Source organism: Trachemys scripta, chromosome 7, assembly GCF_013100865.1.
Source record: "Trachemys scripta elegans isolate TJP31775 chromosome 7, CAS_Tse_1.0, whole genome shotgun sequence".
NCBI lineage: Eukaryota > Metazoa > Chordata > Testudines > Emydidae > Trachemys > Trachemys scripta.
The window spans coordinates 58,907,006-59,029,789 of NC_048304.1; the positions used below are offsets into that span (position 1 = coordinate 58,907,006).

General features: G+C 46.2%; 1 protein-coding gene and 1 long non-coding RNA gene across 2 annotated transcripts; both read right to left on the bottom strand.

The window, feature by feature from the left end:
• Positions 1 to 8,565: 8,565 nt before the first annotated feature.
• FRMPD2 (FERM and PDZ domain containing 2) lies at positions 8,566 to 74,369 on the bottom strand. The gene is made up of 29 exons (XM_034775829.1): positions 74,246 to 74,369; positions 70,472 to 70,629; positions 68,288 to 68,353; positions 66,709 to 66,894; positions 64,829 to 64,946; positions 63,002 to 63,054; positions 53,839 to 53,910; positions 49,529 to 49,703; positions 48,638 to 48,788; positions 48,401 to 48,539; positions 46,834 to 46,986; positions 43,343 to 43,528; positions 41,892 to 42,048; positions 38,131 to 38,341; positions 35,717 to 35,820; positions 34,207 to 34,305; positions 31,467 to 31,574; positions 31,238 to 31,354; positions 29,561 to 29,796; positions 27,632 to 27,736; positions 25,721 to 25,814; positions 25,150 to 25,235; positions 24,832 to 24,979; positions 22,786 to 23,000; positions 15,564 to 15,662; positions 13,497 to 13,864; positions 9,301 to 9,586; positions 8,855 to 9,013; positions 8,566 to 8,622 (listed from the first exon to the last, which is right to left on the bottom strand). The coding sequence occupies exons 1-29, from the start codon at positions 74,367 to 74,369 to the stop codon at positions 8,566 to 8,568; spliced, it is 4,230 nt and encodes a 1,409-aa protein (XP_034631720.1).
• LOC117880980 lies at positions 55,710 to 63,212 on the bottom strand. Its single transcript, XR_004646649.1, has 3 exons — positions 63,106 to 63,212; positions 58,268 to 58,352; positions 55,710 to 55,818 (listed from the first exon to the last, which is right to left on the bottom strand). It is a non-coding gene; the product is annotated as an uncharacterized LOC117880980 (long non-coding RNA).
• Positions 74,370 to 122,784: the final 48,415 nt, after the last annotated feature.

Here is a 122,784-nt window from a genome sequence, read left to right on the forward strand (position 1 = left end):
GGTAAGTAACCGTTCTTTCTTCTTCGAGTGATTGTTCACGTCCATTACACATTAGGTGATTCCCAAGCTTACCATTGGAGGTGGGTAGGAGTCAAGGTACAACTGACTGTAGCACAGCCCGACCGACCATCGCGTCCTCTCTGGTCTGATGATGGATCGCGTAGTGGGCTGTGAACGTATGTACGGACGACCAGGTGGCTGCCTTACAGATCTCCTGGATAGGGACCTGCGCCAAGAAGGCCGTTGAGGACGCTTGGGCTCTAGTCGAGTGGGCCTGGATCTCCGGGGCCGGAACATTGGTGAGCTCATAACAAGTGCGTATACAAAGCACAATCCGTGCCGACAAGCGCTGTGTCGAGATAGGCAAGCCTTTCATACGTTCCGCAATAGCAATGAACAGCTGGGGTGTTCTGCGGAACGGCCTGGTCCGTTCCAGATAAAATGCCAACGCCCTTCGGACATCCAGGGTATGTAGGCTGCGGTGGTGAGGGTCCGTATGGGGTTTAGGAAAAAACACCGGTAGGCAAATGTCCTGCCCCATGTGAAACTGTGATACCACCTTTGGGAGGAATTTGGGGTGCGGCCTCAGTTGCACCTTATCCTTATGGAACACTGTATAGGGTGGTTCCGAAGAGAGGGCTCTCAATTCCGATACCCTTCTGGCCGATGTGATGGCCACGAGAAACGCCACCTTCCACGAGAGGTGCGTGAGGGAGCAAGTGGCTAGGGGCTCAAAGGGGGGACTCATGAGTCTTGTTAGGACTAGGTTCAGACTCCACGCCGGGACAGGCGGGCGCGAGTAGGGAAACACCCTTTCCAGCCCCTTGAGGAATCGGGCCACTGTGGGGTTGGAGAACACTGACACTCCCAACTCTCCCGGATGGAAGGCCGAGATAGCGGCTAAGTGAACTCTAATTGAGGCGGGCGCAAGCCCTTGATTCTTGAGGTGCAGTAGGTAGTCCAGGATCGACGGAACTGAGGCTTGTAAAGGCTGTATGCGTTGAGGCTCACACCAGTGGGAGAACCTTTTCCATTTTGCCAGGTAGGTCGCTCTTGTAGAGGGCTTCCTACTATTAAGGAGGATTTGCTGGACTTGGTGAGAGCACCTGTGTTCTGCATCATTCAGCCAGAGAGATACCATGCCGTGAGATGTAGCGAAGACAGGTTCGGGTGGAGTAGGCGACCTTTGTCTTGCGTGACTAGGTCGCAATGGAGGGGGAGGGTGATTGGATCGGCTATGGACAGTTCCAGCAGGGACGTGAACCAATGCTGGCGTGGCCAGGCCGGGGCGATAAGTATGATCGTCGCCCTGTCCCTGCGGGTCTTGAGGAGAACCTTGTGTATGAGTGGGAACGGAGGGAAGGCATATCTCAGGCTCCCTCCCCATGGGATCATGAAAGCATCTGCTAATGATCCCCGGCTGAGGTTCTGGAACGAGCAGAACTGAGGGCATTGGCTGTTGTCCCTGGTGGCGAATAGATCCACCCGGGGAAAGCCCCACCTCCGGAAGATCGAATGCAGGACATCTCGCCTCAACGTCCATTCGTGCATTCGGTAGGATCGGCTGAGGCGGTCTGCTAAGCCGTTTTGAATCCCCGGAAGATACGTCGCGATGAGGTGTATCGCATGGGCTATACAGAAGTTCCATAATTGGAGTGCCTCGTGACAGAGGGGAGAAGACCGTGACCCACCCTGCTTGTTTATATAGAACATGGCGGTAGTGTTGTCCGTCAGGACTGCCACGCTGTGACCTTTTAAGGTGGCGCGGAAGGTCTGACAGGCGAGGCGAACCGCTCTTAGCTCCTTCAGATTGATGTGAAGCAGCTTGTCTTCTCTGGACCACAGCCCTTGGGTCCGCAGTTCCCCCAGGTGCGCCCCCCCAACCCAGGTCCGATGCATCTGTTACCAACGTCAGAGTGGGCTGTGGGGCAGCGAAGGGGATCCCTTCGCATACCTGTTGGCGATCGAGCCACCAGCGTAGCGAGCCGAGCACCTGGTTTGGGATCGTGACTACTTGGGTCTCTGTTGGGGCGATGCGTGTGGGCGAACCACAACTGTAAAGGCCGGAGCCTCAGGCGGGCATGTCTGACCACGTGTGTGCAAGCTGCCATATGCCCCAGGAGCTGCATGCAACACCTTGCCGTTGTCGTGGGGAACTTTTGGACCGAGCTTACGGCTCTGTGAATTGACATGAACCGTGCCTCTGGTAGGCTCGCTTGCGCGGTTACCGAGTCCAGGGTTGCACCTATGAAGTCCAGCCTCTGTGTGGGGACTAACGTGGACTTGGGCACATTGACCAGGAGGCCGAGCTTGTCGAACGTCTTCAAGGCCAGCGTCACGTGAGATCGGACCTCGGCCTCCGACCTGCCCGCGAGTAGCCAATCGTCCAGGTACGGAAACACACGCATCCTTCTCTTTCGAAGGAAGGCTGCTACCACGGACATGCATTTCGTGAACACTCGTGGTGCTGACGCCAGGCCGAAGGGCAGGACCGTAAATTGGAAATGGCGCTGGTCGACAACGAAGCGCAGGAATCGCCTGTGGGCCGGATTGATTGCGATGTGAAAATAGGCATCTTTCATATCGAGGGCAGCATACCAATCCCCCGGATCCAGGGATGGGATAATAGTTCCCAGGGAGACCATACGGAATCGAGCTTTGATCAGAAACTTGTTTAGATCGCGCAGGTCCAAAATAGGACGGAGGCCTCCTTTTGCCTTGGGGATCAGGAAGTATCTGGAGTAGAATCCTTTTCCCCTCAGGTCTGTTGGGACCTCTTCTACTGCTCCAGCAGCAAGAAGGGTCTGAACCTCCTGCGTGAGAAGTTGCTCGTGAGAAGGGTCCCTGAAGAGGGACGGGGAAGGGGGATGGCAGGGAGGGGGCGAGGAAAACTGGAGGGTATAGCCCACCTTCACTGTGCGCAGGACCCATTGGTCCGATGTTATGCGCGACCATGCCCGGTAGAAATGGGACAGGCGGTCCTTGAAAAACAGAGGAGGATCCGGTATGGAATATGGTACGCTGTCCTCGGGCGTAGCTTCAAAAGCCTGGTTTATTCCCTGGCTGTGGTTTGCCCTGGCCGTGATTCTGGCCCTGGTTAGGCGTATTGTTACGTCTCCGCCTGTTATCCCTGCCTCGACGGCACGGCTCGTGTCGGGGGCAAGGGTGGTATTGCCTTTGCGGCGGCTGGGGCTTAAAGGGCTTACGCTGCGTTACCGGAGTGTGCATACCCAACGACTTAAGGGTCGCTCGTGAGTCCTTAAGGCTATGTAGCCTGGCGTCCGTCTGGTCGGAAAACAAGCCCGAACCTTCAAACGGGAGGTCCTGCAGCGTGGTCTGCACCTCTGGCGGGAGACCTGAAGCCTGCAACCACGCCGAACGCCTCATCACGACTCCCGACGCAATTGTTCTAGCCGGCTGAGTCTAGTGCGGCCTGTAATGAGGTCTTGGCCACTGCCATTCCCTCATCCACCAGGGCCGTGAACTCCTGATGCGCGTCAGGTGGGAGGGAGTCCTTAAACTTGGCAACTGATGCCCAAGAGTTAAAATTGTGCCTGTTTAGAATCGCCTGCTGATTGGCGATCCTCAGCTGAAGGCCCCCCGATGAATAGACTTTCCTCCCGAATAAGTCCAATCTCTTAGCTTCCTTGCCCTTGGGGGCAGGAGCTTGCTGGCCATGCCGCTCCTTTTCGTTGACCGCCGAGACCACCAGCGAACAGGGGGACGGATGTAGAAAGAGGAAGTCAAACCCTCTAGATGGGGCGAAGTATTTCCTCTCCACGCCCTTTTGCAGTTGGCGTACTGGAGGCCGGTGTTTGCCACACCGTCTTATAGTTGGACTGTACTGTCCGTATAATCGGGAGAGCGACTCTGGAGGGGCCCTCTGGGCTCAGGATATCGACCATGGGGTCGTCCTGCTCTACAGTCTCCTCCGCTTGCAGGCCCAGATTGAGGGCTACCCGGTGAAGCAGGTCTTGGTGTGCCCGATGGTCAATCGGGGGAGGGCCGGACACCAGTGTGCCCGCTACCGCCTCGTCTGGCGAGGAGGAAGAGGTCGGGGCCTTCTGCCCATCCTCATTGTCCTGTAATCCGGCATCAGCCAATTGTTCCTCTGCGACCTGACCCGCAGCGTGGGATTGGGACGGCACCGTACTCGGTGCCGAGTCCACTCCTTCCCGCTCCGGTGGTCTAGAGACCGTTGCCTCCCTATACGATGGCGGACGGTGCCGCAGGGAGCGGGATCGGTACCCGGATGGCCCGGATCTCGAGGCCCTCGATGGGGGCCCTTGCTGGTGGTAGGCCCAGGGTGTCCAGAATGGCCATTGGCTCGGTTGGCCCCATTGGGACTGACCGTAGTCCCTGCTGGCCTGTGACCTATGGGCATACCCGCCGTACCGGTCTGAGTCAGTCCCCGAGACCACGGACGGTGACCTGGAAGGCCACGGTGGAGCCGTAGGATGGTGCCGGTCCGGTTTTGGGGAGTAGCGCCTCCGCGACCAGGATCTGGAATAGCGCCTCGCCGACCTGGACCTGGAACGGTACCGGTGATCGCGGGACCGGGAACGGCTTCGGCTGGTCGGCCTTGGGTAACGAACCGCCGACGCTTCGCGGTGCCGACTCGTGCTTGGTTGCTGAGTCGGTGCCGACCGCTTGCTGAAGCCCGACTGCTGCGGTGCTTCCTGCGCCGAGGGCAACCGGGAGTCCACCGAGGCGGAGCTCGACCGGGACCGGTTCCTGGAGCGGTGCCGAGATGGCGACCGTGATGGGCGCACCATCGCCGGCTTGCCTCTGCGCGGCAGCATTGGCGGGGCACCCTCAGCGCGTGCCGGGGCCTCAACGGACAAAGCAATGAGGTCCTTAGCTGCCTCAAACGTGTCCGGAGTGGAGGGCTGTTCCACGAGCTCCTCCAGCCCTTCATCCTCGCTCGACGCGCCCATCCCGGGGCTCGACGGGCCTTTCGGCGCCGGAGCCACTACCGGGGTCCGTGTTGGGGCCGTATCGGCCTTAGGGGCACTCGAGGTCTTTACCGGTGCCACCCTCTTGTGCGGGGAGCGTCCTCGGGCCTTAGGTTGGCCCTTCGCTTTCGCCGGCGAAGACGATCGGCGTCGTGTATTTCCCCGCTGGGTCGGTGCTGCGGGCTTCGGGTGACCCGCCGGTGCCGGTTCCTGCACCGATGCCGGGGCGCTCCGCACGGAGGCAGACGGTGCCGTCGAAGTGGAGGGCTGTAACGCCGTCTCCATGAGCAGCTGCTTAAGGCGAAAGTCCCTCTCTTTTTTAGTTCTGGGCTTAAAGGCCTTGCAGATCTTGCAGCGCTCTTTCTGGTGAGCCTCCCCCAGGCAACGGAGACACGAAGCGTGGGGGTCGCTCAATGGCATAGGCCTGCGGCACGTGGCACAAGCCTTGAAGCCTTGGGCGTGTGGCATACCCCACCGCCCAGGGCCAGTGCCAGGGCTGAACAAACAACCCTGGCAGGAACTTTAAGTACCCTAATGAGCTGTTAACTACTGGCTCAACACTACTACAAACTAACTGATAACTGCTAGATAACACTAATGACTATTGCTAAGGGACACTCTCAGATGAGAGGCAGAGTTGTTCCAACGCCGCCACGGACGGTAAGAAGGAACTGGAGGGGTCGGGTCGGCAGGGATATATATACCCTGGAGCGGGGCGTCGCTCTGGTGGGAAGGAGGGGCCCCGCCGGCCCGACGGGAGCCGCTAAGGGGAAAAGTTTCCGACGTCCGTGCACGTGGCGCGCGTACACCTAATGTGTAATGGACGTGAACAATCACTCGAAGAAGAACTCTCTGTTGCTTTTTACAGATCCAGATTAACATGGCTACCCCTCTGATACTGTAAAACAATGACATCTAAATTGGAGATTCCCCCTCCCTCAGGAGTCTGAACTGTGGAGACCTCCCATGTTCTGAAAGACTGACCCCAGGCACATTTGGGCAGCCCAAGTCAGGTCCTACATTTTGTAACCAACTCCTTCCTCTCAATTCACCCTCTATGATTCCAGCCATGAATGTGGTCTGTAATGGCAAAGGACTGAGATGAAGCTTTTCAGATTGAGATTACAAGCTTCTCTTTTTCAGATGCTACTGTGTGTTGGAAAAACTGTGTTAAAATTACATGCTGTTACTTTAAATTGTAAGGGTCCTGCTTGCAGGCTAGGGGCTCTGAGGGAAGTTGTGTGAACTGGATTCTCTTTGGGAAGTCTGCAAAGAGCCAGCCTAGAGTAGGGTGGGTTGAATTGTGCCTGCCTGCCTTAGGGAGCAGCCTGCTTTGTCTCACTCTGGTTTGGTTGTGGTGCGTTAGGGTGCTAGAATCTAAAATATAAAGCGGTGTTACATTTCTTACTTCCAGAAAGCAAAAAACCAAAACACACTAACTTCTCTGTGTGTATGTCATGAACATAACAGATGCTAACACATCTGAAGAAGTGGGTTTTTTACCCACGAAAGCTTATGCTCAAATAAATCTGTTAGTCTTTAAGGTGCCACTGGACTCCTTGTTGTTTTTGTGGATACAGATTAACACAGCTACCCCTCTGGTATTAGATGCCAACACAGCAATATGACTTGCTACTGAGAGCAAGACTGACCTCTCCCACTCACACCACAGAGCAGTGGAAAAGGGGAGAGAGGAGCAGCAACAGACTAAGAGGAAGAGAAAAGAGAGGGAGATGGGGCACTCCATGCTGCACTAACCCATGGAAGTCTCATTAAAGCATCACAGAGTCAGATTTACCTTGTTGCCCTGATGCAGACATTGTGGCTGGCAGCCTCACACACTTGCACTGCATCGTCCAGGCTGAGGCCCTCCGTCCATAGCCCGCAGATGTAGACAATCTGATCCCGTGGCTGCAAGCTGCCTTCTATACTGGCGGGAGAGCCTGGCACGATCTCAAGCACGTAGATACCCTGCAATTTGCTCCCGGCTCCTCCTGTTAACTTCAAGCCTGGAAGGATACAGATAAGTGTATTGTGTCACAGTGGTTTCTGAACGTTCCTTAGCGTGAGACTAGGACAGTGGAACAGTCTCCCACAGGAGACTTGGCTCCACTGACGCTTGGCTGGACAAACCACTGGATAATATCCTGTGGGGAACAATCCTGCACCAGCTGGACTAGATGTTAGAGCACAGGCTGGGGCAGTGAAGCACAGGGACATGTTACTGAGAGAAAGGTAAGAACAAAACAATGAAGGGCCTACCCGCACCCAACTACTGGAGTGTAGCACTTTCTATTGGATAGTTATTGAAATCAGACTAGCCAAGGTACTTATACGGCTCTCGTTATCTCAGCACCACTCTTTAATTGATTTAACCTCAGCACTTTTGTGAGGCAGGATTATTATCCCCATTGCACAGATGAGGAAACTAAGACACAGAGAGATGAAGTGACTCACCCATAGTCACACAGGAAGTCTGGGGCAGAGCAGAGAATTGAACCAAAGACCCAGGCTAGCATCCTAACCACCAGACCACTCTTCTTCTCAAACACACACTTGTTTTTTTGGTCTAATGTTGCTTTATATATCTCAGCTGACGGTAGATGCCAACATCTAGGCATCTGGACTAAGCCCCTGATATCCCAAAATCTGATATTGCAGAGATGTCCCAGAAAATATATCTAAAGCCAGATCTTACTGCCACAACAGGTGTTTTGCCCCGACTTCAGGAGCAGCAGTGTTCAGCTCCTTGTGTGATAACAACGATCTATAGACCAGGGCCAGCCTGAAGAATGGCATTGGGAAACTGGCAAGCTAACCCACCAATGCACAAGTCTAGGATTGTGACAGTTCTCATGCAGCTTACCACTAGCACCGTCCTGGCCTAAAGAAGGGGCAAATTTCAGTCTCCGCACCACATACCCAGTTGTCCATTGTCGCCTTTTGTGAGGGTGATTTCAGGAATCTCATCTGGTCTAACAGAGGCATGGGGGTCCTCGTTAACCCGGCCAACCACCAGGCTCAAATTGGGAGAAGAGCTGTACAGCAACGCCAGGGTTTCATCAAAGGAGAATGCTGTGACATCAACTCCGTTCACCTAAGAGACAGAGAGCAGCTATAACCATGTCCTAGGTCTTTTATTAACTGGCCACACATTCCTTCCTTTTACAAAGCTCGGTATATGGGCTTCAGGCAGTCTCCATTCTGGTCTGACTGACTTTTTATAGCATTCACTGCTATAAAATTCTCTTTTCAAATAGACTTTCCATGCATTTTGGCCTTGTTTTTTTCTTCATGATGTATAAAGAAAGTGTGAAAGACATTTTTTAATGTCTTCCTCTGTCTTTTTACATTAGAAATATCAGCTCTTATCTACCTTATTTTTGTTGGAGGCCTTTATGGAAGATGGGAGAACTAGCAGGATGACATCAAGAAACTAGGTATGGAAACCCCAGATATTCAGACGGGAGGGAGAATCTGGTCAGACTGTTTAAAACTCTTTGGGGTTATTTTTTTCTTTGCTTTTTGTTAACATATTTAACTCAAACACCTGACATACACTTGCAGGGAAAGCTGCCTTTGTTAAAGATTCAAACATTCCCAACACTCATCAGTTTGAGGACTGAAAAACCTCCTGCTCCACTTCTCTACTCCTCCAAGGAGTTCTCTAGCAGCAACAAGGAAGACAAGGCTTAACACAACAAGCTGAGGAAGAATCTTCAAAAAACTAGGCTTTGTTTATACATCAAAGAAAGAAAACTATTATGTTAATATAGCTTGTTACATTTAATATAGTGAATTAATTAACATTTCTGGTGTCTTATACTCCTGCTACAAAGCAAGAAGACACTGGTCTACTAGTGTCTGTTCCTCCTTTTTAATTCAAAGGATTTCTGTACCATAATGAGTCGGTCCCCTCTTCTCAGTCTTCCATCAGACAGGGCAGGCTCAGCCAGGATTTCCTCCACATACAGGCAGTTGTCCAGTTTGTTAGGAACCACTGTGAATCCGTAACAATTGTTCTCCGATCTTGTCACAGTGACGAGCACCTCCGTTTCCTGTCAAATGCAGCACACAATGTGTTTTAACACCTTTCTTTCTATTGCCTCCTTCCTTCATGTTTTAGATACAAATTAGGGGACAGATCTTCAGCTGGGATAAATCAGCATCAGTTGTAGCTACGCCGATTCACAGCAGGTGGGATCCTGGCCGCAGGTCTTTAATGCACCAAGCAATACACAGATTCAGTGTTTGGGACCTGGTCAGATCAGACCCTGTATTTTGGACTGTAATAAAAATAAGGGTCACAGCCTACGATGGGGCTATTACAATAGTTATCACTTACCCTGGTATATTCCTCTTTCTTCTCCTCTCCCTCTAGTTCCTCAAAGTCTTCCCACTCGTTGTCACTATTGCCCGGTTCTCTAGCAGGGAAGGGTGCCGAGAAAGGATCACGTGGCTGCGGGGTGGCAATAGTGGTGGAGGCTGTGTCTGAGCTCCCACCACATGAGAGCGAGGTCAGAGATGTGGAGCTGAGTGTGAGATACTCCTTATCAATAGGGGTGGGGGAGAGAATGTCAGGGACGCAATAGGTGCTGGCGAGGTCATCATCACTCCTCTCAAAGGCAGGGCTGGGAAAGAAAGAAAAACCCGTATGATTGCAGGGCAGGAAGGACTTGCCCCCCAGATACTTCACCAGCAGGACACTGAAACCTCTGCTGTAGGTAAATCAGCTCCCTTTTGTCTTATCTAAATACTTATAATACTAAACTGCTCTCCATGGCCTCCGGGAAGTATATAGCTACACAATACAAGCAATCAGTCATGAGAACAAGTACTGCATTTTGTACACTTACCCAAATCATTTCAGGCTTCAAAATTTGTCTGTAAAACACAGATATATTTTTCACAAAGCATTTTCCACAAAATTTAATAAAAAAACTAGAACTAGTCACAAAATGAGGAAAATTGGGAAGAATCAATAAAAAAAACTTAGCTCTTATCTAGCACTTTTCATCCCTCGATGTCCAAGTGCTACACCAAGGAGAGTAGCTTCATTATCTCCATTTTACATATGGGGAAACTGAGGCACATGGCAGCAACGTGACTTGCCCAAGGTCACCCAGCAGGCCACTAGCAGAACTGGGAACAGCACCTAGCTCTCCTGAGTTGCAGTCCAGTGCTCTGTCCCTCAGGCCACATTTTCAGTTACTCTGCTAGCATTATAAATTCATTCATTTGCCATTTAAAAAAAAAAGAATGAGCAATGTCTCATCAGTTTTCATCTCCACCTTCTTATTTGAAAGGCAATGCCTAACGCATACAATTCTTTGCATGGCAACAGTTGTTCATGGGACCAACAGGTACGTTATGATGAGGCGGTCATCTCTCTATAGTTAAGGTGATAAATAACTTCCCATTACAAGCCTGCTCTTGACCCTGTTGTGCTTTTTTGATTAAAAAATTGATGAAAAAACATTTAAAACAATCTCAAAATGGGCTTCGACATGTGTCATTTACAAAGAACCCTGTTTCACAGAGGATAGACATTTTATTAATATTTCGACATTCTCCCCATCTCTTTGATTACAGATTGCACTGTTGCCTGGCATTCAAAAGCAAGTGAATAAATGCAATTAAAGGGAGTGTAAGTCACTCTATCCTTTCCTATATTACGCCCTAGGGCCTAAATGCTAAGATTTGTTCAAGCTGCTATCTGTGGTTGGCCAGAAAACTGAAAAACACAGAGAACCCTTCTTAGCTCATGTGAGCCATCAAATGGTACCAACAGCTGTTATGTGGAATGCCCCTGTGGAATGAAGACCCGTTCCCATTGGCTCCAGTGGGTTTCCTGGTAAGAGTAAAAGTGGCTAATGTGAATGAGGAAGAGTTTGGAGGAGCGGGGTGTGTATGCAGCTCAATGAAGAGAGCAATAGCACTTTATTAGCTTGTCACTATAGAGAGGAAAGGGAGAGGAGCCAGCCATTTCAAATAACACTGCCACACGGAGAATGAAACAGACAGTGTGTCAGTTCAGGTACTTCGATAGGGTGACAGATATTTATCATGTGCTGGAAGAGCACCTCGATGATTTAATGAAATATTTAAGAAGGGCAGCACACAAGGCCTGGGGAGAAGGAGGAGGTCACAAGTTTAACAGAGATCTCAACCATTAAGCATATGGTAGAGGCTGTGTTACATGACAGTGAGGCACTGGGCCTGGAAGGTAGTTGGCAGAGCTACAAATGCTCATGGCAATCAGCCAAGTAATGGCTCATACCATTGCAAGCAAAGGCTGCTTCTAGCCCATCTCTCTGGCAGCAGGGAAGACACCGAGATCCTGACCCTGCTCTCCCTTACAACAGCATAAATCAAGAATTCTACCAAAATCTATGGGCTGGATTCTGCATAGACTGTGTATAATGAGCACTACAGCTGCAGTTTCCTTGGTAATTCTGGGCATGTCTACACTGGAGCTGGAAAGTATAATTCCTAGCTCAAGGAGACATACCCACGTTAGCTCCCATCAAGCTAGCACACTAAAAATAGAGGGTAGCAGCGTGAGGGGCCAGCTGCCCATAATATGTATCTAGTGTTTCAGATGGGAGTGTACCTGGGGCAATGCACACTACTGTGGCTGCACTTCTGTTTCTAGCATGGCAGCTCGATCAGAACTAGCACAGGTACGTCTCCTCAAGTTGGAATTTACACCCAGTTTGAAGTGTAGATGTAATGCCCACAGACCCTGCTCATCAGCAGGCAGAATTGAACCTGGAATATCTGAAGCTTAATGCATGAGCCTCTACTGCATGAGCTAAAAGCCACGTGGCACTTAGCCAAAGCTATAGCAGACTCATTAGTGCCACACCAAGCAGGCATGAGTTACATAGACATAACCAAAGTTACATCATCCTGATTCTGCAGGAGTTTTTACTGGAGTTGGTCAAAAAATGTAATTCTTTCCCATGTGAAATTGTGAATAAAAAAACAATGAGGAATACTTGTGGCACCTTAGAGACTAACAAATTTATTTGGGCATAAGCTTTCGTGGGCTACAACCCATCTGATGAAGTGGGTTCTAGCCCATGAAAGCTTATGCCCAAATAAATTTGTTAGTCTTTAAGGTGCCCAAGGACTCCTCGTTGTTTTTGCTGATACAGACTAACACGGCTACCCCTCTGAAACCTGTGAATAAAAAGTCTCTTCTCCAGGGGGAAGTTTTGAACCAATGGGAAATTAAAATTTTCATCCCATTTCAAATGAAAATGACAATTTGGTTCAGTTTTTTTAAACAGAAGGCTATCTGAAGTTGAAATGAAATGAAAATCACCCTTTTGAATGGACATTTTGACATAAAGTGTCAATTTTGTTTAGGGTTATTTAAACCCAGAAGCTGAAACAAAATCACTTTTTAAGTTGATACCAAACTAAAATTTCTATTAGACTTTTTTCACAGGAAAAAATTAAAAATCATCATTGGAATTGCCATTTTCCTGCAAAATCTTCCATTTTTGATTAAACTATTTTCCGCCAGGAAAACTTCCAACGCAATAAATGCCAATTGGCTGGAGTTTTCACACTATAAATGCTCGAATGCATAAACGCACGAGAGCTTTTTGGGGAATGGGTGAGCTAAAGGTGGTGGGGCATTGCAGCCACCCACTGAATTGACCGTGAGCAAGGATACTAGAATCCCTGAATTTCTGGTACTGTCATTGCTGCTAAGGGAATCTGGACAGCCACACCAGGATCTCAACTGGCTGTATGTGAGAATAGGCACAAGCACCTCCTAAAGCAAATATCTCATAAATCTGCAGAAGAAATGGCCCTCTGGAAGAGCTCTCACTCCTATGCTACAGTCCCAGAGCTTCCCCCACCATCCGCAGCAGAGCACTCATTTCAAGGCGTCTCCTCTCCCATTTCTTTCGAGATGGGGAGGACTGCTGGAGAATTTCACATTGCAGAATGGTACCTGAATGAACTTGGTATTCTTTCCTCTGTTCTTTTAACAGCCATTCCTTTCTTTAAAAATTGTACAGAATCTGGAAATAGAGTCTTATGAACACTTTATGCTTTTAATATTGGTGAGCTTCCCTTTGTACTTAGTACGAAGGGCTTGGAAAAGACCATGGGCCTGATTCTCATTTACTCTGTAGCCCTTTATTACCACTCTGGTAGTACACAGGAACCTTAAACTAGATCTCAATTACTTTAATTCCCAGTTAAGTCAATAGGGGTCCTTCCGCTGAGTTCAATGGAAGCTGCATGAGGCCCTGGCTAGACAATGCAGTTTATTTCCATAACGCATTATTCATTCAACTCTCTCACAATGCAGCTTATTGCACAGTTCCAGAAAGGAGGCCGGAGAAGGTGGAGACAGCAGGCTGGGACAGGCATGAATAGCTGGTAAGGGGAAATGTTGGTTAATTAACACAGCAGTTAAAAGCACAGAACCTTGTGTTTAACCCCCAGCACTTCACTTGGGTGCAAAATTCTAAGGGCCAGTGGAAGCAGCACAGGGTGGAGTTCTGCACTTCTTACCTTTTAGCTCTTCCACTCTCACATGGTGAGTAGCAGTTCCGCATCACCTCTTCCTCCAGAGACAGGAACGTCTCAGAGGCAATGGCTTCCCGACGCCATTTCCAGAGGTGCTTGTAGGAGTGCTCACTGTGGGCTCCAGGCCTGTCATGTGGCTTCTCTTGGGAAGGTTCCGTGCCCTGCTCCTCAGGAGACAAGTTCTCCTCCTCAGGAGGGTCACCGCAAGAGGCCACTGCTTCAGAATCCATATAGTCTTCCAGTTCTGGAGAAGTACTGTCCCTCTCGCTGGCAGCATGACCTGCACCACCGCTGAGCTCTGGGGTAGCTGGTGTCACAGTCCCAAACTCCTTAACCGGAGAAGGCACTGGGGTCTATCAAAACAACAGAGAGAGGGATTAATCTAGCTTTGCCTCCCTCTCCTACCACTCCTTCACCATCTTCCTCTATTACAGGCCAAGAGGAACACAGCAGAGCCAATATCAACCAGCTCTCCATTGCAGGACACCACAGTGCTGGTGGTGTGGTGGAAGAACAGCTCTGAGAGACACTATAAAAATCTGAATCTCCAGGGAAGGAAGGATGTGGAAAAACTTTTCCCCAGTGAAAGTATTGCTAGTGTGAGGTACCCGACTCCCCACTCTGGAGACTAGCCTGGAAGTTCTCTTCAGCAAATAGGTGCAGTATGAGCAGCAGCAGGATACATTTTTGGGCCCCACTCTCCTCCCCCTTTCACTGCCCTCTGGTGTGTGGACAATCTCCAGTTAGCAGTAAGTGGCTTCCAGCCAATTTGACCCCTGTGCAGCAGAGTGCAGAAAGAAGAGCAGACAGGCCCCGGAAGCACAGTAGTGTGGGGATCTGTTTGTCCCATGGGGACTATTCTAACAGTGATCTCCATCCACCCAGGCCCTGTGGCAGTGAAGACTGGCATGATGGGGGACCACAGGGTGGTGAGCCTGGCCTAAATCAAGTCTAAGGCATGTGCACTAAGGGAGGGCTTGTGTGTGGACATGAGATGTGGTACAGTGCAGGAGGAGTTTGTCTGGTGCACCAAATTTCTCTAGTGTGGACATGACCATAGAAGGAAATTAGGTTCAGGCTCCTCAGCCCATTCACACTTTGGCCTTTCTGATGTCCCTGCTAATCAGTACTAGTCATGACAGTGGTTTCTGAGAGGTGGACATTGCACACAGGAAACTGGACTGAGACCACTGGTGGCATTTCATGAAGTTCACTTAACTGGCAGCCTAGATGTCAAAGGTTCAATATCTCAGTCCAATCTCAATAATGGTCCAGTCTACTTAAAGCTCCGGATTAGCACCCAGAAAACTGCTGCTTAGAATGAGTGCAATGTTTGGCTTAGGCTAGAATGCCACAGTTCTGCCCCAGAACACTGCAATCACCCTTTGGCTGGTTCAGTGCTACAGTGCCACAAGAAGATCAGACTGGAAACACCAGCGGGGCAGATCTGCTCCCCTCTTACTACTCCGGCTACTGAGAAAGTTGCTGCTGAATTGTGGGAGCAGGGTTTGTTGCTGGGAGAGTGTACCAGGGTGGGCTCAGTCGCAAGCTGGCTCAGCACCCTGCCACTCAAATCCCCACTCGTTTATATTAACTGAGCTTTGAAGGTGGGCAGTTGACAAAGCAGGCCAGTTATCTGAGTGGAGAGACAGCTGAGGGGCTCACTGGGTGGAAGTGTCCCCAGCAGCTAGCACTATATAAGCACACAGGAAGGAAGTGCTGCTCAGAGAGTGGGGGGCCCGGAGGAAGGCAGAAGTAGGTAGGATGAGCTGCTGCTACTGTCCCTTCCCCAGAAGCAAGCGGGGAAGCTGGCTACTGATTGTAAATATAATATATTCTAAAGCACAACAGTGGTTAAGAAGAGCTGGTGGTTTTGGTCAATGGCTGAGGCTGGAAAGTTCTCTCAGAGGACCACCCCAAGACAGAAAGGAAGGGAAAAGAACAAAGCTGCCTGACAGAGGGGGGAATAATCCGTGTCCTTCTTGTTTGAGACTCACTAGCAAGTGCTGCAGTGAGCGTTTCCTGGTGCAGTACTAAGAAGGTTTGTCTTACCAGTGCGCTCTGGTCTATTTCTGGAAGAAGACCTTTTGGAGGCCTGCAGAGAAGAAGCGTGACTTGTCGAGGAGCTCCTCTCAGCAAGTTGAGGACATCCTACACAGGGTGGAAATACTGTTAGCCTGGTAAGGTAATACACAGCCCCCAAGTTGCAGCACATCCCTCTCTGCTCACAATTGAAGGAGCAAAGGTAGTTGTGTCATTAGTCAGCAGCACTTCAGTGCCCACAATCGCTGCTCTAGGACATGCATTAGCCCTTTTATACTAGCTCAGGATTTGGCCTTCCAATGGCCACCTGGATTCAATGGCGCTTTGCTTTCAGTTGCAGTGATGGGTGTAAATTACACCCAAGGGGTGTACACCATGTAACCTATAACTTAGTTGAAAAAACAAACCCCTTGGGCACAAACCCCCCCCCCCCCCCCGCAAGTTTCTCCTGATTTGGTACCTTCTGTAAGAACTGCAGGCCTTGCTGGAGCCCTAGGCATAACTAACAGTGTAAACCAAAGGCTGTGAACCAGAGCAGGTCTAGTCTTGGCAAAATAACAACACACCAGGTATTGGCTAACCAAGGAAGCACATTCCTGACCACAGAGGATGGTGCAAGGACACCCAGAGTTCTCAAGTAACTACGTAAACAAGTTCCCAAGGGATGGTACAGACAGGGCCGGCTTTAGGAACTGCGGGGCCTGATTCGAATACCCGACAGCAGTCTGGGTCTTCGGCGGCACTTTGGCGGCAGGGGGTCCTTCACTCGTTCCGGGTCTTCCGCAGCACTGAAGGACCCCCTGCCGCCAAAATGCCGCTGAAGACCCGGAGCGAGTGAGGGACCCCCTCTCCCCCGCCGCCAAAGTGCCGCCGAAGACCTGGACCTCCACTGGATGAGTAAAAAAATTAAAAAATTAAAAAGGCGCCTAAGGCACGTGGCCCTCTTAGGCGCAGGGACCGATTCCGGGGAATCGGGGGAATCGGCCTAAAGCCAGCCCTGGGTACAGGAACCCACTGGCCCCTCGTAAGATAAGGATGGGATGACAGGATAATGGTTGAAGATGTTTTGTTCAAACTAGCAGGTACAAGCAGAAGAGTGGTAACTAATCATGTCTGGAGTGTAATGAGTAACTTGTTTGTATCAGCGTATAAAAGGAGAAGTCATAGGAGGGGCACCTTTGCACTCACCAAGGGGACAGCGTCCTGGTGCGCTGACTGAGCGGGCACCATTGTCACGGGAAACACATGTTAGTGTACCTGTAACCAAGGAGCCAGCGCGCTAGCACTGTGCTTCATCAGCAATAAATCTGGCCGGGTGCCTTGGCCACCGAACTGAGCCTGTGGTCTTTATGAACAACATCGATGTTGTTCATAAAGACCACAGGCTCAGCTGCACTCTCTGATAGCGCAGCTGACATCAGAGTTCCAACAACAGCAGCACTGAGCAACCACAGCAATTCTCCACAGCACTAATAAGAACAAGTACCTAAAAGGCCAAATCCTGATTTCTGTGCACAGATTGGATAAAGGGGCTGTGCACAGGGACACTATACAGGGAGCTGGAGGAGAGGGAACACTCTTCCTCAAGCCAGGGGCAGGGCATGACATACAACTGCAGACCTCCAGAGTCAGCTACCACAGCTGCTGCATGTGGGTTTTGGACCTATGTAGTCTCAGTTCAGATCTCCTCAGACTGGCCACAACACAATTTTTTTCCTCTGCAGACCTGCTGCGGAGGCCTTCGAGGAGTGATGCTGATTGGTACATGGAGTTAGGGGAAAATCCCACTGCCTGGACTCTCTGTACTCTGCCTCTCCACACACAGAGGAACTGTGCTGAATCTGCTGGGTTCGCCTCTGCCTGTGCCCTTCCCATGCCTGGGATGATCCGTCCCTAGCAGCGTACGGAAAGGATGTCTAGCCAGTTATGGGGAAGCCATTGACCAGAGGGGATGCGAATTCAGCACACAGACAGAATGCCTGAACCAGCACAGAACATCTTAGCCCCAGCCTTGCACAGTGCATAGCGAGCACTGCCAGAGACCCTTCTCCACAAACACAGCGTGAAGACCCAGGAGCACTTTTCCTGCCCCAGTTGCACGTTGAAGGCCTTGCTCTAATCAATGCTACAGTACAGGTTACATCATCATAGACGAAGAATGGGCAAACCTCCCGGGGCCTGGAATTTGAACAGGAACCGAGACGCTAGGATGCTCTTCAAAGCCCTGGGGGACTTCTAGCACAGCTTTCTTCTAACCAGACTGAGGATGCTGCGGGAACAGCCCCTCCCTCGAGCCATTCCCATTTCCAGCCCTGGCTAAAAACTGGAAATGTGGAAAGGAGAAAAATGCCACTTTCCCCCTTCAAACTTGTTCTCTGGGTACGTAGGGGAATATCTGCCTGTCTGAGCACTGCAAGGGCCTTGGAGAGCCCACCAGGAATGCAGCTCCCCATACTCATGTTGTCAGCAGCAGCAGGCAGGATCTGCACTTTGGGGGCAGCAGTATGGGGAACTATAGAGCACACTGTCTGAAAGGCCCCCTTCCATACACAAGGCAGAATACCTCCAGATCCCTCAGGCTGTCAGCACTTTGCTCCTCCCTCCCAGCATGCCTCGCTCTCAGAGGGACGAGGACTGGAAGCAGTAGCGGATTTACCATGGCGCCAGGCCCACACTCCAGCTTGGTGCTGCTGGCACTGAGGCTCCTGCTGCAGTAGGGCAGCCAAGCTCCCCCTCCCCTACCTCTTCTCACAGCATGCTGTGTCCCATCCTCCTCCTCCCTGCCGCCGATCAGCTGTTTGCCGATCAGCTGTTTGCTGGCAGGAGGGAGGGGGAAGAGCAGAGCCACAGCATGCTCGCCGCTGGGGAGAGGAGGCAGAGAAGAGGCAGGGGCAGGGCCTTGGGGAAGGGGGTGGAATATACCTATTCTGTGAACGCAGAGCTGTGCAGCCTGGCTGAAAAAAGAAGGTGCTGCTCAGCTCCCTGGACTTTGCAGCTGGACACCACCTTCTGGGTCCTAGTGCTGGTTGAGCTCCCTTCTGTGTGCTGGGAGCCATCCTTCATTTTGTACAACAGTGAGTGCCCACGGTGCGGCAGGCAGGGCAGGGGGACAGAGGCAGTAGGGAAGGAAGGGGGTGGGATGGGGAGGAGATGGAGTGCTGGGGAAGGGACCTGGGATGGGAAAGAGAAGGCGATAGGGCAGGGATCAGCAACCTTTGGCAAGCGGCCCGCCAGGGTAAGCCCCCTGGCGGGATGGGCCGGTTTGTTTACCTGCCGCGTCCGCAGGTTCAGCTGATCGTGGCTCCCACTGGCTGCAGTTTGCCGCTCCAGGCCAATGGGGGTCTGCAGGAAGTGGCTCAGGCCGAGGAGAGGAAAGTGATCAGGAACAGTCAGCTTGGATTAACCAAGGGCAAGTCATGCCTGACTAACCTAATTGCCTTCTATGAGGAGATAACTGACTCTGTGGATGAGGGGAAAGCAGTGGATGTGTTGTTATTCCTTGACTTTAGCAAAGCTTTTGATACGGTCTCCCACAGTATTCTTGCCAGCAAGTTAAAGAAGTATGGGTTGGATGAATGGACTATAACGTGGATAGAAAGCTGGCTAGATCATCGGGTTCAACGGGTAGTGATCAACAGCTCCGTGTCTAGTTGGCAGCCGGTTTCAAGCGGAGTGCCCCAAGGGTCAGTCCCGGGGCCGGTTCTGTTCATATTTTCATTAATGATCTGGAGGATGGTGTGGACTGCACTCTCAGCAAGTTTGCAGATGACACTAAACTGGGAGGAGTGGTAGATACGCTGGAGGGTAGGGATAGGATACAGAGGGACCTAGACAAATTAGAGGATTGGGCCAAAAGAAACCTGATGAGGTTCAACAAGGACAAGGACAAGTGCAGAGTCCTGCACTTTGGACGGAAGAATCCCATGCACTGTTACAGACTAGGGACCGAATTGCTAGGAAGCAGTTCTGCAGAAAAGGACCTAGGGGTTACAGTGGACGAGAAGCTGGATATGAGTCAACAGTGTGCCCATGTTGCCAAGAAGGCTAACGGCATTTTGGGCTGTATAAGTAGGGGCATTGCCAGCAGATCGAGGGACGTGATCATTCCCCTCTATTCGACATTGGTGAGGCCTCATCTGGAGTACTGTGTCCAGTTTTGGGCCCCACACTACAAGAAGGATGTGGAAAAATTGGAAAGAGTCCAGCGGAGGGCAACAAAAATGATTAGGGGGCTGGAGCACATGACTTATGAGGAGAAGCTGAAGGAACTGGGATTATTTAGTCTGCAGAAGAGAAGAATGCGGGGGATTTGATAGCTGCTTTCAACTACCTGAAAGGGGGTTCCAAAGAGATGGATCTAGACTGTTCTCAGTGGTACCTGATGACAGAACAAGGAGTAATGGTCTCAAGTTGCAGTTGGGGAGGTTTAGGTTGGATATTAGGAAAAACTTTTTCACTAGGAGGGTGGTGAAGCACAGGAATGGGTTACCTAGGGAGGTGGTGGAATCTCCTTCCTTAGAGGTTCTTAAGGTCAGGCTTGACAAAGCCCTGGCTGGGATGATTTAGTTGGGAATTGGTCCTGCTTTGAGCAGGGGGTTGGACTAGATGGCCTCCTGAGGTCCCTTCCAACCCTGATATTCTATGATTCTATTCTATGATTCTCGCAGCCCCCATTGCCTTGGAGCGGCGAACCGCAGCCAGTAGGAGCTGCGATCGGCCGAACCTGCAGACACGGCAAGTAAACAAACCGGGCTTACCCTGGAGGGCCACGGGCCAAAGGTTGCCGATCCCTGGGATAGGGGAAATGGGGGCCCAGCATGCGGATCCCCTGGGCAGCAGCTGGGGCTCCCCTGTTAAGCAGGCCCATCAAACCCTCACCCTGACAAGCCCCACCTCCTCTGCATCTGTACCACCCCGATAAGCCCCCCCCAGACACCCAATCACCTACACCTAGACCCCCACCCAAATGAACCCCACCTCCCCTGCACCCAGACTCTCCCTCCTCCCGCCCCCCCGCTGAGCTCCAACCACTTTCAGTTGGTCCCCCCTGCAGACTCCCATTGCCCCTGGACCTGGCACCTCCCTGTGCATCCTGATCCCCTACTGAGCTGCCTGCACCCAGACTGCCCCCCACAGAACTCTCTTACCCCCATCTGGATACCCCCACACTAAGTCCCTCCGCACCTGGATCCTGCTGCCGGGCTGAGCCTCCCTGCCCACATCTGGTGTGCCTGGTGCAAAAGGGGCGGAGCCCCAGGTGTTTCTGTGGCAGGCATGGCCTTTGTTCTGTGTCAGGGTCAGGTTCAGCCTCACTGGGGGTTGGGGAGGCTGCAGGGTGATCTCCCACCTCCATGCAGACAGTGGCCTGTGCTCCCCACTGCCATGGTGGAGCTTCCACATTTATTTATCGTAAAAAAAAAAATCAGAATTTTAAAATATTATGCACAGAATTTGATGCAGAATTCTCTCAGGAATATGGGGCGCTGTACAGCTGTGATGGTGGGACTGTGAAGGGGGTGCTGGACAGTAGGGGATCTGTGAGTGGGGGAGCTGGGCAGGGGGTATGGTGTGCAGGGTGCTGTGCAGTTGTGGTTGGAGGTCAGCAAGAAGGGTCTCTAGGCAAGGGGTGCTGGGCATAGGGATCTGTGGGGGAAGTCTCTGGGTGAGGGGGTGCTGGCATAAGGGCAGGGGGCAGTGTGGAAGGGGCACACTGGCAGCACAGGACTGGGTGGGCCAGTGTGCATCTAGCACTTGTGGGTTTGTAAACAGTGCCCTTGTGCTGGGCTGAGTGGGGCTGCTCCCGCTGTGCTGAGCCTCATTGCCCCCAACCGGTCCCTCACTCTGCAGACCGCCCCCCATCACATGCCCTATTTCCCCAATGGGGGGCCCACAAATATGTTTGGTGCCAGGCTCACAAAAAGTTAATCCGGCCCTAACTGGAAGAGCCATGGAAGAGGCTTTAAAGTGTGATTCTACCGTGTAATATGGCAGCTGGGGTTCTATATTCCCTGGGTGTCACTGATTTCCAGGTCAGAGCATCCCTGTTTGCCAATCAAACTATGTTTTTTCCTACAGCCAGCTGTGCAAACTCAGCTAGGATCTGAGAGTCAAGCTGGGCTCTCTCTATCTTGGCCATCAGTAGTGGCAGGGAAGATTGGGTAGGCCATATTACGTTCACTACCTTCTGTTTATGCCCTCAGTGATGTCAGTGTTAACCCACTTGGCCTTCCTCAAGTGTCACTGGAGGACTAATTTGGCCTGCAAACCCTTGCTTATGGCGATGATGCAAAATGAGCTTGACTTTCCAATCCCAGCTGGCTGTTTTCAAACCATACTTTTAAATGTCACTTGAGCAGATCTGAACTTGAAACCAGTGCCACATGGTGAATACGGAACTCTATGGTGTCATTTATACAAGGTCATTTTTTAACATAGCACCCGAGTAAAACAATAATATACAGTTATATAGCTCCCTTCATCAGAGAAGCTCAAAGGAGGTCAATAGTGTATTATTATCTTTATTTTACAGATGGGAAAACCACTGCATGGAAAATGTAAGTGACTTGTTAATGTTCACATAAAGTATCAATGGAAGAATTGGGTATAGAATGCAAGTCTTCTAATGCCCTGTCTCTTGCTCTAACCATTTAATCACACTGCTATGCATCAATAAGAGAGTTACATAACATTACCCATCACCCCTGTTCAGCAATAGGCATCCTCATTAACCATGGTTTTATTCATGTAGATCTATCAGATGATTTCACAAGGAAAGAAAATATTATATTTTGAAAAATAAACAGTAAAGATAGAACTTTGAGCCAAATCCAAACCTATTGGTGTAAATCTGGAGTAATTCTCATTCAAGACAAAGGAGTTACTCCAACTTTATACCTTTATACCAGAATCTGGCACATGGTATTTAGCATGACATTATAAAACACACGTGAATCCGAGGGGAAAGTGTGTCAACTCATGTATCTAAAAGCAACACAGACTGCAACTAATTAAGTAACTGGCGTGTGTTTGCCAATAGATTTTGTATGTCAATAGTGGAGAGCAAGGAAATTAAATAGTGAAGGAAATTCTGCATTACAATTTTATCCAAACTCAGTAGAGTGCTTCTTGTATTGAGCCCTTTGGGCAAGAATAAAATAGTGGGGTGAAACTTCATTTACACTTAATTAATATGTTACACAGCGGGAGGCCCATTCAGAGCCCTGCTTGGTACCTGATACGAGAGTCCTTGAATAGGTTTCTCATTAACAGCTAAAATGACATCTCCGACTTCAATCTCTCCATTCTCTTCAGCTGGCTGCCCTGGAAACAGTCTTTTGATCCTCACAATCTCTCCTCCGAGGTGTTCGCAAGCCTCTCTTTCCATCTGCAGAAAACTGAAGCCGAGGCCTCCGGAGTTCTTCGTCAGCTTGACTTCAAACGTATTATCTGTTCAAAGGGGGGGACAGGAACCTGAGCGTGCTCCACAGCGCACGCATCCCATAAAGTGCCGTTCAGCTCTGAAAAGTGCCTATATAAAAACGATGCCCTCTGCCTCAGCAGATCTGCTCCTGGTTTGCAGCAGAGGCAGCCTGCTGTCAGTAATGACCAAAATAACATTTGTATTCCTTTCAACTCCTGTGAGCTCTGTAGTGTTGACTCAGTTCAGAGGGTCTGAGCTGCATTCTGTTCCACCATGTGCAACCCCAGGTATAGTAAACCCTAATTGTGTATGCCCACTGATTGAGAGGAACATTGCCTTGGGGCAGATGAGGACAGAATCTGCACTTGGTCTGGACTCCCTGTAAATACTTCGCAGACACCAGATGTGATTTATAGTATATTTACTGAGCCTAATTCAGATGTCACTCGCACCAGCATCAGTCAGGAGTAAGGGGGGGCCACTAGAGTAAATCTAGGGTCGTGCAGAGCAGAATCAGACCTGTTGTTTTCTTCCAGGCTAGACAGAGGGACATGCCCTTCTCCCAAATATATAGGGCTAAATCCTGGCTTTTGTCTCAAGAGGGGTGCTGGGAAGGAGGTGAAGGAGCTGGAGGGTGGGGGCACCCTGCAGACTGAGTGCTTCTGGGGGAACTGAGAGGGGGACCTGCTAGACCTGGGTGGGCAAACTACGGCCCGTGGGCTGGATCCGGCCCACGAGCCGTTTTAAGTCGGCCCACGAGCTTCCGCTGGTGCGCCGGATTGGGGCCGCACCATGTGGCCTGGCCCCGCTCCAGTGCTTCAGCTGGGGCGCTGGGTCTGGGCTGCACCACCTGGCTCCTGGAAGCTGTGGCATGGCCCTGCTCCGAAGGTCAGGGGCCGCTCAACACCTGGAGAAGGGACATGCCACTGCTTCCGGGAGCCGCTTGAGGTAAGCGCCGCTCGGAGCCTGCACCCCTAAGCCTCTCCCCACGCCCCAACCCCATGCCCCAGCCCTGATCCCCTCCCGCTCTCCAAACCCCTCAATCCCAGCATGGAGCACCCTCCTACACCCCAAACTGCTCATCCCCAGCCCCACCCCAGAGCCTACACCCCCAACCAGAGCCCTCCCACACCCCAGCCCCAATTTTGTGAGCATTCATGGTCCACCATACAATTTCTATTCCCCGATGTGGCCCTCAGGCCAAAAAGTTTGCCAATCCCTGTGCTAGACCATCAAAGAAGGGCAGTCTCTTTAGCTCTGGTTTCCTGGCAGGGTAAGTGCATCATAGGCCACACCCCTGCCCCAGGCACTCCTCCTTTAGCAAGAGTGACATGGCCACTCTTCTCGTGCTCATGGCAGTGTCTGGCTGCCCCTGGCATGAGGATGCGGTGGAGGAGGAGAAAGGGGCTGTTTGCCCCATCCTGACTAGTGCACCCCTGCACAGGGAACCATTATTCATCCCTTGATCAATTAACTGTGCATATGTAGTGCTTCAGCCAGGGATAAAGCAAAAAGTGCCACTCACAATACCTGCCAGGCCTGATTTTGCTCTTGCGTACACCAGGAGTCACTCTACTACTGACCTCAGTAGGGTTACACTGGTGTAAATTAGCTGGTGTATCCGAGTTGCAACACAAAATGCTTCAGAAATAACAAATTCATTTAAAATCATGGCACTATCATCACCTGTTATGCTTCTATTTATTCAATATGTAGTTACACTGTATAATCCGCAGGAAATATTCTGGCATATATTTTTGTGACCAGGGCAAATATCATATGATTTTCCATTCACTTCTTACAGAACGAATGAGTAAGTGGGAGGAAGACCCCCCGAGTGCCTTTATCATCGCTCACCGTCTGTTGCAAAGGAGTAGCCGTTGGGACCAGCTGACAAGGGCGTTGCCAAGGAAACGATCACAGATTTCTCCTCCGTTCTGTCTTTAGCAGCTGGACACGGCTCTGCAGATTTGTGACGTCCCCTTTCTAGAAGCAGCCTGACAACCTAGCAAGATGATGGACAAGTTCCCCTGACACTCTGCATAGTCAGCATCCGCTTTTCATTTCTCTCCAACCAACAGAGCAGAAAATAAATGTTCCTGGGCCCAGTTCTGCCACCCAGACTCACATGAAGTAGCCCCTTGCTCCATCATTGAGATCTCCCCTTCTACAAACCTGGCCAGATTTCTTCAGGCATTCCACAGCCTGCTTGTGCGTGATGCCACAGAGGCTGATCCTGTCCACCTCCAGCAGCCGATCACCTGAGGCAGACAACAATCGGGGCAAGTCGCTTTGGCGTTTTAATCTAACAGGAATGAGCTACTAGCACTTTGCCAATTGTGACTGATCTTGGTGAGTTAGGCTTTACAACTGTATACCGTTACTGCTGTGTTTGCAGTATTTCCTAGATAGCTCTTGTAATGAGAGACCCTTCAGATTATGCACTGATGTGATCTAGTTACCAATGCAACACTGAAAGATGTTCACGAGTGGAGTCACTGAACATATATTTGAGAACCATTGGTCAGATGTGTGGTTATGTAGAGTTCCCTAATCTGCAAAAGGACACCAGGTATTGCCAGTGTGAGCTACAGGGACTGCATATTCTGAATCCCAGACAGCTGGAAGTTAATAGTTGTCTGCCCCTCCAACTTGTAACTGTTAACACATTTCAAAGACCCCTAGAGAGAATGCAGAGCCAAACATTTAATTCTGCAGTGCAGAATTGCACTGTCAAATGTCCTACCTTTTTTTATTTGTCCATCCTTATCAGCTGGTCCTCTGGGGATAACTGACTTCACGTATATTCCACCATCACGCACGCTAGTGTTGATCCCACCCTGCAAATATTCACCCACCATTTACATTAGTGCCTTAGCATGATTTTCTCTTCCCTTGGTAAAATCAAAGCCATATTTTGATGTGTCGCCAAGCAAATTCTGAACAGAGTTTTTCAGAAATCAACAACGGCTTCAGAAATTACATATTTTTAAAATGGGGGTGGGGTGGACTGGAAAAAGATACTACTCCCCCACTTTGTACCTCATTTGTAACATGCTCCTCAAAGCAACAGCCATGTCTTATTCTCTCTCTAAAGCACTGTGCAGATCGATAAGGCTACACACAATTATTTAATCATATTCATTCATAAACACTCCCCATGCCATTGGGAATGTGGTTACATCTCAAAGCCTGCTAACAGCCCCAACTCCATAAATCTGTGCAATGCACTCAATGGCTATTAATGTTTCAGAGGAGATATAAAAACAAGGTTGTGACTCCTGACCACTTGGAGCCATTCACAATCCTACGGCACTTTCCCCAAGAATAGAAATGTTAGTCCCCAGGCCTTGGGCAAATTCCAAATTCACTTAATTCCATTCTGCCAAACCGCATCTCCAGGCAATTTCAAGTGGACAAGACTGGACGCCTTTCTGGAAGATATACTTTAGCCACAAGTTATTGGGCTCACTAAGTATCGAAGCCATAGGATGGGATTCTCTGGCCTGTGTTACACATAGGTCAGACTGGATGATCGCAGCAGTGGCGGATTAGCCACTGGGTCAACAGGGCCCATACCTAGGGACCCCAGCCAACTGGGGCACCCCCACGACCTGACCCGCTCTGCCCACCTGGCACTCCTGCCGGGGAGCAGGGTGGGGGCGTTCCTGCCAGGGAGTGGGGTAAGCCTCCGCATCCTGATCCCACTCCCCGACAGGAGTGCCAGGCAGGGGGTGGGCCTAACCCCAATCCCATTTTGCCCATCAGGAGTGCTGGGAGGAAGGGAGGGGACTGCAGGCAGAAGAGGTGGGGTAGAGCCTCCACTTGCTTTGGCCCAGGGCCCCACAAACCCCTAATCTGCCTCTGCATCAGAGTGGTCCCTTCTGGCCTTAAACTCTATGAAATCTATGACACACTATTAAATGGCTGTTGCTTTCCACCCCAGTGGCAACTGCTTTCGGTGGCGGGTGAAGTGATCCTGGATCTATAGGGACGATCGATTAATTCCCCTGATGCAGTAGGGGGTGTTATCGCCCAGTGAAATAATATGCAGCATTGCCATTTCTGCCCACCCTGGCACCTCTGAACTAGGGAAGGAAACATTACGTTCCCACTGAGACCCCATGGTAGCCTCTCTAATAGATGCTGTCTAGGGAATACACCTCTACCTCGATATAACGCTGTCCTCGGGAGCCAAAAAATCTTACTGCATTATAGATGAAACCGTGTTATATCAAACTTGCTTTGATCCACCGGAGTCCACAGCCCCATGTTATATCGGGTCGCATTATATCGGGGTAGAGGTGTACTCTGAATTGGTGCATTTCCCAGATGCATTGGCCAGGCCTCCCTGGCATACCCTGACACTTTCAAGTCTCCAGCTGCATTAGGGTTTCATAGTGCTTATGCTGCTGTAACCTTTATCCAGGCTGACTTTCTACCACTGCAGCTCCTCAGCCCGGGTTCTGATGGTGGGAATCAGGATGACTAGAACTCATGGTTTATAATCACTTCATCAAGCACTGGGATCTCAGGCTGAAATTCCTGTGCTGGGTATCGCAATCAGTTCATCTTCCTTGAGAGCCACACTTTGCAATGTGTACCGAGTAATGTCACAGTGTTAAGGATGCATTGTAAGATCAACAATTATACTTGCAGTCACACTGATTCCAAGAGTCCCGTCTTCTTTAACCAACTCCACAGAATAGATTTCATCTGAATTGCTTTCGGCAGATGGTGGAAAGTGAGAGGAGTTGGCTTCCTGTCTCAAAATATAAACACTAATGAGACTGTTATACGGGAAATCAAGAAAAATATTCCAGCAGAAATAAAGGGCTCAATCATGCTCTCATTTACGCCAGAGTAAATCCAGAGTAACTAACACCACTTATATCTACAGCATTCCTCCAAATTTACACCAGCGTCACTCACAGAAGAATGTGGCTCAAAACACGCTGCAGACAGATGGGGAGGTCAGTCAAGGCTAGACCCATAAGATTTTCTCTCTGGTTTTCTAGAACTGGTTGAAATTTTCTGCAAAAACGTCTATCAAAATTGTGATATTTTCACAGAAAAAATAGGGAAAAAAACCCCAACAATGCAACCTTTTCCCCCAATTTTTGACCAGCTCTAGACTTGGCCAATATTTCCCAGTTTCAAAATTTTGACAAACAAAATCAGAAGATTTTTAAGCAAAATTTTCCCTTAATATTTTCCCCTCATTTTTTGACCCAGGGCCAATGGGAAGAAAGCACAAGGGGTGCATAGGTTTTACAAGGATCCCCTGTGTCAGATATATGCACAAGAGTGCACTGAGGGGTGGCATGTGAGGTGTCTGCTGAGAGCCAGTAGCCCACTGGTCATCATAATCATTGCAAAATGTATGTATGGGTAATATATGTATCTATAATGAAAATATGTTCTCAAGGTCTTGAAGTTAAGGCAGGTCACCAGGAGGTGATGTACCGTGGAAATGTTTCTTTCAGACAGGAGGTAACAGACACCTGTCTCTCTGCCTGTTCACTTGCGTATTGTATGCTTCATAATGTATGCCTATTTGCATACTGAGCAAGTGATGAAATGAGAGATTGTGAAATTGACAAGACGACACAAACAGCAGCGGGTGTTTCCTATTTATGAATAAAGACAAAGGATTGTTCTTGTATATCTTGGAGTGTAAGGAATCACACTGAATCCTTCAGCTAGGAGGCAAGCCGACAGCATGTCTGTCTCCTGAAAGCGGGGGGTCACAGCCAAACCTGGCTCTAAAACGCTGCAAGGATTTTGGGTGAACAATACTCTATCAGACATGAGAATATCTTGTTAATTAAATCTAGGCTCTAGAACGTGTGTTATGATTTTGGTTTATATGTAACCATTTGTTTCTAATACGTCTACTGTTATTACTTGAATCTCCGCGCTTTGTTGAAGAAACTTATACTTGATTTCACTATAAACATATATAAGTTCTGCGTGTTAAGTGGAGCGGTGATCTGAGGTGGAACTGGTAACCTGGGGTGTATTGTTCCTTTGGAAGCAGCAAATCTGCAAATATGAGTGTGCAGTGGACCTGGAGTTGGACACTTCAGGGAGCTGCTCGGCAGGCTAGAGCATTGAAGTGTGCTTATCGCTAACCTGCAGAGTAACAGCAGGGCCTATGAGAGGAGTGGTTGTGTTGCCTGTAGCCGGTGAAGTCAGGGATTTGACCCATGGCAGGCAAAGACAGGGCTTCCTCATGCTAAGGGCAAGTGGTAGCGAGGTGCCTCACAACTCTGGGTACCCCTGGGAAGTGTCATAGTAGAACAAGAAGGAATCAGCTTAATTTGCACAAGAAAAATTTAGGTTACGTGTTAGGAAAACTTCCTAACTATAAGGCTTGCTAAGCACTGGCACAGGTCACCTAAGGAAGTTGTGGAATCACTAACATCAGAGGTTATTAAGAACAAGTTAGAAAAACACCTGTCAGAGATGATCTAGGTTTACTTAATCCTGCCTTTGTGCAGGGGGATGGATCCTTCCACTAACATTTCTATGATTCTTTATTTGACGTAGTGTCACAGCTGAGCAATATCAAAACTGTGGTTACCTCAATATCCAGGCTGTCAACTGAAAGAACAGGAATCTTGGGACCCAATTTTGGTGCTAAATTCCAAGAAAGAACCTTCTCAAGTTCATCTGTATTCATGTCTACTTCTTTGGAAGGTGCTGTATGACAGTCTTGAATCCTTTTTCTTCCACTGTCTGCACAAGAGATCTCAGACCCACTAGTGCTGTTTTTTCTTGACAAATTCTTCTCCTCATTCAGTCCTTCTTCAGATATGTCTATGAAACCAGACCAAAAACAAACATTGCCAACTGCAAAAATCTGGAGAGAAAGACATTATTATATATTGGCACAGGAGGAGTAGATAACTTCAATAGTGGCTTGGTCCTGACATCTCAATGAGATCTACAAAACAAGCCAAGTTTGAGTAATATTGATACAGCCATTGTGGAGATAAGCATTTCTGCTTAGAAAATGTGGGGCAAGTGTATTCATTTCACCCTTGCAGGACTCAAAAATTTCAGAGAATATTTTGCTGAAACTTTAAATAGAATAAACCTTGTCCTTGCACTAAAATGGAGCATGGAAACTTTTAGTACAAAAAGAACTTTAAAGAAACTATTAGCTCCTGAAAGGGGCAAGAGTGGATGGGATTTATGAAGGAAATCACATTTCAGTCTGAATTATTTTGATTGATAATGCAACTGCTTTAACAATCTATAAACATTTCTTACCCATATCATCTTTTTTGATACAATCAATCACTATTTATTAAATACTGTAGTTTCTGAAGGTAAGCACCTTTTCTTAACCAATGCAGAACATCTTTAGGATTTTATGATTTTACATGTCCAAAATGTCATCGTAGTTGGGTTTTTTTCCCACTTTTGAGTGAACTGATTGCTGGTCTGACAGCCCCGGGGACTGAATCTCCTTATAGCCACAGAACAGGTAAAGCCCAAGCCAGTAGCAACTGTGTAAGCTTTACAACAGTACCCTTCCAATGTGCCTCAATACGGCCCTAGAGGGAGCACCAAGAGTGGATTAAGAGAGGAACTTTCTCCTCATCTCTATTCAGGCTCTTATACTGTGCCCTTCACCTTGGCATATGAGCTCCTGAGTACCTGGACGCTGGGATCTAGGCCTGATACAGCAGTTACTCTATGAGACATCAAGACCCTATGGGAATGCTGAGAGAGAAAGATCCATTAGATGGAGGAGGGCCAAAGAAGATGAGTCAGAGAGCTGGAGGATGTCTAAGGTATCTATGGGGGGACTGATGTTTTCTGGGAATGCAAAGTATGGTGCATTTGGGCCCTGGTTAGTTTTAATCTGCCGTTTGTAACCAACTCTATGAGCCCAGACTCAACGGCACATTCATTTCTTGGCCACTTGTGAGGGGCGGTTTGCGAGGTGTACACCCGCTGACTAAGAACTGGACAGTGGGGTCAATCCTGAATTCATAGAAGTCAACAGCCAAGTTCCCATTGACTCTTGTGGTGCTGGCTCAGGTCCTTAGAGCATCAGCTCATTTCACAATGACTGCTGGACAGCTGTACAGGGTATCTACTTGCAGTCACATGCACTCACTACCAACCTGGGCTGAATTATAACCTGCAGTTTAGAGGCAAAAGCCTCCAAAGGTATCCCATTACCAGTGCCCTGAGCCAACCACTCCCATGGCCCATAAAACCATTCACCTCCCAAGCCTTATTGTACCTTTGGGTTGAGAGATGATCAGTTCCACGTCATCAGGAGAATTCTGTATAATTTTAACCGCAGTATTAAAAGAAACACCCTCGAGGCTAACATTATTCACGGAGATGAGTCGTCCCCCTAAGAACAGGATTAAAACAAAACACATCAGGATGGGGGAAAATAAGGCCAGATCAGTCCATTTTAAACCATGAAAGCATTTGAATTCTAATTAAAAACTGGGGATGGTGACCTGGTTTGATATGTCCCGCTCTGTCTGCAGGTCCCCCGGGGATAATTGATGCGATAAATATTCCGAGGTCTAATTTCCCCACATTTTCTCCTCCAATAATTACAAAACCTGCAAAAATGAGATAGCATGAGAAGTTGGAAAAGCTGGTGCTAGAAAAATGAACCTTAGGAGAACAAAAGCATCTTTTCCATTGCCATAAGTTATCTACATACTCTGGGGAATGGAGCATTTTGATTTTGCCTCATCGAGGCCCTGGTTCGGGAAGCACTTCAGTTTGCATTTAACTTTAAGTATGCACTTTTTTTTTTCATAGATTCATATATTCTAAGGCCAGAAGGGACCGCTGTGATCATCCGGTCTGATCACCTGTATAACACAGGCCAGAGAACTGCCCCAAAATCATTCCTAGAACAGATCTTTTAGAAAAACAGCCAATCTCGATTTAAAATTTGTCAGTGATGGACATTGTTCCGATGGTTAATTACTCTCACCGTTAAAAACATACACCTTATTTCCAGTCTGAATTTGTCTAGCTTCAATTTCTAGCTGTTGACTCGTGTTAGACCTTTCTCTGTTAGACTGAAGAGCTGATTATTAAATATTTGTTCCCCACTGGACACAGCAGTTCCAGTAGCAGTTGAACCAGTGCAAAATACAGAGGTAAAATAATGTCTCGTCTCCTACTCAAGATTCCCCTGTTTATGCATCCCAGGACTGCATTAGCCCTTTTGGCCACAGTGTCACGCTGGGAGCTCATGTTCAGCTGATTATCCACCATAACTCTCAAATCTTTTTCAGAATTAACGCTTCCTAGGAAAGAGTCCCCCCACCTAGTTTGAGTATGGCCAATATTCGTTGTCCCTAGTGGTACACCTTTACATTTAGCTGTATTAAAACGCACAGTATTTGCTTGCATCCAGTTTACTAAGTGATCCAAATTGCTCTGTATCACTGACCCATCCTCTTCATATTCACCACTCCCTCAATTTTTGTGTCATCTGCAAACTTTATCAGTGATGATTTTATGTTTTCTTCTATGTCATTGATAAAGATGTTAAATAGCTTAGGGCCAAGAACCAATCCCTGGGGGACCCCACTGGAAACAGTCCCGTTCGATGATGATTCCCCATTTACAGTTACATTTTGAGACCTATCAGTTAGCCAGTGTTTAATCCACTTAATGTCTGCCATGTTAATTTGATATCGTTCTAGTTCTTTAATCAAAATGTCTGGCAGTACCAAGTCAAATACCTTACAGAAATCTATGTATATTACATCAACTCTATTATCTTTATCAATCAAACTTATGACCCACTGACTTTAGTGCAAATGCTTAGGTGCCCTTCCTGAATAGGGGTGCTTTCCTGAATCAGGGCCCTGAAGAGCCATGCTCCCAAGTCATAGAAGCCAGTGTTTCCCAAACCCATCAGTGGGTTGCAGGAAAAGTCCAGGTGGTTGTGCCTCCCTGGAGGTGTTCATCCTTCCCCTGTGCTCTCACTGCCCCTGCGCAGCAAGCAGCAGCATGGGGAATGGGATCCGTGCAGCGGCAGCCCAGAGGAAGCACCTCCAGGACATGCGCAGGATGGGGACAGATTACTGACTGCTGGCCCACTGGCTCCATCCATTTCCTCAGCGCTACTGCTGCTTCCTGGATCCAGCTCTCACTTCCTCTAGCAGCAGCATGGGGAGTGGGAGCAGGGCCACCGAAGAAGCAGACGGAGCCAGCAAGCAGCCAGTCAGCAGCCTGGTAGCGATTGCAGCCCCTTGGTATAGCTGGGAGTAAAACCCAGATCTCCTGAGTCCCAGGCCAGTGCTCTACCCACTAGACCACACAGCTGTGCTGTCTGGATCCAGATCAGACCTTTCACAAGATTCAAGTTTGTTTGGATCCAGGCTTTAGTTTTGGGCTTAGCTCTAAATAATAATTCTGTATACTTTAAGAACTCCCCACATGGATTGTCAGCTGGTTTTGAACCCAGAACTTTCAGTACAGATCTCTGTCATTTAAGACTTCAAAGAGTAACTGTGTTAGCTGTCTGCAGTAGTAGGCTGCTATCCTCTAGTGAGCCAATAACTAATAGTGGATGCAGCACACACTTTGCCAGTGTGTTACATAATATAATATTAAGGTTGTACAGTCGGGCATTTAAAAGTCAGATAATACCCGAGTTAAGGTTGCATAGTCACTATGCAGCTAAGTAAGCTACTTATATAACTTCACAGTGCATCCATTCATGTCATATGTTGGCATAAAATGCTAAACAAAACAAAACCTAAAAAAAAAAAAAAAATCACATTTCCTAGGTGACAGATGTCTGTCCAGAACCTAGCGCTTTTAGTTCTACACCCAATGCCTACCCCATTAGGCCACCACAAACTTCTGTGCATTGACTACACCTGCTGAAAAACTGGCTAATAATGATGCTTTGCCATTTTCAACCTGTGGACCTCAAAGTGCTATGCAACCGTTGGCAGTCACATGGGATCAGCAAAATCAAGGAAGCTACTGACTTGCCCAATTTCACACGGCAAATACCTTTGGATAGAGACAAATTGACAACATTTCTGTAACTACTAATACTCAGTCTGGGAACAGCTTATCCTGTTTACCAGATTTATTTTTCTAAATAGATGTCTAAAAACTGTATTGAAAAGAAAGAAAGAAGTACATCTAAAGTACACCTATATACATGGTCAGACAGTCCTGGTAACAAACATACCATTCATGCCCCTTACTCACCAAAGCCATTTTTAGGATCTCGTTTTAAGGTGACACAAATGATTTCTCTTTCTAATCCAGACAGCGCATTCTCTCTTTGGTTGATTGGGGAACTTGGGGCTGCAGAAACAAACAGATGGAATAAATAGACAAGTTCAGACAAGGGGAGGACACTTACATTCTTTGACCATTCAGGTGTTTAGGAGTTAAGACGCTTTCCTCTTAATTTCAACAGCATTATTCCTTTTTTTACATGAATATGCTGGAAATGAGAGGTGCTAGATGGAGAGCCCTGGAGACTGGCATCCTGTATGTAGCTACAGAACGGGTAAGCACTACAGTTCAAGCTTCCCCCACAATGTCCCACCTATACATATTTCCCCTCACTTGGAGGGATCACTTCTATTTAGACAGTCAGGGACCATCTTTTTGTTCTGTGTTAACAGAGCACAAGAGGGTCCCGGTCCATGACTGGGGCTACTAGACACTACTGTAATACACCTGGAAATGTACCGTGCCTTGCACAGTGGGGGCCTGGTCCATGACTGGTGCTGATAATATAAAGAATAAATAGCAGTAAGGGGGCGGGGCCAGGCTGGGATCTTTAAAGGAGGTTATGGGAATTAGGTATCCAAATCCCACTACGCCTAAGGCCTGGGATCATAAAAGGCATTTAGCTTTTGCTGCGCTCAGCATTGCAACACCTAGCAGATTTAGAAGTACCATCGACTATCAATGGGATTTTGGCTGCCTCCTTGTTGAAAATGAGATTTCGGCTCCTAAATCAGTTAGGCATTGCCATGCCGAGTGCAGCAACGCCAAAGCGCTTTCTCAAATCGGGGCCTTCATCTCCATGCCCTTCCTGCTGGCTGAGGAGGCAGGTGCTGTTATAGGATCTAAATAGCACCAGTTGTGGCGATGGCTTTTTGGTTGGGGTCATATCATGTCACTTACTGCAATGTGGACATTGAAAATGTGGCTCTGCTCTGAAAAGGGTCTGTGTAAAAATGACATCTTCATCTTATCACCCCCGGGGTGTCTGAGAGTCAGAGTTGCTGACTTCAATGCCTAACATCGGTTTCTATGGCTTTTAACTCCTGCAGTGCAAGCACAGGCATAGAAGGAGGAGCTGTGTTCTCTGCCGCCTCAGGCATCAACTACAGAATTATTATATTTCCATTGGAAAGTCAAATTCTGCCCTTACTGACACCTGCGCTGCTTCATGTCAGGCATTTAGATACAACTAAGCAACCTCACTGAAGACAATGGGGCATCACTGGAGGAATAGCCTGCCGGGCCCTTATTACTAGTGTCAATGCAGGGGGAATAAAGAACCCAGCTTGAGTCGCTGCGCCCAGGGTTAGTTTGCAGGCCTGAGCGTGAGAACAACAATCTTTTACATTGTAAAGTGAGTACATCTGATCTGCCATCATTGAGACATGATGAACCTGGAGCCCCATGGTGCCAGTTGTTATGTTTCCTTTTCAGATCACTGCTGCACTCTGAGTGCGTCACAGACTAGCATACTCACTGCTGGCTATATTTGGTGTTGAATGGATAGAGAGATAGTCATAACTCCGTCGTTTTTCATTCAAACTAATGTGTACTTCTGACTGGGACAATCCAGAGTGGGAGCTAGGGGTAACAAAGGAGACTGACATTAATGTAACAAATCAACAACAGCACTCTCCATCTTCAAAAAACTTTCCAAAGCAGGTCAGAGCCAAGATGGGAACAGAGAAATTCCTGGATCCGTACATATGCTCAGGCCACTAGATCTCCTTATCAGAGAAGGCTGGGCTTAGTCTGGCTCGCATTAGCTTTCAATTGATATCCACTACTCAACCGTTCATTAAAGGACTGCTATGGGGTGCCTACCACACACAAGCCCTGAGCGGGTTAATGTCGGCCTGAAGGAGCCAGTTAACCATGGACGCTGCACCTGGAAGGGAACCAGGAATTGTTAAGCATGAATGGCAGGTAAAGCCCAACTCGGGTAGGAGCTGGGCTAGGAGTGTAAAGCCAGGAAGTGAAAGCAGGAAGGAGGGCTGCAGTCACTCCCTAGAGGGAAAGGGAGCTGGCCAGGGACAAGGAGAAGATCCAGGGGGAGAGTAAACGCTGGGTTCCTGCCCTGGACTGGGGAGTCCAGTGAAAGGCCAAGAAGGGGAGCAGAGGAGCTCCCAGAGATAGGCAAGGAGATAGATAGGTGGGGTAGAAGGGGTCTGGGGAAACAGCAACAGGTTCTGAGACTGAGCAGGCCTGGATTGCTACACATATGGTCCCTGGGCTGGAACCCTTAGTAGCAGGCAGGGCTGGGTACCCCTACCAGCCACTGGGAAAGTGGTACTGGACCTGTAGTCAGAATGGAAGACTGCCTGAAAGGGCATATGGCCAGCTTGTCTAGTGGGACTCTAGTACCCTGGAGTGGGGGGACTCTATAGTGATCCCCTCTCTTCTGAGGCTTTGTTCTACTTCATAGCACTTCAGATGGCATTCAAATCTCTTAAAGGCCTCAGGAGCCCTGTGCAGCTACAGCAATCACCCACACATTGGTGCATGTAGTAATGTCAATGAAAGGAGATGCTCTCATTCTGTTTTCTGTGTACTGCACCTTTAAACATAGAATTATAGAAGGACGGGAAGGGACTGAGTCCCCGGCACTGAACCAGGTCTAAGTATTATCATTCTAGACCATCCCTGACAGGTATTTCTCTGACCTGTTCTTAAAAACCTCTAATGACAGAGATTCCACAACCTCCCTAGGTATTTTGTTTCAGAGCTTAACTACCTGACAGTTAAGAAGTTTTTCCTAAGGTCCAAACTAAACCTCCCTTGCTGCAATTTAAGCTCATTGCTTCTTGTCCTGTCCTCAGTGGATCAGGAGAACAATTTATCACGTTCCTCTTTATAACAACATTTTACGTATTTGAAGACTGTTATGTCCCCACTCCACCTTCTCTTCTTCAGACTAAACACCCTGCCCCTGTGCATTCAGGCCAATTGCTACCTGTCACAGAGGAGACACACACACTGTGCTTTCTCATGAAGACTTCACTTTTGTTCTTTCTTTTCTTCATTGTTTCCCTTAATCCAAAATTAATGGCATTCAGTCCAAAAATAAATGGGTTGCTCTTTGTGTCTGGAAACGAACGTGACACCAGTTCTGACTCAAGTTCTTACTTGTTAGATTGTTTGCTCTTTGTCTTCCTCTGTGTATGTACAGCACCTAACCCAATAGAGAACCTATCCTGAGGGGTGCGGCCTTTGGGCGTGAACACAATACAAATATTAACTAAGGGTACAGGCTAGCTCTGACTAGACCATGTGGTGTAGAGCAGGAAACTGGTGCTAAACAAATAAGTCCCCTGCCCATAGTACAAATTGGTAGAGAAGAGGACAGCAGAGAAGCAAAGTGGTGGGTGGTCACTGTAGGTGGAATGCCTCACAAGTTAACATCTGAAGGGAGAGGATGCACTTTGGTGGAAGCATATTGTGAAGTGGGGTTGTATGACACTACAGAAAAGGCCAAGTAACTTTAACCACACAAGTCCAGGCAGAGTTCCCACCGTGCTCCATATAGAGTATGCACACGAGATCTCTCTCTTTGCCTTTATTAACTTAATTAACAATATAATATAAACCTAAGTTTTCTCCTAAATTTGGCTGCTTTCTAGGGTTTCTCACTACAGGACCTCTTCTGTGTCTGCCCCTAGTCCGCTCTGGCTCAGAGATTTTCAAACCTTTATATGCTCCAAGATTGGAGCTAATAGGACCCTCCCGGTCTGACATCAGAGTAAATCAGCAAAAGTAACACTGCACCTCCATGCAGGGTCCTAGAATCTGACACCCTGTCAGACAAAGGTTTTAGGTAATAATCACAAGCCCAGTTGTTGACCAACATCTGCTTTTAGACCCATTCAGAGGAAAAGGCCAATTTAAACTCACCTGCCTAGATTGCTTTTGTCCCCAATCCCATTGTTGGTTTCCACACTGAGGTTATCGCAAGACTTGCTCATTATCCCAGCAGACATATGCTCCAGGTTGGCCCCATACAACACATTTTCTGAGCAGGACAGTCTCTGAATCAGGGCAAGATGTTCGTTCTGAGTTGCATAAGCAGAATTTGATTTGACTATTTCCATAAACTTGCTGTCCTCTGAGGGAGAAGGGCAAATGAGAAAATGATCAATCTACTGACTTTCTTCCAGCCTTTTATGTTCAGAACCGCTTTCTGCTTAGCCTTTTCAACATACCAGCCTTACAAAAAGCCTGACATTATATATAGTTGTTCTGATATTCCTAAAACTATCGAGAGGCTGGAGTGTGAGAAAGGGTTTTCAAGCATTTTCTATTATATCACAGGAGGTATTGTGTTTTTCATTTGGATTTGGCTTTCATTCATGTGAACTTAGCTGCAAATTCAGTCTCCACTAAGGAAGATGCAGTGTGCAGCCCCATTAAACCTGAATGCATCTCTGAAACAGACATTTAAAAAATCTGTCAATGGAACTGGAAGGTTCTGTCTGCAGAGGTCTGGAGCAGCTATGATCAGCTGATGCTCACCTGTGTCATGGGCCACCAGCCCAACACATGTGTATCTGAGGAGACATGCTCCCACGACATCAGAGAGTCCTGCACACTCTGTACTAGTGAGGAAGGGATTATTTTGGTGGCAGTGAACGACATCTAACTTTGCACCTCTAAGTGAAACCACCAATTCCTTATTGATAGTCAGATTTGGGATCTGCAGCACTGGAAAGGGGTCAGAGAAGAGTCATAAGAATGACTGAAAGATTAGAAAACATTCCTTATTATAGACTGAAGGAACTCTAGCTTAATAAAGAGATGGTTAAGGGGTGACTTGATCACAGTCTAAGTATCTACATCGGGAACAACCATTGGATAATGAGCTCTTCAGTTTAACAGAGAAAGGTCTGAAACACTCCAATGGCTGGAAGCTGAAGTTAGGCAAATTCAGACTGGAAATCAGGTGTCAATTTTTAACAGTGAGGTTAATTAACCATTGGAACAACTTACCAAGGATTGCAGTGGATTCTCCATCACTGGCAATTATTAAATCAAGACTGGATATTTTTTCCTAAAAGCTCTGCGCTAGGAATTGTTGTGAGGCAATTCTCTGGCCTGTGATAGGCAGGAGATCAGACTAGATGGTCCCAGTGGTCCCTTCTGCCATGGGAATTCTATTAATCTATTTACATCCCTGCCTCCAGGCCCAAGGAAAGTCTGGATATAATTTAAAGCTGATGGAGTCAATATTAATTTATTCAGGTTCCCTCTCAATGGGCTGGAATACTCCTTAAAGTGGACTTGGGGGCAGCTGATAGTTAAGGACACACCTAAAAGTACAACAGAAACCCTGCAGCCATGACGATGCGAGTTGCAAGTTGGAGGGCTGGAAATCAATATGGCTGCACATTCCCCACTCCCTCCCCTGTTTGACCCTGATCTCCAGTGCCTCTCACTACTAGACATTTTTGTAGCTCTCTGGAATGTTGCTTTTTAGTTTCATTACACCTAAGCTGCCCGTTTCCTCAGTGGGTTTGATCAGAGGCATTTGTTAAGAGGTGTTGAAAGGGTTAACTGTCCATCTTCGCAGCAAAGCCTGAGAGTTGCCATAGTGATGGCTGAGTCCGGGAGCTGCATTAAGATCTGCAGAAAATGTGGCGGATGCATCTGAGCCAGGCAGCAGTAAAAGGAGAGCTCTCCTAGCCACTCGCAGGGAAGGGATTCTGCCTTGCTGGGGAAAGACCTGCGCTGGGTTGCAAAGAGGGTCTAATTCTGAACAAGGGTCACTGCTGCCTGCTTCAAAGAACCAATCCATCCAGGAGGACCCATAAGGAAAAGCTAACTCTGCACTCAGGATCCACTGCCCCAGCCCATCAGGCTAATCGCTTGCAAAAGACTGAACAGTCTGTGATTTGAAATGCTTGTAATCAGGGCTTGCATTATAATTTTCCTGCCTCCTAATTAATTTTGCTCCCTCATATCTTGAATGTAATCATTTTCATTACAGAATATTGCTGCTCAACAAGCCTGATGGTTCAATCTCAGGTCTCATTTGTACATTGCAGATCACAGCTTCCTGGCATTAAATCAGAAATAAAAGGAACCTTAAGACACAGGGGGTTCCATGGACATAAGTAGGGCCCTACCAAATTCAGGGTCCATTTTGGTCAATTTCACAGTCATAGGATTTTAAAAATATAAATTTCATGATTTCAGCTATTTAGATCTGAAATTTCACAGTGTTGTAATTGTAGGGGTCCTGACACAAAAAGGAGTTGTGTGTGGGGGGGTCACAAGGATATTGTCGGGGTGGTTGCGGCACTGCTACCCTTACTTCTGTGCTGCTGCTGGCGAAGTGCTGCCAATAGCCGCCGCTCTCCAGCCACCCGGCTGTGAAGGCTGCGCAGAAGTAAGGATGGCAATATCACAACACCCCTAAAATAACCTTCTGATCCCCCTGCAACTCCTTTTTGGGTCAGGATCCCCAATTTGAGAAACACTGGTCTCCTCCCCCTCTCCCCCCTTGAAATCTGCATCGTATAGGGTAAAAGCGCACAAAAGACCAAATTTCACAGGGGAGATCAGATTTCAGTCCGTGATGCATTTTTCATGGCTGAGAATTTTGTAGGGACCTAGACATAAGCCTCCTTTCTGCTTCTTTCTAACAGCTCTGCAGAGTGATTTCCTGTTAATTAAGTTGTTCAACAAGAACTTTGTCTCCTATGAAAGAATTTTGGAAATAAACTGATTAAGATATTAACCATTCTGAGCCCATGATATAACCTCATTGCCCAACATGCAACACTTCCACTCGAGAGGGGGGCAGTCTGACCTAATGGCTAGCAAACTCGTATGAGAGTCAGGGTTCCTAGCTCTGCCACTGACTCACAGGGCCAAATCTGGAGCTTGCAGAAACTGGCATAACTCCATTGAAGTCAGTGGGCCAGATCCTCAGCTGTGAATCGGTGTAGATCCACTGAAATCAATAGAGGTAGTGAAACCTGGGCCAAGTTATTTCCCTCTCGTCTCTGCCTCAGTTTCCCCATATATTACATTTACCCACCTTTGCAGAATACTTTGAGAACTGTGGATGCAGAGTGCTATATAACATCATAGAAATGTCAGGCAGGAAGGGACCTGAGAAGTCATCAGGTCCAGCCCCCTGCGCTGAAACATGACCAAGTAAACCTCACTTTTGGTCCTCACTCAGGCAAAAAATTCCTAATGGACTAAATTCAGCCCTTGCACAAGTAGGCACAACAGCCATTGACTGCAATGGAACATGTCTCTGCTTGCACCAGGGCTAGATCTGATCTGTTGTCCTTAAAATTCCCAGCAGGGTTCCTGCAGCTAAGTATAATAAAGCTTATTTCATACTAACCTAGTTTTATGGCACACGTCACCAGAGCACCTCTCAGATGTTAATTCAGCCTCACAGCCCCCAACCCCTGTGAGATCAGGAAACATTACAGAGGGACAATTGAGTCAGAGTGAGATGAACTGATTGCACAAGGCCCATGGGAAGTTTGTGGTGGAGCCAAATGGCAAACCCAGATCTTCTGATTCCCAGCTCAGTGCCTACCCAGCTGGCATCTCTCCTCTCCTTGAGCTTCCTCCATTCCTTACCAAATCTGCCCTTGCCTATTCCCCGTGTGACAGACAGTATCTATGACACTCACCAGACGAAGCTTGCTGAAGCTGCCTGGAATGCATCTGAGCATTAAATTTGTGCTGGGCAGAGCAGAGGTCCAGTATATATTTACAAGTCTTTGCCGTGTCGGTGACGAACATGTGTTTTTTGCCACTGAAGTTGCTTTCGATCATGAACTTTCTTCTCTAAAGGAAATAAAAATGCACCTTTCACTTTATATTCCACCCAGGACATTACCCAGGGGAATGCAAAGCTTCCCGATAGAATCATATTAGTTTGTCCAGGCATATATCTGGCCTGGGTGTATGCTCTGTAAGTGCAATGAACTCCTTCCACAACTCTGATATGGGTGAGTGGGGTGTCACTCATTTGCATTTGGGTCCTATCCTGACATCCATTGAAATCAGTGGGACTTCTGACATGGACTTCAGTGGCAGCAGGATCAGTAGGCATGAGAAAACTTGGACCTAAGAATGATGACATTTTAGCCAGTCGGACTGCAGACTGCAAATGCATTAAAGGGGAAAGCAGGCTAATGGTGGGAAGGGAGTGGATGGCTGTGTGGTGATTGGCTGATACACTTCTAATGTCAGAATGCCATGGCGGGGTGGGCGGTGGTATTTCAGTCCCACAACACTGTTCATAGCACATCAGCATATAGAGAGGCGGGGGAGGGAAGAGGGACGGACAGAGAGAAGGATCTGAGAGAGGAAGGGACAATTGCCACAGTGGCCCAATATAGTAGCAGAAGGGTCAAAAAAAGGGAAAGGTAGAGAGGAGAGGGGAGAGAGAAATGGATATGGGTTAGAGCAGCAGGCTACCAGCTGTCTGATAGAATCCCTCTGCTATGGCCCACGCTGAGGGCTATGCTAGAGCCATGTGAATAGCTGATTGTTCAGTTTGGTGGCCAAATTAAAAAAGTAAAAAAAGAAAAAAATTAATGTGGGATCAAATGAAATATTTTGTTTCATTTCTGGGGGTGGGGGGCATTAACACATTTTCACATGGTTTTATAGGATGTGTTTCTCCAAGATTTGGCCTTGGAATCTATGAAAACTGGGGGAAATTCCAAAACAAAAAATTCTGACATTTTCCCCCCAAAAAACTTTCCCTCCCTCCCGACTGAAATCGACTCAAATTTGTGAACTGTTTTGGTTGACCTCAATATGCATTTTTGTCCAAAAAAGGTTTTGCATGAAAAAATGTTCCCCAGGTCTAGGTTATGCAGTCTTACAGGGCGTGAACATCAGCCCCTAGCAGTGGGTCAGAACTCAAGATCCAACCATCACTGAGCATTAGGATGCTCAGAACCCCACAGCTGGATCCCAATGTTTTTTGAACTGGGTCAAAAATGGGCATGTCTTGTGCATAATGATTCTGAGCCTGGCTTTGAAGTAGATGTTTGTATTTACCAAAGGAACAGATGGAGGGGGGGTAACCCAGAGTGGAGGGGTAGGGGATCAGTGGGATCACACTCACGTGAGCTGAAATCCTCTCCATTTCCCTCCATTGAAATCTTAAACTGGCAATTCTGGTGTGGTTTTTCATCTCGTACACAATGATGCCCTTGGCACAGATTCCCAGGACGGTGTCCCCTCCGGCTGCCTTCTTCTCTTGGGACACCCGATGGAACAGCACCCCATACTCTGGGAGTTGCTGAGTCACCTTTGCAGAGAGGGAGAGGGGTGCACTTACTCAGCGTTATGTGCAATGAATGCTAAATATCACACAGAGCCCAGTGCTGCGATCCCAGGACGTGAGCAGAAAGGAGCAAACTCAGGGGGAACCAAGGCAGACGATGTGAAGGAGAGATGGGGAGCAGTGGCTCCCTTGCGTGCTCCCACTCTCTTTAAGCTATGGAAACCCATTCAAAATTCTCATCCCAGCTCTCTCACTGACTCACCATTTGATCTAGGGGATGTCAGGTCACCTCTCCCTGCCTCAATTTCCCATCTGTAAAATGGCCATACCCTTCCCCTCCTACCTCACAGGGGAGGCTGTGAGGACTCGTTACTTGTCTGTACAGTGCTCTGACAATTACAATGGATGCATGTACTCAGTATCACTACTACTTAGACACTGTGCAGATTCCTGAGTAGAAGTCTGCTCCGGGGTTAATGCCGCTCCACGAACATTCAGTTTTGTTCCTTTCCACCTTCTTCTCTGGGCCTTTGTTCCCATGATCAGACCAAAACAATACAAAATGCAGTAAACACACCGATAGTGCTAAAACTGCTAAGAGATTGATATCAGGAGTCAAGGCTGCCCCGGCACTATGTGATAGTGGAATTTGCTTTATGTATTGTAAAGAACCTCTGGAAATCTTAGCGTCAAGGAAAGAACAGCTCTCTGCCTTCAATAATCTCACTTGGAGCTACTGCCCCATGGTTCTTCTTTCTTTTTTTAAATATACATTACAAGCTACTGACTCACCTCAGCTCCAGGGCTCGCTAAATTTTAATTAAAGTGCAGGCCAAGCCTGACAGCAGCTTTGGGGGGGGGAATTTGGTTCCCACCAGGACTCCACCGAATTCCAGAGCAGTTGTTCAGCCCCATGCCCTTCCTGCACAAGGCTCAGCTCCAGGGGAGCGGGAGTAGTGCTTCAAAGAGCCAGCCACTGCAGCTGGGGGGACCAGCACTGTCCCTGCCCCGGAGCTGAATATGTAGGCTGGAGTAGAGTAGGAGAAGCATCCAATTGTCCCCTTATTCTACAACCCCTCACCCCAACATCTCTACACCTCCTCACCCTGCCACAACATGTTCAACAATTATCCTGTGACTCAAATCTTACAATCCCTTGCAAAGGGCTGGTGGAATATGGCAAGCCACAGGGTGATTTTTCATCCATTTTGTGAGTTGTAGGCCAAAGGAAGGCTGAGAACTTGTGGTCTAGTCCATTCTCCAGCAGGCCAATCCAGCCTCTTAGCCCAAGTTTCTCAAAATATTTTGGGAGACCAACACGAGTCACTTTAAAGGGGCCTGGTTTTCAGAACGTGCTCAGCGTCTGTCCTTTGAGAATCAGGACCGTTTACGGTGAGTCAAACTGGGCACACAAAATCTGAGGCCTTCAAAACCAATAGCTAAATCTTGGCCTTAGTCTTTAAATCCCGTTTCATATTTGGAGGAAGAATTTGCATGTCCTTGCTTTATGCACTAATTTTCTCACCGAGTGTATGGCATGTTGGTGACACTTTATACAGACATGGTCATTGAAACACAGACTAACAAAGCTATTTTTCTTCACTGGATTTTCTATGCATGATGGGATGGTCATTAATCACCACCAAGAAAACTAATACCATGAGAATCAACAAACAACATGAAACACCAGGAATACTTTCTGCAGCTAATGGAGAAGAGGCCTGTTAATTCACGTATCTTGGCAGCACTGTAAGTACAACAGGTGGAACAAACGAAGACATAAAGCCGAAACAGCGAAACCCAGACGTGCCTTTGTAACTCTAAAGCTGACCTGGAGAAACAGAAATCTTGCCCTCCAAACTAAACTTTGAAGATTTAACACCATTTTAAAAATCGGTCTTATGATATTGTGCAGAAACTTGGAGACTTATTAAGATTTTGCTATCTATACTACGAGTTCTCATAATCAGCTGCCTCAGATAAATCCTCAGTATCAGATGGCCAGAAAGAATTAACAAATGAAGAACTCTGGAGGATGATGAAACAGAAACTGATAATACAGGAAATTATGGAACGAAAATTGAGATGGCTTGAACATACATGGAGGAAAGACCGAATAACATAACGAGACGTGTTGGACTGGAACTCTCAGGGCAAGAGGGGACCAGGTAGACCAAGGATAACATGAAAAGGCACAGTAGAAGCAGAATTGAAAGCTATCAAAATGACATAAGAAGACACAGACTGCAGTAGGAGACCTGCAAAGATGGAAGGCAGCAGTGAAGGCCCTACGTTCCACATGAAATTGAATGGCAGAAGAGAGAGAGAGAAATCAGCCCATCTAATCAATTCCAGTGACAGTGTTAGACAATAAACTAACACAATTAAGCAGCAACTCAGCTGAACTGATTATATAAATAAAGGCATGTGTCACTGCTGCAAAACGGCCAATGTTCAGAGAAACTTTGATCCCAGATATTTCAGATGTAAGGGGAGGGAAAAGACAAGATAAAAATCACACACACAAATAACTCACACCTAGACCAACGGTGGTGTTGTAGCCATGTTTGTCCCAGGATATCAGAGAGACAAGGTAGGTCAGGTAATAACTTTTATTGGACCAACTTCTGTTGATATGAGAGACAAGCTTTTGAGCTACACAGGGGCTCTTCTCCAGGTCTGGAAACGGTACCCAGAGTGTCACAGCTAAATACCAGGTCGAACAGAGAGTTCATCCACTGCAGTAATGGGGAGAGGGTTGCAGGAATGGACCCCAGAGCAACTAAAATTTTCCCAAAGAGAGGATCCTGCTATCAGGAGAGTGTGTGATTGGAAAATCAACTGGCAAATGCAGCCACTCTGGAGAGTAGCATTCCCTAGCACTACCACAGTGAAAGCTTTCTGGTCACAATGGGAAAGCTCGGAGATGAAAAACTGTATAGGAGATGGGAGAAACCAGCATGTGATGGATACAGGTACCCGCAGCTCGCTCCTCTCTGCCCCCTCTTCCCCTGTCACTCGCACTTAAGGCAGGAGAAAAGTAGGAGTGCATAGCAATAGAGTAACCGCAATCAGCCTTTAGGTGTCTTGTCTGTTTATCCATAACTCTGAATGTCCTGGTTTTTCCATGGTTGCTTTGCTAACTCCAATGTCTTTGAAAGGACTTCTATCCCTAACCTGCCGATACGTACTCTCAGCCTGCACACATGTTCTGCCACCTTTCTGATGTCATATCAGACCAGCGACAGGGAAACGACAGCCCAAGGAAAAAGAGACAGGGCCCTTCTACTGCAAAATAAATAAATAAAGTTGGACGCATTGGAGGATACCCTTAAAAATTCCAGCTCGGCTTCATCTTCAAAGAGGGAGTGGTTCATGCGGTGCAGCTTGGCAAGTTCTCGCTGTATGCACGCCAGGGTCATTTTCTCTATCCGGCTCGCGGGAACGTAGTCTTCAACGCGAAAATAGTTCTTCCCATGCATCTGCGGGAGGGAAATGGAGAAACGAAAGGGGAAAAGGTTAGTTCCCAAGGCGCTGTAGATAGGGCTGAAAATACAGTTCACACAAAAGCGGAAGAGCTGTCGAAGGGAGGATGCAGCAAACTCCAGCGTGCAACATCACACTTGGCGTGGGGCCCCATTCTGGCTTTTGGTGCTGGAGGCGTGCCGGGAGGGATGGGATGCAGAGCCATAGCGGGCAGATGCAAGGAGACTGCCTCAGAGGAGTGTGAGGAGCACAGCTTCTCACATCCACCGCATAAGTGTGCAGCATCTCTCCCTCTGTATGCCGGCCTCTGAGTACTAACTGGTTCATGAGGGGAGAGGCTCTGGCTTCCATTGCTCTTGGAGCACCATTAGTTCTGTCAGCTGGCCCCCAACGTGCTTTCAGAAAACTAGCCCCATTCTGTCTGGGTCCTGTGCAGGTGTTCTTGGGAGAGGGTGGAAGAGAGGCCAACAGCCCTTCTTCCCCCTTTCCTTCCCTAAGACAACTGCACAAGACAATGCAGAATATAGCCTACACCGTAGTCTGGAAACTCTATCTGTATTGTCCAGTGTACATGGCAACATGTAGTGACTCTGTTCTCTGTGTACTGCACCTTTAAATTCTAAAACTGCTTGTGGCCAGAGACAGCAGCCATTCTGTTCTCAGAGTTACTGCAGCTGTTACAGAGGACAACACTCCCAGTGAGCTCCCTATCATGGGTACTTTACTTCTGTTCTTTCTTGACCTTTTAGATTAGATTAAGGAAAACAACAACAGAGACTGAGAGCCAGATCCTCGGCTGGTATGAATCAATGTACTTCCACTTCAGGTGATGGAGTCACACCAGCTGGAGATCTGGCCCTGGACTTAAACAGCTGCTCTTTGTATATGGAAAAAACATCATTTATTATACCCAGGGATTGGATAGCTGGTTCAGAAATATCTGCACTGACATCCCTGTACCTTTGCCTCTTCCTACAACCCAGCCCAAATGGCAACTCTTAGAAGGGGCTGAAATGTTCAATTTCAATCTCTTCCTTATTTTTTCCATCTTTGCAAACCCCTCTGCACTTCTGAGTTGCATCCATGGCTGGAATTACTCTGGAGATCTTCTAGGATTTCTGGCCTTACCATGCAAGCAAGAAGTACCAGGAATCTCCCAAGAAGGACCAGTCTCCAAGATTTCCAGCCAAGCTTGGCAGATTCAGGAGTGCTGCATACTCAGGCAAACTTTAGGGACAACTAATCTGAACCTGAAACGTGAATCCTTTTGGGTTCACTCACTCTACTGAGAAATGCCAGCAGAACTGAAATCAAGGTGCCATTTAACTTGCATCTTAACTGTAAGTGATGGGGAAAGCCGCACAGGCTGATGGCGGACACCTCTAAGAAGAGGTGTATTATTTACCGTACCTCAGGAGCATAATTTCCAAGTTCTGCCTGCAAGGCTAAAGCACCTAACTGCAGGGAGGTCTCGTCATTGCAGTACAGCCGCTCCTCCAGAATATCTTTACGAAGCTGCAGGTAAAACTGATGCCTTGTCAGACCATGTCTGGAAAACAAGAGAGATTGGGAATGTCACAAGAGCTTCGAACCCCAATATTAAATGCCACCTTCCTCTTTGGCTGCCGACAGAACCCTGGCACTTACTGGATGACGTTAAAGTGGTTGACAAAGAATTTTATCCTCAGAAAGAGCGTGAAGTTAATAATGAAGGTTTTCTTCTTGGGTTGGTCATTCCAGCCCTCTGGGGCCACTTTGTAGAGTTTGGTCTCATCGTCCAAAAAGAAAAACTCTTTACCTGAAATGAGAAGTTGAGGTTGCATGATGAGCGAAGCAGAAGGAGACCATTCGATAGAGCAGAATTCTGGTGCTTTTCATCCACCCCTTGCACCCCTCCCTTCCTTCAGCAGATCACCAGGAAGGGCTCAGAGAATCACAGACCACAGCTGCCCTCCACGATGGTTATTGATGGCTTATTCCACCCTGGAAATACCCAGGATAACTCCCTGTACAGCTAGCCAGATGTTTGATGGGGCTGGCCCTTTGCTGACACTCAAGAGGTGGGGAGGGCATAAAGAGATCCTGACACTTCACACAATCTTCATGCTGTGCGTGCAAGGACTGCTCCCTATCAGTGCTCTGTGGGTGCTAGCCACTCCAAAGGGCCAGGGGTGGGCACTTTAAGGGGAGTAGCTGAGATTACACTCCCCCTCTGGACAAGGAAGCTTTTGGAGGCATGTGGCCCACCTGAAGCACAGAGCTTCCTGGAGCTCCTGATGGGACAACATGGCTCTGCCCTACCTCAGGATAAGTCTGGGTCTAAGGCCTTATCTACACTGAGATCACGTAGCTGCACTGGTGCACACTCCTGCAGTGGACACAGTTTACACCAGAGGGGCTTAATCCTGTTTGAAACTGAACTTCTAAAATGCCTTCCACCTGAGGATCTCAAAGGGTTCCACTCACATTAATCAGTACAGACTAGCATGACTCCTATAGTCACGAGCCACTTTGCAGCCACTAGACATGGCCATGTACCTTTCAGGTAAGCTAAGCCGAAGTAGAAATGTTCCACCAGGTTTGCGTAGGCCACGACCGTATTGAAGACATCTCTCGCCTTCGACTTGATGTCACATTTCACCTCGAGGCACTGCCCGCTGAGCAGAATCACACTGAGGTCCCTTTGAGACAAATAGGATTTCCCTTTTTTAGTCTGAAAACACAAACCGGAGAGGGGAGAATGAGTGCCGTGTTCATGCAGAAACACATGCCGGACTCCTGGTCTCTGGGTCTTCCTGGTCCCATGGCCCAACCGAAGGGAATCAGTTGCAAGGACTGCTGCTGCCTAGTCATGTCACAAGCATTCAAACTTTTTGAAAATGTATGGAGTCCCCAGGCAAACAAACAACCATTTCCAGACAGCGTCTGGGGTTCTTTCAAGTTGGATCTTAGCTCCTGGGTTTCCAGTACTTGTTTATTTCATAACACTGATATTCCTGTCAGGATTTTTACCACAACATTCCTGCTATGTGCTCTCAGCCTTAGCTCCAGCTTAATGAAGTTTTTTGTCTGAGAAATACACTACAGGTGTTCACTGCTTTAGCATAGGCAGCATAAGTGTACATGATGTGCTGTGTAATCTCAGAGGACATCTATCCTCCTCCCCAAAGTTTTGCATCAAAATGACCTTCCCTAACTGAGGCTTGATTATGAGGCTCCATCTTGGACTGCGTTGCAGACAACTTATTTCAGAAGGTTGAAAAAGCTACTGGGGGGAAGTTGTTCTAGATTTGATTTTAACAAATAGGGAGGAACTCGTTGAGAATTTGAAAGTAGAAGGCAGCCTGGGTGAAAGTGATCATGAAATCATGGAGTTCACAATTCTAAGGAAGGCTAGAAGGGAGTTCAGCAAAATAGAGACAATGGATTTCAGGAAGGCGGATTTTGGTAAGCTCAGAGAGCTGATAGGTAAGGTCCCATGGGAATCAAAACTGAGGGGAAAAACAACTGAGGAGAGTTGGCATTTTTCAAAGGGACACTATTAAGGACCCAAAAGCAAGCTATTCCGCTGAGTAGGAAAGATAAGAATGTGGCAAAAAACCTCCTTGGCTTAACCACGAGATCTTGCATGATCTAAAAAATAAAAAGGAGTCATATAAAAAATGAAACAATGAGTTTCACACATACAGAATGGGAAGAGACTGTCTAGGAAGGAGTACGGCAGAAAGGAATCTAGGGGTTATATATGGAGATATACCTATCTCACAGAACTGGAAGGGATCCTGAAAGGTCGTTGAGTCCAGCCCCCTACCTTCACTAGCAGGACCAAGTACTGATTTTGCCCCAGATCCCTAAGTGGCCCCCTCAGGGACTGAACTCACAACCCTGGGTTTAGCAGGCCAATGCTCAAACCACTGAGCTATCCCTCCCCCACTGGAACACAAGCTAAATATGAGTCAACAGTGTGATGCTGTTGCAAAAAAAGCAAACGTGATTCTGGGATGCATTAACAGGTGTGTTGTGAGCAAGACATGAGAAGTCATTCTTCCGCTCTACTCTGCGCTGGTTAGGCCTCAACTGGAGTATTCTGTCCAGTTCTGGACACCGCATTTCAAGAAAGATGTGGAGAAATTGGAGAGGGTGCAGAGAAGAGCAACAAGAATGATTAAAGGTCTTGAGAACATGACCTATGAAGGAAGGCTGAAAGAATTGGGTTTGTATAGTTTGGAAAAGAGAAGACTGAGAGGGGACATGATAGCAGTTTTCAGGTATCTAAAAGGGTGTCATGAGGAGGAGGAAGAAAACTTGTTCACCTTGGCCTCTAAGGATAGAACAAGAAGCAATGGGCTTAAACTGCAGCAAGGGAGGTTTAGGTTGGACATTAGGAAAAAGTTCCTATCTGTCAGGGTGGTTAAACACTGGAATAAATTGCCCAGGGAGGTTGTGGAATCTCCATCTCTGGAGATATTTAAGAGTAGATTAGATAAATGTCTATCCGGGATGGTCTAGACAGTATTTGGTCCTGCCATGAGGGCAGGGGACTGGACTCGATGACCTCTCGATGTCCCTTCCAGTTCTAGAATCTATGAATCAATTTCACTTGATCGCAGCAACAGGGATCACAACATAGCAATGTGAGGTGCTCACCAGTCTTTAGGGTCTCAGTATGCTACCTCTGCAGGACTCCCATCATGGGGAATACCGGCCTGGGAATTAAAGGCAGGTCTTACAGGATAGCATGGAGATTTAATCTAAGAGTCACCAGATTAGGCCAAGTATCAGGGGGTAGCCGTGTTAGTCTGTATCTACAAAAACAACAAGGAGTCTGGTGGCACCTTAAAGACTAACAGATTTATTTGGGCATAAGCTTTCGTGGGTAAAAACCTCACTTCTTCGGATGCACAGAGTGAAAGTTACAGATGCAGGCATTATATACTGACATGGAGAGCAGAGAGTTACTTCGCAAGTGGAGAACCAGTGTTGACAGGGCCAATTCAATCAGGGTGGATGTAGTCCACTCCCAATAATAGATGAGGAGGTGTCAATTCCAGGAGAGGAAAAGCTGCTTCTGTAATGAGCCAGCCACTCCCAGTCCCAATTCAAGCCCAGATTAATGGTGTTGAATTTGCAAATGAATTTTAGTTCTGCTGTTTCTCTTTGAAGTTTTTTTGTTCAATGATAGTGACTTTTAAATCTGTAATAGAATGACCAGGGAGATTGAAGTGTTCACTTACTGGCTTATGTATGTTACCATTCCTGATGTCCAATTTATGTCCATTTATTCTTTTGCGGGAACAAATCTACATGGACACACCCCCAGAACTCCGATCAGGGGTATTCTATCTGCTACCCAAGATCCAGAAACCCAGAAACCCTGGACGCCCCATCATCTCAGGCACTGGCACTCTTACAGCAGGATTATCTGGCTATATGGACTCTCTCCTCAGACCCTACGCTACCAGCACTCCCAGCTATCTTCGAGACACCACTGACTTCCTGAGGAAACTACAATGCATTGGTGTTCTTCTTGAAAACGCCATCCTGGCACCATGGATGTAGAAGCACTTTACACCAATATTCCACATGAGGATGGACTATAAGATGTCAGGAACAGTATCCCTGATGAGGCCACAGCACGCCTGGTGGCTGAGCATTGTCACATAAACATCACCCTATACCGGAAACCTACTGATGGCTATACGTACCTACATGCCTCCAGCTTCCATCCAAGACACATAACATGATCCATTGTCTACAGACAAGCCCTAAGATACAACCGAATTTGCTCCAACCCCTCAGTCAGAGACAAACACCTACAAGATCTTTATCAAGCATTCGTAAAACTACAATACCCACCTGGGGAAGTGAGGAAACAGATTGACAGAGCAAGACGGGTACCCAGAAATCACCTACTACAGGACAGGCCCAACAAGGACAATAACAGAACACCACTGGCCATCACATACAGCCCCCAGCTAAAACCTCTCCAGCGCATTATCCACGATCTACAACCTATCCTGGAAAATAATCTCTCACTCTCACAGACCTTGGGAGGCAGGCCAGTCCTCGCTTACAGACAACCCCCCAACCTGAAGCAAATACTCACCAGCAACTACACACCACACCACAGAAACACCAACCCAGGAACCAATCCCTGTAGCAAACCTCGTTGCCTACTCTGTCCCCATATCTACTCTGGCGACACCATCAGAGGACCCAACCACATCAGCCACACCATCAAGGGCTCATTCACCTGCACATCCACTAATGTTATATACGCCATCATGTGCCAGCAATGCCCCTCTGCCATGTACATTGGCCAAACCGGACAGTCCCTCCGCAAAAGAATAAATGGACATAAATCGGACATCAGGAATGGTAACATACATAAGCCAGTAAGTGAACACTTCAATCTCCCTGGTCATTCTATTACAGATTTAAAAGTCACTATCATTGAACAAAAAATCTTCGGAAACAGACTTCAAATAGAACCAGCAGAAAAAAATTCATTTGCAAATTCAACACCATTAATCTGGGCTTGAATAGGGACTGGGAGTGGCTGGCTCATTACAGAAGCAGCTTTTCCTCTCCTGGAATTGACACCTCCTCATCTATTATTGGGAGTGGACTACATCCACCCTGATTGAATTGGCCCTGTCAACACTGGTTCTCCACTTGCAAAGTAACTCCCTGCTCTCCATGTGTCAGTACATAATGCCTGCATCTGTAACTTTCACTCTGTGCATCCGAAGAAGTGAGGTTTTTACCCACGAAAGCTTATGCCCAAATAAATCTTTAAAATGCCACAGACTCCAGATTAGGCCAAAATTCCAAACATTCATATTTACCACAATGGATCCAGGCAGTTGTAAGGTCACTGGTGGTTCACTGGACAGAATGATAAATTCTGGCCCTGAAAACTGGGAAGAAGCAATTTAGAAAGTTAATAAAATGATTCATTCATATTCTAAAGATCCCAGCTCTCTTTCTACACACACCCAACAAAGCAGGGACATGAACCTGGCTCTTCTACATTACAGGTGAGTCCCTGGCCTCCAGGCTATTGGCTATAGTAGGGAGCAGCTTGCTCCCTCATTTTGCACAAGAAAGCGCCAGTTTCATCCTGCTGCATAAATGGAAAATTTTTGAACTTTCAAAATTAACTGTAGGCTGCGAAAGCCCTGCCGAGCGCTACCCTTTACTCCTTCAGCGGCCAAAAGGGGTGGGACCAGCTGAGGCAACCCTAGGTCTCCCACTCCTATCCAGAGAAGCACAATAGCTTTTCTATCTTTCCTTCACTATTGTTTTATACTTATATTGTCAGCTGTATGGGGCAGAGAAGCTTTTTGTGCTATGTATGGACAGCACCTAGCACAGTTGGGGCCAGTCCATGACTGGGGGCTCTGAGGTGCTACTGTAATATAAACAGTAAATAAATAATAGCTTGCCCTGCCCATCCACTTCACGCTCCCTCTTTCTTTTCCCTTGCAAAGTGTTTCATTGTGCGATTATTGGATTCCAATTACGAATCTGACCGCCCCCCCCAAAAGGGTAACAGTATTAAAATCTAAATTCCCCTGTAGAACAATTATTTTTCTCTCTCTAACAAGCTCCAAGTGTGGACGTGCGTGACTCTTGATCTTCAAAGCCCTGCTACTGCTCAGGCCCGAGATGGGCGGGAATTTGAATTCTCTGGGAGCAGCAGCACTGATTTGAAAGACAGAAGAAAGAGGACAACAGCAGCAGCCCAAGGGGCCATGCAGGCAGCAACAAACTTGAGTCACTTAGAGGAAGACTGAAGAGTGGACCTGGCATGAAAGAAATAAAGTGACCTGAAAAGAGAAGCGTGTTTCCCAGCTCCACAGAAATCTGCTTGCCAGCATCTCTTGCTGCAGCATTATGCAAACAAAACCACCCAAATTAAAATAGCGAAAAGCTCCTCTCTCTGTGTGCATATGCAGCTGGGCGATTAACAGTTCTGGAGGCTGACCCCCTCTGCTCTCCGTAGCACAAGGATACCACCCTCAACCACAGCTGAGGATGAAAGGAGAACTAAATCCCAATGGCTCATTTATTCCTTGGCTTCTATGCTCAGACTGCTAAGCAAGTATCACCAGCCCCATTTTACAGACAGGACATTCACAGCCACAGGTTATACAACACCTTAATGGTGGCACTACCAATAGCTCCAAGCTCACCTGACTATCCCATCAGTGTGTTAACTTCTAGGCTATGCCTTCTGCCTGGGTGTATATTGTAAAAGAAGAGCAACATGGGACTGTTCTAAAGCTGTTTGATCCCTATTGACTGCAATGGGCTTTGGATCCAGCCCTTCTCTGATATGTTGAAGGCACAGCTAAGGTGACTGATAGAAACACCCCTTAGTATGCATTAATGGTCACAGAAAGCATGACTAGAACCCCAAGCGGGAAATTTGGCCTTTTAAGGTTCAGTCCTACAGCTCCTAGTCCTTATGCAGACAAAGCTCCCACTGACGTCTCTGGGAGTCTGACTGCCGGACTGAGCTCTTTATCACACCCAGATCCTATGGTGCCCTTTCTGGGCTCGGCCATTCTGATGAGGTGAGTCAGCTATCCAATAGACCCTACACCGTTGGGGGCAGGTATCTGTGCGGGCTTTACATTTTGCAATCAGTGCGCTCATTGTCACTAGTCACCTTTTCTTTTCTTTGGAACAAGCACCTCAGAGACGCAGCAGCTGCTAATGAGTCCTTGGCAGACACCGAGAAGGTAGAGCCTAACTTCAGAAGGTTGGGCTTGTCGTTCTTCTGAGTCCCAGCAGGGATTTCATCCACAGCACTTGCTGATCTTCAAAGGAGTGAGCAATATTTCAGATTGCGAATCCAAAGCAACGGACAGAGAGTTTAAAAGTCTTTGAGTGGCACTGGCTTACGCAATAAAGGACAATCTCCATGATCTACATGGCATGACCCCTACAGAAAAGTGTTATATGGATAAAACTGTGAAGATTCTACAGAAATTAATCTAAAAGCCTATAGGATTTAAACAGAGGATGTGTTCCTTTCTATACTGCCTGGGCCAGATCCTCAGTTTCTGAAAATCAGCACAGTCCCACTGAAGTCAGTGAAGGTATTGCCAATTTACATCAGCAGAGGATTTGGCTGCAGGTTGTTTGAATTATCCTCAAGAACCTACAGCAAGGATAACATTTTCTATTAAATTCTACAGGGTGGTTAAAAAACAACAGGGGAAAGGGTATCATTCTTCATTACTTTCTATAGGCTATTTTCAGGATGGGAGGCTTTGAATCTAATCAAATAATTGAGGTTTCAGACAATCAAGGGGATTGTCAGTGTAATTAACAGATGTTGAGCGCTGCGGAAAATCAAGGTTCAGATAATGACAACAATACTGGAGATTTAACCCTTAAAACACTGATGTCGTCCACACTGCCAGACAAATGTACGCTTAGCAGAAATATATAATGCATATGAACTTATATATAGGGAATGGCCAATGGCAAGTTGCAGGTATGAAGGTTTTGCTGGCATTAGTTTGGGTTAGTTGTGTTATTAACAAATGACAAAGTGGTGAGTGAGCTATGCCAATCATTCCAAACTTCTATACCCACCATGCTATCATTTATTCTGTATATACCACGTGTATTACAGCAAATCTATTTGAGAGATGTTTCGGAAGGTTTTTAAATGTTTCCCTGAGAATATTTGTTGTATCTTGCTGCCTGGTAGGTATCTTTTTTACCATCAGTCCAGCCACAGAGGGAGAGAAAAATTAAAGCCAATGACCTAAAATAGCTTTTCTAGACATAAAAATGTCATGAGTTTGAAGCCCAATGCCAAGCATAGTGGGTCCAGTGGGAAGATGAGAATCTCTCCTTGCCCATGGGAGAAGGCTGCCATTTCTCATCCTGCAGGGGGTGAGATATCAGACTTCAAAGCTGTGACATTTTTATGTACAGGCTCCAATCCTGCATACACTCGTGGGCATGCTTCATTTGAATACCCTGAGTAGTCCCACTGAAGTCAATGTGGTAAAGTTAAAACACATCCTGTGGGCCTTCAGGATCAGAGTCATAGATCGTAAACCCATCATCGGCCCAAGACGCTATATTGCCCGTCCAGGCCCTGGACCTTAGACCATAGTCATTTGGAAAATGATTCCACCTTTGGGCAGAGTTGACAACAAAAGTGTCAGCGTGTTGACTTGGAACGCCCTGGCAGGGACGGTTGATTGGGCAGAGGGCCAGTGAAGTGCTCAAAAAGCACATGATAAATACACTGATCAATTTAACATGTGACTATCACCTCTACATGATACCCATTCCCCACAAAAAACACTGTCGTCCTGGGGCATGAACCGCAATGATTTCTTACTGTACGTACAGGGGAACATGGAGTAGCTCATAGCTCTGGTAATTGTGGTTAACTGTTGTCTGTTTAATAGGAAGTTCAATCAGTTTACTCAGGACGTGGTTAATGGAGAAATCTAAATGCAGCACTTCCCATGGTTCTGAATTAAGTCAATCATGCTTGATGGCAGGAACTCCTGTTTAACTGGGATAAGAATTCTGCTTAACTGGGGTACCTATCATGGATTAAGAGGTAGGTAAATAGGGGATTCTGGTCTTTGTGATGCTCAGAGGCTAATCATTCTTAGGCCTTGTCTGCATTTGGAATTAGCCCCAGCTGCAGTTGCAGCATGCTAGCCCCCTGCTTTAGACATCCCAAGATAGGGAGAGGTGCAGCGTACTCTGTTTTCAAAAAGGAATTAGCTCCAGTGATGCAAATCACAGCATCCCCGGTCTACACTTGGGGTTTGCACTGGAGCAGTCACAACTGGCTGCTGGTCACCCATGGCTAAATCGAGGCCAATCCCCCAAGTAGAGACAAGCCCCCTAGCTTTCTGTTGGTGGCATCTGTCGGTTACCTCTAACTCTTTAGTGATCCAGGGGGGTTGAAATAGTGACTCAGTCTGAGAACCTATAGGAAAAGTTAAACGTTACTCTGAAAACCATGTACTGCAAACTTGGCCTTCGCCCTTATTCAGGAAAACACCTCCTGAAGGGAATCAGGGGTTTTCTCTGAGGAAGGACCAAGCAGGAGTGCAGTGAAGTCTTCAGGATTTGGCTCTAGATGAACAGTGTCTGCTACCACGTGGCTAACTAATCCAGTTACTCCCTGTAGTTTCACATCAGAGCACTGGCACACTAGATCCCCTGTGCCTCCTGCAGTCATAAAAAGGCCCATCTTTTAAAGACAAAAACTTTACTGATTACCTGTTAATGAAGAGCTTGTAGCTACTGTGTGTCCTCGACCCACTCAGGTTTGGGTCCCACGCCTGCTGTGCTTGCGGAGCTCTCCCTAACGTTAAATCAAGAGAATAGCACAATCACTGTCACTGAAGCAGCGCCAAAGGTGGCAAAGCTTGCTTTACATAGGGATGGGAGGGGGAGTAGGGGTGGGTGCTCTGCCTAGGGAGCGAAGAGGGGAGCTACTGAGACTCGGTGGGGTGGGACAGTCGGCTCCAGGCTGGGAAAGGGGTCCTTGCGGTTCATGTCTCGCTTTTGCCAGCCACCAGATGTAGCTGCTCCCAGCTCCAGCCCAGTCATCCCGGTTCCCACCTGCTCCCCGGCCCAATCACAGGCACCATGGTGGCTGCTCCAGCCCCTCCACGTCCAGCTCTCACTTCTATCACCCTCCTACCTAGTGCACGTATTCATTCCCAGAATGCAGCAGAACAACACATGTGGGTGGAAACATAGAGCTGCCCCCTCCCCAATATTTCCATTGTGAGGTCACTAGCCCCAAATGCTCCCCAGTTCCGCCTCCCCTGAGGTGCGCACAGCATTAGATCCTGGGACAATATGGCAGGGAGAAGATTTGGACTGGCTGTCCCGTATCCTTGTTTGGGGGACATAATAAATGACTGCACGACAGAGCTGGTTGAACACTGCATTAACAGCGTCCGTGAATAATCCTTCGTATTGGGACGGGCTGTTTGGTTCAGCTATGTCTGAAGCCCTTGTTACAGAACTTTGGAGCTGTACTCCGGCTCCTCTCCAGCTCCAGGCAAAAACCTGCAGCTCCAGAGCTGCTCCGCGCTCTAGCTCCGGGCTCCGCACTCCTGCTCCGGGCTCCGCTCCAAAGCCCTGCCTTGTTATTCACTGTTCATGGACGTTCAGATAAATGAGTTTGGGGGAATGGCTGTCTGTGTGTGAATCCCTATATTTGCATGAATATGAGGGTCCTGTGTGCAAACAGGAGCATTTATTATTCCACCGATAGTCCTTATTCTTCTGTTTAAACGTTTTCCAGTCATCCGATCAAGGAAGAGAAACAATATTATGTGACATAAGTCGCCAATCACACCCCAGCAATACAAAACAGCTGAAGTGAACTATTTGCAGGATATTTGGCCAATAGTTTGCAGAAACGATTTGGTGAATACTTCTGAATAACTAATACAAGCACCAGGGTTTGTTGGGGAGTGATTTGCAAATGGAAATAAGCTAGAGACGAGCAGGGTCTAATTCCCTCCAATTACGGGGGAGCTAAAATCAGGTGCAGAACCAGAAATGAGTGTTATTATTGAGGCCTCTTTCTAAATAGCAACACAAAAATACAATGCTGGATTCCAATCAAAGAGCTGCCATCTGAAGCATTAAAAAAACCAATAACTCAGAAATCTACAGTTAACTTATGTTAAATAAATAAAGCTGAATAGTCACAAACTTTGTGGAAGTTTGGCTCTGAATCCAGACACAAACTCTGTGGGTCCCTCTACACTGCAATAAAAAACCCTCGGCACCAAGACTCAGAGCTTGGGTCAGCTGACTCGGCATTGTGGGGCTTGGGCTGCAGGGCTAAAAATAGCAGTGAAGACCTTCAGGCCCAGGCTGGAGCTCAGGCCCCCTTGCAGGGTCTCAGAGCCTGGGCTCCAGCCCAAGTCTGAACATCTACACTACTATTTTATAGCCCTGTAGTCTGAGCCCCTAGAGTCGGAGATAGCTGACCTGGGCCAGTCACAGCCGTGCTGCGGGTCTTTTATTGCAATGTGATTCCTAGTCCCTTGATACACAATACTAACTATTCAAATCTTGTGGAAACCCAGATGCAGTAGGGTAATTGACATAGGATCCATAGTGACAAGTGACTGATTGAAGACCACTAGGTATTAGCCCAAAGATGCTTTTCTAATGAAAATCTGAGCCAATCTCTCACAAGACAGGTCATATCATTTTAATTAAGAAAATTAATTGCTTAAACATAAGCCTGGTGAACAACAGCAACAATGGCAATATGCAAAAACAAACGAATATGTAACTATAAAAAAAGAGACTAAAGAAATCAGTGTATTTTCTCAAACAGCAGATGGCAGTATGGCAAAGTCAGGCTCTTTGGGTGACTCGGAGGTGAAGATGCTGGCAGTGAGAAATGAGACTGTGTGACACATGCCTGATATCAAGGCCAGATCCTACTCTGATATCAGTTAACATAGGCCTATTGAAGTCAACATAGCTGTGTCGATGTACACCAGCTGAGGTTCTCAGGAGGGCACATGTTTACACTCCTTTCTGATAAGACAGCCTTGCAAGTCTCTACTCGCCTAGGACAAGTTACCTGTATGTATTCTTTGACAAGCACTTCAAATACCCTTAGCTTTTCATCATCCTGGTGGGATGACCTGACTAGTTCACAGGCCTCGATGCCATACTTTTAGCACTAATCAAGCCCATTCCTTGTTCTGCAACAGCCTTCCAGTAGGAACAGTGTGGAGAAACAATTTATCAAGAGCCATCAGAAAACGAGTTAAATTTATGAATGGGATTATATGATGGGGTTGCTTGTGATTGGGTTCGATGACCCAGGAAGTCCCATCCAGTCCTATATTCCTGATTTAAGACTAGCATGTGGCTCCTGAAGAAGTTGCTTCCATGAACAATGAATTTTTAAATGCAAATGAGCTTCCAGAGTACATGCTGGAATACTAGCAAAGATCACTGAGGATATGAATCTCCCTTGATCATAGTGGTCTTTTTCTGGACTGTAATAGCCCCCTGGGGAGGAGAATGTCTTTTTTGGATATATTATCCTGGGAAAGGACGGCTACGGTGAGCAAATTCTCCGAGTCTACTTGTGATACTTTATATACTGTATTTTTAGGGCCCGCTCCTGCAAAGTACTGAGCACTCTCAACTGCCATGGACTCAACAGGAACTGAGTGTACGCACCATCCCACAGGACTCACCCTTGGTTCTGAGCATTACAGCCAAGATTTTCAAAAAGGGGTTAGCCCCTAAATCTATATTCAGGAACCTCGATAAGTAGTGGCTCCCACACTGCAGCATCCATGGTCTGTTGTAGGTTTATATTGACTACAGTTTTGGAGCTTTAAGTATCCACCTCTGTTATAGGAAGGAAGGATCTTTTTTCCCCCTTAGTGATGAGACAAGAGGTGGGTTCTGTGCTGCGCATCTTAAAGGTGCACCCAGAACTCAGAGCCCAAGGAGTGGGAGGGGAACTAAGGGGGCATTAAGACCCCTTTACACCCTCCCAGACCTGGGCTGCTCTGGGACCTGTAACAACTCCTGGCCCAAGTTAGACAGTCTGAGGCCTGTCTAATTGTGGGCAGACCCCTCCGGCTACCCTATGGGCCTCAGTGCTACCCCAATGCCTTCTCCCACTCTCAGCCCCACTCAAGACAATCTGCTGTCTAAGGCAAAACTTCAGGGGGCCGCTCCCCTCCTACCTGCCTGCCTCAGCTCAGCCACGGCAGTCTCTCTGCCCATTGCTGATTAACAAATCCTATTGCACCGCTGCCACATAAAGGAGAGCTGTGCCACCAGACTCCTTCCTCCAAGAGCCCACTGCAATCCGTAGAAGTTTGTCACCAGTCAGGCTGGGAAGGGCCTCTCCAAGACACTATTCCCCCTGCCCTGGAGTGTCCAGCCCAGCCCTTCAGCACAAATGTCCTTAAATTAGAGCTGAGTTGCTGTGTGTGTTATCAGCAAGGATGCATGCTGCAGGCTGCTCCCAGTTTGCACCACTGCTCCGTGCAGGCAGCTCCACTCTAAGCTGTGCCCCGGGGGTATGACTGAGCAGGTCCAGGGAGATCAGAATTTGGGGGCTCTCCCAAATGACCATGGTGCTGAAGACTCTGAGCCAGCTCTGACCCCCTTACGGCCAGCTCCCAGGAGCAGTTTGCCAGCAGGAGTCACACACGGCAGCCCTCTGACTCTAGTGGGGTCAGGATTGGGCCCAGAGCCACACTCAGCAGCTTGACCTCCTCTCTCCCCCAACAGCTAGGGTCCTGGAGACCCCGTGTACCTGCCTCAGCCACCCGCCCCAGTCAGTTCCGCTCAGGGCAGCAGCAGATTGTTACACACACATGCAGGCTCTTCAGCCTTAACATTCAGCTTGTTCTGCAGCAGGCCCTCTGTCAGCCTGTGCTCTGTGGTTGGCCGGCCTGGTTTTCAGCATGCTTGCTTCGGGGGGGTGACTGCTGCAAGGAGCTTTTCCCCACTGGGGAGTGGGACAGCTCTGGCCACCTGGGCTGAATGGGAGAGTAAAGAGTGGCCGCAGGGCAAGGGGGCATGAAGGGGACGGAGATGACAGGGGAAGGAAGGGAGGTATGGGAAGGCTAAAGAGGGAAAGGGGCTGGTGGGGAGGCTGAAGGGGAAGCCGGGATGTGTGCGGGGGGGTCCCCAGCCCAGCCCGCAGGCCCTGTCTCATGCAGCATTCAGCACGCTGGCAGTCACCAGCACTTAATATCTTTATTTTTACATAAAATGTTCATCTGTGGCTCTGTCAGCACCGAGCAAGCGAGAGACCCAGCTCAACTCAGGGTGGAGGGAGGGAGCAGCTTCTACTATTTCAATTGCCTTTTACGCACGCAGCTCCCCCTACACCTCCACACACAAAACAGAACCAGCAAAGTGGTTTTGATAAAATTTCGGGATCAATCAACTGGTTTTTGCATGTTTGCTGGCACAACATTGGCCGTTCAATACCTTTTCTGATTTCTGCTCAGAGGGAAACTGGAAGTCAGTCTGGAGGTGACCTACTGCAAGGATAAATCATAGTAACAATTTCAAAGTAGAAATTTGAATAGTACCTCTCCTGCAGCCCCTGTTTGACAGTATCAAAGATGTGCTCTCCGAAATGCTGCTGGAGTCACAATAATCCACAGAGAGTTGTCTGTAATCCTCTGCCGACTGACTATAATTCAGTAACCTGGCCCCTGTGTTTGGAAACAGAAAAGAAACCTGGTAAATCACCATATTCTCTTTTGACTCTAAAATTGCTGTATCCAAGTGCTCGCTTATCTATCGCTTGGTCTTGGCTCACTTTGATCGAGTCGTCTTTGCTGTTGAATGTCTTGAGTGCTTTTCACTTCCATCAGGAAAGCATTCACCAGCCCTTAGCAGAGCTGCTTCTCTTCCCTCGTGCTTTTTAGAGCCCTACTCTGACAGAAAGCAGTCCCTACAGCCCCTTCAGTGATCCCAACCAACATGAGCCTAATGTACACATTATTTCCATCAAGTTTTAATTGAAAAGTGTCAGGAAGGTTCAGGTAGCCAAGGAGCAAGTTCTAGCTATTTCTGTCCTTCAAAGTCACATGTTCGAGAGACCCCAGCTATCTCCTTCAGGTGTGCTCCACATTGAGTGCCAAGATACAGATCCACCATACAGTGCAACTGCAGCAATTCCCCAAGAATGGTGACCCAAAACATCATGAAGTTGCAGCCCCTCTCTTTGCTTCTATTATATCTTACCCCTATCCTTTTCCTGGGCCTTACAACTTGGGGTGGTAATTTTTAAAGCGGAAAAATATTCAATGAAATGCACCCTCAATAGAAAATGCACCCCGAATGTCCATACTTTAAAATAACAAAGGTACTGATATAGCAAAGCATTCAAGCAAGTGTTTAACTTTAAGCATGTGCTTAATTCTATTGAAGTCAATGAGACATAAGCATGTGCTCACATGATTTGCTGAATAGAGACTGGGCTACTCGTATGTTGTGCATAAGAGCTTGCTGAATTAGGGGCAAAACCAGGACAGAAATACACTGATATTAACTTCTGCTGAGGTGAACATCAAGATTTATTGACCTGAGAGGAAACAAAAGGACATGAAGCCGAAGTCAATATTTATCTTGCAGCAGAGTTTTACCCGGAGGGACAATAACATCTTGAAGTTCAGTTAAAGTGAATCATGAAGTCAGGATGGATTGCTGCGTACATTGTGACCAGGAATCCAAAAGCATGAACCCCGCTTGCCTTTCTCAGGTGGGTTGTCTAGTTGGCTACAGTAGGGCTGCCTCCATGGATATGATGAGCAGAATTTGGCCTTGTTTCTTAAAAGCACTCTAGGAGTAATAAAAGTAAGAGTAAAAAAAATCTTTTTGAAAGGAAGATGTATGCTGACCTTTACTGGGCTATTCAAGAAGGAAATATGTGAATATGCTCTTGAAATGGCTTGAGCATGAATTCAGGGGAAACTATTCTTCACCTTTGAGCATTCAGTTGGAGACAGAGTACCAAAACAATTTTTTTTCGTATAGTGTCTTTCATGTGGACTGTTTTAAGGAGTTAAATATATGCATGCTGATCCCTTAACATTGCTCCCTAGCCTTCAGATCACAGTCCTTGGAACCTGTAAGCAGTGAAAGTCTTGCTGAGTTGTCATAGATTTTTCTCCATCATATGCTCATTCAGACGCAAAGCAGTAAATATCATATTCAACTCTACATATAATTGACCCAACATAATTTGAAACAATTCACCTGGCCTGGAAGACGCCGAGAAGCGCAGTGTAAACCAGAATCCTTTACCTTGATGAAAATTCAGCTGGGAGGGCAATGCTGAGCTGTCAGATGCTTTCCCGTGCAGCCTTTTCCTTATCACATGGCTTCTGTTCAGGTGGCTGTCTTCAGTGGCTATCTGCTCTACCTGCAAACCAATTGCACTGCAAGTCAATATCAGCAGACCAGGGGACTTCAAACCTTCATGAGGAAGTGCTCCTTGCCCTCAGCTTGGCCAAGGCTCATCAGTGACACTGTATGTGAGTGTGTGTTAAATAAATGATACCGCCTATTGGGGATGGAAATAAACTATTTGCAAATGGACTATTGGATTATTATTAACTGGAGCTGATCAAAAAACAGAGGACATTTTATTTGAAAATCTCATTGACTTTCTCTTCCATTTTTTCCCAATCAAAATATCAACAAAAGTGCTCCCTGAAAACGTAAATTCTTGAAAACAATTTATCAAGCTTATTTATTAACACCACCACCTTTCAGGCTTGATTGTGCCTTTATGGCCCAGCCCCACAGCAAAGGAGGTGCAGGGACCTCACACATATTGTACCTGATATAGGTAGGATGTCTTTGAGCTCGTAGAATGACATAAACCAGAGTGGCAAGTGGAAACTCTTTATATAGGGGGAGCATGCTCTCCTCTCTCGTGAAGCCAGTTCCATTGGCCAGTGTGAAGTCTCACAGCCTGTGGAAAAGCTACTATCACTGTGGCATTAGCCTGGAGCATGAAGTTTGGGAAATGATCCCATGGAGACTGGATTTGTAACTCTCTATGCGTGGAGGTACATTGTATGGGGAAGTCTCTTTGCCTCATCCACATGGGCACACACCCACACAAGGCCACTGTCAACTGCTCTAGAGGCAGTCTCCCAGAGGTCCCAGCATTCTCCTAACTAGTCTCCCTCTATTCATCTCAAATTAACCCAATCCATCAATTTAACATAAAAATCAGTCAACCAGCCCTAAAACTTCAGGGCTTGCAATTTTCCTTTAGTATCCTGTCAGCCTGGCCTGAGACTCTTGTCCCTATGCTACTCCAGGCCTTTCTGCTTCCCTATCTCACTCTGTTCTCCTTGCTTTATAGCAGGGCTTGTTTTCCTTATTGGTCCCAGCTGTGGCTGCATGCCACCATGATTGGCAATGCTGGCAGCTGTGCTGGGGAGTGGTCAGCCTGGTTGCCTGAAAGTGGGGAAGATGCTCCTCTCCCTTCTGCCTATGCCCAGATGGGGTTTGTAAACCCCAGGACAGCCACATAATCTGGTTTTGGGGAAATTAGAGCCAGTTCCTACTTCCTTTACTCTCACAAGTATTCCCTCTGAAATACAGTGGGGTTACTTGAATGGGTAAATCCAGCAGGATGTAGCCCATAACCCACAGCACAGTTGTTTAAAGGTACTTAGCTAGTCTTAAAAGTCATCCAGCATTCAAGGTTTTCACCATGCTCTGGGCTGGGGCTTTTACATCTGAGAATTCTAGGAGTGGTAATATTGCAATCCTGGGATTGGGGCCATGGCATCCCAATGTTGACAATACATTGTATTCCTAAAACGTAATGGTATCTGGGTATAATTTTCAAAACTGCCTAACTCTGTGACGTAGGAGCCTAAGTCCCATTGATTTTTCAGGTGCTTTTGGAAAAATTCACCCCTGCTTCCATGGTGTCAAAAATATGTAGAAGCCTAATAGAAAAATGCAACCTAAACACTGAAGAAAGTACATGCACCATCTTCCATGGCACAAGAGTCACTCATTTCAAGCCATCATTGACTTTTCACAGGCTGACTTGCTCTCAAATATTCTACTCTACTGTCCATACTCCCTGCCCCGCCAAAAAAACCCCAACCAGGACTACTATAGTATTGTCACTGCTGGGAAATAAAAGAGGTACTGACCTCAGTGATGCTTCCTAGCACAAATTTGACCATTCTCTGGATGTAAACACTTGCAGGAGAAGAGGAAGATTCCTTCTGGTGCACTTCACATGCCTCCAAAATGGATTCTGGGGAAAGTCTTTTATGCGACAGATCTTCACACAGCTTTAGCAGCAGGGCATGTAACTGATCACTCAGCTGAAGGGACTGAGACAACAGGGAGATAATGGTAAATAATAGCTCTCATTTAAATAAAACACTGTAAAATGCTCCATGAACTTGGGCTGGAATTTTCTGAAGGACCTTTGAGTTTCAATGAGAATTCACTTAATTCCCTTAGCCCCTGGGAAATCCCAGTCTAGATACATAGAGTACCACTGAAATGAAGCCACCCTGGTAAGGAGGATGTCACTGAAGGTAAATGTCAGATATTATGATTCAGAACAGTGCATCGAGGGGGAGATGTGGCTACTGACAGCCACTGTGGCTGCTCCACAAATCTGAAGTTCAGATCATTCATTTTTAATATCTCATCCTTAAGCTGCATGGCACTCTCTCAGTCTCAGAAGGGTCAAGAATTGAGCTACTCAAATCTATGTTTCTATGGAGACCAGATATTTAAATTCTACGTGGTTATTTAGGTTATGGACTCCCTACACTGAGACCACGGAGAAGTAAAACATCCTAGAAAAGGAGCTCAGATGGACTAAATAATAATAGCTTCCCATATCACCAATGCGCAGTTAATAGCTCGAAGGATATGTTAGTGAAACAAGAGTGCCTCCTGCAAATCTTTGAAGAGACACTGAACTGGCTGAGCAGGAAATGGTTGGCTACTAATAGCAGTTCTGGTGGTAAAAATCTGCCCAGGGCAGAAAGAGAGATCGTTAGTCACTTCACAGCCATCCCATGCTTTGAACAAGTCATCTTCATTTGCACAGAGCTGTGTGTCCAATACTGTATACATACAGGTCACCAAAATGATGCAGATGTGACTTTCTTCAGCATAAGAACATAAAAACGGCCATATTAGGTCAGACCAATGGTCCATCTAGCCCTGTAGTCTGTCTTCCAATAGTGGCCAATGCCAGGTGCTTCAGAGGGAATGAACAGAACAGGGCAATTATTGAGTGATTCATTCCCTGTCGTCCACTGCCAGCTTCTGGCAATCAGAGGTTTAGGGACACACAGAGCATGGGGTTGCTTCTCTGACCAGCTTGGCTAATAGCCATTGATGGACCTATCCTCCATGAGCTTACCTACCGGTAATTCTTTTTTTGAAACCAAGCTTGAAGCCCTATTTATCTTATTTCTGGTATGAAGGAAATTCCCCTCCCCTTGCCTCATGGGATGGGCTAGGGAATCCTGACTCTTAAAGAAAGATACAATGCAAATGCAAATCCTGGATTTGGATAATCCTAAACTTTGGCATCTGGCTCTGAGCTTCCCAGCTGGTCCTGATCTCTCTAATGGGCCAAGCCAAAACACCAGCCATAAACTTCCCACCTGGACTCTGGAAAGTTCAACTCATACCACCCAACTTTCCAACCTGCCAATGTGTGACAAAATAAAGGAAAACAAAGATATTGATATTACTGACCTGGTTTGGAGGAACCTGATAGTCTGCTGACCAATAGAGGGTCATTCCCAAAGAATACACCAGCATCTGGCAAACAAGAACATCCAACCAACCAGTTATGAATTATATGTCAATAATTACAGAGAACTCATCTGGCAATGAGATCTCTGAAGCCGTGAGCCGTGATTGGGACTTTTAAAGCTGGACTGGATAGAGCACATGTACATGTACAATGGGACACAGCCCTGACTAGCAGAGAGATGGAATAGGTGGGACATAATAGATCTTCAGCTCTATGGGCCAGATTGTCTCCTATGCATGAAAACACATGCTGGGGATGGTTTGACAGGCTGGCGAGCCAGCAGCTGAGCCATGCTCTGGTCACTTAGGCACTAACTAGTTCCCCAGAGAAGTCCTGACTGAGGGGCGGAAGACAATTACCTAATCAGACTGTGGGCTGATGTGCTCAGGGGCTACTTATCCCAGCAGCTGAGAAGGTGATTGTAAAGCACAAGAAGGAGGGGCAAAGGAAAGAGAGGGGCTAACAGGGGAAGCCAGGCCTGTGGCTGATGAGACTGCTTCCTCTCCTTGAAGACAGCGCTGAGGATTACAGTGCTGCACTAGGACTGTGATGGCAGCATGGTGGTAGGAGCATCAAAAAACACTCTCAGAGGGGTTGGCAATCAAGAGGCATCCAAGAGTGTTTGTGAGTGATCCCAAGACAGGAAAGGAGCCTCTGCACACTAGCTGGGGTCGCGAGCCACAGGGATGCATAGATGCTGTTCGCCTTCCCCTGGCTGGTAGGATTCCTGGAGCACAGCACTGTCAGCGTCCCTCACCATAGCATCAGGCAGGACAAGATCTGGTGCATATTCCTGTCTTTGGAGTTAGGCCCCCCACCCACCAGGGAGCAATGCTGCTCTACAGCTTGCACAGGAGAAAGTGGGTCCGTTCACCTCTCTTTCTGTCCTTGCATAGCAGAAGATCTGGTCCCCATTGCTATATGTCTTTTTCCTCAGCTCTGCCATGGCCATTTCTTGCACTTCTAGCATCCTGAGGAGGTTTCCGTTCTGTTCTGCAGCCCTGACGTTATCCCTGTTTATTACCAGCTGTGATTCCATTTGCCAGCAGGCTGCCACAAGAACAAACCCGGTAAAGATGTCTATTAAAATGTTTATTAGCCCCATCTGCTTCAGAGGGCCGGAGCTCAGTTTGCAAATCACCCCAGCAGAGCAAAGCTGCCAGAGACACCCATTTTGCAGGGTGTCTATTCAACAGTTATTAAGCAAAATCCGTTTGGAAGATTAGCACATTCCTGTCTCATGTTTATACAGACAAGCTGCTTTCAATTAGCCAGGTTTCATACAGTCATTGATTTAATAGGGGGACTTAACTTTAAGAGACTATTCCTCTCTAGCCTTACTCTAGGATCCCTCTTTGCCATGGAAGGATGGGAACCCAATCCGTATAGGGCTTCTGCATCTCCACCTAATGGCTCCCGGCCCCCCACAGCTCTGCCCAGCTCACGGACAGCCCAGATCCAATGAAGCCAGTGGCTGCCTCTGGGACCCCCTCTTGAGCAGAGAGGTGCTTCAACTAGAACAGTCCTACAGTTTCTGACCCACACTGAATTAGCCCATCCTGCCATCAGCCCTCCTGCTCTTTCTATATACCCCAAAATGGCAGGGGGTCCTCTGTGGTAGAGAGTGCTGAGGAATAGGCTATCCGTCCAACAGGGAGAGGTGAGATAGGCATGGAAGGATGCTCTGGATGTGAATCAAGGGAGCACTATCCTCCCACAGTATCTGGCATTAAAATGACCTTATTAGATAAAAGTCTTTTTTTTTTAAATGTTCCCTTCACAATATGTGTGTGGGGTGACTGGAAGTGTAGGGGGTCACTTCTCAGATGGGATGAGGTGGCTGGTGCAAATCACTTTGGCCCATTTCCACCAGACTTGTGGGACCGTGGGATGATGTTTGAGATTGCAGTAGAATCCCAAATGCCCCTTGATTTCAGGGGGGTTCTAGGTTCCAGACAAACCTTTCTCGCAGCCTTAACTACAGTCTTAACTTGGTTTTGTTCACTGCCCTTGTGAGAGGGAGTCTGATGATAGATGCTGGGTCTGTTGTGCTGACACATTTGGACCGGAGTATTTTGCCTAACAAACTCCAAGGTACAATCAGGCTGTTCAAAAACCCTCACCTTTGTCAATCCAACATGCTTGTTTTTACTCTGTCCATGGAGCAATTCTGGTGCCCTGAAAGGGGCAGCTTCTTGGTGAGACACATTGTCTTGGAAAGACAAACTTCCTCTGGCTGAAAGTACCATTGACCATGGGCAAATCACATGGATAAGTGGATCTGAAAAACAGGATCAGCAGGAAAGCAGGGTTAATATTCAGAGGGGTAGGAAAAACTAGCATAAGTTTCAGAGGGGTAGCCACATTAGTCTGGATCTGTAAAAGCAGCAAAGAGTCCTGTGGCACCTTATAGACTAACAGACGTATTGGAGCATGAGTTTTCGTGGGTGAATACCCACTTCGTCGGATGCATGTAGTGGAAATTTCCAGAGGCAGGTATAAATATGCAAGCAAGAGTGAGACAGGCTAGAGATAACGAGGTTAGTTCAATCAGGGGGGATGAGGCCCTCTTCTAGCAGTTGAGGGGTGAACACCAAGGGACGAGAAACTGCTTTTGTAGCTGATAGCCATTCACAGCCTTTGTTTAATCCTGAGCCGATGGTGTCAAATTTGCAGATGAACTGAAGCTCAGCAGTTTCTCTTTGAAGTCTGGTCCTGAAGATTTTTTGCTGCAGGATGGCTACCTTTAAATCTGCTATTGTGTGTCCAGGGAGATTGAAGTGTTCTCCTACAGGTTTTAGTATATTGCCATTCTTAATATCTGATTTGTGTCCATTTATCCTTCAATCTCTCTGGAGACACAATACGTCTGTTAGTCTATAAGGTGCCACAGGATTCTTTGCAGGGTTAATATTGTTCAGTTCACTCTGCTAGGACAATGAGCTTCTGAGGCTGTAGCATCAAACTCACGTGGACAAATTCACCCGTGGCCTGGCCAGGAGAACTAAATTGTGCCAGGGCTGATTTTGTCACATAGACGCTCAGAGATCTGATTTTTGTCTCATGTACACTACTTTTACATCTGTATAACCCCACTGACTTCAGTGGAGCTATTTCTGATTAACGCCAGTGCACATGAGAGGAGAATCAAGTCAGTAACACGTGCAAACAGTCTGAACTCTACTAAGACATTTAATTTGTGATTGTTACTAGGCCTTGTGGGTCAAAACACATGAGGCTACCTGGCAAGTAGGGGTCATCTGCTAGTAAAGCATTAATTTTCAAAGAGGCCTAAGAGAGGTAAGCACGCAACTCCCATTGAATTTCACCACCAGGATACTGAGCTTTGCCATTTGCTGGGCCATTTTTTTGCTCTACGCTGTCGCTCCACAGTCAACCAGCTCTGCATGTAACCCTGCATCTTACAATAGTGACCCTGCAGTTGTTGACCAATTACTGTCAGATACTATTGTGTTTTTTAAATGGAAACTCCAGATCCAAACCATCCCGCATGAACTTTGGGGAAGTTTTTATCTGTATCCAAGTTTCACAATTGCCCCATAAAATGGGTCAAACCAAACACTTGGATCCAAATCCCTGCTACTCTAGGTACGTTTGTATTCAGGTTTTGTGGCTCAGCCTTCTCTCTGCTTTATATACATAGTATATTTCAACCCAAAGGATCCGAAAGCACTTTACAATGGAAAATTAGGCTCCGAAATCCATATTTAGGCATCTAAATAACTGGCCAGATTCTCAGAACTGCAGAGCAACCAACAGCTCCCTCTGGAGTCAATGCTGAGTTTTGCTGAAGTGTAGCCCACTCTGGCATGAAAATGGAGTGAATTCAACCAACCCATAAACACACAAACAAACGCCAAACAGGGTGTGTATGTGTGTCCATCCGTCCATGTGAGTTTGACCAAACACAGCAAAGAGGATGGGTTCAAATGTCCATAAACACAAGACAGGGCTTTGTCAAAAAGACCCACACAGACTCAACTTGGTTTATTTCCATTCAAAAGAAGAAGGACTGAGTTGACCCTGGTAGTATTTGTACTTGGGACTCCTGGCCATGTACGTAATAGAAACAGGAGACTTGGGCTACTAAGCCATTCTCTCCAGCCTAGACCATGTAGCAGGAACGAGGGTCTCGAAAGGATAAAAGCTAGGGTGTAAACCCTACATGCCTCTATCTTTTGGCATTTTGACAAAAAGATTAATCATCTTCAATTTACACCTGAAACATGGCTTGTGCGTCCCAGACATGAGAACAAGGAAGGAAAGGTTAAGGAGTCATACAGCCACAGGGATACATAGCCAAAGCAGCTACACACTCAATACCAGTGGCAAGTTCGTAACAGCTTGGGCATTTCTTAACTTAAAAAATTAAAGGCCCTTAAAATAATAATAATCAATTAACCCTGTCCCCATCTCCCTTTCCCCCTCCATAGCACTGTATCAGAAAGCAATTATTGTTTGTAGGGAAGCTTGTTTGTTTTATCATTTTAGTTAAAACCAGAGACATTCAAGAGGCTTAATAACACCTCAAAATGTTGCATTCGCTTGGCATGACCAATACCTAAAATGTAAGTGACAGAATACTCAGCCTTGCACCAACCTAGACTTCTGCTGCTTCCTGTTCCCCTTTGTTATGTCCTGCCTCACTATTCTAAGCCCATCTGCTTATCACCAAGAAAAATAAAAGCCTCCTACTAGTTGAATGGGTAGCCACCTGAATTTGTCTTGTCTCTCCTTATTGCCAACACAGGAATGTTATCTATTCAAGTGACATCATCATAGGACCTAATCACATCAGCCATACCATCAGGGGCTCATTCACCTGCACATCTACCAATGTGATATATGCCATCATGTGCCAGCAATGCCCCTCTGCCATGTACATTGGCCAAACCGGACAGTCTCTACGCAAAAGAATTAATGGACACAAATCTGACATCAGGAATCATAATACTCAAAAACCAGTGGGAGAACACTTTAACCTGTCTGGTCATTCTATGACAGACCTGCGGGTGGCTATTTTACAACAGAAAAACTTCAAAAACAGACTCCAACGAGAGACTGCTGAGCTGGAATTGATATGCAAACTAGATACAATCAACTCAGGATTGAATAAGGACTGGGAATGGTTGAGCCATTACAAACATTGAATCTATCTCCCCTTGTAAGTATTCTCACACTTCTTATCAAACTGTCTGTACTGAGCTAGCTTGATTATCACTTCAAAAGTTTTTTTCTCTTACTTAATTGGCCTCTCAGAGTTGGTAAGACAACTCCCACCTGTTCATGCTCTCTGTATGTGTGTATATATATCTCCTCAATATATGTTTCACTCTATATGCATCCGAAGAAGTGGGCTGTAGTCCACGAAAGCTTATGCTCTAATAAATTTGTTAGTCTCTAAGGTGCCACAAGTACTCCTGTTCTTTTTACAGGAATGTTAGTTACACACTTTGATGGCTTTGCACTTTGTGTCGTTGTAGCAGGGTGTGTCAGCTTTTTAACACAGGACTGGAAGAGACTTCCTGGAAGGGACTTCAAATCCCCTGCTGTCACAGACAACTCCACCCTAAAGAATACCTGTGGGGACTCTAGGCAGAGGACGTGACCTCAGAGCAGCAATTTAGGGCTTGGGCAAAAAATCAAGGTCACTGTCTTGTAATGAACTCCCTGCTGGTGTCCGAGCAGATTACACAGAGATAGCTGTCACATTTAAAAACGTCTGAGTCTGTTTTGAAGGATCCTGTCTTTCTCATCACTGCTCTCTGTCTTGATAATGGGGAATCCCAGGAGTCCTTCAGAACAATATGAATGTTCCAGGGTGACCAGTGTAGGCAGGTAGATGGACAGCTACCAAAACATAACCATCCACTCACCTTTGGGCAGGTCCTGGAGAAGATTTTCTGTGCCCAGATGTAAGAGAGCCCATATATCTTCCTCCTCCAAAGGGCGTCCCTTCAGCTGCAGGACCTCAGCCAGAGTCACACAGGAGCTGCTCATCCTTGCTACAATAGAAACCAGACAGCTAGAGCAGACTGAACTGTTCAAAACAAATCACATTCATTGCACATTTATCCCCTTTTCAGGGTAGCTAACCGTTCATGAACCTGATTTCTTAGACCTTAGGCAGCATCAATGGATTGTTTGGGGCAAATGATTTCCATCTACCAGATTTTTTGTGGAAGTGGCTGGTATGATTATTCATTATTCAGGATGCATGAGTGGTCACCTGAATCATATGGCATCATTTCTGCTGCCTGATTGGATGACTTACACTTTCTAAATAGGAGGCATGGCTGAACAAAGCATTGCTGTTGTGATTTTCCCCAGGGTGGTGGATGGGTGAAGGAGGGAGCATCTGAGAGTGAGAAAGAGCTGGAGAAGAAAGAGATGTCATGAGACAAGAAGGTCTATTAAATGTATGACATTTAAAATCCTGTCCTTGTGCTTTTTTGCACAAGAAAGAGCATAATATCTGGCTATCTACATGGACCCAAGATTAAAGAAATGCCTGCGTTCCTTCCTGGTGAAGGAGAGGTGAACATAAGAACGGCCATACTGGATCAGACCAATGGTCCATCTAGCCCAGTAGCCTGTCTTCTGATAGTGGCCAATGCCAGAGGGAATGAACAGAACAGGCAATCATTGAGTGATCCATCCCTTGTTGTCCACTCCCAGCTTCTGGCAATCATAGGCTAAGGACAGTCAGAGCATGGGGTTGCATCCCTGACCATCTTGGCTAATAGCCATTGATGGACCTATCCTCCATGAACTTTTTTGTACCCTATTATAGTTTTGGCCTTCACAACATCCCCTGGCAATGAATTCCACAAGTTGCCTGTGCATTGTGTGAAGAAGTACTTCCTTTTGTTTGTTTCAAACCTGCTGCCTGTTAATTTCATTGGTGACCTCTGGTTCTTGTGTTATGAGATGGGGTAAATAACACTTCCTTATTCACTTTCTCCACGAGTCACAATTTTATAGACCTCTCTTGCATCCCCTCTTCATCGTCTCTTCTCCAGACTGAAAAGTCCCAGTCTTATTAATCTCTCCTCATATGGAAACCATTCCATACCCTTAATCATTTTTGCTGTACCTTTTCCAGTTCTAATATATCTTTTTTGAGATGGGGCGACCACATCTGCATGCAGCATTCAAGATGTGGCCATACCATGGATTTAGATAGAGGCAATATGATATTTTCTGTCTTATTATCTGTCTCTTTCTTAATGATTCCCAACATTCTGTTCGCTTTTTTAACTGCCGCTGCACACTGAGCGCATGTTTTCAGAGAACTATCCACAATGACACCAAGATCTCTTTCTTGAATGGTAACAGCTAGTTTAGACTTCAACACTATCGATGCTGGTGAGGCAGATCTCCTATTACCTTGACAGCTGTGTTTTTCCCTCCCTCTCCCCTCAGAAGATTGAACCAAGAAGGGTTTGGAGGCTCTCGACGATTCAGCAGCTGATGAAAACTGAGGTCTGGAGCTGAGGGTGGAGATAGCTCAAGAGTTTCATTCACCTTCGCCAAGCGAGACCCCGTGGCACAGGGTTCCAGATCTAATGCCCACATTGACAGAGCTGCCTTATGGTCCTTGTGTCAGCAAACTCTGAGCACTCCTGGACGTGAGATCACTGTTTGAGGGTCACCAGAAGTGAATCTAGCTGGATAATCACTCAAAGGAGAAAGAACAGTTACTTACCCTCCTGAGGGCCTTTGAAATGTGTTATCCATATCAGAGGTTCTCAAACTGTGGTCCATGGGATAGTCCCCTCTAAGGTGTGCACCTGGGCGGCTGCACACAAGAGACTGAAGGGCCACCCACCTAATTAGTGAAGCCGTGCAGGTGTGGCTCCACTAATTAGATGCCTGGACCATGGAGAAGACACACATGTAAGGTGAGGTGGTGGCCTTGGGGAGAATAGGAGACAGGTGGGAGAGGGCAGTGGGGTGAGAAGAGGGGGTGGAGACAATTTGGGACGTGCAGGGCTGCGGTGGCCAGAGAAAGAGGGAACTTTCCCCAGCTCCAGGGCTGTGGTTGCCGGGGGAGAGACAGCCCTCCTTCCCAGACTCAGTTATGCCGTCCTTCACAGACTGCTATGGTGGGGGAAATACCCCCGTCCTTCCCAGCCCCAGTGGGGGAGAAAGAGAGAGAGAGACCCCCGCTTTCCCAGACCCAGCTCAGGGGCTGCCACAGGAGGGGAAAGAGGGCACATCCATCGCATTAGAAAGGTAAGACTACTGATAGTAAAATATGAGTTGTGTGCTTTTATTTGTGGAACAAAAAAATGTTAATTATTATTATAGTGCTTTTATCCAAGCGCTTTACAATAGTTAGATAATGGTATAAACAACATTTGGAAAGATCATTAAGTGATTCACCCAGACCCTCAGCAATTTTCAAGTGGTCCGCTAAAAAAAAAGTTTGAGAACCACTGGTCTAGATGGATTCCACAACCTGCCTTTCTTCCCTGCTGCTGCGAAGTCCTATATCATCTGGAATCTGGAAGGAACTGCAGGGTGATTGCAGCCACCCTGCCCTTTATGCCCTCAGCTACAGGGCACCACAAAGTATTTGGGGTGCAGGCCAAGCCCCAACAGATACTGCTATTCCAAAGAATCTGATCTCACGCACATAGGGTGCATGTGCGCCAGCACTAATACCTGTGGACAGTCACTCAAGGAAGTAGTCAAGGTTGCCCGTGCAACCTTAATTCTGCCCCCTGTACATAGGCATCATTACCACACAGGCTCTAATTACATACTGAGCACATACAATTCCTTAAACAATATAAATGCATGCATTTTTTTTCTACAGTTGTCAATACATGTATGTATCATTTTGTGGCACTATTCCGCGCAGACCAGACAGTCATTTACATACAAGATGCACCTTACAAGGTTGTAACAACCCCTAGATGATCACAGTGAATTATCTCCCCTGTGAAGCCTGGCTTCATTCAGTAATACACCTCACAAGAAGTTCACTCCACAGTTCTTAGTCACACACAGCCTATCTTCCTTCCGGAGGCAGCTTAACAAACAGGGAATGGCCTTCAATAATGCACTCCTCATATCTTTCCGGGAATTACTTTTCCTTGTATACCAGCTATACACTTCTTCTTTGGCCCCAAAACGTAAGTTACACCTGTGTACACTCACTTGTTCTCAATGGGCCAAATTCAGAGCTGCTGTGTAAGAGAAGGTAAATTACATTGATAAGCAGATGTTAGTCTAAGTGAGTCTAACTTACATTTTATGGTGTCAAAATATGGTATGAATTACCTCAGTTTAGAGTCCTTTATAATCATTTACATTGAGATTCACCTTTGAATATACCCTGAAGTTTTTAATACCCTTCCAGCTCAGACTTTCTCTTAAAAACAAGCAGACGTACAAAAATTCACATTAGACATTCTAATCACCACCTTAACTCTAACTCCTAAGATATAACTATTAAGAGTCATAGCATTTCAGTTTATAGATTATACACAGACTGTTAAAAAAGGTTTAAAACTAAAATTACAGCCTATTAAGTGCAAATAAATCCACAGTAATTATAACTGCCTCTCACCAAACTACATATGGAAGTCTATGGCATACATGTACTTTGTTGAAATACATTTCAAGGTCTACTGCAGAATACTAATATTGCAATTATTTTGACATTACACAAAGAACACTGTTGTGTATCTAATATTGGTATGTAACTAAGACAGATCTTTCTATAGTACATCTTCTGCTATACATATACACGCTATACAGTGTATATGTATATATATCTTCTGCTAAAATTACTCCCAATACTGGTTTTATTCACTGTCCTTATGTAAGTTGTGCCTTATAGCATACCATAAATATCAAAAAAATTGTTGGACAATTGTATTACATAGCAAGATTACAAGGAAGGAAGAATTAAGGAGTCTGGTGGCATCTTAAAGACTAACAGATTTATTTGGGCATAAGCTTTCGTGGCTAAAAACCTCACTTCTTCAGATGCATAGAGTGAAAGTTACAGATGCAGGCATTATAAACTGACACATGGAGAGCAGGGAGTTACTTCGCAAGTGGAGAACCAGTGTTGACAGGGCCAATTCAATCAGGGTGGATGTAGTCCACTCCCAATAATAGATGAGGAGGTGTCAATTCCAGGAGAGGAAAAGCTGCTTCTGTAATGAGCCAGCCACTCCCAGTCCCTATTCAAGCCCAGATTAATGGTGTTGAATTTGCAAATGAATTTTAGTTCTGCTGTTTCTCTTTGAAGTCTGTTTTTGAAGTTTTTTTGTTCAATGATAGTGACTTTTAAATCTGTAATAGAATGACCAGGGAGATGGAAGTGTTCACTTACTGGCTTTTGTATGTTACCATTCCTGATGTCTGATTTGTGTCCATTTATTCTTTTGCGGAGGGACTGTCCGGTTTGGCCAATGTACATGGCAGAGGGGCATTGCTGGCAAATGATGGCATATATAACATTAGTGGATGTGCAGGTGAATGAGCCCTTGATGGTGTGGCTGATGTGGTTGGGTCCTCTGATGGTGTCGCCAGAGTAGATATGGGGACAGAGTAGGCAACGAGGTTTGCTACAGGGATTGGTTCCTGGGTTGGTGTTTCTGTGGTGTGGTGTGTAGTTGCTGGTGAGTATTTGCTTCAGGTTGGGGGGTTGTCTGTAAGCAACTCTCATACAATACCAACCTTCCACACAAACTTCCACGTGGCTGGACTTTACAAAAATGAGACAAGCCATTTACAATGCACACTTCACTTCTCTACAGAGGAAAAAGGACAGTAAGCTATCTAAACTCCTACCTGCCACAGTGGTACCCTCAACTCATCTAACAACATTGTCAATCTTTGCCCAAATAAATCTGTTAGTCTTTAAGGTGCCACTGACTACTTGTTGTTTTTGTAGATACAGACTAACACGGCTACCCCCTGATACTTGAAGAATTAAGGTTGCTCTTAAAATGTTTAATGTGACTTTTCACATTTATCTATTTTGAAGTGTATGGGCATGAGAATTTTTAGGCCTGATTCCGGTTTCACTGATTCCAGTTTTACCTTTGTGTAACTCCATTGACTTCTGTAAAGTTGCTCCTGATTTTTACCAATGTAAGTGAGAGCAGAATTAGACCCTTTTGCCTTCTGCCACCAATCTTAACATCCAATTCACGTGCATACATAAACATTATAAGAAAAGAGAATTTCTTTAGGGCAGATTCTGCCACTCATACTCATGTTGAGCAGCACCCTCTTTAGAAACAATAATTGGACTACTCATGCTACATAGTGTGAGTAAGGGGAGCAGAATCTGGCCCTTAGCGACCCACACCTAAATAACCTTAACTCTGCCCCTGTGTTCTGCTAATCTTTTTCTGTGCCTTTTAAATATGAATTTTGGAGAATGAAGTAAATGCCTATATTTTCCATATGGAGAATTGAAAATGTGATAGAACTTATTTGCATAACTGAGATTGTGCATATTTGTTCAGTATATTAAGTGTGATAATTTGTTATGACACTACCAGCTGATGTTTTAGCATAAAGGACAGAATATTATGCTCCTACATAGGAGTAGGATATGATTTCATTACACATTAGCTTTGTGTCTCATGATATGGGTACATGGCATTGTTTGGCCAAGTGGGAAAACACTACTGATGGCATGGTATTCAGATAGTCTGGAACTGTTAACATAGCTTTGTTTTCTCAGACTGTATATAGTTGCATAGAAGCACACACTTTGAATGCATAAGCATGAGTGTTAACTCTGCATGCACAGCTACGAGAGGAAGTTTTGCAGGCTATACACGCCTTCTGTGTGCCACCGAGCGTGGTTCCATGGGGCTCCGAGCACATTGTCCTAAATGAGTCGGATATAGGAACCGCCATTCTGGCAAAGGCTGGTGGTGCATCTAGTCTGCTGTCCTGTCTTGCCAGTGGACAACATCAGATTCTTAAGAGGAAAGTGCAAGAAACTCCACAGTGAACAATCACCACAGGGGCAATTTCTTCCTAACTCCAGGCAGTAGAGGCTGACATGTATCCTGAAGCATTAAGGCTTATATTCCTCAGCATGCTTTATCCCATTGAACGAAACTGCAGATATTTTCATTATTCACAGAAGAGTCTAATTCTTCTCTCACTGACCCCATTGTTATGCTGCTATTGACTTCAGTGGAGTCACTCCAGATTCACACTGGTGGAAGTAAGATTGAATTCAAACTGATAAATGTCTCATCCTGTTTTGGAATCCTGCCAACCTCTTGTTCTCAATAATCTCTTGTGGCATTGAGTTCCACAGGTTAAGAGTGTGTGTGTGTGTGTGTGTGTAACTGCTTTGTATCGGGTGGGTAGTGGCAGGACAGTGGCATGCTGGGGAAGGGTGGAGGGGACGGATTCGCCACTGTCTGTATCCAGCCGCTATTGCCATCCACGGAGAAGAGGTGTTGGAGCTAAGGATGGTACTGCAGCTTTGCGTTCACCCCACAGCCTGAAAGCTCTGGCCTTTTGGGACACCCCTGTGCCTAGCCCAGTTGCCACAACTGCTTGCTTTCTGCACAGAGAAGAATTTGGTAAGTCCAACAGCCTGTTCCTCAGCCAGGTTTTTCTTTATAATGCAGTCTTCACCAGCTCGCTCTGTGTATGCTTTGGTGTTCTGCATTATTTTCACTCTATTCCAAGGGGCTCTGTCCCCCAGACTCACTATCTTCCAAACCGGAAGCCACAGCATTGGTAGTAAACTGAGCCTTCAATGCCCTCTCCGTGGTTTTCTCAACCAACTTGTTGGCATTTCAAATGGGACCCAAAATACAAATTTTAGTCCATGTGGCTTCAAGGGACAGTAAAGCTTCTTAAGGCCTAACCTTAATTAGAAAAGACAGACAAAATCTTCTTAATCTAAGCCACCTCCATTCTCTCCTAGTAATAAATTGCTGGGGTAGCATTTCATTTAACTCTGTGGTACTGGGACTCAGCAGCCAGTTCAAATCCCCAATGCTAGAATTAAGATGTTCTCCCCACCATAGAGTTAATCCACATGCAGCTTCCTCCTGAAGAAAGCTGCTGTATCTATTTTAGATGGAAACACTTCTGCCAAGTTAGTTCAGCATAGATGCTTCTAACTAGCTTAAAAGGCTTAATAAACTAACGCGGAGGGTCAAGGCCGCCCTCGGTGGCACTCGGCCACTGAAGCAAGTAGAGTGACACCAGTTCTACTTAACCTTCAGAGGGCACGTTTCTCTGGGAAGTCAGGCACGTGTCCCGGATTGATATTAAGCGTAAGTTAAATAAATTCTGCTAGCACTGATGTGCAAAGTTCTCCAAAGAAAGTAATTAGGTTGTGTGGGCAGGGACATCAGAATCACTTTAAAGGGTAATAAATTGTTGCTTAATGCTCCTTTTCACTGCAGAGTCAATGCTTAAGCAGTGTTATTTTAAAAGCAAATTAGCAATTGATTTTTAAACACACAACCCAAGTGCTGTTTATTTATGGAGTGTACTTCTGATTTTTGACTTTCAGGGTCAGTGGGAAGTGATATTTCTGTACCATGTTGGAAACAAACACAAAACTGTCCTCATTTTCAGGATTGTATGCATTTTGTCTTTTTCCAGCCAACCGGGAACTTTTATATAAAGCAGAGGAGCGAAAAGGAGATGTTCTCATTGAAGTAGCACACGTGTGCCTGGTCTTTCCAATCAATGAAAGACATGATCCATGCCCCAGGGGGTTTCAGTCTTTAGTTGGACATAACACAAGTGATAAGACACAATGGCTAGGTTAGGAAGAAAGGCAGACAAAGTTAACAACTGTGCAGGCTGAGGATCTAACAGCTCACAGTGACTCCATATAATAGGAAGTGAAGAAGAGTAAAATTGAGCCTCCAGGGGGAATGTAGGTCAGCAGAACGTAATCACCCATATGGGAATTTGGCCAGGACGCTGACGTTAATATCCCTGCTCTGTGAAAAGTAACAAAGGACCTTTAGCGCCTAATCCTGCTGCCACTGAAGTCAGAGGCAAATCTTCCATTGACTTCAATGGAAGCGGGGGGCAGCTCCTTCACCTCCAAACGCACAGACCTCAGTCTGGAAAAACCAGCGTGAAGGACCCTCCCCATCCAAACCCCCATAACACAGATTCACCCATTGCATAATCCCCCTGAGATTAATGAAGAATTTTGTCTCATATGTTTGTGTAGCTCTCAGTAGTGCAATGAGAACAGACCCCAAAGGTCCGTCCCCCAGTACCCACATGTTTATCGTATTCCCTTTTATTTTGATATATTTCACATTTTGGCCACTGGGGGTCTCCTCCTATGCACACATCTATCTCCCTGTGAACATTCATGAGATTCGGGGTCAATGAAGGTAATAGAATTGATTATGCAGGATAATGAACTACAGCTTTGTAGCTGAATATGACACTTCATATCAATCAGCCATTGCTCATTTCATACGCCAGGGTCACTTTACGTGCAATTTGGCTTTATTAGATTTGACAATGTGATTAAGTAGCATGTAAGGGAACAAACTCACTTTTGTCAGCCTTCTCCTTTATTTTTGCTGTTTTATTCACCATGTAACAGAGGAAAGAATTGCAAATTATGATTCCCATGCTAGTGAAACAAGCTTTCCTTTGGCAGACACAGCTAGGTGGATTTAAAAACCCAAGAGAATGGGGATATTTAGAATCCTAACTAAGTGAGAGGCATTTTTCATAAAAGCCTATCAGGGGGACTTCACTGGGGATTTGGTTCAGCTGTGAAAGCAGATTCTATATAATAAAGGCACTGCTTGAGCCATGTCCTTGATAATATAGTAAAAGGCAGCTGAAAGAGAGACCACAGGACTCAGTCAGTCCTTGGCAAGGTGCTGGGGGAAGAGTGGGATTCACTGGCTTAAATGTTTCCCTGCTGTAGCTTCAAAGAGCTTGCGCCAGGGATGAATTTGGCCCATCAAGTTATTTGAGCAGACCAATAACAAGGAGGAGATGAACAATGAGACAAATGCTTTGTGCATAAATACTGGGGGGGGAATTAAAGAATCCATCCCAGGCTACAATCCAGCCCTCTGTGAACTGACAGGGGACTCTGCCTGCTCCAAGCCATCTCCCAACTTTCACTGCCAAGGAGCTATTCCTGGAGAGTGCCTTGCCTTTCCTCTGACCAGGCCTCCAGTCTCCAGCCCTGCTTCATCACTCCATCCCCTACAGCTGTGAAAGATCTGAGACAGGACCTCCAGTAAGGTCAACAAGTGAGATTGCTGCCGTGTCTAAACACACAAGTTTCACCAGTTTAACTAACGGGTTTTTTTATATGCAATGTGGTTGTAGCTGTGTTGGACCCAGGATATCAGAGAGACAAGGGGGATGAGATAATATCTTTTATTGGACCAACTTCTGTTGGTGAGAAAGACAAGCTTTCGAACCACACAGAGCTCTTCTCCGGGTCTGGGAAAGGTACTCCAAGCATCACAGTGAAATGCAAGGTGAAACACCTCAGAGCTCCAGTATGAAACTGGAGAAAAGCCTGTTGAGAGTCTTTGGGTTAAATTTAGAGGCGAGAGCAACAAGGGTGATGTTGTGGTGGGCATGTGCTATAGACCACTGGATCAGAAGGATGAGGTAGATGAGGTTTTCTTCGGACAACTAACTGAAGTTTCCAGATCACAGGCCCTGCTTCTAATGGGGGACTTCAATCACCCTGACATCTGCTGGGAGAGCAATACAGCAATGCACAGACAATCCAGGAAGTTTTTGGAGAGTGTTGGGGACAAGTGCTGGAGGAACCAACTAGGGGCCACGCTCCTCTTTACCTGCTGCTTACAAACAGAGAAGAATTGGTAGGAGAAGTAGAAGTGGGTGGCAACCTAGGCAGCAATGACCATGAGATGGTTGAGTTCAGGATCCTGACAAAAGGAAGAAAGGAGAGTAGCAAAATACGGACACTGGACTTCAGAAAACCAGACTTAGACTCTCTTAGGGAACTGATGGGCAGGATCCCTTGGGAGGCTAATATGAGGGGGAAAGGCGTCCAGGAGAGCTAGCTGTATTTTAAAGATGCCTTATTGAGGGTGCAGGAACAAACCATCCCGATGTGCAGAAAGAATAGCAAATATGGCAGGTGACCAGCTTGGCTTAACAATGAAATCTTCAGTGAGCTTAAACTCAAAAAGGAAGCTTACAAGAAGTGGAAATTTGGACAGATGACTAGGGAGGAGTATAAAAATATTGCTCTAGCATGCAGGGATGTAATCAGGAAGGCCAGCGCACGATTGGAGTTGTAGTTAGCAAGGGATGTGAAGGGTAACAAGAAGGGTATCTACAGGTATGTTAGCAACAAGAAGAAGGTCAGGGAAAGTGTGGGACCCTTACTGAATGGGGGAGGCAACCTAGTGACAGATGATGTGGAAAAAGCTGAAGTACTCAATGCTTTTTTTGCCTCGGTCTTCACAGACAAGGTCAGCTCCCAAACTGCTGCACTGGGCAACACAGTATGGGGAGGAGGTGAGCAGCCCTCAGTGGTGAAAGAACAGGTTAAGGACTATTTTAAAAAGCTGGACATGCACAAGTCCATGGTGTGATGGTGCCACCCATAAGGCTTTATGGAAATATGCTTATGAATGTGTATATATATAACAAAACTAGAATGTGTTTTATGCTACATATACCAGGTAACATATCTCTGTAAAGGTCATGATCTACTGAATCTATTCATCTTATTTGTATGCATGTATCATTTTTGCATTCAAAGTTATGAATATTGACTGCATACTTGTTTGATTCTAAGTAGGCTGTAGTGAAGCAGTTGGTCAGCTTCCTGAGAAAAGACTATTCTCAGTAAGTGCCCCATCGGAGAAACACTAAAGCCAACAATGAACTTGGAGACCCCAATCCACATCTGGACTTTCCCAGGAATGTGGCTTGGCTGCTAAGGAACTCAGTCATGCACGGATATGTGACTTGCCCAGGTGACTCCAATACTTCATTTTGTAGCTGGACTTTGCATAGGAGAGAGGAGGGGGTCTCCACCCAGAAGAGAAAGTTTATTTAAGCCCAGGAAAGACCCCTCCATTTTGTCTTCAGCTGGCTAAAGAGAGAGCCTCTCCACCACCAAAGATACCTGAAAGAAACTGGAACAAAGGACAGTGACTGCAAGGGGTGTGAGTGATTGCTGGACCCAGACTAAAAGGAGATTAGTCTGTAAAAGGAAGCATTCTGGAACTGGTGAGAATCTTATCTGTATTCAGTTTCTTACCGTATTAGACATAGATTTGTGTGTTTTATTTTATTTTACTTAGTAATTCACTTTGTTCTGTCTGTTACTACTTAGAACCACTTAAATCCTACTTTCTGTATTTAATAAAATCACTTTTTACTTATTAATTAACCCAGACTATGTATTAATACCTGGGGGTGGGGCAAACAGCTGTGCATACTTCTCTATCAGTGTTATAGAAGGGGAACAATTCATGAGTTTACCCTGTATAAGCTTTATACAGGGTAAAACGGATTTATTTGGGTTTAGACCCCATTGGGAGATGGGCATCTCAGTGTTAAAGACAAGAACACCTCTGTAAGATGCTTTCAGTCAAGCCTACAGTTGTTAGGGGACGTGATTCAGACCTGGGTCTGGGTTTGCAGCAGGCTAGCGAGTCTGGCTCAAACCAGGCAGGGCACTGAAGTCCTAAGCTGACGGGGCTGGAAATCAGGGGCAGAAGTAGTCTTGGCACATCAGTTGGCAGCTCCCAAGGGGGGTTCTGTGATCCAACCCGTCACAGTGGCGTAGTCGAGCAGGGTCTGTGCACAGCTGATTGCTTTGAGATACTGGTAGTGATTTAAGTGATTCACATTCTAGTTATATATTTTTTTTCCATAAAGCCTATGGGTGGCACCGTCACACATGGGTCCAGATCTAATGCATTCAAGGGTGCTGGGGGAGTTAGCTGATGTGATTGCAGAGCCATTGGCCATTATTTTTGAAAATTCGTGGCGATCATGGGAGGTCCCTGACAATTGGAAAAAGGCAAATATAGTGCCCATATTTTAAAAAGAGAAGAAAGAGAACCCGGGGAACTACAGACCAGTCAGCCTAACTTCAGTTCCCGGCAGAATCATGGAGCAGGTCCTCAAGGAATCCATTTTGAAGCACTTGGAGGAGAGGAAGGTGATCAGGAACAGTCAGCATGGATTCACCAAGGGCAAGTCATGCCTGACCAACCTGATTGCCTTCTATGATGAGATAACTGGCTCTGTGGATATGGGGAAAGCGGTGGATGTGATATATCTTGACTTTAGCAAAGCTTTTGATACGGTCTCCCACAGTATTCTTGCCAGGCAAGTTAAAGAAGTTTGGATTGGATGAATGGACTATCAGGTTGATAGAAAGCTGGCTAGACTGTCGGACTCAGTGGGTAGTGATCAATGGCTCGATGTCTAGTTGGCAGCCAGTATCAAGCAGAGTGCCCCAGGGGCCTGTCTTGGGGCCAGTTTTGTTCAGCATCTTTATTAATGATCTGGATGATGGGATGTATTGCAAGATCCTCAGCAAGATCACAGATGACACTAAACTGGAGGGAGAGGTACATAGGCTGGAGGGTAGGGATAGGCTCCAAAGTGTCCTAGACAAATTGGAGGATTGAGCCAAAAGAAATCTGATGACGTTCAACAAGGACAAGTGCAGAATCCTGCACTTAGGAAGGAAGAATCCCATGCACTGCTACAGGCTGGGGACCGACTGGCTAAGCAGCAGTTCTGCAAAAAAGAACATGGGGATTATAGTGGATGAGAAGCTGGATATGAGTCAGCAGTGTGCCCTTGTTGCCAAGAAGGCCAATGGCATATTGGGCTGCATTAGTAGGAGCATTGCTAGCAGATTGAGGGAAGTGATTATTCCCCTCTATTCGGCACTCGTGAGGCCACACCTGGAGTATTATGTCCAGTTTTGGTCCCCCCACTACAGAAGGGATGTGGACAAATTGGAGCGAGTCCAGCGGAGGGCAACAAAATGATTAGGGGGCTGGGGCACATGACTTACAAGGAGAGGCTGAGGGAACTGGGGTTATTTAGTCTTCAGAAGAGAAGAGTGAAGGGGGATTTGATAGAAGCCTTCAGCTACCTGAAGGGGGGTTCCAAAGAGGATGGGCTGTTCTCAGTGGTGGCAGATGACAGAACAAGAAGCAATGGTCTCAAGTTGCAGTGGAGGAGGTCTAGGTTGGATATTAGGAAACACTATTTCACTAGGAGGGTGGTGAAGAACTGGAATGGGTTACCTAGGGAGATGGTGGAATCTCCATCCTTACAAGTTTTTAAGGCCCAGCTTAACAAAGCCCTGGCTGGGATGATTTAGTTGGTGTTGGTCCTGCTTTGAGCAGGGGATTGGACTAGATGACCTCCTGAGGTCTCTTCCAACCCTAGTATTCTATGATTAGCATAAGTAGTTAACACATAATATAAGGGACCATTCAAGGTAGAGTGGCCCATTTTAATTAATTTAGTTGCACTCGTGCAAAACCCCGTGTGGACACTCAGTCGATCTGCAACTGGCTAATACTGATCTAGCTTAATTTAGGCACTAAGCTTTGAAGAAGCATCTGAACTTTTGGGTGCTGTTCCAAATCTAATAGGATGACTCTTTTGAGCATCACCTCTTTTGATGAAGGATAATTCTATCGCTCATTTGCAGGGATAGTCCTAGACACAGGCTAAGGAGGCAGCTGCCTCTGGCACCATATCTGAGGAGGTACCTACAAAGCTATTCACCAGCAGACCAGTCCTGGACCAGTCTTCTTTAGCTATGATGTCGCTGGCCTTCTCATCTATCCCTTTCAACAAGTGTCCTAAACTTCTCAGTGGGCTGCAGCAACCTTTGGGTCACCTTTGCATTGTCTGCTATGGCATGATTTTTGAAGCACAGCTGCAGTAAGGACAGGGAACTTTAAGCCCCCACTGCAAATAAGTGGACAGAAACAAGGGGACTCAATACATGTCAAAGGTGAAACTCCGATTAATGTCAGTGGAAGCAGGATTGGGCCCAAAGACAGCATTTTGGAAGAAGAAATGACACCATCCTATAAGGTTGCTGTGAGCACTCCACTTACAAGTCCAAGCAGGACCAAACACCGAGCAGGTAGCAGGAAGGGAACTTGGAGAGATCTTTCCTAACGCAGTGACAGAAACCAACTCCAGTCTTTATGTTGAGGGACTGATTTTACTGCCTTTGAAAGATGTGATTGACGGAGAGGTGTCTTACCAGTCTAAGCATCTAGTCTGTGACACCAACACTCTCCACAGCCACAGGTTGCAATTCAGTCAAATCAGCCTTTATTCTTCTTGGGGTGGATTGGGTTGGAAATATGTATGGGGAGATGAAACTTTAAAAAGCCTAATTCTGTAAAAGGTCTCACAGTGCTTCGTGTTACATACTCAGATGCTACACTTCTGGGGTGACATCCCAGTCCCCTTTAAGCCAATGGCAAAACTCCCACTGACTTTGATGGGGCCAGGATTTCATCCATCCTGCCTCTATACGGACTTAGCTCAATGGACGGCTGTAGCTCAGTGCTGCTCTGTGTATGCAGTTTGGGAGGGAAGGGGCAATATAAATGTAAATTACTTTAATTGTTATTTTAAACAATTCAGGGCAAACTTCTCCAATTCAGATGCCCAAAGTTGGGCTCCTAAATCCATATTTAGACACCTAAACAAGTGGCCTCATTTTTGAGCAGCAGTCCACTTCCCTCCCTGCAACTCCCCTCTCTAGTCTCACCTTCTTCTCATTCCCACACACCCCGCTTCTCTGATCTAGTTCCCACCACTTCCCCGCCACTTTGCCTCTCTCATTCTCTGATCCCGGAAGACTATTATAATGTCACACCTCTGGTCTGCAGTGGGAAAAGGTGTTAATTAATACACCTTTAGCTAACTCATTTGCTAAACACACCTCATTCTTTCCTGTGAAATGCCTTGTGCATAAGCAAAAGCCTGTGCTGATTTTGCAAACAGCCATCGCTGTGAAACAAGGCGCTCAGAAAACCACCCCTGGGTCTGAAAATCCATGGGAGACTGGGGAAAAAATTGGATCACAAGAAATATCTGATTAATTACAAACAAATATCTAATGCTGAGCCTTCCAAACTCTGAGAGAAAATCCTTCCAGCCGATCTCAAACACCCCATTATCCAGATAAATCAGATACTCCAATTTAAAGTTAGAGGGGGTAGAAAACAGGGCAAGGGTGGAAGTCTAGACTCAGACATAACTCTGAAGTCACTACCAGTGCCTCCGCATTAAGTGTATAGGTTTGAGACATATTGATAAATGTGAATACATACAATTTTTACAAGTATCAAAATTAGTCAATTCAAATTTATACATATACAAATTAAATGCTTATAATTTTCAAGAAAATGTCTGGAGCCGGATGTGGAGGTGAGGTAGTGGATGATGGTGGAAGGATTCATAGATTCTAGGACTGGAAGGGACCTCGAGAAGTCATCGAGTCCAGTCCCCTGCCCACATGGCAGGACCAAATACTGTCTAAACCATCCCTGATAGACATTTATCTAACCTACTCTTAAATATCTCCAGAGATGGAGATTCCACAACCTCCCTGGGCAGTTTATTCCAGTGTTTAACTACCCTGACAGTTAGGAACTTTTTCCTAATGTTCTGCTGCAGTTTAAGCCCATTGCTTCTTGTTCTATCCTTAGAGGCTAAGGTGAACAAGTTTTCTCCCTCCTCCTTATGACACCCTTTTAGATACCTGAAAACTGCTATCACGTCCCCTCTCAGTCTTCTCTTTTCCAAACTAAACAAACCCAATTCTTTCAGCCTTCCTTCATAGGTCATGTTCTCAAGACCTTTAATCATTCTTGTTGCTCTTCTCTGGACCCTCTCCAATTTCTCCACATCTTTCTTGAAATGCGGTGCCCAGAACTGGACACAATATTCCAGCTGAGGCCTAACCAGAGCAGAGTAGAGCGGAAGAATGACTTCTCGTGTCTTGCTCACAACACACCTGTTAATACATCCCAGAATCATGTTTGCTTTTTTTTGCAACAGCATCACACTGTTGACTCATATCTAGCTTGTGGTCCACTATAACCCCTAGATCCCTTTCTGCCGTACTCCTTCCTAGACAATCCCTTCCCATTCTGTATGTGTGAAACTGATTTTTCCTTCCTAAGTGGAGCACTTTGCATTTGTCTTTGTTAAACTTCATCCTGTTTACCTCAGACCATTTCTCCAATTTGTCCAGATCATTTTGAATTATGACCCTGTCCCCCAAAGCAGTTGCAATCCCTCCCAGTTTGGTATCATCTGCAAACTTAATAAGCATACTTTCTATGCCAATATCTAAGTCGTTAATGAAGATATTGAACACAGCCGGTCCCAAAACAGACCCCTGTGGAACCCCACTTGTTATGCCGTTCCAGCAGGATTGGGAACCATTAATAACAACTCTCTGAGTATGGTTATCCAGCCAGTTATGCACCCACCTTATAGTAGCCCCCTCTAAATTGTATTTGCCTAGTTTATCGATAAGAATATCATGCGAGACCGTATCAAATGCCTTACTAAAGTCTAGGTATACCACATCCACAGCTTCTCCCTTATCCACAAGACTCGTTATCCTATCGAAGAAAGCTATCAGATTGGTTTGACATGATTTGTTCTTTACAAATCCATGCTGGCTATTCCCTATCACCTTACCACCTTCCAAGTGTTTGCAGATGATTTCCTTAATTACTTGCTCCATTATCTTCCCTGGAACAGAAGTTAAACTAACTGGTCTGTAGTTTCCTGGGTTGTTTTTATTTCCCTTTTTATAGATGGGCACTATATTTGCCCTTTTTCAGTCTTCTGGAATCTCTCCCATCTCCCATGATTTTCCAAAGATAATAGCTAGAGGCTCAGATACCTCCTCAATTAGCTCCTTGAGTATTCTAGGATGCATTTCATCAGGCCCTGGTGACTTGCAGGCATCTAACTTTTCTAAGTGATTTTTAACTTGTTCTTTTTTTATTTTATCTGCTAAACCTACCCCCTTCCCATTAGCATTCACTATGTTAGGCATTCCTTCAGACTTCTCGGTGAAGACCGAAACAAAGAAGTCATTAAGCATCTCTGCCATTTCCAAGTTTCCTGTTACTGTTTCTCCCTCTTCACTGAGCAGTGGACCTACCTTGTCTTTGGTCTTCCTCTTGCTTCTAATGTATTGATAAAAAGTCTTCTTGTTTCCCTTTATTCCTGTAGCTAGTTTGAGCTCATTTTGTGCCTTTGCCTTTGCCTTTCTAATCTTGCCCCTGCATTCCTGTGTTGTTTGCCTATATTCATCCTTTGTAATCTGTCCTAGTTTCCATTTTGTATATGACTCCTTTTTATTTTTTAGATCATGCAAGATCTCATGGTTAAGCCAAGGTGATCTTTTGCCACATTTTCTATCTTTCCTAACCAGCAGAATAGCTTGCTTTTGGGCCCTTAATAGTGTCCCTTTGAAAAACTGCCAACTCTCCTCAGATGTTTTTCCCCTCAGTCTTGATTCCCATGGGACCTTACCTATCAGCTCTCTGAGCTTACCAAAATCTGCCTTCCTGAAATCCATTGTCTCTATTTTGCTGTTCTCCCTTCTACCCTTCCTTAGAATTGCAAACTCTATGATTTCATGATCACTTTCACCCGAGCTGCCTTCTACTTTCAAATTCTCAACGAGTTCCTCCCTATTTGTTAAAATCAAGTCTAGAATAGTTTCCCCCCAGTAGCTTTTTCAACCTTCTGAAATAAAAAGTTGTCTGCAATGCAGTCCAAGAATTTGTTGGATAGTCTGTGCCCCGCTGTGTTATTTTCCCAACATACATCCGGATAGTTGAAGTCCCCCATCACCACCAAATCTAGGGCTTTGGATGATTTTGTTAGTTGTTTAAAAAAAGACTCATCCACCTCTTCCACCTGGTTAGGTGACATGTAGTAGACTCCTAGCATGACGTCACCCTTGTTTTTTACCCCTTTTAGCCTAACCCAGAGACTCTCAACACTTCTTCTTAGGACTTAAATCAGGGTCTCAGGAATAGAGCTGGCTGAGGAAACAATCAAGTCTGCTTTGTTTTGAAGTTTACACACTCAGAAGAGACAGCTTCAAATGATGCTGAAACTTCTTGGTGCTCAAGACTGCAATGTTCTTGCTGCTTCATGTGTAGCAGTGCCATTGAAGTCGTTAACTGCTGTACAAGCTAGCATGCAACTATGGGACCTTTAAGGAGCAGTGACAGTTGGGGGTCAACTCATCTACCAATGAGACCTCTCGACACATGAGTTCAGTCTCACACTCAAGTTCAGTCCCACCATCTAACTGGCTGGTTTTTTGCTCTGGTGAAGACACTGGACAACCATCACCGGTATTAGGCTGTTACATGGAAGATACCTGCACCTGATGCACAAATGGAGCATCAAGAATTTGCCATGGTGTGAATGTGGAGACCTCCTGACCATCGGACACATTGAACAAGTGCCCCATCTCTTCATTTCCAGGAGGTATCACAAAGATGCACTCTACATCTCCTGAAGCCCTCGAATGGATTTCACACCTTTCTATTAACTTGTCAATGTTGCTATTTCCATACGAAAGAAGAAGTCTCACACTACTATCTCATTACAACCTATAGAACTGTAACATGCAAATTAGCTCTAGAGAAAAAGTAATGATTGGGTGAGTTACTTCTTGTGTTACAGTGGTTCCAGTTAGAAGTAATCTAAGATGTTGACCTGGACATCTCTATGTCCTATATTATGGAGGTGCCAGTCCTGGCTTCACAGTTGAGTTAAGTTTTGTACATGAAGCAGACATTCAATCTCTTTTTTATATATTTAAAAATACCATATCCTCCCCAAGTTAGAGCACACGCTTTTTGAGAGTAGAATGAATGTACTGAGAAATTACAAATCTATTAATTAGTTTTTGAGTTAAAAGTAATGCAAAACTGTTCCTCTAAGAAATGTAGCTACCTGTGAATGTGAGGATGAGAAGGATGGAGAAACTGAGTCAAACACTCCAGCTGCCATGCTCCACTGTCACAATGCAAGTCAGCTCTAAACCCAGTTCAGTTGTCCAGTATGTTCTGACAGCTTTGTGCAGGTCTGGAATGTCACAATTCTGCCAGAGCACACAGGTGAATCTAGTCCTAAAAGATCAGCATTTTAAAAATGATTTAAAATTGATACTACATATCTTCAAAACATCAGAACTATCACATTCTTGTTGGGTTTCTTGTTCGTGTATGACATTTTTAATCATTAAAAAAACCCAAGTTAATTCTCAAACAGAAACCATGTTAAGACAAAGCTAAGAAAGATGGTACATATCAATAGTTGAAGGTAAAATACATTGCGGAGGTTGAAATTATCCCCAGAACAATGCCCTTTAGTGCCATCATGAGGGAGGAAATAGAAAACATCTGTGCCTTTAAAAATAGTTTCCTCCCACCTCCCCTTTTGCCCAATACCTAAGTCAAGGGGAAATAGCATTAATTCCAAAGTCCTCTCAGAATATCTGTCTATTAAGGACTGGCTCCTGTCATTGTTTTATTTTCCCCAAACATCTCTCATAAAGAGCAGATGTAAAAGGAGAACCTTTGAAGCAACCTATTTAGCTGATGGCCGACAGTTAAATCCACATTCTAATGCATGCCAAGATTAACCCTTCAGAGATTTGCTCCCCGTCCCTACAAGGCCAGCTGTGATAGGGCAGTAGAACTCACATAGTGCAGTATTATTTCTCTTTTCCATTTTTGGATTTTTATGCATCAAAAGATCCACCCCTCTTCCCTCTAGGCTGCTATCTTTTACCAACACCTTTATCATAATAATTCTTTGCAATGAGGCGGTGTCATCCCCTGGATAGTATACTGGACTAAGAGTCAGGAGACAAAGATTATATTCCTGGCTTTGCAATCAGCTCTGTGAGCTTGGGAAAGTTTCTATGCCTTGGTATCTCCATCTGAGAATGGGGACCATGAGATTTACTGTCTTTGGTTATGTACTTTGAGATCTTTGGATATAAGAGTTAAGAGCTAAGCATAATTATTAGTTGTACTCCCTTTGGGGATCTTTCATCTAAAGATTTCAAAATGTTTTACACTTATTAGGTATGCCTCACAACATCTTTGAAAATAAGGATTAGCCTTATTTTACAGATGGAGAAACTGAGGCACAGAGCAGCTAAGTGACTTGGCTAAGGCCAAGTAGTGAGACAGTAGCAGAGATAGAAACAGAAATTGGGAGTTCTGATGCCCTTTCTGCTCTAACCACTAGAAAACACATCCTCCCTTTCTTGGGTCTGCAGTATAATGGTTAAAAAAATATTGTGCATTACAAGTCCATGAACAGTAATAATAGAGTCTCTCATTAAGTTTGACAGATGAGCTACAGTCATTATTATTATTATATTGTGGGTACTGAGACCAAAAAATATAATTTAAAATGGTTTTATGGAGCTTTTTGAGTTATGTCATATAAATGTAAAAATATTCAGCATTATCTGTGCCAAAAGAACAAACACTATCCAGCAATTTCTTTTCCTTCACTTTAAAGATTTATATACAGATTCAGCCCTGGGATGGATGTTTCCAACTTCTGTTGAAGTCAGTGGGAGCTGAGCAAAATCTGGCCATCCTAAATTACTGTGTTTAATACAAGCAACCATCCTGTACACTCTAAGCAGCTAATGGTCTGGGAGAAAAGAAATTATCTTTATTCTAAAAGCCAGGGTAGCTATTAAATATTGCTGTCCTAAGCGAGGAAACCTCCTAATTCTTATTTAATCAATAATGATATGAAGAGAAACATACAAGAAACTACCTGCAACAGATGGACAGATGCTGCATCCAAAATAGTCCAAAATCTCGGATAGCTTTCCCTGAAACCTGTAGCCTAAGTCTTCATAGCCACAAACTTCCCAGTGAAGTGCAGGGTTGGTTTGTTTTTTGATTTCTTTCTTTTTGCTGCTTTGTTTATGTTTCGTAACTAAGCACTCAGTAGTCTGGCAAGTGGCTAAGCAAGTGAACAATAAGTTTCCTTCTCTCAGTTGCACGCCCAGCCTAGCACCTCCTGGGTTGGAGTTGAGGGCAACGACATGGCTGCTGCATGTTGTTTATGCTTCCCTCTTTTTTTTTTTTTTTTTTTTTGACAGTTCACCCTCCAGTTGAAGCAGTCTGCTTTTAGCAGCTGGCTGAATGGGAATCTGTGGGGCCGTGGGCATGTAAGAACTCAATTGGATTACCTGACGCACAAGGCAGCCTTAGCTCCAAAGCTCAGCAGCCAGTCAGCAGGCTGATGTCACTTTCAGACCACAGCCAGTCCAAAGAAGGAGAATGTGCACCAAAGAGGCAACTGACAGCCTAAGGTGGACAGCCTTTGTTTTATGATAAGGAAAATTGTCAGTCCTGAAGGATACCGATGAGGGCTTTGGAGACACATCCTAGGAGAAAAAACAAGTGAAAGTTACAAGGGAAAACAACTGATTGGATTGCAATGCAACGCTCAAAATAGGAAGAGAAAAATCAAAGAAAATCCTGTAATACCACAGGACAGGTCTGACTTGGGACTGGAGCACATGGAGAGGAAAGGATGTGAAAGCAGGGAAGCTCCCTGCAAGGCAGGTCTGAGGTGAGCACCAGAGTGTAGAGAGGAAATAGCAACATAGGAGAAGGATTTCTTGGACTGATTTGATCAAACCCTCACATTCATTGTTTTTTTAAAAACTCTTCCAAAATATATTTCCTTTAACATTTTATTTCATTCCTTCAGGCTTTGAGTAGTTTCCTACTGGTTTGAGTTGAATGGTGTAAAACAGGTGATTTATTTTGGAGATTTAAAATAAAAGTTACATCAATAGATATCTTTTATCCCAAAATACCTACACCACTACCAAAACACAGCCACCTCTGGGGTAGCATTGTGGGAAGGAATGAAACATACTGAGGCAAACATGGCTCTTGTAAAAAGAACCATGGTATCTTTAAAGTTCATGCAGCGTGGCTAGAGCCTTCTTTTTAAAGAATATTCACAGAGAGTACATCGCATGGATTTCGATTTCATGACACACCAGAATGAAGACATGATACAACACAGAGCATATGGACGAAAGGCCAAAATTTATATTAACAAACTACCCAAAGGTAACTGTTAGCTAGCCCTTGCAGTCCAGTTATAAGGCAGACACGAGTCAAGACATACTTACCACCTTCATTCAAGTATCAGAAGCTGAAGCAAACCCTACTCCGTTCTCATCCTCCTCAACTTGTCAGCTGTCAGCTGCCTTGGGAACTGTTAATCATACTTTTCTTCTTGATATCTTGTCCTCCCTTGGCTTCTAAGACTCTCTCCGCTCACCTCTCTAATTGTACCTTCCACAGGGCTCTGTCCTTGGTCCCCTTCTCTTCTTCCTCTGCACCTCACGTCTGAGGAATCTAATCCGCAAACACAAATTCAACTTTCATTTCTATGCTGACAACTCACAGATCTACCTCTCTACTCCAGACCTCTCTCCTTCCATCCAAACTAAAATCTCTGAGTCATCTTTGACTCAGCCCTCTCTCTAGACCCTCACGTCCAGGAGGTATCTAAAACTTGCTGAGTCTTTCTAAATAACACCTCTGAGATACAGCCCTCCCTATCCATCCACACAGCTAAAACTTTTGTTCAGGCTGTCATCATTTCATGTCTCAATTACTCCTGCCTCCTCTTCTCTGGCCTTGACAAATGCAATCCTGACCTGCTCGTATCCATTCAGAATGCTGCTGCAAAGATCATTTTTGTAGCTTACCATTTTACCTGTATCACCGCTCTCGTTGCATTCCACCACTAGCTTCCTTTTCTCCATTGCTTGTCTTCTCTTACAAGGCCCTTCATAGCCTATCCCCAACATACCTAGCACGTCTCATTCGCTATTGAAATGTCAGCTCCCATCTCCGATCTCCTCATGAGGCCAGCCTCCATCACCCACTTCTTACATTTTCAAACAAGCCCTTCCGAGCTTGCTCCCATACAAAACCCCCTCAAAAATGGGTAGGCAATTGGTGTTCTGAGGCCATCCTGCTGACCATTACTGTCTCATTGTTTCTTTGTACTCTCCTCTTTGTCTCTCTGAATTCATCTCTGGTCTCTTGTCTTGTGCTTAGATTGCAAGCTCTTTGGGAGCAACGACAGTCTGCTTTGAGGTTGTACAGCACCTAGCACAATGGGGTCCTGTCGATGACTGGGGGTGCTAGATGCTACCATAATACAAATCATAAAGTAGTGTCTGAAGATTAGGATTCAAACATAGTCCTCTAGCAGAGTCAACCTGATTGCCTTTCTCAAGGAAGTACCTGTCAGGGTCTGTGGAAGATCAGTGTCGGCCACCAGGACATGGGCAGTGTGACCTGATGGTCAGCACAGTGTTCAGGAACTGGAAGCCAATGGGCAGTACCAGTGTCAGGAGCCAAGTGTCAGAACTGTGGTCAGACAGGACAGAGAAGCCGAAGCCGAGGGGCAGTGCTGAGTCAGATGCCAAAGAGCCAAAGCCGGGGGTCAGAGGTGGAGAAGTTGGACACCAGGGTGACAGGGTTCAGGGCTGGAACAAGGCTGAGGGCAGGAGCCAGGAACAGGGTAGGGTGGAAGTCAGGAATCCAGGACAAGGCTAGGAGCCAGGTGACAGACAGCAGGGTTTGTAGCAGCAGCAAGCCAGGATCCACCTTATTGCACAGACAATTTCCTGTGTCTCATTCTAGTTTAAATAGTGTACTCAGCCCAATCAGAGACTCCGGAGCTCCTCCAATCAGGTGGGCAGTACCTTTAGTGGAGCATAAGGCCTTAGGGCTCCCAATTCTCCAGTGATTAGTAGAGCCATTACATAATGTTGTGGATGGGGCAGTGGCCCAAGAGTCTGTGGGCCCAGGTCAGGACCCGCACATCCTCACAGTACCTCAATTTAGGGAAAAGGTCCCCCCATCAATCCATTCCTGCTGTAGGACTACACAGCCAGCCCACCAAGAGACTCAGCTAGTGCCCTGTATGGCTCCAATCCCCCCACATGCATAAAAAAAAACCTTCTAACCATGACCACATACTCACACTGAAGGTTTCTAACCAACTGCTGCTCCATCTCTGTACAACATTCCTTAAGAACTGAACACTAATGACCATGGGTGATGTGCATGCTTGGGTGACAGTTGGGACCCTGAACATCCCTCTATCATCTTGCAGGCCACAAAGTCTTTCCAATAGATCCTAATGCCATTCCATTTGTGAGAGGAGAGACAGCGGACAAGTGGAAGGCCACTGTTGAGCTAGGGAAACCCTGAGCACCCAGCTGAGTGCAACATGGTCCTCTGGTGTGGGCCACTCCTACGTGTAAACATAGCATAAAAGGCATGTGCCTGCTTTTTCTGTGGATAAGGACAGTGGGGAATAGATAGCACTACTTATAATGGTTTATTTGGGAGGTCCCAAATGAAGTTTATGGTGATAATTCTATAAGGGTGTTTGTACAATTAATAGTGAGGTTTGCTGAATCACTTTTCTAGAAATAATCTGTTGTGTGAGTTTGCCCTATTATAATAAATTTAATAATAATACCTACTATGTCAGGTGCAAACATACTATGTCAGCTGCAAACACAGATTTTATTAACTAATAAACGTATCTAAATATCGTCACCCCATTGCTATAATAGACTTAACCATCGCAGTTATGAACCCCTGGGGCCAGATTCTAATCTCACCTCCCAGTTAAATCAAGACTAGCTCCACTGACTTCAACAATTATTCTGGGTTTACACCTTGTTAATGAGATCAGCATCTGGCTCATGGTTTGTCTTCCTGTGTCCAAAGAGAACTTTCCTTTGAAAACAAAGCAATTGTAGAAAATTCATTCATGTGCTGCACAGGTTTGAATCTAAATGGTATTTCAGAGTCATAAACACACCTCTCTCAGAAACAGAATATTACCATGTGAAACCTGCAACTGGTTTATTATGCATCCATAGTACCCTTTATTGGATGACAATGATAGATGCGCATGGCAAAGTTTACATAACTAGACCACTGTGTAAGAAGGTTAACTAGATTGAAAGGTTGTTTATCCTGGTGGAGGAATTGCTGGATGAAGGCTTAAAACTCCCTTATGTTCCATCCAGCTTTCTGAGAACTGGCAGGGGTCAGAATCCAATTATTCTCTGACATTAATGCCTTTTCATCCCAGCAGTGAGGCCGAAGAGTGGGAAGCACTTAACATTTACTTAAAGGTAAGGATTATTATTTACACCTCAGCAAAGGCTGGTTCCGACAAGCTGCTAAAAGGGCAGCCACAGGACCGCTCAGGTCCAGGGGGACTCACATTGCTAACGTAGGGTTTATTGCTTTTGGTCTAGGGTTGCATAGTACAAGGTGTAGCCGTGCCTTTGTGAGTCACAACTCAGAATGCCAAATTCAGGACAAACTGCTGAGAAATAGGGCAAACAGAACCCAAAACCGGTGGTTATTCTTCTATAAGATATACCAAACCAACAATAAAAGTAAACTTCTGTATCACACACTGGCTAACAAGAAGTCAGGAGAGCAGTTTCCTTAGATACTTCAGTCCTTGTATCACCAGCAGAAACACTGGATTTAAAGATGAGTGGTTCTTTAAAACCAGGCTCATCAAACAAAAGGTACTTCTGATTCCCAAAGGACCAGCCACATACCCGGGTCAATATATAACTCAGATCTTACCCAAAAATCATGCAGTTGCCAATCCTTTAGTATCTAAAATCTAAAGGTTTATTTATAAAAAGAAAGGTGAGAATTAAAATTGGTTAAAGGAATCAAATACATACTATAAATGCAAAGTTCTTGGTTCAGGCTTTTAGCAGTGGTGAAATAAATTGCTGGCTTAAGTCAAATCTCTGGTTGCTTCCAAATCATTGGAAGGACCTCAGTCCCTTGGTTAAAATGCTCCCATTAGTATAAGTCCATAGTCCAGAGGTTTGAGCAGGAAAGAGGTTGGAGCAGAAAAGAGGCAAAATGGAGACATTTCCAGGGCCTTTCATAGCTTCTGCCATGTGGAGGGAAATCTATTGTTTCAAAGCTCTCTGTGGAAAATTACAGGTAGCAACATGGTGTTTGGAGTCACACGGGCAAGTCACATGTCCATGCATGACTTCACTTAGTCATAGCAGGAAGCCATTACCTATACCCCAGACCAGTGGTGGGCAACCTGTGGCCTGCAGGCTGCATGCAGTCCATTAGGGTAATCTGATTGCGGGCCGCAAGACATTTTGCTGACATTGACCATCTGCAGGCACAGCCCCTCGCAGCTTCCAGTGGCCGTTACCGGCCAACGGGCGCTGTGGGAAGCGGCAGCCAGCCTCCTTGCACTTGGGTTATTCTTCCAAAGCCAGATACACTGCCTCTATGGCTAGATTCCACCAGAGGTGCAGCGTAAGGCAACCACATTGCATTGGAAGATCTGGGCAGCTAGTTTTCTTTAACTTTATCACCCTTTGTGAGGATAAGAGGGAGACATGGGTATAAATTAGGGCTGTCAAGAGATTAAAAAAAAGAATCGCGATTGATCGCACTGTTAAACAATAGCATATCATCTATTTAACTATTTTTGGATGTTTTCTACATTTTCAAATATATTGATTTCAATTACAACACAGAATACAAAGTGCACAGTGCTCACTTTATATTTATTTTTTACTACAAATATTTGCACTGTAAAAAACAAAAAAATTGCATTTTTCAATTCACCTCATACAAATATTGTTGTGCAAGCTCTTTATCATGAAAGTTGAACTTAAAAATGTAGAATTATGTACAAAAAAAACTGCATTCAAAAATAAAACAATGTAAAACTTTAGAGCCTACAAGTCCACTCAATTCTACTTCTTGGTCAGCCAATCACTCAGACAAACAAGGTTGGTTACAATTTGCAGGAGATAATGCTGCCTGCTTCTTGTTTACAATGTCACTTCAGATTTTGGACGGCACTTCAGATTCTTAAACCTTGGGTCCAGTGCTGTAGCTATTTTTAGAAATCTCACATTGGTACCTTCTTTGCATTTTGTCAAATCTGCTGTGAAAGTGTTCTTAAAACAAACATGTGCTGGGTCATCATCTGAGACTGCTATAACATGAAATATATGCAGAATGTGGGTAAAACAGCAGGAGACGTATAATTCTCCCCCCAAGGAGTACAGTCACAAATTTAATTGATGCATTATTTTTTTAACAAGCATCATTAGCATGGAAGCATGTCCTCTGGAATGGTGGCAGAAGCATGAAGGGGCATATGAATGTTTAGCATAACTGGCATGCTTTTAGGTGACATTGTAAATAATAAGAAGCAGTCAGCAGTATCTCCCATAAATGTAAATAAACTTGTTTGTCTTAGCAATTGGCTGAACAAGAATTAGGACTGAGTGGACTTGTAGGCTCTAAAGTTTTACATTGCTTTGTTTTTGAGTGCAATTATGTAACAAAAAAATCTACATTTGTAAGTTACACTTTCACGATAAAGAGATTGCACTACAGTACTTGTATGAGGTAAACTGAAAAATACTACTTTTTTATCATTTTTACAGTGCAAATATTTGTAATAAAAATAATAATATAAAGTGAGCACTGACCACTTTGTATTCTGTGTTGTAATAGAAAATCAATATATCTGAAAATGAAGAAAAACATCCAAAATATTTAATAAATTTTAATTGGTATTCTATTATTTAACAGTGCGATTAATCGCGATTAATTTTTTTAATCACAGTTAATTTTTTTAAATTTATCACGTGAGTTAACTGTGATTAATCCACAGCCCTAGTATAAATTAGAAGTGTTGGGGGGGGGGGGGAAGAGAAGGGGGAGGAGAGGCAAGAGATTTGTGAACTCAACTGTGCAAACCTAAGAGATCCACAGATCCATATATTTACTACTCATCTTTCCCAGGCAATAAAAAAAGCATACGAGCAATTGTCTGTGGCACATAGACATTTGGATGTATTGCCAGGATCCAGCCCTAAATATCTACCCAAAACAACAGCAAGCCCAGTTGTCCAATGTTCTGGGCATATGAAGCCAAATCCTGAGTTCCTTCCTAAGGCCTGGTTCACACTCAAAAATTAGATCGACTTAGCTATGTCGCTCTGGGCTGGGGAAAATTACGTGCCCTGAGTACTATAATTAAGTCAATCTAACCCCGGTGTAGATGTGGCTAGGTCAGCAGAAGATTTCTTCCATCATCCTAGCTACTGCCTTTTGGAGAGGTGTATTAATTGCATCAACAGAAAAACCCCTTCCATTGATGTAGAAAGCATCTACACTATGGCGGCACAGCTGCTGTGCCGTTGCTGTGCTACTGCAGCAGCTATTGAGCAGATATGGCCTTGGTTTTTACATAGTCTTTACCCAAAGATTACTCAAACTTCCCCTGAGTAAGGACTAATAGTGAGGGTATGAAAAAAGAACCCACAGTGTTGTTGTATTATAATGCATATATGGAAGTAAGAAGAGTTTAGAGTGGTATCTTAAACCCTGAAATCCCTTTCTTCTTTGGTTTAAGACAGACCTCTTGCCCCTTAATAGTTTACAGATATTTCAGGCACATTCACATTGCTGCCAAACACACTAAGTACATCCACTAATTTAAATGGACTGTTAAAAATGGAATTGTAGCAGCTCAGGAAGAAACACGCAGGACCAGAGAAGAGGTTAACATACATGGCATTTCAAGGAATGTATGGATTTCCTGGCTGGACATATATCAAAGTCACTTTTGCTGGGCTGTAGTATAACTTCAGTGATCTCCATGAACAAGGCCCCATACTCATGTTCATAGCCTGTCCCAGGGTGCCCCATGGTGGTTGCTTTCCATCTACTACACTAGGCAAACATAGCACCTACTCAATTTATCTGGACACTTAAGAAAGCTCCTAAGTCATGCTTCTTTGCTAATATCCATTATAGCAGAATACAGCAACATTTTAAAATAAGAAACTGTTTCTTAACAACAGTTATTGTTAAAGAAGGAATGATGATTTCTTCCCTCCAGTTACCTGGTCTTTGACGTTATATAGTCATTAAAGAGACAGGTTAAAATAATCTATTTTTAAAAACAAACGTATTTACCATGGTCACTACCAATCCCTTAGATGATTACACCTGAAAGAATTCTCAACATTTAACTTACTTGCCACCAGTTAAGATGTGTGTTTCTTTTTTGCATTTTTCTCAGTTTGGCCAATGATAATGGACCAACCAGTTTCACTTTTCTTTATAGTCAGTTTCTAGTGAATTTCAATTTCTCCTCATGCAAAATGTTGTAATATTTAGATTCCAAAAAAGCTTATTAATTTAAATCAAATGATTCCCATCAGATATGTGGAGGGGGGGTTGTCTTCATGGAAACACTCGTATTAGTCCTAGGTTTTTGTAGAATTTGTTTTAAAATCAAACCGATGTTTTGTCCAAAATTTCATTTCTTACTCAAGATACTGATTGATCTGTTCTTATAATGGAACATGGATGGGGGTGCTGATTCTGGGCCTGAGTCTACAGCCCTTATGAAAGTGCTACTCAGCATGCGTGAGAGTTGCAGAGCTGGGCCCCTGAGAGTTGCTGAGCACCCACAATTCCTGTTGATTTCCTCTCAGTTAGGCCATTAGTGAGGAAGGTACGTGATTACCAAACCAAAGGCTTATGTTTTGTAAATTTCTGCATGACTGCTTTCACTGATGTAAGACACCCAAGTGCCTTTGTGATAGGAGCCAACATATATATCTAAAATAAATAAATGATAGAGCCAGGAAAGCTACCTGTTTGTACAGATACATCAGCCTGGAAATTGAAGGAGATGTGATTTTTTTTCCCTTCTGGGGAGGACTGGTTAAAAGAAGAAATATTAGGAGCCATCACTATTATCGCCCTTGCAAATATATATGTATAAATATTGCGATCCATTTGAAATAGATTATTTAACTACCACAAATACAAACTTTTTCATATATGCAGCAAACAAAATATGCACTCTCTAGAGCAGCATATCTGAATGGTGCTGTCAGAATGGAGAGAGGATGGTCTCATAGTTTGGCACAGGCCTAGGCATCTGCAGACCTGGGTTTTACTCCCAGCTTTATCGCAGAGTGATTATGTGTTCTTGGGTAAGTTATTTTATAATTTTCAATTTTAGATACCTGGACTTTGTAATGCGCAGCTTTAGGCACCATGGGGACATGATTTTCAGAGGCATCGATCAGATCCCAGTGACTCCAGTTTGCGTTGTGGTTGCTCAGAACTTTTGGAAAAGTTAACATATATTACACCACCATGTAGTACCCAAAAAAGCATTCACTACTAAAGAATGTAGTTGGTGTGTTTAAATAATTATAAGCAGGTATGGTCTACGTACACTTACATAAACTTACATTGCCATATAACTGCCAAATTTCAATAAAACAAACAGATCAATCATTCTAATTCTATTGTTAAAATATACTTCCACACCAACACATTACAGGGAGAAAACCTGAAGTAGTTTGACATAATGCAGAGTTCCCTGGAACTATGTTCCTTTCAAAATCATTACTATACACATACTAACAAATATTTTTAATCAGCAGTATACAGTGTTTCTCAACCAGAGGTCCTGGGGGTTGTGGGATGGGTTTGGAGGGGATTGCAAGCAGGGCTGGAGTTAGGGGGCAATTAGGAAGCACGGCAATTGCCTGAGCCCCCGTGAAACTAATTTATATGTTTTAGCCCCATACCACATGGGGCTGAAGCCCGAACCCCCGAGCTTAAGGCAGGGGGTTGCAATTTTTTCTAGTAAGAGGGTCACGATTTATTTTTTAAATACAAAGGGAGTCGCTGGCACAAAAAGGTTGAGAGAAACTGGTATATTTCAAAGAGCCCTGTGGCATCTTATAGACTAATAGACGTATTGGAGCATAAGCTTTCGTGGGTGAATACCCACTTCGTCAGATGAATGTAGTGGAAATTTCCAGAGGCAGGTATAAATATGCAGGCAAGAATCAGTCTAGAGATAATGAGGTTAGTTCAATCAGGGAGGATGAGGCCCTCTTCTAGCAGCTGAGGTGTGAACATCAAGGGAGGAGAAACTGCTTTTGTAGCTGACTAGCCATTCACAGTCTTTGTTTAATCCTGAGCTGATGGTGTCAAATTTGCAAATGAACTGAAGCTCAGCAGTTTCTCTTTGAAGTCTGGCCTGAAGTTTGTTTTTGCTGCAGGATGGCTATCTTTAAATCTGCTATTGTGTGTCCAGGGAGGTTGAAGTGTTCTCCTACAGGTTTTTTTTTATATTGCCATTCCGAATATCTGACTTGTGTCCATTTATCCTTTTATGTAGGGACTGACCAGTTTGGCCGATGTACATAGCAGAGGGGCATCATGCTGGTGTATATTACATTGGTGGACGTGCAGGTGAATGAACTGGTGATGTTGTAGCTGATCCGGTTAGGTCCTGTGATGGTTTTGTTGGTGTAGATATGTGGGCAGCGTTGGCATCGAGGTTTGTTGCATGGATTAGTTCCTGAATTAGAGTTACTATGGTGCGGTGTGTGGTTGCTGGTGAGAATATGCTTAAGGTTGGCAGGTTGTCTGTGGGCAGTCAGCACCTCAGAGAAAACACAATCGTCACCTGGCCCCATTCAATACACATGTAATATCCATCTGTAGCAAGGTGGTCACCCGCTCCTGCCTGGAAAGGCTTAAAAAAGCCCTGGAGGAGGGCTGTGGCAGGGGAAAAGCTGGGCTTATTGGGAGGAAACAGGCTCAGCTGGAGCCATGCCCCAGTCAGGGCCCAGCTGGCCCTATAAAGGCTTGAGCCAGGAGCTCAAGCAGACAGTCTCTCTCTGCATTCAGGCTGCAGGGAGCTTAACCAAGTACCTGGAGTGGAGCAGGGCTGGGAGCTTAACCAAGTACCTGGAGTGGAGCAGGGAGCTTAACCAAGTACCTGGAGTGGAGCCGGGGAGCTCCGGCCTAGGAAAGCCCCAGGCTGCAGGCCTGGTAAGGCCTATTAGGTACTGGCTTGCAGGGGGCAGCCCATGGGTAGGCAGAGGCAGCAGGTCCAAACCCGTTTGCCTATGATGAGTGGCTTATACTGCAGTCTGCCCCAGTGAATGGGGGCTAGATGGAGACTGGGCAATAGCCAAGGCTGAGGCAAGGTGGGGATAGGGGGGTGGGGAAACCCTGAGGCTGAGGGGTTACTGCCAGAAGGGCAGCACCCCAGAGAAAGGGGCACCGGGGTCCGGGAGGGACACGGGGCCAGCGGTAAGGTGGATCACCAACCTGCAGAGGGCGCTCCTGGGTTGATGAGCTAATTCCCAGAAGAGACCAGCAGGAGGCGCCGCAGGGGTGAGTCTGCGCTGCTACATCATCACAAGCAAAAGCCTCATCTCATCAAAGCTTGATAAATGCCCCATATAGTGATGCTGGCCTACAGTCGTCAGTTCTTTGCTCCTTTCTTTGAGGGTTTCTTTTTTTTTTTTTTTTAAACCAACCCATCTGCTGTTCACACAATTAAGGATGTCCATAGCCTTACTTTTAGAGGTGTGGTACTTTTGGATCTAGTAATTAGGAGCATAAAAAGTTCCCAGTTCCTGCTGAGGTTATCTTTTAAATTTTTTAAAACCAATATACTGATATGTAGTGAATATACTTCTATCATGCTCCCATCTTCCCTTCATAAATCCTTTCAATATTCTGTAGTCTATGGAAACTAACATTAAAGTATTAACACCTCTATTTGCCCCACTAACCGTAGCTCTCTTTGTGCAATTTGTCTCATCATTCTCTAGTGCAGTGGTTCTCAACCTGGGGTACGCATATCCCTGGGGGAATGCAGAGATCTTCCAGGGGGTACATCAACTCATAGAATATCAGGGTTGGAAGGGACCTCAGGAGGTCATCTAGTCCAACCACCTGCTCAAAGCAGGACCAATTCCCAACTAAATGATACCAGCCAGGGCTTTGTCAAGCATGACCTCATCTCAATATTTGCCTAGTTTAAGAGCAGACAACAGAAAAAGCACTAGTGACGTCAGTACAAACTACAATTTCATACAGACAATGACTTGTTTATACTGCTCTATATACTATACACTAACATGTAAGTACAATATTTATATTTCAATCAATGTATTTTATAATTATATTGTAAAAATGGGAAAGTCAGCAATTTTTCAGCAATAGCGTGCTGTGACACTTTTGTATTTTTATGTCTGATTTTGTAAGCAAGTAGTTTTTAAGTGAGGTGTCACTTGGTGTGGGGTACGCAAGACAAATTGGACGCCTGAAAGGGGTACAGTAGTCTGGAAAGGTTGAAGGCCACGGGTCTAGTGTTTATCAGGTGAGTATGCATGCTCTTAATGTGAGGTGGCAGAGGACTAAATTTTTTAAAGAGGTCATTTAAAAATGTTTTTTAACTAAAGATATTACTTTTTTCACTGATACAGAGAAGTCAACTGGCCCATGAAGGACTGTGTGAAACTGGGACCCTCACTCCGACTTCATGTTCTATTTTAACAGGACTGTAGTTTTTAACTGCAAATCTCAGTGAAACTTTAACTACTGGGGAGCTGCTAAGGTGCCGCTACAATAAGGAAGGAACAAGATATTCTTGATATTGTTAGGGGGTAACATGACTGATGTGTAAGATGCCTCAACAAGAAAAAATCCACGGAGAAAAAAAAACTGGCCAATTCAAATAAGGGGCAGTCCCTACCAAAACTTTGGAAGGCAGAGAAATTGGACTCCTCTATCTTGGAAACAAAATCAAGAGCATGGAGAAATCAAAACAGGAAGCTGTCCTAGAGGTCAAGTCCAAGCAATAACACTTTTTGATTGTATAAAGAGAGGACCGTGTGACTGGCCTGCAGCTGTCTGTAATAGAAACATCTCATGAAGTGAATGCTGCCTTGACTTGAATCAAGTGAGCCTTGACATGGCCTTCTAATTACAGACCAAACAGGTTACACCAGTGTGAACTGAAATCAGCCAGACATTTAGACATGGTCTTCTTTGTAATAGTACTGCCCAGCAAACTGGTGTCAAATAAAATAAAAAGTGGGATGGGCTTTCTGTGGACTTTACTCTGCTCCAAACAGAACTTCAAAGACTTTTTAATGTGGAGTGTTTAGAGAAAGGCCTCACTGAGATGAGTGTGTGAGCATGGGGAAAAATATTAGCACAATGACAGACTCATTAAGGGGTCAGAATTGACACTCCATTGAAGAGGAATTCTGGATAGGCAGCACCACCTAGTTCTCTCTAAAAGATGGCAGTATGTGGATCGATGCCAGCAAGAGGAGAGGGATGCCAATATAAAAGGTTTCCTGAAAACCTGATTCTGTAACCCACCAAATAGTGCTCAACACTCCTTTGTCTGAGCTGACCAGGGCACACCTGGGATACAAAGCTGACAAGTTGTTTGCAGTGACAAGCTGACTATAAGCTTGGGAACCATTCAGAAATATTCAGGATTTTGTTGCTAGGTGAAAAGGCCTTTAGGTCCCTTTACCTTTTGTTAGCACTGTTGGGGCTAAGCATCCTCTGAAGGGTGGTTACCAAGCTCCCTGGAAGCCAGGCATCTGTGAACACCAGCATACAAATGGAGCTTTTCCCTTCCCTCCCCACTGAGGGTGCACCCAAGGGACAAGTCTCCTTTGTCACCTACTCCCCAAGGAAGTCCTCTCTGGTATAAAGCAGGCCTTCAAGCTTCTTTTGGAGCTCTTGATAGAAACCGGAGACCTATAGCCAAGCAGATCCACACCTGAGGCAACAACTTTTGCCATTGCATCACCTTCATCAAAAACTGCCTGGGTCAGATTTGCATGCTTTTGCACAAGCTTCTTCAGTTCCTGGTTTGTTTGTTTGTTTCCCCCGTCCTGCTTGGGGAAAGATTCAACCACAATGAACACCTTCTCTCTTTCATCGCTCCATCTGATCTGTGGTCATGGATAAACCATGATTCTGAGTGCTGTAGCCATGAAATAATAAACCCAACACCCCAAAAATCTCAGTCCCAAGTATCAGGGTTCTGGGTGGGTTGCTACTGCAGCCTCCATCACCAAGCTGTCACGTTTCAGGGCGAGAGACATAGACAGAGTAACTTCATAAAGGCAATTTTTTTTTTTTTTTTTTAGCAACTTTTGAGATGCAGAGATGCTGTGCAGCAAGGTGTCTTCCACACATTTTTAGTTAGTTGGTTAAAACAGGATGGGGGTGGGGTCTTGAATCAGGTACCTCTTAGCGGTGGCCTTTCTAGATTCCTGGACTGGTTTCAATTCAGGTCAAAGTTAGCTGTCTTGGATTTCTTTTGTAAAAGCTGGGGAAGAGTCTGATCTCCTCAATGCAGAGTTGCCATCTTGGTTTCCTCTGCAGGGAAGATGATGTACTTGGTATCTGAGGGATCCTCTGGTTCCATTGAATCCCAGTAACATCCCTGGAGTGTTGAGTGATTCAGGAGGCATTGAGACTGGCTGAAATGTTTTCCCCATCACAAGAAGCAGCCACTAATGAGGCCAGAACTTTCTGCCTCAGACCACTGACTCCCAGGGCACGAACTTGGATCTCGGCAGAAAAAGTGCTCCCACCGCTGGGGGAGATTACCTTGAAGTTAATATCATACCTCTCACTCTTGAAGCCTGTCATTGTATGATACAAACCATTGAAACGTGACAAATGACCATAACATGGAACAGTTGTTTTTTCAATTGTAGCTCATGCCATAACTGATTATATATATTTACAATAAAATCTGTTTGTAAGGGTATTTTCTCATTGTGTAAATTAAACAAGTTTTAAATAAAGAAAAGGGGAAAAGCAGAATTTCCATAAGGACCACCTTGTGGGTTTGAAGCCTGACCTTTAGATCCCCAGCACAAATCTCTGCCACATCAGCTAAAAGAGTAACCGTTAGCCTCCAGGAGGACCACCTAATAGAAGGACACATGGCATACATTTTGCAAGTGGATTATGCAACTATTTGTAAAACAGCAATAGAATGCTGGGAACCAGGATTATTTAGGCTCTAATCCTGGCTCTGGGAGGAGTTTGTGGTCTCATGGCTAGAGCAGTGGTTGCAGATAACATAAGCCAAGCAAATAGATCTGGCAAATGCATTTAGTCTGAAAGGCAGCATAGATGAATAGAGGTGAATTGCATCTACCGTGTTTGAGACCTGGATTCTAGCCACAGCTCTGCTGGAGGTTGGCCTTTTGCAACCTGTCAGTTAGTTATTTGTAAAAAGTGGGTAATGCTACTTGCCTGCCTTTGAAGGGTATGAGTGAAGCCTTGCTCTATAATAAGGGCTGTGAAGTGCACAGAAATATAAACAGCCACCAGTGGAAGAGATAAAATATGAACTGATGATATGTTGGTTCCTACTTCCAATAGGCTAAGAGGTATGGTCTGTCTCTCGTGCTTCTTTGCTCTCTGTGGTGACGCAAACCAAAAGAGCCTGCTTCTGCTGAAAAGCCCCATACGGAGGGCTTTGTGACAGAGAACCAAGTGGTTATCTCGATAGGTCTCTATCACAGGGTCTGGTCTATGCCCCAGCCTTCAACCAGTCTTCTGGAAATGGGCTGGCCCCCAAGGACCCACAACGTTCCATAGAAAAGACCTATGACCTCCAAGTCTGGGCCTTTGGCACCAGAGATCCCTGTCTCTCTGTGTGGCTCCCTGCAGCGAATCCAGCCAAGCCAGACTCCTGTGGGAGGCTTGTACCTTAGCCCTTCAGGGCAAAATGCTTTCAGTGAGTATTTATAGTGTCAAGCAGCCTTTCCAAAGAAAAGGTAACCATTTATTAGTCACCTGCAAGTCCTTAGGTTAGCACAGGGAGGCAGAAGTTAAGTCATAGTCCACTCTGGTCAGACCAGTGCCATGATGAGCCAACCAAGCTGTGATGGACTCCACCTCTTCCTCACTTGTTCTCTCTGTTCCTCCCTTTGTCTCCTCAGTTCTGGCTCCTAAGTCACCTGACATCTTGTTTTCCAGCTTCATTCCCAAGTCCCACCTGCAGGGGTTTCCTGCTGTTAGGTGTTGATTGTTCAGTCGTGGGGCATCTCTTTGTTTTGATGGATCCTCTGTTGATTTGGGTCAGTTTGAGCCAGTTTTTAAAGACTGTATTTATTGCCCCCAGACAGCAAGGAGACACACAAACACTTCCTGCCATAGGGAGCAATCTAGAGGCTTCATAGCTATGCTGCCAGGAGTCAAAGTCCTCGAGAGTGGCATGTCAGAATATGTCTATACTGCAGTAAAACACCTGCAGCTGGCCCATGTTAGCTGGCTCAGGCTCATTGGGCTTGGGCTGCGGGGCTATAAAACTGCAGTGTAGAAGTCTGGCCTTGGGCTGGAGCCCAGGTCTGGGACCCTCCCACCTTTGGGGTCCCAGAGTCTGGGCTCCAGCCTGAGCCCAGACATCTACACTGCAATTTTATAGCCTTGCAGCCCAAGCCCGAGTCAGCTAACATGGGCCAACTGCAGCTGCTTTATTGCAGTGTAGACATAACAGCAGGGCATATAAGAGCTAGCACATCAGAAGGAAGGGGCTGCCCTTCTGAATGGCAGAGTTTGGGGGTTCTGCTGCTGCAATCATTGGAAAGCACGGCAGACATCTCAGCTCTCTAGGATGCTTCAGAGGAGAACACTGAACACCACGCTCATTCATCTGCTTGCGGGAGGGTAATTCTCACTTGCATACAGAGAGTGTGTCACCAGCTGCCACTCTTTCACTGAGGACAAACACACACCCACGACGTCACAGGGGGAGTACAAGCCAAGTCATCACTGGGGCAGAGCTGTCATCGCCTCCCTGATCCTGAGGTCCCTCCTTACCTGTGGATTCCACCTACCTGGATGGAGTCCAGAGCTGTCCTGTCGTCGTGAGAGCCCTCAGAGGTGCGGGACATGGTAGTGGTCCATTGATCCTCCATCCTCTTACCTGGGTCCCATCCTAGGGGAGGGAACTTACTCTCAGTCAGAGTCAACATACTACTGGCCCTGTACTTACCTTTATATCACCTGTTGTGGGGGTCCTTGATTTACCTGTGTTCCTATTCATTTAGTTCACCTCTGGTTTACCTTGTTTAGAACTGTTAATGGTTTAATAAATATCTTGGTTGTTTACACCCCCACATCCTAGTTGGTTTATTTTTTTTAAGGGTTTCACAACAGATGTGGATAAGGGGACGTTCCTTTAGTTTAGACTGACTCTCTGTCGGCCTTACTAACCAGTCAACAGTTATGGCAACCGCGGAAGGACCTCGTTTTTAGTTTGTTTTGGCTCTATCTGGCATGTGTGGAGCTGGATAGACACAGCTCCACAAGCTGTCCAGATCAAAGATCTCAAGACTCAACTGTCAGCAAGGGATTTGGAAAATGAAAGGCTGGGATTTAAGGTGGAGGGTTTGGTGACACAGAATAACACCCTGATGTCACAAGTTGGGCTCAAAGTCCAGGATTTCAGCGAGATGTTGGGTGAGCGGGAGGAGGAATTGCTTTCAGCCCATGTCTGACAAGGGGAGTCGTAGGCAGCAGTCTGGGAGCTCTTGAAGGAGCTGCGCTCAAGCCAATTTCAGCCGGCTGAGCGCAACAGCTGTCTTCCGGAAAGGGACAAGCTCCGGGATAAGCTAAGAAGAACTAGGGGTATGTTGCAAGCTTTGGATAAGACTCCTGTGTGCAGAACTAAGACCAGCGCGAGTGCTAGCAGTAGCCCAATCCTCTCTGAGGAAGAATTCTGCCGTGTTTCCTTGCAGGATACTGGTGGCTCTCGCATGCCATCAGCTCCTCCACAAGAGGCTAGCGAGGAGGGGTCAAAATTGCCCATGGCACTGGTCATGACTACCGTCGTGAGCTATGGGCCGGGGTCAACTAGACTTCCTGAAACTAGACAGGAGCTGAAAGCATATACGCCTGAGCAAGCTCAAGCAGTGGGGAAAACTCTGAGACCCCTTACTTGGGATACGGCGCTAGATTGGTTAGCACAATTGTCCTTACTACCTGGGGTTTTAAAAGAGGATGACGCATCCCTAATGAGGGAGTGTATGGCAGGAGATGACTTCAGCGCTCTGCCATGCCAGCTACAGGTGGGGGATGTTGATTTGTGACTGCAGCTGTAGGAGGGCGTGATGGGTTTTTTTTTCCTCCATCACAACCTGATTGGGAGATACTATTCAGAGCGGCAGCATCTGGGGGAACGCTCAGAATGCTACTTAAACAGAAAGAAATTTCTGTTTTGGTTGGCAGGGGCACTCTCCTGCGACACGCCGGAGTTTGTTGAGGCGGCCTTGCAGGGTTTAAGTCCTACTTTAAGGATTGCCCTGGGAATGGTCCACCCAAAACCATCTCTCTAAAAGACCTAGAGGACAGCCTCTGGGTAGCTCATGAGCTGCTACAGGAGGCCTTTCCATCAGCTTCCAAGGAAAAGGTCTCGATGGTGACCGAGTCCGGCAAGCAGGAATATACCAGGCAGCATCCGTCTAGGAAACAGAACAGCCCTCGCAATAGCCCCAAAAGCCCGCAACCTTCCAAAGGCCCACAGCCCACCAAAAGTCCAGCCCTTCTACACAAGACATCCGGATTGGCAAGCAGCAACTTGGCTTAGGAAGAGGCCAAGTCTTTTCGTAACCTGATCTGGAAGCGGCTGCGCCAGTTCGAAAAGAAAGGACATTGACAGGTTATTGACTGAGGAGCTGCTGCAGCGTCTGGCTTGGAAGAAGAAGAAGGAGCAGCCTGCAGCAACAGCCGCGCCGTCGTCATCCGACCTGATGTGACGGGGTTGAGCATTCCCACAGCCCCAGAGGAAGGCGCCCATCCACCTGGATCCCTGGGGCAGGCCTACAACATTGGCAGTCATCAAGGGGAAGTTTGGACAAGTCAGCCAAAGGCTGTTAGTGGACACTGGCGGCTCTGTTTCTATCCTTTGTTCAACGAGAGACCCCATTGTAAATAGAATCCCCGTTCAAGACACTAAAGTATTGGAAGGGTATGCAGGGGGCAACAACACTGTTTCCTTTTCCAGTGACCTGCAAGATTAAGGACTTTGTCACTGAGATCACATTCGGTATCTAACATTTGGGTGGCCAAGGGATCTTAGGAATCGTGGATCTTCCCAATGGCCAACTCTTCCAAGCAGCAGACTGCAATCAATATGGGGTAATTGAGGTGTCTCACTGAGTGGCAGCCCTCAAAGCACCTGAAGACATCGAGAAGCCCCAGTGGGAAGCCAACTTGTCTGCTATAGCTCAGAAGCATTCTGGAGCGTTTGCCAGCAACAAGCTCCAATGTGGCAGGATCAACACCGAGGTCCAGGTAGACGGCCTGGATCGAAGGCCATTAAAACAATATTGATACCCTGCCACAGCTGCAGAAGGCCTGAAGCCAACCATCGAGGCCCTTTTGCAGCAAGGAGTGCTCATAGCATTGGACAGTCCATGCAATTCTCCAATTTGGCCCATTCTGAAGGTGGACCAGAAGATTTGGCACTTGACTGTCGACTATCGGGAGCTCAACCGAGTTACACCCAGGTTGGCCCCGGTTAATACCAAAATACAATGAGATTATGGCAGCGATCTCAGCAGGTGCCAAGTGCTTGTCGGTCCTGAACTTACCCAACGCCTTCTTTAGCATCCTTCTACACCGGTCATCAATGAACAAGTTTGCCTTCATGTATGAAGGAAGACAACTAACTTTTACCAGGGTTCCACAGGGGCTACACAACGCTCCTTCCATCTGCCATCGTTTTATGTCGGCCATGTGGAAGTCCCTGAGGAACCGGTGTAGCACTCTCAGCTATGTGGACAGCATACTGATTGCCACCCCAACCAGGGAAGAGAACCTGGATGTATTGGAAGAGGTCCTGGGGAAGATCCAGGAGATGGGCTTTTTTTGTAAATCCGGCAAAAGCCCATATGGCTCTGGACACTGTAACTTACCTAGGAATCCATCTGGGGACGGAGGCCGGATCAGCAGTGCATGGAGCTGATCTGCAAGCTCCCAGCCCCACGTGATGTATCGGCCTTCTGGTCCTTTCTAGAGCTCACTGGTTTCTCAAGGGAGTTTATTGGCAAATATGCAGAGACAGCTAAGCCACTATACCAGTTACTTCAGAAGGAGCGGGAGTGGCAATGGGAGGAAAGCCATCAGCAGGCTTTCAGTATGCTGAAGCAGGCTCTGGCCAAAGCACCAGCCTTAGCCTACCCTAAACCCATTGTCCCTACTATTCGCAACTGTGAACAGCTGATAGTGGCATCAGCGCAGTCCTCTTGCAGGATCAGGGGACTGGGCTGCAGCCGGTGGCTTATGGCTCCAGAGTCATGAGTGAAGTCGAGAGGCAGTTCAGTGCCTCCGAGCGGGAGGTATTCGCCTTAGTTTGGGCACTCGGCCACTGGGAGTACCTGATGGGAATATCCCCTGTCATCCTCAGGACTTCCCACACCCCAGTATGGTACACCCTTCTCTGGTCAGGTGAACCAGGACAGAGTGTCATCCCCTCGTTTGGCCAACTGGACCCTCAATCTCCTGAATAAAGGCATCACAGTGCAGAGATCACCCCAGTTGAGCATACTACCGTATGCACTGCTGACCGAAGAACAGGAACATGAGTGCCCACTTCCAGCACCGGACCCAGTCATCGTGTCACCTTTCCGAATCGAACCCAGATTTAGTAAAGCAAAGGAGCAGGCTTTAACCATCTGGGCTGTGGATGGAAGTAGCTATTACCAGGATGGGCACCCAAGAACTGGGTATGCTGCTTTTCAGCCCTCTTCCCATAGAGTGATGCAAGGAACTACCAAGCCCCGTTCAGCACAAGTTGAGGAAGTGGTGGCAATAATAGCAGTACTGTATGAGGACAGGAGCAAGCACCTGTGCATCTGTTCCAACTCAGAATGTGTGGTGCAAGCACTTACATCCTGGATGCCCATCTGGATGCAGTGGAGCATGAGATCTGCTGATGGAAAGCCAATCAAGTACGCAGCGTACTTGAGACATGCATGGGAGCATGCTTCCAACCGTGAGGGAAACACAGTCCTGTGTAAAGTAAAGGCTCGCCAGAAGGCCTCCAGATCAGAGGCTCTCAAACCCTGGTCCACAAGCTCCATTCAGGTGGTCCGCGGACACTTCCCTCTAAGGCAGACGTGGGCAAACTACTGCCCGCAGGTCCCCCCTCCGCCGCAGCCACGCAGGCCACTCTCTGTCCCGCCGCTCCCGCTGTGCAGCGTGGGGAGCGCAGCTGGCTCTGGCCGAGTGTCGCGGCTGTGAGCTCCTGCTGCTGGTAAGGGGCAGGTCTGATTATGGCCTTAAGAAAGAACTCCGAAGAGGCTCTCCTGGTCTTGGTACTTCCATCATGCCTCTGTAAGGAGATGGTGACCCTCCCTCACCAACTGGGTCATTTTGGTGAGGACAAGACCACGGACAGAATCGTCCATATGGCCTGACTTAAACAGAGATGTGGCTATGCACATTTAGTCCTAAATTATGCTGAAAACAATGTGAATAGCCGCACTGTGAAAGGCCCACTGCAGCATCACCTGTACGAGGGCCCATGGTGCCAATTGCAGACAGGGCCAGCTCCAGCTTTTTTGCCGCTCCAAGTGGCGAAGGTAAAAAAAGAAAAAAAAAAAGATAAAGCCACGATGGCCAGCACTTCGGCAGCAGCTCTACCGTGCCGCTTCATTCTTCGGCAGCAATTCGACGGCCGGTCCTTCCCTCCGAGAGGGACCGAAGGACCCACCGCCAAATTGCTGCCGAAGACCCGGACGTGCCACCCCTTTCCTTTGGCCGTCCCAAGCACCTGCTTCCTCCGCTAGTGCCTGGAGCCAGCCCTGGTTGCAGATAGACTTTACTGGACCTCTTCCTCGCACCGGTCGTGGGAATCGATACTGTCTAGTGGTTATAGATGTCTTTACCAAATGGACTGAGGCTTATCCTACCTGGAATTACCATGCCAATGTCCTCTTAAATGAGACCTTTACCCAGTTCGGTCTCCCTGAAGTTATTGACTCAGACCAGGGACCGCACTTTGTAGGCAAGATGACCAAGGTTCTTTGCCAGGCTCTTGGTATCAGGCAGAGGTTCCACGTAGCCGGTCATCCTCAGAGGTCGGGGATCATCCAACACATGAATCAAACACTTAAGGCAGCTCTGAGGAAGACCATTGACCATCAAGGCAAAGACTGGGACATTAAGCTCCCTTTGGTCCTCATGGCGGTGAGATCAACGGTAACAAGACGTGGTTTCACACCACATGAAGCCATGACTGGCAGAGCAATGAGGATTCTGGAACTCTGGTGGGTAAGGGGCCAACAACCAGATGAGTACCAACCCAGATTAACCCTAGACAGGTATATGAAAAAGATTTTGGCAGATATAAGTGCTATACAACACCAGGTAGCCGTGTGACTAAAATCCAATGCACATGGGATGGATAAGCGGCTAGAGCATGTAAAAATAATCAAATGGGAGGTTGGGGACCGAGTTATGTATACGTACTACTCGGACCAATGCCATGTTCTTAATCCACAGTGGGTGGGCCCAGCCCTTATCATCAATAAGGCTAGACCTTGTGTGTACCAGCTTGAAATCCCGGGGAAACGAGGAAAGAAAACCAAATGGTTTCATTCTAGCCAGAAGAAATCCTGGAAAGATGCTGCCAAAAATGATGCAACCTCCTAACTATGCCTTTCTCTGTGTTTGTGCCGTAGGAATCCCACTATCACCATCTCTTCTATCGGCATGCACTTATACTTATTGTAACCATTGTAAATAGAGTACGGGGGTGTTTTTTGTTAGAGCAGGGGATCACTTTTATTGTGACCAGGGGATTGCATCCTTAACACCTGAGTCAGAGAGTCAAAAGTTTATCAGGATTTTCCATGGCCACCGTCAGGCTAAGAAGGTAAAGCCACTCACTGTTTTTGGTTATGTGGGTGGACCCAAATGTGTCTTGCTGTGGGTCCTGGAGACAGAGAATTTCTACGATTCTATCATGGGGCAAGCCTCGGGGTCTTATCTCACATCTGTTCAGGATGCAGGGCCATTGGGACAAGTAAATCAGATCCCAAAGACGTGTGTATGGGAGGTTACCAACCCTTTAGTCGGACGCTCTGGCGGGCCTCTTACCACCAGACCAACAAAGTGCATCTGTTTTTCTACTAACTTGTCATCAAGCATCCAGGAGGGGTTCCTTACTATTCGAATTTCCTTGAGTGCTCAGTTTGCGCTTCCTAAGTTATGGTTCTGGATGCACACTACGCTCTGTTCATTTAATAATGTTGCGGTTAATTGTAGTGCCAGTTTGCCACATTTTTGTAATAATACAAACAATGTTAATGGGTTCTGCTCTGTGCAGACCCAAAACAAATTTGTAAGCAAGTGCTATGGAGACATCTCTATTACCACTGATTCTAGTGAATCTGGTACGTGCCACATAGTGGGACCTTATGGGGCTCTCCAGACACTCAAGGTGACCATCATACCTCACCCACGGGTCAGTCACATCGGACCCATAGTGGTAAATGAGAACTTGAGACATCTCGTCATCTCAGACCCTCAGTATTCCGTCAAAAGAGTCAACATTAGTCTGCAGGTTTTAGTCAGCAGCATAGAACTTAAATGCTTGTCTTTTGTAAGAACTGCAGTGCTAGGTTGGGAAGCCTGGGTTCGAGGTACGGAGCCCAGGTACTGGGATCGTGGGAAACGAGACCTTGCTGCTAAGATCATGGGAGGAGTTGAAGCTGGACTTGGGCTTGTAAGCTCCATAGGAATGGGGTCCCTAGCCCTTAGAGTTAGCAATTCAGGTCGGGAAGTGGCCACATTAAACCAGCCACTTTCTGAGGCCATTAATAAGTTTGTTGACCTTGGGTACGACCTGTCCACCATCATCAAGGACTGGTACCGTGCCCAAAAGCAGGACTCCGCCAGGATCCTGCAAGATGTTGAAGGTCTGCAGGGTAACCTCTCTTGGGCCCTTGCTTGTACCCAGGTACAAGGATGGATACAAACCGTGTCCAGCAGTATCCTTAGGGCAGGCTTTCAGGGAACCCTACCTATAGAACTGAGGAACATCATGCATAAGGATGTCTCGCCATTCGAGGCTGAACATCATGCCTGGTTGAAGCTTCTTGACTTTGCATACAACCCATACACAAAGGTGGCCACAGCTCAAGTCTTAATAATTATGAACGGCACTGTCCAATGGGCATATCCGCTGCTCCCTCTTGGTATTATAGCAAATGGCACCATTATGATGCCTACAGATCTCCCCCACTGGGTAATCCAAGAAGGGACAGACTATCATGCAGTAGATATCAGCTCATGCTTATAGGAAGATAATCAGGGGTACCAATATCAATTGGAGGTATTCCTAGGGAAGCACATCTGTCTAAGCACAAATGAAGGCAGGTGTCATTATGAGCTACAGCATAAGACGTCAGAACATTCTCAGGTGGTGGTGATCAATGACAACTACCTATGTCTCCGCAGTGCCTGTAAGTCTCTGGTGGTAAACACATTTTATGTCATCAACAATAATGTATATCCAAATTTGTGCTTATGCTTTGTGTTGATGATTAAGGGATGTGATATCGATTTTCAGTCGGAGCAAATGACATCTAGAAACATAAAAACTTTGATTTACGTATATGACCATGTTGAACCTGTCAATTTGTGCCTTAATACTTTGCTCATTAGTCAACTAAAAGAGCATCCTGAGCTGACTAGGCATGTGAAGCGATGGAACGGGGTAGCTCTACCTTAATCACCGTCCACCACTCGTCCAATCAAATTGAAGCGGTCCTAAAAAGGGTTAAAAAATCTGCTGCAATCAGCAGTTGGTGGAGATCTTTGTTCTCCGACCCCACCAAAGTGGCGGATACCTGGCATTTGCTTGCACATGCCTTGTCTGTTTTGTTTGTGTTACAATTTGTAATGATTGTACTGTCTCTAGCGCAATGCAGGTGGCCGCAACATACATTTGGTAAACTGAGGCACAAGTCTAGGTGTGCCAATGTGCCCCCGTGTAATCGTGTGCTGGCATCGGAACTCCCGATATTGGGTCCCTTGCCGGCAAGGAGGGGAATGTAGGGGAAAAACTTCAGTGCTTAACATCGTAGGTGTGCCATCTTGAAATGCCCAAGCGCCATCTTGAAATGCCCAAACAACAACTAGGAATCCATCTTGGCTGCCCTTTTTCCCCCTTCTCGGGTATAGTTGCCCACAATTTTTCCCAAAAGGCAGGAAACTAAGCGAACATATGACTTGTGATCTGCCCAGTAACAGCAGGGCATATAAGAGCTAGCACGTCAGAAGGAAGGGGCTGCCCTTCTGCGTAGCAGAGTTTGGAGGTGCTGCTGCTGCAATCGTTGGAAAGCACGGCAGACATCTCAGCTCTCTAAGTTGCCTCAGAGGAGTACACTGAACACCACGCTCATTCATCTGGTTGCAGGAGGGTAATTCTCACTTACATATGGAGTATGTCATCAGCTGCCACTCTTTCGTTGAGGACAAACACTCACAGGGGGAGTACAAGCCAAGTCATCACTGGGGCAAAGCTGTCATCGCCTCCCTGATCCTGAGGTCCCTCCTTACCCGTGGGTTCCACCTACTTGGATGGAGTCCGGAGCTGTCCTGTCATTGCGAGAGTCCTCAGAGCTGCAGGACATGGAAGTGGTCCATTGATCCTCCATCCTCTTACCTGGGTCCCATCCTAGGGGAGGGAACTTACCCTCAGTCACAGTCAGCATACTACTGGCCCTGTTCTGACCTTTATATCACCTGTTGTGGGGGTCCTTGCTTTACCTGTGTTCCTATTCGGTTCACCTCTGGTTTACCTTGTTTAGAACTGCTGATGGTTTAATAAATACGGTGGTTGTTTACACCCCCACATCCTAGTTGGTTTATTTTTTTTAAGGGCTTGACAACAAACCCCGATGATAGATGCGGGTAGGGGGACATTCCTTTAGACTGTCTCTCTGTTGGTTCTCATAAAAATCATGGATGTTGCTTCATATCAGAAGTTTTTCCACCCCAGCCCTTTGGTTTTGCACATGTAACACAAGTAAGGAAATGCTAGGACAAATTTAGAAAACTTCTGGAAAGGGAAAGGTTCGTTATTAGCTAAGTAAATAGCAAATGCTAACCACATGGAGCACTACTATGTTTTATTGCAAAAAAGATTCAGTGAGTACTGTATGCAGGGGAAAGGACAGGGCTTTGAAACATGGTAGCCTGCTCATTCTTCTCCCAATTTCTTAAAATTTGTGGAATTTATTATGTTCATTCCATCCTCAAATGCAGCAGTGGAAAGAATATTTTCCTTGTTACACAGATATGGAGAGAATGCAGAAACCTGCTAAATATTGACGCTGTTAAAGCTGAGCTTCAAATTAACATTAATTTCGACTGGACATGTAAAGAGTTTTATGAAGTGATTAAAAAAAAAAGATGTGTTGAAATGTTTTAAAACAGGTAAGTACCATTTTAAATAAGCTTATGATGACTGCACTGTATGTTTGAGGGCAGTAGAAATAGACACATGCCCGAAAAATACCTGCTGTGCTATGGGAAATGGTATTTCCCTAAAATATCCCTTAAAACAAAGCTTTGTCCTTACCTTTCATATGGTTTTCCCTTATTTCCATCCTGGTCACCCTAGGGGCTGGTCCCTGTTGGGGCAGGAACACTTAGTAGGAGGGATCGATCCCTGTTGAGGGGCACACAGGCTGGGGCAGCCTGATCCCTGTTTGGGGGCACATGGAACTGGGAGGGCTGGTCCTGGGGTCTATCCTGAGGAGCACAGAGCAGGGGTGCTGGTGCCATGGGGGGCTGTCCAGTGGGGGGGCACATGGAGCACAGGGGGCTATTCTGGCGGGGCAGGCCTGAGGGAGCACACGGAGCAAGGGTCTGTCCTGGGGGGAAGTATGAAGTTGAAGGGGTATGTCTCGGGGGGCTGTGCAGGGGTGGGAGAGGAGGAGGAGGCGATGGGGTCTGTCCCAGGCAGGGGGGGCACACGGAGCCAGGGGGCTCTGTGCGGTTTAGCACATGAAGCCGGGGGGGGGGAAGGGGAGGAGGGTCCTGGTCCAGGGGGCTGTGTGGGAGGGCACATGGAGGCAGGAAGGATGTCTGGGGGAGGGTTGTGCAGGGGGGCACATGGAGTGGGAGGGCTGTCCTGTAGAACGTGCAGGGGGCACATGGAGATAGGGGGGATGTCCTGGGGGATTATGGAGGGGGGCACATGGAGTGGGGAGGTTGTCCCAGGAGGTGTGAGGGGGGGCACACAGAGCAGAAAGGCTGTCCCAGGCCAGGAGGAATGCGGGGGGGGGGGCGCGAGGCACGCAGATCAGGGGCATCTATCCTGGGCAGGGGGGCACATGGAG

Coding starts and splice junctions, on each gene's coding strand:
- FRMPD2 (XM_034775829.1), bottom strand. CDS start 74,369: ATGAGCAGCTCCTGTGTGACTCTGGCTGAGGTCCTGCAGCTGAAGGGA. Junction 48,789..49,528: donor CGGCTTAGCTTACCTGAAAG/GTACATGGCCAT, acceptor TTCTCATTTCAG/GTAAAGAGTTTTTCTTTTTG. Junction 9,014..9,300: donor AGAAAGAGGAATATACCAGG/GTAAGTGATAAC, acceptor TGCATTTGACAG/GAAACGGAGGTGCTCGTCAC.